Raw genomic sequence first — 144179 nt, forward strand, 5'->3', positions numbered from 1 at the left:
GTTTCCTGTAACCTACATCCCATGCGGTCATCCAATGTATTAAAAGTCGCGATTCATCACTGAACATCATGTGATGCAATTTATAAGGTGTCCGTGCTTCAAGATCACGACACCGATCGATACTCAGCCGTTTGTATTGTGATGTTAACCGAAACTTATGCATGGGACAGTAATTCCATAGTGCGGTTGCTGCTAGTCCGTGACATACGGTGCTAAGTGACACAGAATATTGCAGCGAGTCCATTATTTGTTGTTAGATGTCAGGTGCAGATCTGAATGGAATACGTGGTACTTGGTGCACTATAAGGGAACCTCACTTGTGATGTTCAGACATGGTCGCTCTGAGTATGGCTGCCTTCACTTTTGCTGTGGCCACACACTGCTTCATCGTAGCACCTACTGCATCGGCGTCCCACTTTACGTCCAACCATCACGGGATGCCTGCACCACGGAGTGTTTATTCACCAGGAAAACCTAACTCGTCAGTGTTGTCAAAACAAGCGCCCACAACACAACACAGCATCAGTTCTCCACCAACGGCCGCCAGGCACCGCTACCCGTTCGCGGAGCCTGCAGAACAGCTTCACCAGAGGTCTCAGCTAACCTAGGAACTACTTTGCTACGCCAGGCACGTGATTGCAAATAGTTCCGACAGATACATTCGCCAACGGGCCTTATAACGGGTCTTGGTGCTACAGTGATGTTTGCGTTGAAGAGATGGGTCAAGCAGAACGTTTCATGTCAGACATCAGTAACCAGTCATGAAACGTTATACTACCACTGTGTTTGTAATTGTAGAACTGTCATTTGTACAAAGTTCATTGGTGCTACAGTGATGTTTGCGTTGAAGAGATGGGTCAAGTAGAACGTTTCATGTCAGACATCAGTAACCAGTCATGAAACGTTATGCTACCACTGTAAAAAAAAAGTATGTCATCAACTGCCGACAAAAGGCAGTTCGACGCACCGCTCGGGAGGTTACAGAGCTGTTGTCCCAGCAGCCACGACCAGACGCCTCTTCTAGCTGGCCGATCTCTTGGTATAGTCGACGAACCTCTTGAAGTTGTAGAACTGTTTGTGTTCGCTCCCCATGAAGAGACGGGTCTTTTATTATTATTATTGTTATTTGTTATTTTGTGTTTCTGTCGATCCTCAGTGGGGACCGAGTTGGTTGTTCTTTTGGATATTGCATTACTGTTTCGTTTTGTTGACTCCACTAGTTTTCTCATTTGTTTTCCGCATTTCTATTCTGCTAGCGCAGATACTTCAACATTCCCACTCAGTCCAACATCGCGACCCTATCACCTTCAAATACCACATAAAGTTGGATATTACAGTTCGATCAGATGGCCAAGTGGAGACCAACAATAAAGCCCATTTAAAACCTTTTGAGGTGCTGATAACACTGTGTAACCCCAATATTCGGAGTCTCCGAACCCTTGCTTTTCACGCACTTCCTGTACCATACCAAGCCTCGTAACAACACTAAGCACGAAAATCATTATGAGGGTCGAATGGTTCAAATGGCTCTGAGCACTATGGGACTTAACTGCTGAAGTCGTCAGTCCCCTAAACTTAGAACTACTTAAACCTAACTAACCTAAGGACATCACACACATCCATGCCCGAGGCAGGATTCGAACCAGCGACCAGACTGTAGCGCCTAGAACCGCTCTGCCACCACGGCCGGCCGGCTCTGAGGGTTATTCTACCGGTCACAGAGAACAGCAGTCCCAATCATTTCCATACCCACCAAGGGTATATATGTGTTCGAAGTTCCACTGACAATTAGTATTTTCTTTTGGGTGCGTCACTTTCTTTGTTGGGCTGTAAATCTGGAAATGAATATTGAGTGGTTAAAATATTTTACACTCTAAAATAATGAGTCAGTCACAGAATGAAGTAATACATTTTTTAACGTGTTTGTAATTGTAGAACTGGCATTTGTACAAAGTTCATTGGTGCTACAGTGATGTTTGCGTTGAAGAGATGGGTCAAGCAGAACGTTTCATGTCAGACATCAGACATCAGTAATCAGTCATGAAACGTTATGCTACCACTGTAAAATAAAATATATCATCAACATGGCAGTCACAAACAGAAGAGCAATGTATAGCGAAATTTATTATTCGAGGCAAACTGTCAATTAGGCTGTACTCGTCAAAACAATTTCTTAGGCACAAAGCCAAAGTAATGGCAACATTTATATGTACAATGTCTAACAAATTTCGACATTAACAATTTAGTGAATAGTCGGATCTGAATTTTATACTTAAATTTACTAAGTTTGCCGTGGGAAAGAAACATGATGATAAGGTATTTGATTTATTACTTGACTAAAACAATGTCTCTTCTTAATATGCAAAGGCGACTCATAATGCTGCAAATACAACACATAAACAAGCACCCACACACCAAGTGGAAAGTTTGGTATCTAGAAAATTTGGTCTCTGCACCAAAATAAATTATTTATGGAATAAATAAAAATCCTTTGTACAAAAGGAATAAAGGTATTATACCGATGCCACTTCTTTTAGTCGTCTTATTTGTCCCGGCTACTTGAGATCTGTTAATGAAGAGACACGATATAATAAGTTCCGTAGTGATACAACGAAGTTACGCAACAGTTGGTGATTTAACTTTTGAAACTGCCCCGGTTTATTGGCATTTATGGAAAGCAAAACACTCTCATACTCGAGTGCGGTCACATGTAACATTTTGTGTGCGTAATGGGACTTACTACGTCACAAATCGTTTTGATAAATTAATTAAGTTGCATTAAAGTGTTGCTAGACAACGTAATCAACAGGGTGAAACGTGTCTCAATTAAAACTGAACCTAGATATTTTAAATAAACTTTCGGTTCATTTTTGTCAAAATCAGTACTTGTCTCAAAATTAACTTCCAATTCAGTGCATTAAGCCCAAGTGCATTTGTAACGATTGTGTGTGATTTACAGGACAGCTCGATTACGCACTGGCGTGTAACGTATTTTAAATCAGGCACGTAAGTTTCAGTTTCCCCTAATGGGCTAAAAGACTCTTTTGTAATAAGGTGATCTCACGTAAAGTCTAACTGGAACTGGATTTGTCTCCATCCGAGTCAAAATCATAAAAATAAAATTCACCGCACAGGTCAGCGAACTGTACACGAGCACAAAGCGATAACTAGTCTCAGAGTAAAAGCTGCACGTAACTTCACACTTTTTTATTCACACAAAAATCAAAACATATTTATAATAAACAGATAAATTATGGCATGCAATTACTAATCAAACATTTCTGATTCTGAATAAACTTCAAGAACTTGTATTTCATAATCAATAAAATTTATCACCTGAGAGAAACTATTAGTTTGCTAAAACGGATCCACATTACAGTCAACTCGTGTCTGGACAATGACGTCACGAATAGACGCTTGCTTGGAATGAACGAAATATCTGTACTGAAAAATACTGTCTGTCGAGTGATTTACTGACTTTTGCGACAAATTTGGTACCCCTTGCATCGCTACAGTACGTTACTGTGTTGTTGGTGTTGTGGTTTTCAATCCTAAGACTGGTTTGAGGCAGCTCTCCATGTTATTCTACCCTGTGCAAGTCTCTTCACCTCCAAATAAGTATTGCAACCTACATCTTCCTGAATCTGCTCACTGTATTCATCTCTTCGTCCCCTCTACGATTTTTATCTCCCACAGTTCCTCCAATACTAAACTGATGATCTCTTGATGTCTCAGAATGTGCCCTTTCAACCGAGCCCTCCTTTGAGCAAGTTGTGCCTCAGATTTCTTGTCTCCTTAACACTATTCAGTGCTTCCTCATTGGATACACGATCGGCCCTCCTAATCTTCAGCATTCGTCTGTGGCACTACATTTCAGAAGCTTCTATTCTGTTATCACCTATACAGTTTGTCGTCCGTGATCACTTCTATAGATGGCTACACTCCAGACAAATATCTGCAGTCTCATCGGCAATCAAAAAAGTTTTAATCTCTTTCCCTGAACTTTAATTCCCATTCGAAATTTTGCTTTGGTTTACTTTACTGGTTCTTCAGAGTACATTTTTAATAACAATGGGAAAAGGCTACAAATTTGTCTCACTCTCTTTTCAACCACTGCCTCCATTTCATGCCTCCTGACTCTTATATCTTCCACCTGGTTTCTGTACAACTTGGAAATAGCCTTTCACTCCCTGAATTTTACCCCTGCTATCTAAAGAATTTCAAAGTGAGTATTCCAGTCAACACTTTCAGAAGCTTTTTCTAATCCTAAAGATGCTATAAATGTAGTCTTACCCTTAATAACTAGAAGTGCCACTTAGGATTACTTTTGACCCATGAGGGTATGTCGAGCGCCCTACCCCCTCCATAATCGTCACAGGACCAAACGCTGCCATGATCTGTAATCCTTTATGAGATTGTACAACTCACCAGAATTTTATCACCCTAGGCTGCCTAAAACCATGAAAAATGTACTTGTAATACCAGTAGCACCATGTGGGGAATTTTTGACCCATACGAATTTTAATGCAGTTTGATATCAGTACCACTAGTGTTCAGATGCTGAATAGTTTCTATGCGTGCCTCGACGTTATTCACGATATCTTGTAGTACATTTTGACGCTTTGGGCCAAAAAGAAAGTAAAATACGGAGAATTCTGAGGTCGGGCGACACTTTGCACCAGTGCAGCTTTTCATTTTCTACAGACTGGCAATATGCAAACCAAATGAGTGACACTGGGAAGCCACAGATTAGCATATTATACAGAGGGGATGCCTCCCCTCTACCTACTCATCTGTGTGGGGCACTGCTAATAGTTCTCTTATACGACAGCAGACGCGTCACCCTTAAAGAAGTTTCCTGTCATAACTTTGTCTGTGGTCGAAACAAGTGAGCTGACGTACTCCTGAATCCAGCGACGTGAGCTTACAGTTTAATCCCGCGAGTTCGGGTCACCGAAGCTGCGACGGCAAGAGGACATGGCCTTACAGAGGCAGAGCTTCTAAACTACACAGAGAACGTTTCACCAATGCACTAGAGTGATGAATTCCGTAGTGAGAAGAATACGAAGGAGAGCGACAATTTTGTTCCACTGGACGCTGCTGACTCATGTGATTCAGATGGATCTAATGAACAACAGGCAGTGTTTAGTCTATCTGGCGATGACTTACTTCTTGCACAACGTATGAATGAGCTACTCTACCTATGCTCTTAAACCAATGAGCGCGCAGTCCATTCTACGATTTTCTCCTTTTATTGATGTGCCATGTGCTGCATTTACGGTTACTACCTGAAGGCATAGATTCCTCCCAACGACGAACCAAACGTGTGGGCAGTGTAGGACAGGGCCTTCGACAAAGACGAGACGCTCCGGTTATTTAACGCAATTTTGCTTGTCTGTTAGCACTGACAATCATACGCAGACGCCACTGCTTTCGGCAATTAAGTGAAGGTTTTCGACCACTGCTTTGTCCGTGGTAAGAGGTAACTTGTGAGATTTGTTATACTGTGCACACTCTTGATACTGTTACAGTACTAAATTCCCTGACTGTTTCCAAAATGGAACTTCCCATGGGTCTAATGTGTATCTGAGATGATAAGTCATGGGATAACGATATGCAAATATCTAGATATCGGTTGTATAAAAGGGCACTGCAATCACAGTGCCGTCATTTGTACTTAGATGATTCACATGAAAGAGTTTACGACGTCGTTATGGTCACTATAGCCACACGACGAGAATTAACTGACTTTCAACGTAGACTGGTCGCTGGAGCTACACGCATGGGACATACCATTCCGGAAATAAGTTAGGGGATTCAATATTGCGAGACCCATAGTGACAAGATGTCCCGAGAATACCAATTTTTAGGCATTACCTCTCATCACCGACAACGCCGTTCCCGGCGGCGTTCACTTAACGACCGAGATCAGCAGCGTTTGCATAGTGTTGGCAGTGCTGACAGACAAGCAACACTACGTGAAATAACCGGATCAATCAATGTGAGACGTACGGTGAACGTATCCATTAGGACAGTGCGGCGAAATTTGCCGTTAATGGGCTATGGCAGCAGAGCAGACGACCCGACTGCCTTTGCTAATATCACGACATCACCTGCAGCAACCCTCCTAGGCTCGTGATCCTGTTAGTCTAAGCCTACACGAATGGAAAACCGTCGTCGAAGTGAGGCTGTGCGCTACGACGTGACTCGTAATGACCGAATTGGTTCTGCTCTTCTTCAGTCGTCAGAAGTCTTCAGTTACGTTAAATTTTCTTTACGAAATTGTTCCAGTAACTTTGTTACTTAGTCGTACCGTTGCTAGAAGATGTGTCGATGTACCTTGTGTCTTTTACATAATGTTACGAAGACAGTTCGGTCTGCAGTCTTCTGACAATTTTCAGGCAAGCTCGCTCGCAGTCACGCTCAAGAATGTCGACGTTGAGGTATGCCTGACTGATTAACGATGTTGAAAATGTTTACGCTTACCAGCTGGTAGCTGTTCATGCTTGTGCGTGACTGAGTAATGCCACCTGTTCAAACTTTGTAGTGGAAAACTCCAAGTCCAAATTTATAATCTGTGATTAAGATGTAATCGTTTGACATAGAGTGAGTACACTTTTAGTAATTTTCGTTTTTGTATGTTGTTAGCTCTTTTATTCCCATGTCAGTTTGCTTCAGTCCGCATATTATCAATGATTTCAGGCAAACAGAATCGGCAATCAGTGAGGGTTCCTGAATGCTAAATTGATCCCGTGAATTCCTTTGGAAATTGTTGAAACATTCATTAAGTTTATAAGACACTCAGTAATGTTGATGTGGGGCTTGTTGATACCATAGTAATGACGTCACAAACCACCATAATAAATAAGCAGCTCAGCTGAAGGTGGACAGCTCTGGGGAGTTTCGAGTTAGTTAGGATAGTGGTCCCAATAATTTGGCACTAAGGTTGCAACTCTGATTACACCAGAGGGAACTGGAGTAAGGTGTCCTGATTTTTCTACTAAACAATAATACAGAAACATCACGTAAACGTTTGTTTGTTATTCGACAATGCCTGTACATATATATTCTTGTGGTCTTGAGATACTGGTCTAGGAGCATCGTTTCTTATGAAAAAAATAACGAAGTATTAGTAGATCTCAACCTGCAGCATTTCTCGTATGAAAGGATATCCATTCAATATGTATTTTGTTCCAGTACCGCCATTTGTGTAAAATTATCCACTATCACCTTAAAGTTGGATGTAGAGCTATTTAGCAGTTTCCAAAAGTATTTGCTGAGGACTTTTATCTCTTTATCAATATGTGAATTCTTTGGGCACGGATGTGAATTATTTTCATGGAATAACTTTACCAAGAGTTTATTTAGTCATGCTTACGTATGTCGTAAACAACACATGAGTTTCGAGATGATCAGATATAGGATTAAGACGATTATTGCTAATATGTTCTGTTTATTTTTAGAACAAGTTTCTCAATTCAGTACCAAGTTCCTTGAATACATGTAGTATAAGTGGTGATCAATAAAATTCTGTTCGAAGTCTGTACAGTCCAGAATCGGTATGCTAATCAAACAAAATCTCCGTGAGCATTGAGGCAACCATCCCACTAAAGCACCAGATTTAAGATACCCATTCGGTAAACCATCGTGTCCTACTGTTTGAATAAGTCTGTAACTTAAAAAGGAACATGAACAGTCACAACCGCAAGAAACTTCTTTTTTATGGGATTACAGGTTTCGATCTATTTTAGACCATCTTCAACACTCACTGCGTTAGCATTTCTGCAGTCGTAGCACCTGCTCTGTTTGTAACCACCGACTTCTATCATCGTGTGAGGTCTGAAGATAGTCTAAAACAGACCGAAATCGGTAACCTAAAAAGAAAAAGAACGCCCTTGCGGTTGTGACTGTTCATGTTCACTTTCATGTAATAAAGAAACCACTGTACTCCAACAGAAAAGTTCTCAAAAATTACTGAGTCTGTAACTGCCTGCTGCACTTCCTCATCTGACGAGAATCGTCAACCCTTCAAGGCCCTTTTCAAGGGACCGAAGGCGTGATAATCACTTGGGGATATTTGTGAGATGGGGACGACCGTTATCATGAAGCAGCAGTACCTATTGCTGCAGTTTTCTGGACATTTCTTAATCTCCCCATACATATTCTTCATTGTCCAATGGATGGGGGTCTACTGGTGTTTGTGTTTCGGCAGCCAAGAAAAGAACAACACAATGGTCCTGTTTGGATGCATTTGTAAAAGTGTAGCCAGATTCTACATTTAGGCATTTGCCGCACCCACCTTCGAAAGATATGAATGTCACATTAATCCCTTGCCTACAAGTCGCTGTTTATCTACTGTCATCGAAGTCCCACTGCATTGCATAAACGCTGCAGCAACACCACAGATGGAAACAGTGTAATATCCACTCATACTAATTCCGTTTTATAGATCTGGTATAATTAAATTTTTCTTGAGACAGTTGCATATCATCTTTATGTACGATAGTAATAGAAGCTCAAAAAATGAATTAAAATTCCTGCCACATCGAGGACTTCAACATGGATCTCCTTGCTTACTAGACAGATGTGTTAGCCCTTACACCATTACAGGATGGGAAAATAAGCTCAAGACGGGAATGCAAGTGTGTCTTACGGTGGGCATTCGACTAGGGTAGTCCATGCAGATATGTTAGCAATACTGCTGCGGTGGTGTAATGGCTAAGACATCTGCATAGAAAACAAGGAGACCTGGATTCAAGTCCCAGCCTTGGCACAAATGTTAATCTATTTCTTGAGCTTGTATCATTATTATAGTTCTGTTTTATTACTTCCAATGATTTTCACATCTGAATTGCCCCTCAACTTGTTGATTCTATACCAAAACACATTTGCAGACGTTTGTTCAACTTAGTATTCTTTTCTTGTTCTGTTAATACTAGTACACGACTTTTGTGTTACAGTGGAGGTAGCTAGGTTTCTACGGTAAATCTTACTGTTTATTCATCCACATTGTAGTTAACAGGGCGATGCTGCAAAATTGGATTGGCAAGTCATATAACCTAAAATCACTAGCTGTTTCCCTCCATACACTTCCCTCAATGTTCTTTCACTCACACCTCAACATCAATCCTACCATAAAGCACACGTCGCAGTGGTACCTGTGAAACCAGTACCTATACAATGTGTAAGGGTTCTCAGAGTTTGGTGACACACGTGAACAGTGATAAACCTTGGAAGAGTAATGCTCATACCATTCCCAGCGCAGAGGGTAGGCGTATGTGTTCCTTCCAGTCAGAGCTTATGATTCAGACGACTAGCACACAAATCAGTCACGATCCAGAGGTGATCCAAAGCCTCCAGGACTCTAAATGTATTTACGTCCAAACGTTTATAAACGCTGGCTCACCCTGCAGTTAGCAAGACTACTTGGTCAGCAACTCATAGAGCTTTGTTCCCAAAACTGCACTCGAATAAGGAGGCTACTTTACGGGTAGCCACTTTAGCACGGCACGAACACCTAATTGGACATTCGAATCTGCTACTACTGGCGCCCTTAATCGTCCCTTTCGTGAGGCCTCTACTGCGACTGACTATTAAAAGGTTTGAGGACGACAGAAAATAAAAGGTTTGTATTCCGAACTGAGGACGAGGAACCATTCTTAATTTTAAAGAAACGTTGAGGTATTTACTGCAGAGTTCCGTCAAATCCTGAAGGTACTCAATAAGATGAGGCTTCTCCAGAGCAAGTAGTTTCTCTTAGTACCCTACAAGCACTACAGTAAATTTTCAGCAGACAATAACATCCAGTTAATGCAAGACAAACTGACAAACTACACCCTGTTTAACACGAGGGAAACAGATATCAGTCAGGAGAATACCAGTGGCGGAATCTGGGGAAAGCAGCAAGCAGACCAAGTGAACAAAGAGGTTTGCAAAGAACATAAGGGGATACATTTTGCCAGATTCCTGCAGGCTCTGACATCACTTGAGTCAGAGAGTCATGCAGCTGTTGGAGGAATAGTATCTGGCCATGAGCGGCAATAAGCTGCAGAAAGCCAACTACCGATTCATGGTTTATCTCCTACCAGCCACTCTGATGGGATAAAGTAACCTTGATCGGCCTCTGAATAGGAAACTGTGCCATAACACATAACTCCACACACTGACGTAAGTACCCCCCCTCCAATATATAAATCATCACACTCGATTTTTTTAAAGTGATGGTGTGTATTCTATGTTGCTATGAAACGCACATATAGCTGGGTATTCTCCCTCCATTTAATTTGCTGACGAGACGTCTGTGGTCAATGTTTTGAAGTTTTGTGTAGTGTTTTAACTCCAGCCTACATGTTGAAGGTGGAGATATAAGTGGGTGGCAAAGTGACTGGCTCATCCCTTCTAATCCAACGATTAGTCAGCCACAGCCATCAACTCTACAAGTTTGGATCCACGGAATTTCTCTTTTCATTTAGAGTTTTTGAACGCCTGTGTGTGTGTGTGTGTGTGTGTGTGTGTGTGTGTGTGTGTGTGTGTAGGATATTTTTATTGCAGTACCTTTAGTGCTCTACCATTGTTCTTCACACTCACCTTACAGAATTTTAATTCGCACGCTGAAGATCTTGTTGCAGTGGATCCAGAACAACACATTATCACCTGCATCTCATACAGTTGAAGTCAGTGTTCTATAATTTCTTATTTCTTCTAGCTCTACGTGTTATTTCTTCATTTCATTGAGTTTTGTATGTGTCTGTGTCTTATTGCAACAGTAACTTCTGACACAAGTAAGATGATTTTATTCCAATGAAGACCAAAAATTAGGAAACGATACAGGTACAGAGTTAGGTGAATTCCCATATGGTGACACTTAGTGTGTGTCATGCGTAGTACGTGACTTCTCTGAAACTGTGCCCATTATTGTTGTTTTTTACGCTGACTTGTCTAAATCCGAGAAGTACTTTTCGCTAGTAAATTTCTTGCAATTGTGTCATTATGCAGCGTAGAAGTATAGTATGTTACCTCCTAGAAGACAAATTCTTCTAACTGAAGTCAGGTGTCATCGCTAGTCGCTTTTGAAGCTCCGAAGAATGGCGAAGAAGGAATAAGACATATTGACGACCTATGACAAAAATATAAACATTTCTTTAGCGAAGTTTTTCGCCAACAATCTAGAACACAAACATAATTCACACAGGTATATATTCACAAGAGTCAAAGCTGTAATCTCAACTTTTTATTTAGCAACCACTAAGCAACTATAGGACTGATAAATATCATGCGCGAATTGATGACTGCCGGTCGGTGTGGCCGAGCGGTTTTAGGCTCTACAGTCTGGAACCGCGGGATCACAACGGTCGCAGGTTAGAATCCTGCCTCGGGCATGGGTGTGTGTGATGTCCTTAGGCTTGAGTAGTTCTAAGTTCTAGGGGACTGATGATCTCAGAAGTTAAGTCCCATAGTGCTCAGAGCCATTTATTTGAATTGATGAGTTTAAATATTGAGCAAAATATTACACAGCACATTTAGAAACAGACAAAAACAAAAATTAATCTGAGAAATTTATTATTGTAAATACATTATATCCTTATGTATAAGAGAGAATGCTCTGTTCCTGTGATCCATCATACGTTATTAAAATCCGCACCTGGCGAAATAGCCATTTCAATTAGCAGTTGTGTAAGAAAACTTCGCATATGATAATTTCAAGTAGTGTATAAGGATTTCATGCTTTTGAGGTACAATGTATGGGCTTAATCTATGTGCAGATTCATATGGCAACAAAATATAAGTAGCTGGAGAGAGATTCTTGAGAAGAGTGAAGTACTGCAAAAGAAGAACAATAACAAAATGTAGAAACGTTCAAAATGAACAGAATGTACTAACATGCGCAGTAGTGTCTGACAACCTCAATTCTTTTCCGCTTGATTTGTTTGCAAATCCATAACGTAACTTCTTTCAGTTCCTCTCTTTTCGCTACAGTCGTTTTACGAGTACTATACATAATGATTACCACAAGAGGCCACTGAAGACCACTGCTGTGTGGCAATCAGTTCAGATGCAAGTTGATACCACGATAAAGCAAAAACCAGGAAACACGTTATTATAGATGGGACAGTCTTTAAAGCTTCTGAATAAAATTTGTTAAGATAAATGGTATTCCGAAACTAAGTATAATCTTTAAATTACACGACAAAATTGTAGTATTGGACAGGAACCTAGGAGTAATATCCAGCATCTATTGTCCCTGTTAACTAACCACGAAAATTTTTAATATGTTTTCGGTTACAAGTAACGAACTGCGCTCACGTTTCAACTTGAAATGACGAGGTAAAGCTTTATATTCAACTGGTATTTCAATCCAGCACCTACTGACTGTTAACGAAGCATAATGAAGCACTAGGTATTTAAATTTTTTACCGATAGGGTGATGACTGAGACTACGCAATGGGATTCGAGTCCGCGACCTGCCGCTGTTCTTTCCTAACCACGAATACACGCTACATATCGTCTTATTTCAGCTCTAGTGACATGTACGGAAGTTTTAGCTGAAAATAACGTGACGAATATTTTTGCGCAAACTGGGAGTCGAAGCTGTACGTGTCATTGTTGTTGACTACAAAAGAAGAAATTCTCTTTCACCAGAAGCTAGGAGTGGCATATTTGGACGTGAATAAATATAATGGGAGGCTCTGTGTTGAATGGGAGTCGATACCGGCACGACTCTATACTGTTCCCAACTCCTGGAGAGATTTTAAAAATCAGAATTCGTTTTCATCTGTACTTTGTTTTTTTTGTTTGTTTTTTTTTTGTTCTAGGGCGCAAAAAACAATTGCGGTCATACGCCCCCAAGTCAAAACTATAGAACACGAACACAGAGAGGAGGGAAACGACTATACGTCAGTCCCAATGGACAGAACAGAAGACAACTAAAAACAGGCATGTGGAAAAAGAGCCAAAAAGCACCATACAGAAACGGAGGTCCAAAATTAAAAATTAAAAGCCCTTCCCCATATTGCTTCGGCGGATAAAAAGTAAAACGCGGTGGACAGCTCGCACGTCGTTCGCCAAAACGGCTGATACATCAGACGGAAAACTCAAGCTGGAACGAAAATTGTTAAAAAAAGAGCATTCCAACAGGAAGTGGCAGACACTTAAAATTTGGCCGCAGTGCGTACAAAGTGGCGAGGTAGCGCCACTGAGCAAATGACGATAGCTAAAAAGGCGGTGCCCAATACGCAGCCGAGTTAAAAGGATCTCCTCCCGGCGGGAGGGCCGAGAGGTCGTTCAAGGCCCCGGGAGAGGCTTAGTAAGGCGAAGCCCAGTCCCGTGAAGGGAGAGCCATTGGCGATGTCAAAGAGACACCATCTCCTGACATACGGAGACGCAGAGATCATCGGAGGGAAAACAGGTACTCGCTGGCTGAGGTACGAGGACTGAAGCCTTGGCAGCAGCGTCAGCAATCTCGTTTCCTGGCAGACCGAAATGAGCCGGAACCCACAGAAACATGACATTGGCTCCACCAAGAGTGAACAAGTGACAGTTTTCCTGGACCCTCTGCACGAAGGGATGAGCAGTGTATAGCACACAGAGACTTTGGAGGGCACTGAGTGAGTCTGAGCAGAGGACACAATTGGGAAGGCTGTGTCACCGGCTGTACTCCGTAGCCTGAAACAGGGGGAAGAGCTCAGCTGCAAATATTGAGGAACGTGCCGGAAGCCGATATCGAAAGACACAGTGAGTCTGAGAGCCATCAGTGTATACAAAGGTACTATTGTAAAGTTACATGTGAAGGTCGTGAAACTGAAGGCGATAGACCAAGGCTGGAGTAGTGTCCTTAGGAAGCGAATGAAGGCCAATGTTAACAAGGGCTACTTCACGAAGCCAAGGTGGTGAAGGGATCACACCCATTGGGAAAGTTGCAGGTAGCGTGAAATTAAGCCGCCGTAGCAAATGGCGATAGATGAGGTAACGATCAAAGGAATCATCAAAGGAGGCGACAGAGGAGGGGTGGCAGAAAAACGGCATGCATATATGCTGAGAAGAAAGTCACGGCGGTAGGACAGTGGTAGTTCAGCAGCTTCAGCATACAGACTCTCAACTGGGCTGGTGTAAAAGGCGCCTGTGGCCAAACGGATACCATGATGATGGATAGTGCTGAGACGACATAAAAGGGATGGGCGTGAAGATGCGTAAACAAAGCACCCATAGTTGAGTTTCGAGTGGACAAGGGACCGTTACAAACGGAGGAGGGCGGTTCGATCGCCACCTCAGGAAGTACCATTGAGAACACGTAGGACATTGAGGGACCGCGTACAGCGGGCTGCCAGGTAAGATATGTGGGAGGACTAAGAGAGTTTCCTATCGAGCAGGAGCCCCAGGAATTTCGTAGTGTCAACGAACAGAGGGGACCAGGCCCAAGATGTATAGATGGTGGAAGAAACCATTTGCGCCGCCAGAAATTCATACAGACGGTTTTGTCAGTGGAAAAGCGAAAGCCATTGGCGATGCTCCAGGAGTGAAGACGATCAAGACAGCGCTGAAGACGCCGCTCAGTGAGACAGGTCCATGGAGAACTGCAACAGATGGCAAAATCATTGATAAAAAGGGAGCCGGAGACGCCCGGCGGGAGACTGGCCATTGTAGGGTTAATGGCGATAGGAAAGAGTACGACGCTCAGCACAGAACCACCCTGAGGCACGCAATTGTACTTTGGTGTGTGCATGCTACAGATTGAAATGACAAAAAAATGGTTCAAATGTCTCTGAGCACTATGGGACTCAACTTCTGTGGTCATCAGTCCCCTAGAACTTAGAACCACTTAAACCTAACTAACCTAAGGACATCACACACATCCATGCCCGAGGCAGGATTCGAACCTGCGACCGTAGCGGACTCGCGGTTCCAGACTGTAGCGCCTAGAAACGCACGGCCACTCCGGCCGGCTTGAAATGCCATGCTGAAAATTTTTGTGCTGGATAAGGATTGGAACCAGTGACATGCCTTTTGTGGAAACCTTTATAGCTCTGGAATCTTGGGCGTACACCGGAAAGTTGGAACTGTATCTTCGGCAAGGGGTCAAACTCGTCGGAAGGAGAGATCTGAAGTACAATCTCAGTCCAGAATCAATATTTTCAACCATTTCAAATACAATAAGAAATAAATGTCCTGTGACCTTACATGAATATTATGTTATTAACTAAGTAAAATTTCTGATGTAAGAAAACTTATGGTGACCGAAGCTGTGTTAAATTTGATTTCCGCGCGTTAGATGGACCAACATACACTGACCCTACTCTTGTTGGTATTGAATGGCATCACGTTAAAGGTGGGTTTAGAATCTGGATGTAGTCATACGTTTTTCAGTTGGTGTTAGCAGAGATGAAGAATGTCTTTTCGTGGTTGTTAAAAATATTAACTGAAAGGGCAGTTCGAATCCAGAGCTTAAACGCGCAAAATTAGAACCATTTCCACACAGCATCAAAGGCTTGAAGGAAATAGATTCAGGCTGCCGCAATTTTATTTTTGTGGAATGTCTGTATTTGACAGTGTCAGTAAGGTTTACAGACACTAAATTAATGTATTTCATGTCAAAGTTAACTCAACTAAGTTAGTCGCTCCCTGTGGTGGAATCTCATAATTTTGCGAGCCCTATGGATAGTAGGCACTGGAACGTTGGGAGTCAGGTTCTTCGCGTGAAGTGTGCTGAGGTAGCCAAATCGCCAATCCACTTTTAGCAGTGGCGAGGAAGGAGGTCTGCTGCGTTCTACCTGTGAGGCCGTAAGTGAGTAGCTTACGTTTACTTCCTCGGAGCTCACAGGTTAGTTTTGTTTTTAAATTCAATGTGCTATGGGACATTCCTATAGGCAGGACATGATAAAGATAACTTTTCAGCCAGACCACACCCAACCACGTGGTTAGCCCAAGGTGAGTGCGGCAGCACACAGCATGATCGTTACATCACGACGTAGGACACAAACAAAACAACCGCTTCAGAGACCCAGGAGACTGTCGTCATGACTTTATCGGCTTAGAGTGGGCTTTGAACTCTTTCTCCGGACAGACAGATGCTGTGGTGCCAATAGATGGATTGCCATTTTGCTAGCGGTTCGACATGATGAACGCATGTTTCATCGCCTGTGACGATGTTCGACAAAAATTGTCACGATCAGCCTTGTAACCCGCAAGCAGTTCCGCGTGCATTGTCCTTCGTCGCTCTTTGTCGTCTGTTTTTAGGTGACGGGGAACCAGCGGGCGCGCACCTTTGAGTACCTCATCTGGTGGACGAGTGTGTCAGTATGACCAACAGAGACGATCAGTTGAGCAGCGAGGTGTTTGTGACCCGTAGAGCACCTCGACTGAGAGTGTCCGCACGTTCGAACACTGCAGGAGTCACAGCTGTGTGCGGCCGGCCGGCACGCGGGATTGGGACAGGTTTGTTGCTATGATGACAGACGCTTCTTCCAACGACTCACAATGCTTTTTTTCACTGCCAGTTCTCCGTAGGCGTTCTGCAAGCGTCTATGAATATCGGCGACTCTCAGGCTTTCCGCTGAAAGGAACTAAATGACAGCTCTCTGCTGGAAACGTACCTCCGTCACAGACGCCATTCTGAAGGCTACGTATAGCGCCGTCGCCAATCGCAGCTTCATGAAACCGTAGGTCCTGAAGCGGGAAAATTCCATGATATCCCACAACAAAGTGCGCAAATGGCTGAGAAAAGAATGTGTTGCATTGTTTATTGAATGTTTCTCTTATATGCGTAGCACTTCTGTTGAGTTTCGAAACACTGAAAATTAAGTGTTGACACTTCTCATTAAGAGGAAGAACCAGATACATTGTTGTACGAGGCTCGTGAATTTCTATCAAAGTACGGCACTAGCCTACTAAAGAGAAATTACAGATCTCACCAAAAAATCCTTGCTGACCGTCATCTATAACTGTACGTGGAGACTTTATGTGCCTTGGTAAGAGACAATATGAAACAATACTTTGTTTATGTGAATCTATTTTCGTGTAAAAATGTGTTCTAAATATGATGTTTAAAATACGTTGAAATCTCGACAAAAAAATCAAGAACATTCGGCATTATCGAGAGTCATATCTAAGAAACCTGCGAGTACAATTAAAGCCATCTTTCGAGATGCGTTATAGTTTTTCAATAAGGTGATGGTATCTTAAAATTTATCATCAGCTACACAGATGTGTCGGTTAAAATGAATTTACAGCTCCATTGTTGCTGTGGTCTTCACTCCAAAGACTGGTTCGATGCGGGTCTCCCAGATAGTCTAGCCTGTGAAAACGTCTACTGCAACGTGCATGGAATTTCCATTGAACTTCCTTGGTCTTTTGTACAGTTTTATCACGACACTTCCCTCCATTAACAAATTTGTGATTCCTTGATGCCTCAGGACGTGTCATGCCAACCAAGCCCTTCTTTTTAGTCGACTTGTGCCATAATCTTAATTTGTCCTGTTTGATTCAGTAACTCCTCATTAGTTACCCGATCTACCCATCTAAGTTTCAATATTCTTCTGTAGTATCACATTTCAGCTCCTTCCAATCTGTTTCTGTCAGAACTCTTTACCGTCCACTTCCCAGTTCCACATAAGGCCCACTTCACACAAGTACCTTCAGAAAATGCTTTCCAGCACTTATATCCATATTGTGTGTAAACAAATTACTCATTTACAGAACAGTTTTATTGCTACTTCCAATATGCATTTTATATCCCCTCTGCTTATGCCATCAGCACTAATCTTGCTGCCGAAATAACAAGTCGTCTACTTTACTTTCTCATTTCCTAATCTCATTTTGTCAACATCGACTGATTTAATTCGATCGGACTCCATTGAGCTTGTCTTAGTTTTTTGAATCCTCTTCTTCCAATCTCTTTTGAAGACACTATCCACTACATCATAAAGCGGTTACGGCATCGATGACTTCAGCCGTAAACAGAAATATTAAAAAAGGTAGGAAGATTTTTCTGTTTAGCAAAAGTGACAAAAAGCAGATTGCAGAGTACCTGACGGCTCAACACAAAAGTTTTGTCTCAAGTACAGATAGTGTTGAGAATCAGTGGACAAAGTTCAAAACCATCGTACAATATGCGTTAGATGAGTATGTGCCAAGCAAGATCGTAAGAGATGGAAAAGAGCCACCGTGGTACATCAACCGAGTTAGAAAACTGCTACGGAAGCAAAGGGAACTTCACAGCAAAAATAAACATAGCCAAAGCCTTGCAGATAAACAAAAATTACGCGAAGCGAAATGTAGTGTGAGGAGGGCTATGCGGGAGGCGTTCAATGAATTCAAAAGTAAAGTTCTATGTACTGACATGGCAGAAAATCCTAAGAAATTTTGGTCTTATGTCAAAGCTGTAGATGGATCAAAACAAAATGTCCAGACACTCTGTGACCAAAATGGTACTGAAACAGAGGATGACAGACTAAAGGCCGAAATACTAAATGTCTTTTTCCAAAGCTGTTTCACAGAGGAAGACTGCACTGTAGTTCCTTCTCTAGATTGTCCCACAGATGACAAAATGGTAGATATCGAAATAGACGACAGAGGGATAGAGAAACAATTAAAATCGCTCAAAAGAGGAAAGGCCGGTGGACCTGATGGGATACCAGTTCGATTTTACACAGAGTACGCGAAGGAACTTGCCCCCCTTCTCAGGGAAATTAAGCATTAATCACTTGCTCTTCCCAAAAGTACTTTAAGATACTAACTAACTTAAAAATATACTACTCCTAAATGATATAATTATTAATCTGCAAATGACATAATACTGAAGTCACGTTGTTAAGAACACCGTCCTCTGTCAAACAGAAATACCTGCACTTCTGTGTACCCATATTTTGGTATTTACAAGATCATTCCTTCTTTCAAGACTCCAAAAGGATACCGTTATTTAAATCACAGTTGTAGCTGATTCCCGTTATTGATAAGTTATACCAAACAATGTGCAATCTATTTAATTATTATCATTAATGTCTATGGAAGGGAAATTGTTAGTGAGAGAACCATAGCCTAGCCAACCGACTTTATGGATCATGTTCTAGCCCTATTACACCAACCACCGACATGCGAAAGTGCTTCTGATATCAAACGAATAAACACATATACCATTTGTAGAATCAAGGGGGGGGGGGGGGGGGGGGGTCTACATTTGTCACGAGGAACTTGTGTGGTAAATGTTTCCCTTTTTCAAAAATGGTTAAATCGTTAAAATGGTTCAAACGGCTCTAAGCCCTATGGGACTTAACATCTGTGGTCATCAATCCCCTAGACTTAGAGCTACTTAAATCTAACTAACCTAAGGACATCACACACATCCATGCCCAAGGCAGGAATCGAACCTGCGACCATAGCAGCTGCGTGGTTCCGGACTGAAGCGCCTTGAACCGCTCGGTCACAGCGGCCGGCTTCCCTTCTTCATGGCATGCTAGTTTTTAGTAATAAACAACTACAGTATCATTTATAAAAGCCAGACTAGGAAATGAATCTGGAACAGTTGTCGAAAACTTGTCTCTTTCACTCAAACTAGATGCGGCAGTAAACTTAGAATACTATGTCTAAGAATTACCCACGTACTCTGTAAGCACAAACACGTGTAAAAGTTGTAGAACGCATTTTATGTTAAGGAACAGGGCCTCACCGACACAAAGGACTCCCTGGAGAGAGGAAAGAAGCCGCCGGCTGTTACACGCAATGGCCTCTGTGCTCGGACCATCATGAGCAGCAGCGACCGCTTCTGGGAGAGAGGGATTCCCTGCAGTGACGTCACTGCCGAGTAGGCTGCCAGCGCCACCTTCTCGCTCTGCAACAAGAGACTATCAGTTGTCATGGAAACACAAACTACTAGTAAGGGAGAGTTGAAATCGTTGGTGCCATGCATTCAGTGGACATAATATGTGACTGATTTCTAATGAGAACTTCAGTAGCAATACTACTCGCATTCCCTTGTATGGGAGTCTCAGCATCGAATAAATATTATAGAGCACAATTCTTATAAAAATGTGGCTAATTTCGATTGGCAATGTCATTAAGTTGTTTCAATGCTGCACATAAAAATATCTCAGTAAATTGATCGGAGATACATACATAAGTTAATGGACATATGAAGAGTGGAAATGGAAAACATCGTAATTGCCAAATCTGTTATTTGTTTGTACATAACTGATGGCTATCCAGTAGATTGTAAAGCTATAACCGCATCACAACAAAAACAGAAAATGTTGTTGTTGTTGTGGTCTTCAGTCCTGAGACTGGTTTGATGCAGCTCTCCATGCTACTCTATCCTGTGCAAGCTACTTCATCCCCCAGTACTTACTGCAACCTGCATCCTTCTGAATCTGCTTAGTGTATTTATCTCTTGGTCTCCCTCTACGATTTTTACCCTCCACGCTCCCCTCCAATGCTAAATTTGTGATTCCTTGATGCCTCATAACATGTCCTACCAACCGGTCCTTTCTTCTTGTCAAGTTGTGCCACAAACTCCTCGTCTCCCCAATTCTATTCAATACCTCCTCATTAGTTATGTGATCTACCCATCTAATCTTCAGCATTCTTCTGTAGCACCACATGTAGAAAGCTTCTATTCTCTTCTTGTCCAAACTATTTATCACTTCCATGCATGGCTACACTCGACACAAATACTTTCAGAAACGGCCTCCTGACACTTAAATCTATACTCGATGTTAGCAAATTTCTCTTCTTCAGAAACGCTATTGTTGCCATTGCCTGGATCAGGTCAAGGCATATGCAACTAACTGACTGTCAAGAACAAAAAGGCAATGAAAAGACTTTTTCTTAAAAAAAATGGCACTTGGAACTTTTTTCTATGAGCACAGTTAATATTTATTTATGTTCAAACGAGGTTAATTTCTGAGAGTTATACTGTGAAGAATGCTTAACACTAGACGTTACTAGCGAAAACGTTAAACACATTAATCGATTAATACAAAATATGACTGCGGTCCTGAAAGAGTGTTTCATAATTTCACACTTTTTTAAACTAATCAAAAATCGCAAACAGGAAAAGTTTTCGGTTCGTAGATGATCAAATATATTTGTTTTCTGTTTTCTGTCATCGCCCCGTATTTCCTAGCTATTTTTTTTTCGCTAGAACGAACGAAGTTAAAATTTGGTGCTGCTGTTGGTATGTTCATTGTATTTTCAGGTACTGCAACTTTTTAATTACTTCAATCACTTTTCGATTATAGTAATGGGTGTGTCGAACTGAGCAGCGAAATTATTGATTCGGTGTGAAATGAAGTTTCGTGTTTGTTTTTAGATACAGTTACCCTGAATTTATTTTTTCGGGGAAACAATCTCCAAGGCAATCATTTTGATTTTGGTATGACGCAATTTAGATTAATTTCAAGAACCTACTTTCAAAAATGTAATTACTTCAACAACCAATTCTACGGCGAACAAAACTTGAGTGGATGGGGGCTACTGTGTTTACCGACTAGTGTCTCAAATTGGATAAGTGATTTTTTTACTGTGAAGTCGTAAATATGTAATTATTTGTTATAACTGTCCTGATATTAGGTAGAAAGTTACGTTTCTTATTTTTTACCTCTGAACACTTCTAGCGCTTAACAACAGTGTTATCAGGGTATCACATAAAACTCGAAATTTCATTATCGAATGCAATTGTTGCAAAATATTGCTCAAAACATAAGTAAAAGAAAATTTCTCCACGAGTGTACTAGATACATTACAAATGTTGCATACTGCATGAAATGTAGTAACGCCAAGCCCGATTAAAAACTGTTTCTGCTCAGCGGCCTTCTCCAAACTACCATAGTTTTGACGCCTCCAGAACAAGCTGATATTAAGAAAGCTGAACCACCATTTAACTAAATGATTAGGAAAAATTTTCTACACTATTACGCTTCTCTACAACAGCACTGGATGAATTTGTTACAATTGATGTTGATGTGCATGTGCGATTGTGACGGTTGAAGATATTTTTGATGAGTGTTCACAGCTCGAAACATCTCATCGATGTAGACTACAACGACAAATTTGAAAATTAGATAAATACTGAATTCTCTCTCCCTACTGTATTAGAATTGCAGAACATCATGGAAAGCATCCGCAGTATGTATATGCGCTTCTATTAAGAAAATGAAGAATACAATAGACAATGTCGAAGAATTTGTCGAAAGGTAGATGCTGAAAAACTGCAAAATCCAGTAACTGATTTTTCCAAAAGACAATAAAATACTGTATATAAACATCCACTGCACAGTATAAACCCGCAAGACTGAAAGTAGGAACTCTATCTTTACTATCATGCGACTTGCGGAGATCCAAAATGCAATTTTCTGTTTCATGCGTCGTTTGACATGAAATTATTTTAACATGAAAATATGTATCAGTGTCCTAACATTTGTGTTAAATCCTTTCAATTAGTACTCAAAATCGCCGTACCAACTATGATAATGTTTTCAGCCTTATTTACAGCATTGTATATTGTCATTCGGGCGGCGTTTCAACCACTTCCATGAGAGAACTGTACATCACTAAGTTCAGTATTGTGTGCAATTCCTCATTGATCCTGAATTTCTGTTTCGCTCACACAAAATGTTAAAGGTGTTATGAGTGGGAATATTAACATTCAACCAGCGGTATTAACAATTCAGTGAAGGAGATTCAAGATAGTTCTCCTTCAATGAAATATTACCTGACGACGAAAATGTGCAAAGGTCAAACATAGATGATTTCTATTACATCCACATTTTGCAACGTCTCCGTTCACAGTAAATTTGTATGCAGTTTGCTGGAAACAGGAGTTGAGTGTTCCGAACCGAATTCTCCATCTAGGCAAATACCTGTGGCATTCTTCACAAAGAGTCAGATTGTTTCCATTTCATAATGTATATATAAATACATTCAGTATACGTACAGTTGAACGATATCCTTTCAAATATTTGTATTACCACACGCATGCACCAAGGAGTTTCTACAGTTTCAAACCTAATACAAGGTTATGAACTGTACACGTCAACGTAACATCGCCCTCTCTACTCAGCCAGTGGACACTCAATACAAGTTACTGCGAAATTTTTATCTCTAAATTGTCATACAAGAGACTGCTGCGTTTCTAGCGATAAAACTTATACTTTCGCTCCACACCCCGGCCTAAATCTAACACTAAGGCATCTTGGGCAATAAAATATAGAGCAGACAACGTACTACAAGCGACCAGAATTTAGTACTGTTCCTAATCTAAAAATTAGAGAGCAATGGTTTTTGAGTACTAGGCAAGGTTAATTCAGAGTTGTAGCATTTACATTAAATGTACTTCAAAATTTCACAAAAACGTTGCGAACGTTGATGGCTATTTCTCACAAGTTCTGATCGTGACGATAAAATTCCAGACGTGTGAAAAGGTGACATTGAAAAGCGGTGGATCTGAGTTTTATGTTGAGGGATCGATATCTTACCTGCCACGATTTCCTGCCTGTTCGCCAACGTCAGCCCTTCCATTATAATGGGGGAGTACGGTTTCTAATATAAGAGCCCTTACTGTGTCTATAAATAGAAGTTTCAAAGTATATGTCAACATTCTATGAAGTTTCGGGATTGCAGCCATATCAAGCTGGTAACTTGCGGCAATACTTCGGCTGACAACTGTTCAGCCGTCTTCAGGTGAGTGTCCGCCACTGGAGACTTACGTTTTTTTTTTTTGTTTATTGTTACTTCATTCCCCCACGCCCCTTATGGACAGGGGGTGGACTGACAGCAGCACAATTTTCCGCTCTTCAGACAGGAGTGCTCATAAAAGATAATAAAGGTGATTGAAAAATAAAAGTATGAGGACTGTTTACATTGTAATTTAAAAGAATTAATGACAGACAGATAACAGGACAATGAATATACCAGTTTAAAAATACAGTTTCTATGAGGTTAAATTCTTCGATGAAAAAAGGTAGGAGCACTGCAGTTTCACTTAACATCCGAAGGACCTGCACAGTGTGAAAAAGTATTCTGGGAAGAGGGAAATATGTTCCGTGAGGTTGGGGGGGGGGGAGGGGGGGGGAGGGGAAACGAGATAGAGGTGTGTTAGTTGGGTAAACCATGGAGATTATACATAGGAGGCGAAGCAGATAGTGGGAATACAGACATTGGGAAGGAATGAGGGTAAAGGGGAGTAATGAGGTGTGGGGAGGTAGAAGCACAAGAAGAAATGGATACAAGTGGATGTAGATGGAAAAGGAGAGAGAAGCGCTGATGTAGATTTGAATAGGTGGGGAAGGGTTAAAGCTGGTAGGAGGAACGATTATAAGTGCGAAGCTCACTGTCTGGGAGCGGGAGATGATTGAAGTTGCGTTGAGATAGGATATGGAGTATGTGGAGGTGTAGGGATGGAGAGGTGTTGGTTAAGGCATGGCAGCGTACCATGGTTGGTGATCTAAGGGGAGAAAATGGGATTATTGGAAACTAGTTTGCCGACAGTGTAGGAGAGACATAGGTGTTCTTTGGGGGTGAGGAGCGGTAGAAATTTTATGAGATGGTAGAGGATCCAGGTGCGGGAAGGTAAACAAATGTGGAAAGCCAGATGGTGCGCATGGTGTTCTAGGATTTGGAGGGATTTAAAGGATTTTGGTGGTGTGGATGTCCATACAATATTTGCATAACAAAGGATGGATCGGATCAGGATTTTGTAGGTGTGGAGAATAGTGGAGACGTGTAAACTCAAAGTTCGAACTCTTAGTGGTTTGAGTAGTTTTATTCTATTGTAGGCGTTCTGTTGGTTCTTTAGTAGTGGAGGGTTGGACATTATTTGCCGGATGAGGGTTAGTTCAAGATATTTTAGTGTGTTAGTCAACTGAAAAAAACTGTTGTAAATGGTAAGGTAAAAGTCATGGAGATGGAAGGTGCAAGTGGTTCTTCCTGTAATTTAATTCGTCGGTGGAGCAAGGAACTCAGTCACTTTGTGGAGATTTTCACTTTTTTATATGAATGTATTAAACAGATCAAGACGGACCTTACTGCCATGAAACGAACCATGTTTGGCTTCTTCCTATGGGAATAGCACTAGGTCGATTTATTACGTGGTGATGAGAAAGGAATGAAGTCAGTGATTTAGTTACTTTCTCTACCGCACGTCCTTCAAACTAGATGGCGTTGGCTCGTAGAAGCAAGAGCAGAAAGCGTAACAAAACACTAACTTGGCGCCACCTTCGCGATGTGTCGTAGTTATGGTTGATTGTTATTGTAAGTTATTGAATGTCATCTTTCGAAACGTCTCCCAAAGGATAGGGAAATGAAACTGAGAACAAGAGGAAGAGGATCAAGGTGGCTAGAGTTCATGGGTTGCCATGTAATGACTACAGTGAGAAAGCAGTTCCTGCAAAATCTATCGTGCTAATTGCAGGTAAGTACTGACATTTACCCATTCAATAAGATCAGTGTAATACAAGTTCCATAGCATGTGCTACATACTTTGCGATTACTTAATAAATTCCAGATGCCGAATGGAATGTTTCCAACATATCAGTGAAGATAATGGCATCGAAGTACTTTCAGAACATTTTAAATATGAAAAAAATAGGATATTTATCTACATGGTTTAATTGTGGCAGGTAACATTAGGAAGGCAAAGAAAAGTTGTCAGGAGTGTATATCTTTGTATTTCCTGGTGTCGTGTGAGTGTATCCCAGTCCCGAGTCTGCAGGAAAGGGGTGGTACATGTGGCGGGATTCTCGAATTAACAGCACTTGATGGGGTAGGAAGGGCCAGTGATAGGGATATAGGAAGATATAGAGTCTGACAAGGTCTGCTGTAGGAAGGACGCAGCATGAGGGGATCATCAGGCTGCTGGAAGGACAGGGATGGCTTACAATCTGCATTTCTATGAATTCTCCATAGGGATTCCAGTTGGTATGGAAGTGGTTTTGGATAACTTTAGGATGGTGATTCGAATAGCGAGCATGGGAATGAGGCTGGGCGGAAGATATGAGTAAGAGTGTAGGTAGGTGGTCATTTTCAGTTGTATTGAGGATTTCTGCAGTGAGGCGTCCAAGACAATTGAGAGATACTAGGATGACTGCAGGTGTAGTGTTGCCTCACAATGTGTATAGTGTGGGATGGGAACAATGTTACCTTGCAGGGAATCAATAAAATGACACCACAGCTAGAGATCTGTGTGGGATCTACTATGGATGTTGACTTTGTGGTAATAATATAGGTGGAAAAGTACAATCTGTGTGGGTCAGGAAGTTACTCGGAATGGGGTGGTTAGGTCAGATGTAGGTTGAGGCAAAGGTAATGGTTAGGGTGTGGAGAAAAGAGGCTATGGATAAGGTTTTCTGTACGAGTATTGTATGATAGTTGTGGCCAAAAAGGAATTTTCTTGTTGTGGCCAATTGTGACTTCATCTCTGGCCAGAGAAGGATATTATCTGTGTGGTGGAGACTATAGGGAGAGGTGCAGATTGTGTGGTAGAATTGGAGTATGTTTCGTTAAGGATAAATGTATGGACGTAATGTTGGGATAGGGTATGCATTATAAGGTGTTTATTGGATAGGGAGAGAGCAGATGTTGTGATGCATGATTTTGTGGTGTTGTCTAGCCATTATAAGAATAGTTTGTGTGGATGAGGTCGGGGTAGGTTTAGATAATGGTGTCAAGGCAGGTGAAAAGAAGTATACCAAGTTTTGTCAGTAGGTAGCTCGGGAATTGAGATGGGAGACGGAGTGAGCAGTGAGGGAGAATTGTTGGAGGGTGTGTGGACTTTGGAATGGATGGATGTTTTGGAGGACGATTGTAATGAATTTCATAATATCTTCAGGAGTGGGAGATGGGGGAGGAAATTTTTGGGATGGGAGGGATTAGGACAGTGAGCTCAGATTTGATAGGTTATGGCTTAGCTTTATATTTCACAGAGTAAGTGGGGTTGGAGTCATTGCAGGTGTTGCAGGTAGGAGGGGATGCTAGGGGGGCTTTACAGTTGGCACAACTAGGTGGATTTTTACACTCTGCAGAAAGGTGGTCATTGTAATGGAGACATTTTTGGCAGCAGTAGGACTGTGGGCGATTTTGAAGGTGCGACCTTGTGGCAGTGGTGGTAGATCAGGGCTCCCTCTTTAAGGATAATTCTATGGTGGCAGAAACAGAGAAGATGTGGACAAGGCGAGTGGACCCAGGTCATTATTGGTCAATAGGGATTGTTTACTTCTGAATCTGTGCGGTTGTTCAGCTCAGATGCCACTTCCTCGTCCATGATCCCATGTTCGACATTTATGATTACTGCAGTGAAGGTGGGAGGACGGCAGGGAGGGTGAGGTTGTTTGCGTGTGGTGGTGAGAGGTGTTAAGAAGGCTCTGCGACTAAAGCTAATGTGAGGAATTTTGGAGAGGACGCCAGTATGTAAGTTCGAGTTTAGGGGCTTTAGTAAGATGGAATCTTTTCTTGTGATGATTGGTTGGATGTGAAGGCTGGGTAAGCGATTCTTGATTTCGAAGCTGAGGGATTTGTGTTTAAGGAACGTTGGGTCAGTTTTGCAGAGGATGAAGGTGAGGATGGTAGAGAAAGAAGCTGGAGATGGCGGAGCTGTATCCACATGCTGGGTGTCTTCAGGTTCAGTTATTGTTTTTTAGGTGTGGGAGTGGGAACGGTGTCAGTGATTTGACATTTTGTAGATTTTTTTGATAGCTGTTGGAGGGAAGGCTAGTTAAGGAATGGAGGTTATCGGCATATGATGTTCTTGATGGTTACCTGGGAGTTGTGTAGGTCTTTCACCATGACGTCCGTTGGTCGTTGGAGTGAGGCTCGATGAGGTGGTGCTTGAGACGCCATCTGTCGCTTCTGTCGCTCAGAGGGCAGTGACATGTGTGGCAGCAGTGAAGGTGGATGGTGAGTTATGGCTGAAGGAGGAAAGGTGGGGGGAGCTGGGGACAGAGAGAGATGCATGGGTCACTACTGCAGTAGGACAGGATATGGTAGGTATGGGGGGATAGTTGCAGAGGGATGGGTCAGAGGACATGCTCCATGAAGTGACAGTGGGAAAAGGGGATGGAGAAGTGTAGATAGTCCATGGTGGCAAAAAGTGATGAATTGCGTTGACTACGGTGAGCAGCAACCGGAGCGGTGATGGGACGATAATGACGAGTTGTAGTGAGGTTGTGAATGATGAGAATGACTCCAATGTGACAAGGATGGTACCAGCTGCGTCAGTGATTCGGTGGGGGCGATCCACATATAGAGGTGGCGGCGACGAAAAAAAAAGCGATGAAGCTGTAGGGACGCTGATGGAAGCAAAGCCTGGCAGTGATGATGCAGGCTAGCGATGACCAGCGGTGAGCGCTAGATGTCAATGCGAAGATGATAACTCGTGGCAAAATCCGTGACGGCCAGCCAGCGCTGACAGCGAAGGTGGCCCTGAAGACGATTCAAACCTATCCCCTGTCGGAACTTCAACCCTCAGAGCAGCGCAGGCAGCTCTTAGTCCCGAGAGGAACCTCAAAGGTGGGAAGACTGTTAGTTCACGGTGTCTGATTTGTAGCAAACATTGGCCCAGGGAACCATGCACACAGGCGCCCATCACATGAGCGTCGTCCCCTATTGAAATCCGAGCCCTCTGCAAATACTGTTCCATCTGTGACCCGCAGACGCGTGCGTAAAAGTGAAACTAAGGGTCCGCCCTCTGCCGGAAGGCACGATTGTGGCGCTAAGAATAAAAGTCGCCAGTCCTATCGTTATGAATAAAATGTTTCCTCTCAGAAGAAATTAAAGAGGTCATCAGGTCACAAGCCTTGTCCAGCTGAAAGCCGCTGTCACGATTTATACGATCTTGTGTGTTTTTCACGAATGCGTTACTGATCAACGATAAGGAACAAAGGCTCAAAGGCGATGTCTTCACCAAGCACCAAAGTGAAACATCGTGAGGAGAAACAAGCAGAACAGAGACGTCAACGTCAGCTACTACTGGAGGAAAATACGGAGTATTCAATGACAAATACTTAAAGAGACCGATGCAGACTCTGACGTTACAACCTCGTCAAATGTCTCTGCGGTCACAAGTCGCCAAGGCACCAAGAAAACAACAGCTCACCTTCTGGAATTCCAAGGTGATGAGGGTTTTCAGCTTGAAAAAAATAAGACTATCCGAAGGAAGATAGCGCAAACTTTGAAGCAAACCCATGCAGCAACACTAGAAATTACCAACGGATATGATACTCTGAGAGAAGATCCACCGCAGGAGTCTGCCACCGCCGAACCACCGCCCCCAACTGACGACTCCGATACTGCCAAGAGTCCCATTCATCATAATCTATAATTGCTCAAACACGTAAAACTATGCAGAGAACTAAGGCCACTAATCTCTGGAAGCTTAAGGGCAGCTTACATAGGAGAAGGAGTGAAATTTTACGTCAATACAATGAGTACTATCAGAAGGTGTTTTCTTTCTGCAAGGAAAAAAAATACCTTTCCATACATGTCAAGATATCAAAACTGGTTCCTAAGGATCTACCACCGTCTGCACAGATAACCGATTTCAACACGACTTGCAAGAACAGCGTTTCACTATTGATGACGTGCACCGTTTTTGAAATGGTGCACGTCTCCAATAGCAAGCAGCAGGATAAACTCCGCCCACTACCGGTACACACTGTGAAACTACCTCAAGGAGAAACGTCCAACACCTTTCACGGAGTTCGCTATGTACTTTCAACTAAAGTGTGAGTGGAAGATTATCGAGCACAAAATAAAGTCTCACAGTGTAAACGCTGCCTATGATGGACCCATATCACTCATTACTGTTGCGTACCTGCAAGATGTGTTAAATGTGGAGACATGGGCGCAAGCACCGAATGCAACCAACCACCAGGCACACCCCCTAAATGTGCGCCTTACCAGAGCCAAAACAGCTTCTTAGAAGGGATGCAGCGCGTTCCAGAAAGCTCTGAGAAAGTTCCGAAAACGTGCGTCTAAAACAGCAGAATCATATAGTAAGTTTCAACCCACCGCTACCAACACCAACGTGAAACTGATGATATCCGACGAGTCTTGGTTCGGAGCTCAACTACCCCCACCACCAGGCCAGTGAGACACGACTCCAGTTACGAGCAATACAAGTGAGGAACGTGCATTGACTTCAGCAGTTCAAAGAGAACGAGGCAACAACAGACCAACAAGGATACTTAGAGATAAAGACTAAGATGCAGCAGTTAACGGAGTTACTATGTCCTTAAAATTTCAAAGCACCCAAAATTTTCTACCCAATCTGATCCTCGCTGGGAAATGAATGCTGGCAACAGAAGACAAGCTGTTAAAATAGCGATCTTAGTAGAAACCCTAGCGCAACTCGAAGGGTCAGTCTAACATTATGGACACACAAACACCGAACTTTCGAATTTGTAAGTGGAACGCTACTGTGTTCGCCCCAAAAAGAATAAATTATCGGACTTCATTGAAAGATAAGAAATTGACATTGTCCTTCTCTCTGAGACCCACCTCCAACTGACTGAAAGGTTGAAACTTTGAAATATTGTGTTATATCTTACAGATAGACAACAACGACGAGGTGGTGGCACAGCTATCTATCTCGGCATCCATCGAGAATCAGACTTAACGGAACTGCCACAACTAGAGAAATCTCCGCCCAACAGCCCAACGAATTGAACAGGACTTAAGAAACATCTTTGAGCCACACGGATTGGCGTTCGTTAGAGGTGACAGGAACGCCAAGCACCCCACTTTTCAATCAAAAGTCACCAACGTAACAGCCCTAGAACAGGAATTAGACTTAATAATTTGGGGCCCACTTGAACCAACTCATATTCCATCTCCTAGCCACCAACACCCAGGTGTATTAGATACTGTTACCACCAAAGGACTCAGAATCGACCCTCAACTGGTAACTATAAATGATTTATCATCGAACAACGACCCTGTTCTGGCAACACTTCGGGGGACGAACCACCCACAATCCCGACAAATATACCAAAAAAATAACAACATCGATCCTACACTGGAGATCCAGGCACCGGCTCATATCGACTATGTGGTGAACTATATGACACGAAAAATACGGAAGACGCATAAAGTGTCCTCTACAACGTATGTAGAGGAACATCCAACTAACGAACCACTTCCGCCACCATAGAGGAACTGCGAACCCGAAAGAATCGCTCACAGAAGATGTGGCAACGAACCAGAAACCCGGCCAAAACGCTGACAGATGTACAGGGTCGAATGGCAACTTAGGTGGAGGTTATAGGAATGGCGTGTGGAAAGGTAAGATGTCCACCTTCTTACACCAGACGAAACTAGTGAAACCAATCCGAACCCAGCAGGGACTAACTGCAACCTACCGACCAAAGCGGAAACATTTGCAACAACCTTGGAATAGCTGACACCGTTACTGAGGGAAGCATTAAACGTAGCCCAGAGAGAGAGTGGGAATATACCATCAACCAACTTGTGAGCCAGATTATGAGAACAGATGACGGATCGCAACCCAGACTGACTACACCAAGTGAGTTATGAACGGCAGTCAAGAAACTACAGGTGAGTAAGGCAGCAGTCACTGACGCAATAAGTAACCTTGACTTGAAGAACTTGCCGAAAAAGTCACTCGTGCTGTTAAGGGGAGGTACCAGTGAACCATGGACCTTGCCGTTGGTGGGGAGGCTTGCGTGCCTCAGCGATACAGATAGCCGTACCGTAGGTGCAACCACAATGGAGGGGTATCTGTTGAGAGGCCAGACAAACATGTGGTTCCTGAAGAGGGGCAGCAGCCTTTTCAGTAGTTGCAGGGGCAACAGTCTGGATGATTGACTGATCTGGCCTTGTAACAATTACCAAAACGGCCTTGCTGTGCTGGTACTGCGAACAGCTGAAAGCAAGGGGAAACTACAGCCGTAATTTTTCCCGAGGACATGCAGCTTTACTGTATGATTAAATGATGATGGCGTCCTCTTGGGTAAAATATTCCGGAGGTAAAATAGTCCCCCATTCGGATCTCCGGGCGGGGACTACTCAAGAGGACGTCGTTATCAGGAGAAAGAAAACTGGCGTTCTACGGATTGGAGCGCGGAATGTCAGAACCCTTAATCGGGTAGGTAGGTTAGAAAATTTAAAAAGGGAAATGGATAGGTTAATGTTAGATATAGTGGGAATTAATTAAGTTCGGTGGCAGGAGGAACAAGACTTTTAGTCAGATGATTACAGGGTTATAAATACAAAATAAAATAGAGGTAATGCAGAAGTAGGTTTAATAATGAATAAAAAAAATAGAAGTGCGGGTTAGCTACTACAAACAGCATAGTGAACGCATTATTGTGGCCAAGATAGACACAAAGCCCATGCCTACTACAGTAGTACCAGTTTATATGCCAACTAGCTCTGCAGATGATGAAGAAATTGATGAAATGTATGACGAGATAAAAGAAATTATTCAGATAGTGAAGGGAGACGAAAATTTAATAGTCATGGGTGACTGGAATTCGTCAGTAGGAAAAGGGAGAGAAGGAAACATAGTAGGTGAATATGGATTGGGGGGAAGAAATGAAAGAGGAAGCCGCCTTGTAGAATTTTGCACAGAGCATAACTTAATCATAGCTAACACTTGGTTCAAGAATCATAAAAGAAGGTTGTATACCTGGAAGAATCCTGGAGATACTAAAAGGTATCAGATAGATTATATAATGTAAGACAGAGATTTAGGAACCAGGTTTTAAATTGTAAGACATTTCCAGGGGCAGATATGGATTGTGACCACAATCTCTTGGTTATGAACTGCAGATTGAAACTGAAGAAACTGCAAAAAGGTGGGAATTTAAGGAGATGGGACCTGGATAAACTGAAGGAACGAGAGGTTGTAGAGAGTTTCAGGGAGAGCATAAGGGAACAATTGACAGGAATGGGGGAAAGAAATACAGTAGAAGAAGAATGGGTAGCTCTGAGGGATGAAGTAGTGAAAGCAGCAGACGATCAAGTAGGTAAAAAGACGAGGGCTGGTAGAAATCCTTGGGTAACAGAAGAAATATTTAATTTAATTGATGAAAGGAGAAAATATAAAAATGCAGTAAATGAAGCAGGCAAAAAGGAATACAAACGTCTCAAAAATGAGATCGACAGGAAGTGCAAAATGGCTAAGCAGGGATGGCTAGAGGACAAATGTAAAGATGTAGAGGCTTATTTCACTAGGGGTAAGATAGATACTGCCTACAGGAAAATTAAAGAGACCTTTGGAGAGAAGAGAACCACTTGTATGAATATCAAGAGCTCAGAAGGCAACCCAGTTCTAAGCAAAGAAGGGAAGGCAGAAAGGTGGAAGGAGTATATAGAGGGTTTATACAAGGGCGATGTGCTTGAGAACAATATTGTGGAAATGGAAGAGGATGTGGATGAAGATGAAATGGGAGATACGATACTGCGTGAAGAGTTTGACAGAGCACTGAAAGACCTGAGTCGAAACAAGGCCCCGGGAGTAGACAACATTCCATTAGAACTACTGACGGCCTTGGGAGAGCCAGTCCTGACAAAACTCTACCATTTGGTGAGCAAGATGTATGAGACAGGTGAAATGCCCTCAGACTTCAAGAAGAATAAAATAATTCCAATCCCAAAGAAAGCAGGTGTTGACAGATGTGAAAATTACCGAACTATCAGTTTAATAAGTCACAGCTGAATATACTAACGCGAATTCTTTACAGACGAATGGAAAAACTGGTAGAAGCGGACCTCGGGGAAGATCAGTTTGGATTCCGTAGAAATGTTGGAACACGTGAGGCAATACTGACCATACGACTTATCTTAGAAGATAGATTAATAAAGGGCAAACCTACGTTTCTAGCATTTGTAGACTTAGAGAAAGCTTTTGACAATGTTGACTGGAATACTCTCTTTCACATTCTAAAGGTGGCAGGGGTAAAATACAGGGAGCGAAAGGCTATTTACAATTTGTACAGAAACCAGATGGCAGTTATAAGAGTCAAGGGGCATGAAAGGGAAGCAGTGGTTGGGAAAGGAGTGAGACAGGGTTGTAGCCTCTCCCCGATGTTATTCAATCTGTATATTGAGCAAGCAGTAAAGGAAACAAAAGAAAAATTCGGAGTAGGTATTAAAATTCATGGAGAAGAAGCAAAAACTTTGAGGTTCGCCGATGACATTGTAATTCTGTCAGAGACAGCAAAGGACTTGGAAGAGCAGTTGAACGGAATGGACAGTGTCTTGAAAGGAGGATATAAGATGAACAGCAACAAAAGCAAAACGAGGATAATGGAATGTAGTCAAATTAAATCGGGTGATGCTGAGGGAATTAGATTAGGAAATGAGACACTTAAAGTAGTAAAGGAGTTTTGCTATTTAGGGAGTAAAATAACTGACGATGATCGAAGTAGAGAGGATATAAAATGTAGACTGGCAATGGCAAGGAAGTCGTTTCTGAAGAAGAGAAATTTGTTAACATCGAGTATAGATTTAAGTGTCAGGAAGTCGTTTCTGAAAGTATTTGTATGGAGTGTAGCAATGTATGGAAGTGAAACATGGACGATAACTAGTATGGGCAAGAAGAGAATAGAAGCTTTCTACATGTGGTGCTACAGAAGAATGCTGAAGATAAGGTGGGTAGATCACATAACTAATGAGGAGGTATTGAATAGGATTGGGGAGAAGAGGAGTTTGTGGCACAACTTGACTAGAAGAAGGGATCGGTTGGTAGGACATGTTTTGAGGCATCAAGGGATCACAAATTTAGCATTGGAGGGCAGCGTGGAGGGTAAAAATCGTAGAGGGAGACCAAGAGATGAATACACTAAGCAGATTCAGAAAGATGTAGGTAGCAGTAGGTACTGGGAGATGAAGAAGCTTGCACAGGATAGAGTAGCATGGAGAGCTGCATCAAACCAGTCTCAGGACTGAAGGCCACAACAACAACACCAGTGAAATATCAGCCCAGCCATAAAAAGGTTGCAGGGGGCTGAAAATTTGTTTCATAATTTGTCTTGGCAAGCTGAATTCAGTGATTAAAAATCCGATTTCCGAAACAAAATTTTTTTCATACATTTTTCATTTTTGAGTTTAGAAAAAAATCAACGTTTTTTCAAACTCATACATGAAATTGTTAGTTTTCATGGAAGATATTCACACAAATTGTTTGACCCAAATATGTTTAAAATTGACAGAGGAGTGGCATTTTTGACTGTGGCCATTTTTTTAACAGTTCCTCAATAACAAATAGAACATCTTACAAACAAAGCCATTGGAAGGGCTAAGAAACTTACCCCTTTTCCAAAAGCTCGGGACTATGCACCACAGCCAGATTCTGACAGTGTAAAGCCACAGTCTTTCCAAAAATGCTGTCCAGCAGCTCTGTTTCGGATATAGCTAGGTAAACACCTATAAATCGCCTCCAAGTAGACAAAATATGATACTTCGATGGATACTTGATGGTAGCCGTTACACCAGAATAGTTGTTTTACATAACGAAATTCGTATGGACACAACAAATGAAGCGATCAGGAAGCGGTCGACGAAATTATCTGATAAAGAAGACAACTTGTGAGGCTCAATGTATCAAATACGAAGGTTAGGTCGTACAATACCACGTCCTACTTGATACCAAAAAGTGTGGATCGTAGTTGACGATGGGATGTCATTCTGTCAGGTGACGAAAAAGAAGTAATACTCAGCTACGGCCAACTTACTGGTTGCAAAAGTCGAGTGTGGCGCTCGTATTCAACGCAACTTTTACATACTATGCGTATCGTCTGATCCATGTAAGCTTAGCCACATTGGCAAGCAATTCCGTGGATTCCGGCCTTCCGCAGACCCAGATCGTCCTTTACTGAACCGATAAGAGCACTAATCTTCGACGGTGGCCGGAAGATTACTTTAACTTGATGTTTCCTTAGGATCCTGCCTACCTTAGAAGAAAGATTAACGATGTATGGAGGTAACGTCCTGAACTTTAATAGCTCTGTAAGTCCTTGGTGTTGTGGGTGACCACGTCACTTCCTCCTTACCGCTGTACTAATCTCATGTGAAGAGTAATTATTATCTTTGAACTCCGACTGTAAATGTTCTAGTTCGTTACTAAGTCTGTCTCCATCAGAAACAACATGTGCCCTGTGCTCCAACGTTCTGAGGACCCCGGTAGTTTATGAAGGGTGACGGGAGCTTGACACTTGCAGATAGAGATCCACATATTGTGTGGAATTACGGTAGATGGGTTGCCCTAATGATTCATCTACCTTCCTACTAACCAAGACATCCAAAATAAGCAACCATCCTAAATCGTGAATTGGGCATTCTTGTGAACTGAATTAAAATGCTGCAAAAAAAGTGACAATTATTCATCACCGAGGGGGCCACACTAAAAAATTATCTACATAGAGCCAGATGACTCTCGGTTTCCATTCTGCCGAATCAAGTGCCCTTACCTGAAAGTATTCTATAAAAATGCTTTCTGTAGAGGGGAGAGAGGACTGCCCATGGCAACGCCGTCAGTTATCTGAAAATAGTCATTGTTAAGTAAAAAGTAGGAAAGGTTCCGTTACAGCCATTCATCAATAATATAAACGCCCACACATATGATTTGGCTGTAGATCTTGCCTCTCTACAGAGACATTTTGTGAGGAATTGCGCACACCATGTTTGCAATTCTACTGACTTTATCAATAGACTGAAGTCTCTCCAATTCTGTGAAATGACTTATTAGTGAGCTTCTATCCCATCTCACATTCCACTAATGTTCCTCTTACGGACTCTCTGTCACTCATTAGCTAAATTCACAGCCAATATAGCTGCATTTTTTCATCATGCCCTTTTCTCAACCTACTTTTTATTTAACAATGATTAGTTTGAGCAAACTGATGGTGTTGTCATGGGTGGTCCTCTCTTCCCTCTGGTAGCAAACATTTTTATGGACGACTTTGAGGAAAGGACACTTGATTCAGCACAACTGAAATCGAGATTCTGGCGACATTCAGATGACATTTGTGTAGTGTGGCCCCACCGTGAAGAATAACTGTCACGTTTCTTGAAAAATTTTAATTCAAGCCGCAAGAATGCCCACTTCACGATGGAAATCGTGTATGGTGGTTGCTTACCGTGTCTGGACGTCTTGGTTAGTAGGAAAGTGGATGAATCATTAGGGCATTACGTCTACTGTAAGCCCACACAATATGTGGATCTCTATCTGCAAGCGTCGAGCTACCGTCCCCCCTTCACAAACTACCACCGTCCATAAAACGCTGGAGCACTGAGCACATGTTTATGATGGAGCTAGAACATCTACAGTCGGTATTCAGAGATAATAATTACTCTTCACATGAGATTAGCACAGCATGAATGAGGAAGTAACGTGGTCACCCACAACATCAAGGACGTAAGGAGCTACACAAGTCCAGAGCGTTCATTCCATACGTCGTTAATCTTTCGTTTAAAGAAGTGCGGATCCTAAGGAAACATCATGTTAAAGTAATATTCCGCCCACCGTCGAAGGTTAGTGCTCTTCTCGGTTCAGTAAAGGACGATCTGAGACTGCGGAAGGCCGGAATCTACAGAATTCCTTTCCAATGTGGTAAAGCTTGCGTAGGTCAGACGATGAACAAAGTACATGAAAGGTGCGTTAAATATGAGAGCCACTCTCGCCTTTCGCAGACCAATAATTCGACCATAGCTGAGCATTTATTACCACAGGACACTCTATGGATTATTCTGCCACAAAATCTTGGCCGCGCCGAGATGCTTTCCTGATTCTGTAATTTCTGTGGAAATATGTGTAGCGCAAGATCTTAAAAATGGGACGGTGGCTTTCAGCTGGACAAGGCTTCTGACCCAGCGATCTCCTTAATTTCCTCTCAGAGAAAACATGTTACCATAATGAACGTCTATCGACATGTCACGTTTGTTTGTAGCGTGGCGAGCACGCGGTCCGACAGAGGGCGAAAATGTAGTTCCACCTTTACCTACACGTCTGTGCACCACAGATGGAACAGAACTTTGAAAGGGCGCGGATTTCAACAGAGGACGCTCCTGTGAGGGGGCCAATGGGCATGCGTCTCTGCAAGCATTTTTGCTGTAAAGCCAACATGAACTAGGAGTCTCGGTGATCCTGTGGGTTGGAGTCCCACACTGTCCAAACGGGAGATTCTGTAGCCTAGACTACTCTCAGGGCGAAATCGAAGTTTTGGAAGACCTGCCCCGTCGCTGTCTGCTGCCGCAGTCTGCTGCTGTTCGCCGCCCGGTGCTCGCCACCACCGCCGCTGCCTGTCTTTATTCTCTTTCCCCACTTCAGTGACACATGTCGCCAGTGGGCAGCACTCCCACTACCACCATCATATACCCATCCCCTTCCCTTGCACCTACTGTTACCTCACAGAGTGCCTCTTTTGGGCTTCCCCAATCTACTCCACCTCCTCACAGTCTCCTCCTCTTCTATCTCCTCCCCACCGCTGTATCACCACCTTTATGCTGCTCCTGTGCCTGCTCATGCTCCTGCTCCTCCTTCTCCCTCTGCTCCTGCTCCCCCTCCTGCTGCTACCACCTGTCAGGACGACATTCCCCCACTCCCCACTCCCATGCTACGACTGCCCCTGCTTCCCCTGCCAGAGTCACTGCCTGCTGCACCATATTCGCCACCACAGAGCTCTCACCATCCATTCAAAGTGCCTCTTCCTGACATGAGTGGCCTGCCTCCCCCACCTCCACATCCAATCCGTCCCTTGCCACTACTCCCAGGCCATCCCTGTCAGGTGTCCAAGTGGCTACCTCACCTCCAACCCCTCCTCCAAAAAACTACTGCCCACCTCTTTCACATCTGATCCCCTCATGGACACCACCACTCCTCACACATCCCTAGGACCCAACCTGTATACCTTCATCTTTTACAACCCCAGTGCTAAACTCCTTGATGCCTCAAACTCTGTAAGTATATCCCCAGTGCCCCCATTGCTCAAATTATCCCTCTTTCCACACCGATCTCCTCCAGAAACTTCCCTGCATCACCTTTGGCCCTCATGCATCCATCAAATCTTACCATTTAGCCTGAAGATTAGGTTTAACCCTCGAAACATGTCGCTAAATAAACAATAAATAATTAATACAATAGATGACAAAGTTTGTGACTGGTAGCGGTAATTTAAAAAAACCTTTAAATATTTCTTGGGACAGTCATGGTCGAAAAATAGTCAAAATGCCTTCAAACACCTTACCTTACCTCCTCCTCTCCCCCTTGTTGTCCACCAACCCTCACCGCCATGATCGCAAAACTCAGCCCTGTGATCATGGAGGTGGAGGTGTTGGCGGAACTTAATGCCACCCTGCCCTGGAAATCAGCATGGACTGACGTATCTACAACAACTCCGGCCCTACCTTCCTGACATTTGTGTTTACATGGTCTGCCTCCTCCATAGATCACCTCCTCGCTCAGGGACGCCTGATTTTCAGCCATTCCTACCCCAATGGCCCCTCCCAATCGTCTCCTCAATCCTAATCCTATGAACACGGTCTTCTCTACAATGACCACCTCACCGAAAACTGCAAAACAAAAAGAAAACAAAAAAACAAACCTTTCCCCACTGTAAAGCCTCCCACATCTTCAAACAGTGTCCTAACCTCCTTCCTGCAACTCCTGCAACACACCCCACTACATGTTCTCTTCCAAATGCAAAGCCAAACCCCCTCCCACCAACCCTGAGCTCACTGTTCCTGTTCGCCCCATTGACCACTCCATCCACTCCAACAATTCCTCCTGCCCCAACCTATGGCTGAAGACATTATCCTCCAGAATATCCACCCCTTCCAACCCCATCACACCCTCCAGCAATGCCAGGTTCGCCGATTACATTGTAATTCTGTCAGAGACAGCAAAGGACTTGGAAGAGCAGTTGAACGGAATGGACATTGTCTTGAAAGGAGGATATAAGATGAACATCAACAAAAGCAAAACGAGGATAATGGAATGTAGTCAAATTAAGTCGGGTGATGCTGAGGGAATTAGATTAGGAAATGAGACACTTAGAGTAGTAAAGGAGTTTTGCTATTTGGAGATCAAAGTAACTGATGATGGTCAAAGTAGAGAGGATATAAAATGTAGACTGGCAATGGCAAGGAAAGCGTTTCTGAAGAAGAGAAATTTGTTAACATCGAGTATAGATTTAAGTGTTGGAAGTCATTTCTGAAAGTATTTGTATGGAGCGTAGCCATGTATGGTAGTGAAACATGGATGATAAATAGTTTGGACAAGACGAGAATAGCAGCTTTTGAAATGTGATGCTGCAGAACAATGCTGAAGATTAGATGGGTAGATCACATAACGAATGAGGAAGTATTGAATAGGTTTGGGGAGAAGGGAAATTTGTGGCACAACGTGACTAGAAGAAGGGATCGGTTGGTAGGACATGTTCTGAGACATCAAGGGATCACCAATTTAGTATTGGAGCGTAGCGTGGAGGGTAAAAATCGTAGAGGGGGACCAAGAGATGAATACACGAAGCAGATTCAGAAGGATGTAGGTTGCGGTAGGTGCTGGGAGATGAAGAGGCTTCTACAGGATAGAGTAGCATGGAGAGCTGCATCAAACCAGTCTCAGGACTGAAGACCACAACAACAACAACAACCTATGCTCCCACAACCAGGCCCTTCACCGGCCTAGACTCCCTACTTGAAGTCTCTCTGTCCTCCTCCCATAGCTCCCACCAGCCCTCCACCTCCTGGCGTGCCAACGGTATTGTCTCCTATACCTAAACAGTTGCTCCCTCGTTGCCAACAAATACCTCTTCATGCATACCCAGTCGCAGCATCAGGTCGACTCCTTCATCCTTAAAAGAAGCTTCCTCCACCCTCATGATGTAGTCCACACCTCTCCCTATCTCCTTCACCACATTGACAACCCTCTCCCCCTCACACAGGGTGGTGTCGCTATTGCTCACCTCAAGCATATCCCTGTCCAGCCACAACCCCTTCTCAATGACTCCATCTCCTCAGTGTCTTTTTTCCCTCCCTCACCATCATCTGTGCTGCTGTCGATATCCATCCCACAGCTCATCTCCCCTATGACACCTCCCATGTTGACTGCACCTTCTCCACATATGTGATTGCTGCTGACCTCAACATCCACAGCTGTGAGCCTGCCACCCTTCGGCAGTGGCATCAGTTCCTTGTCATCCTCCATGGTGAACTTGTTCCCCTCCCACAGCACACCCATTCTGACAGTAACTCCATCCCAGATGTGGTTTCCACTTCACCCAGCGTCCTTGGTCGTATCACCACAGACGACCTCGAACCCATTGGCAGTGACCACCTCCCAGACATTCTCACCATCCTGTCCACCCATCGCCCCTCCTGCTGCTCACCCTGCTGCCCCTCTGCAGTCCCTCCATGACTACCACGATGTCGACTGGGCAGCCTATCGGGAATCCATCGCCTCACAGGTCAAAAGCCACCCCCTTACCTTTCACCATCCTTCTGACGTCACCCCTAACTCTTTCTTCCTCTAGAAGACCACTGACGACGTGGAGGCCCACATTCCTACCAAACACATCCTACCTCACCAACCTACTCTTCTTCCACAGGATGTCCTTCTCTGTGGGCATGATGGGGTACACTCCTCCACCACTGGCAACTACAATGGCACATCCGAAAAATCCTCACAGCAAAGAAACGCTGGGACTGGTGCCAAACACATATATGCTTCAACTCTGCCCTCCCTGTCAACTCCTCCAAGTACTGGTCTGCCTTCCACCATCTTACTGGTAGCCATCCTGACAAGCATTACCCTCTTCTCCATGACAACTACACCTTCCCTGACAATGTCAGTATGACTACCTATTTTGCTTCCCAACTCTCCAAGGTCTTCTCCATTCCCAACAATACCCATTTTGATCTACTCCCTCTTCCCCACAGTCCTGGAATGCACCGATATCGCTGTCCTGCCACTTGCTGCCAGTTTCTGGTACTTGGAGCAGTTACTCACCTCAGACATAAACACTCCCATTACCGTGTATGACATCAAACAACAAACCACCCTCCATCATCTCTTCTTATCGTCGCATCTGCCTCACCTCCATGTTCAGTAAGGTCTTCAAGTCCATCCTCTCCCACCATATTCATCACAGCCTTAACCATCACCATCTCCTTCCCCTTACCCTGTTTGGCTTCCAGCCCTCCTTCTCAGCTATGACCAACTCCTTAACTTTACCAATCTTTTCTTCCTCCAACTTAACTCCCATAACTCCACTGTCTTTGTTTCCACCGAGCACCAGGATGCCTACAACCACATCTGGCATCATGAGCTCCTCTTTAAAGTCAGGAACTACGCTCTTCCCATCAATTTCTTCTGTCCTTGCTTCCTTTACCTCCCCTTGTCTACCCTGTGTCACTAACCACAATACCAACTCCCATACTTACTATACCACTGCTGGTGTGCTCCAAGGCTTGGACCTTTCCCCTGTCCTCTATCTTCTGTATACTGCTGATCTGCCCAAACCTCCCCCACCTGTTCACCTCCTTCAATTTGCTGATGAGGACGCCTTCACGGCCCTTTATCCTACGATTAGAAGGTCCCAAAGTACCCTTCAAACCCACCTCAACCACTTCAGCACCTAGTGCAACCAGTGGCTCCTTCGCATCAACACTTCGAAGACCCAGGCAATCATCATAGGTCATACCAACCGCTCGTTCTGGCTCCACGATTTTTACATCATTTATGGTTGTCCTATTGACCTCAGTCCTTCCCTGAAATACCTTGGCCTCACCCTCGACCGCCACATCACGTGGACTCCCCATCTCTTTATTATCCAACACAAAGCCCAAATAGACTCCACCTCCTGCTACTCCTGTCCAGCGAGACATGGGAACTAAATCTACATCTACATCTACATGATTACTCTGCGATTCACATTTAAGTGCTTGGCAGAGGTTTCACCGAACCACAATCATACTATCTCTCTACAATTCCACTCCCGAACAGCGCGTGGGAAAAACGAACACCTAAACTTTTCTGTTCGAGGTCTGATTTCTCTTATTTTATTTTGATGATCATTCCTACCTATGTAGGTTGGGCTCAACAAAATATTTTCGCATTCGGAAGAGAAAGTTGGTGACTGAAATTTCGTAAATGATCTCGCTGCGACGAAAAAGGTCTTTGCTTTAATGACTTCCATCCCAACTCGCGTATCATATCTGCCACACTCTCTCCCCTATTACGTGATAATACAAAACGAGCTTCCCTTTTTTGCACCCTTTCGATGTCCTCCATCAATCCCACCTGGTAAGGATCCCACACCACGCAGCAATATTCCAACAGAGGACGAAATTGTGTAGTGTAAGCTGTCTCTTTAGTGGACTTGTTGCATCTTCTCAGTGTCCTGCCAATGAAACGCAACCTTTGGCTCGCCTTCCCCACAATATTATCTATGTGGACTTTCCAACTGAAGCTGTTCGTAATTTTAACACCCAGGTACTATGTATCGAGTAAGCGGTTTCCAGCGGATTTCTTTTGGAACTCATGTGGATCACCTCACACTTTTCGTTATTTAGCGTCAACTGCCACCTGCCACACCATACAGCAATCTTTTCTAAATCGCTTTGCAACTGATACTGGTCTTCGGATGACCTTACTAGACGGTAAATTACAGCAGCATCTGCGAACAACCTGTGAGAACTGCTCAGATTGTCACCCAGGTCATTTATATAGATCAGGAACAGCAGAGGTCCCAGGACGCTTCCCTGGGGAACACCTGATATCACTTCAGTTTTACTCGATGATTTGCCGTCTATTACCCCTTGGTGCGTCCCCCGATCCCCATTTTCTCTTCATCCCACTCCTTCTAGCCCCTGTTTCCCTGCTGCATCTTCCCCTCCTACCTTTTTCCTTCCTCTCAGGCCCTGTTTCCCCCTCGTCAGGTCCCTCCCAGCAGTTTTTATTCTTCATCTTGTGTGCTCCATCTGTTACAGTGGTTTCAAAGTGTCTTCATTCAGGATTGTTTTGCCGCGAGGGATTAGCCGAGCGGTCTAAGGCGCTGCAGCCATGGCCTGTGCGGCTGGTCCCGGCGGAGGTTCGAGTCCTCCCTTGGGCATGGGTGTGTGTGTGTGTGCTTAGGATAATTTAGGTTAAGTAGTGTGTAAGCTTAGGGACTGATGACCTTAGCAGTTAAGTCCCATAAGATTTCACACACATTTGAACATTTGAACAGGATTGTTTTAATTCTGTGGCCAACTTTAAACTTGGGGTGTGACTTCAGTATATTTTATCTGATCCACAAATCGCCAACTCTGTTTTTTAAGTTTATGTCAATTTTTTAATGTCCCAAAATGAACGTCTCTGTGTCAACGTATATTTTAACGTCTATTGTCTCCACTTCTTATGTTCTTATGGCCCCCTTTGTATCGTCTTTTATGTGTACCGTCTTCTCCTTTTATTAAGTATAATGTCATTCGGCTGAAGAGCGGCGGATTGTGCCACTGCCAGCCCTTCCCTTCCCACATGGGACAGAGGAATGAAATCACAATAAAGAAAAAAAAGATTAGCAGTCTCCAGTGACTGACACGCACCTGAAGATAGCTGAACGAATCTCAGAAGAATTGTTGCAAGAAGTTAACACGATCCGGTTGCAATCTCGAAACCTCATAAAATATTCAGTAAGCCGGGAAAACTTCAAGAATTACATCTGTAAACATTAACTGAGGCTTCTTAAACCTATAGACCTTACGTGTCACACCATATGCAAGTGGTTTACTAGTCAACTCTTCCGGGTTAAACAGCCAGTTATGATTTGTGGATGAGAGCAATGAGACTCCAAGTGCTAAAGTTTGGTTTGATGTATGGCATAGATAATCAAGATCCATCAGCAGAAATGAATTATGTACATTGTTAGTGCTAATCTGTAAGAGTAATGAGTAACATCATAAATCCACTATTCTGTGCCGGCCGGAGTGGCCGAGCGGTTCTAGGCGCTTCAGTCTGGAACCGCGCGACCTCTACGGTCACAGGTTCGAATCCTGCCTCGGGCATGGATGTGTGTGATGTCCTTAGGTTAGTTAGGCTTAAGTAGTTCTAAGTTCTAGGGGACTGATGACCTCAGATGTTAAGTCCCATAGTGCTCAGAGCCATTTGAACAATTTTTGAACCACTATTCTGTATTCAAAATACACACAACAAGCCTCTGGGTAGCCATTAAACACGGAGATCAACGGTTTGTCATATAGTTGTATCAATATAACACTCATTCTCAAACTGGAAACTCAATCAACCTAGCAAGGCGTGTGCAGCTCACCTCCGTTATGAATTCATCTCCGAACCAGCAGTAGACGAACAGCTGCGCCAGCATGACGCACAGGTAACAGCCGAACTTGCCGGCCTCTGCCAGGCTTTCAGCACTCTGAAAAGGAAACAAACGTGTAAACATTCATGGACAAGGACTGCAATTGAGGGTAGCAATGCAAAAGCAGAAATGCTGAACTCTGCTTTCAAGTGTTCCTTCAGAAATGAAAACCAAAGGGTATTGTTCCAATTTAATTCTTGCTTCGTGAAAAAGATGAGTGATATTGATATTAAAGTCAGTTGTACTGAAAAATAGCTGAAATCGCAAATCAGAATTAATGTTCAGGACCCGATGCGATCTCTGTCAGATTCTATGCCAGACTTTTGCGTCAGTTAGATTCGTTTTTACCAATTATCTCCCGTACATGCCTCGAACAAAGAACCGTGAGCAGTGGTTGGTAGAAAGCACAAGCCGAACGCGTCTGCAAGAAAGGTAACACATGTAAACCGTTAAGTTACCACCTAGTAGCGCTGACATCCAGTTATTGCAGAATGTTATACCATATTCTGAGCTCACCAGTAAAAAAAATATTTCGAATATAATGAGTTCCTCCTCGCCAGACAACGTAGATTTCAGAAAAAAAAGAACATGCAAAATTCAACTGACACTTGCCTTCTATGACATCCAGAAAGCCATGGATGAAGGCGGTCAGGTAGATGCAGTATTTCTTGATGTCAGATAATCATTTGACTCAGTTCCACACCTACAAGTAGAAGTTTTCAGAACTTGTAACACTAATGATTAGGTCGCTAGCAGTTTAAAAGTTTTAAAAATTTTGTATACAGTGGTTTGATTCCTCCTACGAGACTTCATGTCGCATGTGGAAAAAAGGATGTAGAAGCAACTTAAGCTGTCCTCTAAAGGAACTTTGCTGTTCATGTCATATATTAATGACCTTGCAGATAATATTAATAGTAACCGCATACTGTTTGCAAATGATGCGCTTATCTAGACTGCTCCACAGATATTCAGATACTGATAAGTTATCAAAGAGAAGGAAAGATAGGTAACTTTAAATGTCCAAAATGTAAAACTGTGAAATTAAAAAAAAATATATTAACATATACGGCGTAGGTAAAGGAAATGGTAGGCTTCGGTAGAAGACTTGAGAAATGTATTCAGGCTACAAAAGAGATTGTTCACCTATCACTAGTGCGACCTATCCTAGAGCAAAGTTCAGGTATGTGGGATCCGTACAAAGTGAGATTAACGAGAGACATTGAACGTACACACAGAAGTGCACAAATATGTTTGACCCTTGAGATAGCGTCTCAGACATGCTGAACAAAATGCAGACACTTGAAGGTAGAAGCAAGCTATGCCGAGAAAGCGTACTTACAAAATTTTGAGAGCTGGTTTCTAAGGAATTCAGAAAGGTTGGGAAGAAGACAGAAGAAGAGGTACAGTGGGAAGTACTTTCTGCTATGCACTTCACAGTGATTTGTAGAATACAAATGTAGGTGTTGCTGTAGACAGGAAATCAAATATGCAGCGTTATTATACTGAACCTGAAATATACATGGTACAGTATTGATTAAGGTGCCAATCGAACAATTATTTTAATATCAGTAGCATATATTCCTCATATTATGACGTAATGTAAACTGAGTAATCTAAAGGTTCTAAAAATTATATGGAGTTTATAAGAATTGTTATTTCACTGAGTGTATAGCAATGGAGTGCAAGAGTTCAAAACTAAATACCTCGAAAGCTGTGATCGATGGACGAGTGGAAAAAAACATATGTTTATCGCAATTGCTGTAAGAATTTTATGCAAGGCTTACTCAGAATGTCCTAGATAATTCGAAAACTTGCTAACAGATGGCGCTGCAGGCAGTGTCGTTCTTACAATATCCAAGTGCGTAACTAAACTTATCCTCTACAAGCAGTCTTTACAATCACATCACAATATTTCCAAAATGACCACCACTCCCAATATGGAGATGGCGCAAATGAACAACGAAATTTGTCGTCACACCCTGAAGTGCGCCAACAGGAATGGATTCAAATGTCACACAAACCGCCGGTTAATGCTCGTCCAGTCTGGTGGGATGGTTCTGGTAGACAGTGCCTTTCAATGTGCCTCATAAAAAGCAGACACAAGGAGTCAGATGTGGCGAATGTGGAGGCCTATCCATCCCTGCGCCAGTAAGTTTGCAATATTCCAACGCACTGACTCTTTTCCTGACTTAATGATCAAGACAGAGAAAAAACTATTCGGCGCGATGAGGTCTGGTCCAACCTTGCATGAACCACTAGGTGCCTGGTCGATCCCCTAATACAAATTGTTCGAAAATTTCAAAATAATTCCACTACTTATCGTTTCTCGCTTGCAAAAAGAGCCAATAATGCCTCTGCTACGTACTGGAGCCCAAACAGTAGCCATTTGGCTTCACAAATCGGGGATTTTGGGAACCCCAAAAAGCCAGTTTTGTTTCTTAACGGCTCCACCCAAGTGAAAGTGTGCATCATCTGTGAACCAGCTGTAGCCAACATCCAGTCCTTCATTATTAATCTTTGTGAGTATCTGATTCGCAAACCCCGCCGTCAATATCAGAATAAATCTGTAGATTTGTATGAATTACATACAAACAAATCTACACTCTTCTTTATGTACGTAGATGTCTGTGTCATTATCAGATTAATCCGATTTAAGATTGCATAGTTTTACTTACAAATATAATGTTTCGCTACAAAAAGAGGTTTTTTATGAACGACAGAAACTCTGCGCACAGTGTTGACGAAAAAGTGATACGCAGAGGCAGGTTCGTTTCGCAGCATGTGCACCGAAATGCACTTTGGCAAGTGGGGTATCGCCTTCAGCTAAACGAGAGAGAGATAGAGGAGCAGAATTGGATAGAAGTTTGAGAAAATCATTGTGCCATTTAGCATCTCCGATCGATTTTTCAGTAGCTTCTGCTAACAGATTGTGGAGAAACGCGAACTGGAAACTAGCAAAGGAATGGTTTCGCACGGCCTAAACAATTAAAATACTATTAGTCGACATCAGTGCAATAATAGGCCGCTGCATTTTGTGCATGATGGAGACCCTGATCATGAAACACAATTTTTTTTCCTGATGAAGCATGGTTGCTTTTAATGTAAGTCTCAGAACAATGCATGTTATAGATCTGAAAGACATCAAAGAGTCTCTGCGTGATGCGAAAAAACGTGTTTGGTGTGCAGTCTGTGGAACATAAATTACTGGACAGAGCTTTTTCCACCAGACCATAAATTCTGATCAGCGATATACGAGGTAGTCCGTGAATCGTTTCAGAAAATCGGTACATAAAACTACGTATTAAATTATACAGTACCTTAAAGAGCTCCCAGTTTTTCATATGTTTATAAATGTTCTATGTGCTCAACATTTGTCACATGGAACACATCCAACCCGTAGTCCACTACTGCACATAGGCGACTCAGCATATCGGAGTGACAGAGAGTACAGCTGCTGCAGTGTGGCGTCGCAAATATCCGAGGTTCTGTGGTAGAGACGGAACATGAACACTTTACTTGTAACCCCAGAAGAAAGCCTCACAAAGCGTCAAGTCCGGCGACGACGGTGGCCATTAGAGTAGCGCCAGATCATGAGCCGTAACACGGCGTGTCCATCACCGCAGAAACGTCTCATTCAGGTAATCTCGTACACAACTGTGTAAATGTGAAGAAGTGTGATCTTGTTGAAATCCAAGTTGTGGCATGAACCACAATTGTAACATGTCGAGATAAGCGATACCATCGACCCTTCGGCGAAGAAAGGTTCATGGACTGCCTTGTTGGACACGGCACAAAACACGTATGTGTTCAGTAGTGTTATGTGAATGCTTGTGCTCCATTTGCTTGTGTTACGTCGGCTGACGTTCCCCAAAAGATAAAAAGTGGCTCTGTCATGGAAGATCAATTTGCTTACGAAGCTGTCTTTTTCAAAATGATTCTAAATATCAATGCAGAACCGCAGCCGCAATTTGTACCCCTTACTCTTAATCTTGTTGGACTTCGCAACGTCTCGTCCCTCATACGTTGCACCGTCTCTTCCGACATTCAAGGTTGAGCCTAACGTTTTGCATCGCACTAACAGCCATCCTTCACGAACGTCTTGTACTACTTCACTATACTGTTGTAAACTGGTGATACCTTGTAAAACATAATACTGAAAGCTGTTTGCAAGTTGAGCATCGTATGTCTGTTCCGTGTTAGACCTGTTGGAGGAAGCGGTTGTTTAGTGCGTTGGTTCTGAACTGGAAACAGGACAATGACCGAGCAAAGGATCAATTTTAAATTTAGCTTTAAGTTTGGCAAGACACTGAAAGGAACGCATGCACTGCTGGTGTGTATTTATGTGGATCAAGCACCGTCCATGAACTGCGTGTACGAGTGGTTCGTCCGTTTTAGAAGAGGCCGGGAAAGTGTTTCTGACAATCCCCGCAGCGTACGACCGGTGACCGCCGTCAACGACGAAAACATTGAGAAAGTGATGACATTAATCATGAATGACCGTCGATTCACTGTGCGCAGATGAACCGTGAATCCGTGCGACAAATCCTTACCCAGGAGTTAGGGGAAGAGGAAAACGTGTTTTCACCTCGTGCCACATCACTTGATTGACGATCAGAAGCAGGCACGTTTAGAAGCTTCACAGGATTTTGTCAGAACGGTTGATGTGACACCCAATTTCTTGAACCGTATTGTCACTGAGGATGAAACACTGTGTCCCCGGTGCGACCCTGTAACGAAACGGAAAAGCATGGAATGGCGTTCTCCGACATCACCTCGTCGGAAAACGCTCAGAGCCGAAAAATCACGCATCAAAACGACGCTCGTCAACGTTTTCGATAGTCAAGGCATTATCAACAAGGAATTTCTACCTGAGTGAACGACGTTGAACGCTGCACGTACGTTAAAATATTGACCCGTTTCATGCAACGTCTATGCAAGATACGACCCCAGAACGCAAAACAAGGTTCCTGGTGTTTTGTTTACGACAACGCCCGCCCACACACAGCCAATATCGTTAAACAGTTCCTGGCAAAAAAGCGGGTGATGCAGCTTGAACATCCACCATAGTCGCCGAATCTCAATCCTCCAGACTTCTTCCATTCCCTCGACTAAAACTCGATTTGAAAGGAAAGAGATTTGACGATATTCCTGACATCCAATGAAACATGACGCTGCTTTTGAACACCTTCCCAAAGGAAGGCTTCGTGCAAAGTTTCCAGGACATGTGTCGGAGACCTCATTGCTGCATAGTTGTGGGGTGTGACTATTTCGAAGGGTAGTAAGGTAACTGCAGTTCATCTACGTTAATTCCATAGGACCATTCTTCTTCTTCTTCTCCTCCTCAGCGATCACAGGCCCTGTAGACCACGCGCTGCATTAACTATCTCCTTCCACCGCCTTCTATCTCTCGCAGTCTCTCTCCACCCTGCGGAAATTCCTAATACTGCGATGTCCTTCTATATGTCATCTTTCCACCTTGTAGGAGTTCGGCGTCGAGAGTTCCTTGGACTATTCACCGAACTTCATTGTCAGAGGTTGTATATTACATACTCCACCTTTTCAAACTGTATTACCTTCTTACAACGACGATCCAAAACGAGTTCGGCTCTGTACACCTACCAACGTGTTGGCTCTGAGCACTATGGGACTTAACAGCTGTGGTCATCAGCCCCCTAGAACGTAGAACTACATAAACCTAAATAAACCTGACTAACCTAAGGACATCACACGCATCCATGCCCGAGGCAGGATTCGAGCCTGCGACCGTAGCGGTCGCTCGGTTCCAGACTGAAGCGCCTAGAACCTCTCGGAAACTGCGGCCGCCTCCACTCTACAAGACAGGCACAGTTATCCTGCTACAATTTGCCACACACTTCGTGACAATCAAGCACTAAGGTATACACACGTTCCGCAATAAGGTTCACGTACACCACAGCTTCCGTTGTGACTTCGTTTACTACTACAGGTTACATGGAAGTCCACTTAATACTGCTGCCACTCGCTTGTGCCTATGGCTCCTTGCGTGTTTTCAGCAGCTGTTCGTCTGGATTACGATTTATCGGAATACGACCAGCGACCTGGTGTAAAAAAGAAACATTATTCACTAGACTAAACGATAGTTTTTCATTGATCCACGGCCCTACTTCAATGATCCCGTGCCAACTGCAGCGATAGACTGCTGCATCAATCGACTACATGTGCCTAGGAGGTGTGCTTGGAAACACTTGTGCTTGGACCAGCGTTGTACTGCGTCGTGAGATCTGCCACAAATCGCCACCTGTCCTACTTTACAGAGAGACTCCGTCCTCCTTGTTCAGTGATGAGCTTACGATTTCTAACACCTTGTCGCCTGTTCGTAGTTTCACCGCGTCTTCAACCAGTCTCCATAGCCGCTCACGACAGTAGTACGAAAACAGCCGATCAGCTTCGCCGTTCCCGAGTTCCTGGTTCCCAGGCGCCGCCCCAACACACCCTCACCTGTGTCGAAGTCACTCATGTCAGTGGATTTCCCCAATTCTCGCGGCATTCATTCTCGCTGTGCGCAGCTGACATCGCGCTTCGGCCCCTCAATGTTCACTACGGCCGCGTTTTACACTGTGTTGCGGTCGCAAACGAAGAACAGCTTTTCCAAAGCATTTCATTACTCCAAATGATTTGTCAAAGGGTAAGCTGTTGTTAGCGTTGCGCATTATCTTGAAAGGGAACTTTCATGGAAAGGAGATAAATTCCACAGAGAAATAGCTAAATTATTTTTATGACCAATTAGTTCTTCAGCTATGTCAGGGAAAGCCGAAAGTAAAAGTTACGTTTTGGAGTAGTTTCGACAATTAGTTCTGGGCACCAACACGTAACAGATTTGCTACAGAGAAATCGGTCCGCTGGTCAAAGGCGCGAAATAAATTGCCTGTTTATGGAGATATCAACTTATCTAACATCAAAATTATGTGTCACAAATACTGTGATGACTGTGTTGATGGCGAACTAAACAAAAGGGCGATGGAGTCGTCACAGGGGAAACAGTTGCTGTCTACTAAGGAGTTTCAACTGATTTGTCAGATAAAAGCTTCTCAGTATTCGATCGCTGCTATTCCTATGAAAAATGTTAATTTTCGCCTTTATCAGAAGTAAGATATTAAAAAATACCGTATTTACCATTTTTAACACTACCTGACAATGGTAATCAAAAATTTTACAAGAAAGGCTGTGAGACTCACTAAGGCGACTTGGAACAGTTGGAAGCAGACTGCAGCCCCGATGGACAAGCTCTGCCCCAGTAGCATGGCGCCTAAGCACTTCTCCATCAACTCGGTATTCCTGTGGGCAAATTGATGGAGAAGGAAAAACATTAGCACTTCGCTTCAAAGAAAGCTCTCATTACTACAGAAAAGGATCGAAAACTGTTCGTCAATTAATTGTCTCAGGAAGAGGAAATTGTCCTCTTGTGTCCAACGTAAGAGAGCTGCTGATTTACTGTCCAGGAACATTCTCTACTTAAATTAGACTACAAATGTTGTGTATTTTTATTGTGTGATGGAAATTATAAAACATTTACATGCTTAATCTGTTGAAACTGTTAGGTTCAGCTACTTATGCTATTAGAGTTGTTGCAAATTTTGGTGATAATCACGTCGGTAAATTACCCGACTATGCCTATTTTGATTCACTGATTTTATATGGCATCATATTTTGGAGCAATTCGTCATTAAGAGATCATTCCACAAAAGCATGGAATAAGAATAACAGCTGGAGGCCACCCAAGATCACCTTGAACTCGGGATATTCACAGTAAATAGGCTATACATAAACTCACTTATGAAATTCGTTATTAATAATCCATCCCAGTTCAAAAATAGCAGTGAAATACATAGCTACAACACTAGAAAGAAGTATGATCTTCACTATTCTGGATTAAATCTCAGTTTGACGCAGAAATGGGTGACTTATGCTGCCACAAAAATGTTTGGTCATTTGCCAAATAGCATTAAAAGCCTGACAGATAGCCAACCAACATTTAAAAGCAAATTAAAAGAATTTCTGAATGACAACTCCTTCTACTCAATAGATGAGTTTTTAGATATGTGGTAGCAACTGTAAAAAAAAAAATTATTTATTATTTTGTGGTAATAAAAGTTACGTTAAAGTGAAACGTTCCACATTATTACGAAATGTATTCGTGATCTATGGAACAAGGATTAATGTATGTATGTATGTATGTATGTATGTAATCATGACGCTTGGTCGTTCAAGCTGAACTACCCACTCGAAGTAGTAAATCTTTATCCCTACCAAGTAGCGACGCAGGAAAGTAGGCGTTTTACTCCGTACTTGTCTTGATCGTATTTAGTGGACTAATGATCGTTTACCAGTTTCAACTCTAGTCTCATATTAGGAACTAGTTTCTTGCTTTTTGCAAAAGTAAAGAGCCCTATAGTCACCTAATGCCCATCACTATCAAGAGGCCACAAATGTCAGCTTTTCGATTGACGCGTTATCTTCGTAAAAACTAAGACGCTAGTTTGATGATGACTCATACGAACTGAAATCGGTAAACTATCGTAAGTCCACTACATGCGATCAAGACGTGAAAGAAAAATATTTTTCGAATTAGATCGTGTACTTCTTTCTGAAAAATTTCAAATTTCATAGAGAGGGATACCTCTGAACTCCCACTGCGTGGTAACATCGATATGAACAAAGTTAACTGGTCGAGGCAGACCGCTGTTACGTCACCTGGTGGTAGGGACTTTCGTAAGGTAAACTCTTTCATCTGTTTACGTGAAACGTGTGGTAATGTGAAATCAACATCTATTGATAACTATCCTGCCTTTGCTTCTGTACTGGCTTTGGATGCTATAGGATTGGTTTTCCCTCGTTAAGTGGCCTTTGGCTTTTCGTCCCCATTGTGAAAAGGTTTGCAACCTCTTCTATTATTCCGCTTGTTCACGACAACGCATCCTAGGTGATCTGAGTGTATTGGTACTCATCGTCTGTTATGGACTCAGTTGTGCTGGCCGCAAACCTATGCCGCTGTCCTCAACAGATTTATATTCAATAACTGCTACTATTGGTTTGATCCGACCTTAGTGAGTGTGGCTGCAGATAGACAAATCTTTAAGATTTTACATCTCATTTTGCGAAAACGTAAACCACTGCTCCTTACACATTATCTGCAGCAATCGCAGGAAATATTCTTTCTGTTTAAAAATTATCCGTAGGGTAATTTTGTAACTGGTGTCGATCTTAGTTTATTCTTTGGCATTTTATTTATGTTTTTGTTGTTCTAATCCAACCTTTTACCAATTCATGAATGCCATTTCAGATGTCTGTGTTTATCTATTGTATTCCTTGCTCTGAGTCTAAAATTTTACTTGGGCCTATACTCTTGCTTTGATTTTCAGCTTTCTTATCGTACAACACCATAGACAAAGCAATGTATTGTTTGGATTTTCTACTTATGTACAGCTGAGCAGAGCACTAAGGTTAAATCATTTCGTTTCCTTCTCATTTGTACACTCGTGTTCCATTATGTGCGGTTTATGATTGTAAGAATCCTTATACCCACTTGCCCTCATAGGTCATTGTTTCAGTGGAAATGCTGTAGATCTGAAGTTGAAACATATTGTAGCATTGTATACACGAGTTTTGTTGGCTTTAAGCTGATCTGCAACGCATGAAGACGAATTTAATCCACTTTATTTTTCAGAAATGGACCACCATATTTCTCTTAGTTCTGACCAACGAGACTCACTGTGTGTAATAAACGACAAGCGCACCAATTCTTTCCGTAATTTTTCACTCAGTCAGATACAGAGAGCACACGTTTTTTCGTCCATAGTGTTCCAAAACATGAGTCTAGTATCCTAACTTTTCTTGAGAAGCACACTCCCTTGACTTCATGGTTGTGTTGTGTGGTAAAAAGTGTACTTCCAGTTAATCTGGTGCCTAAATGCATTCTGTAGTTGCATGGTCTATCTGAAACAGGCACTCTAGACTACCGATGTTCCCACCAATAGGTAGGTCTCCGTCAGTTTCCCCAAAGCGATTACAGATGAGCTGAGCAGATCATGAATAGCTCGTGGCAAGTTGCTGATAAATGTATACGTTGCTCGCAGTCGTGAGCCTTTCGGCGCAAACCACCAGCTACAGCACACCTTCGTGTTTCTGCGGCGAAAAGACTGATACATTAAGTTTCTGGCGTGCAGTCGCATAAATTAAACTCCTTCACTTCTTCTAATATTTCGGCCGTATAACGTTCAGCCATCTTCAGAGTGAGCCGAAGGACTCAACATAACGCTTCAAGACGATGACGCGAGCTTTAGTGCTGGAAACTCTTCCAGTTTAGGATGAACTATGTCTTACCTTCAGTCTTCTATTGTGGTCTGCCATTACTTGAAGCATATTTTAGTGGAGCCTAGTACTGCTCCCGAAGTAGCAGTTTTGTTACGTATTATTTTATTTATTTATTCTATTATCACAGTAAATTGATGTGGCCATCGTAGACAGAGACAGTACTAGCCTTTGTTGCCCAAGTTTCTGGTATGCATATATGCAGAGCTAACGGTATGAGAGTAGAGCGTCCTTTCAGTATCTACATTCGTTAATTCGTTCATTCAGTCGCTGTACACAAGCCAATAGCTACGTTCTCGCGATGTGTAGTCGCGTAGAAGGTGGAGAGCCAGTCGCGGAGCCCTCTTGCAGTTGGCTGGGTTGCTGGTGTAGAGATTGGAACCCATTTGGTACTGCAGCTATGAGAAGCTGCGCAAGGATGGTATCCAAGATTTCGTGCTCCATACTAAGCATTTTAGCCAGGTCGACAAGGCCAAAGGTGGTAGTTCGGCCGCCAGCATGTAGGATTTCCTCAGTGGTTTCTTGCGTCACAGCTGTTGCGATCCAGGGGAGCTGTGAGGCACTAGTGGTTATAGGATGCGTGAAAACTTGCGTGATTGGTACAGGTCAGGACTCTGCGGGGTGTTGTACTAGTAATCTGTAACTCGCTGCGATGTGACTTGATGGGTCCGATTCAAAGTTATGGCTTGAACGTACGGGAAACCCTGACTTGTAGCTGTGCGAGACGATTTCTCAAGCCTATTAGTTAGTCATTTGAATGCCTTCCGTCCCTTCTAGCTGGTGAAGGGGTTTTATTGCAGTCGACGCCGAAGGGGTTGTTATTATCCTTGCGTAGCGTGAAGTTAATGGCTGCCTTTTACGAAGCGCACTAGCATGGTACAGTAGATGGCCGATGTTTAGCTCGCAAGTCTTCAGCAGTTACGTCAAATGGTGCGATTGAAGTTATTTTCCAAAGTTCTCGACTGTTCTCGTTGTCGGTGGCATTAGCGAGAACCACTGCAGCGGCACTGCAGCGTTTAGGAGTGGTGATTTCATTCTGCTGAGAGAGCCCACTTCATAACTTTCCTGTTGTAGTTCTTGCCTTATGACATCTTCAGAGGGCTGCCATCAATACGGAAATCCGTGGGCATTCACCAAATCGGCCACCTGAAACGCTTCATTGCTTGGTACACGGTTAGATAGTAGGAATTTATTGTATGGAGAAGAATTATGTGAAGCGGTTAATTTTGTGATGTTTTCGTTCCAACCTCTATTACAAATCTTGTGTTAGTAAAATATTGATATACGTTTTCAATCTCTGTAAAGAGAACTTGCGTGGTTATGACTAATAAAATGTGAGGGGCCCAAGTAATGTGTCTGCCCGTTAGCGTGCGCCAGGAACGAACGCAAGTCTTGGCTATAAAGAATGATGGAAGAGAGAAGACACGTTGTCTGACGTCTTAGTTATCTTTACTTGGTATTACAGCGATTGTAAAACATTTGAGATGGCTGTGATGGAGTGGTGAACTAACTGATTCTTTAGACAACAGTCATGAAGCTTCTGTGTCTACAGCGAATAGGAACTTCCGTAAACAGCAGGTTTTTATTTTGTTGTCATTTGTTGTTGATATCAGCGCCTGTAGCGCGGTCTCTGGACGTCCAATTCTGATTAGGGACGAAACCATACCACCGGTGCATGGACGCATTTTTAGAGAGTATGGATTTAGGTTTTGTGTTGTAGTGTGACGCCAGGGAGCATCATCACTTGTCAAGAATAAATAATGAAGTCTGTCCCTCATGTGGGTGAACAGACTCTGCAGCATTGTAGGTAAGAAGATGTGACCTTCGACAAGAAACAAGACACTAACTTTCTCGGCCGGCGGGAGTGGCCGAGCGGTTCTAGGCACTACAGTCTGGACCCGCGCGACAGCTACGGTCGCAGGTTCGAATCCTGCATCGGGCATGGATGTGTGTGTTTGTCCTTAGGTTAGTTAGGTTTAAGTAGTTCTAAGTTCTAGGGGACTGATGACCTCAGAAGTTAACTCCCATAGTGCTCAGAGTCATTTTTTTTAACTTTTTCGTCTTCTCTCATTCCAGTAATAGGCAACTCTCGGGCGCAACAGATTAGCTTAAGAACTTTCTAATATTGTTTCCAAAGTATGTTCCAAATCGTTTTCTGCTCAATAACTTCTGAACAAGGACAAGGCACCATATAACTTTCATTTTCATGGCCAAATCAGAATTTTTATTTCACTGGTACATAGGTAGTGGCATAGTTTCCTTAAGTATCTTAATGATTTTAATGTGTTGAGTGTGTGGGCATTTAGAGGTCTTAGGTAGCCATCGCTTAGTTACGGACCTACCTGTTGAATTAATAATAGTGATTTAGTTTATGTTAGTTGTTGCGTCATTTTGTTGCCCAGCCGTGCGGAATCTGAACGCACAGCCATGTGCAGGCTCGGCCACACAACACCAAGTCAAGGACAACAGTCTGAAAGGTTTGACCCGACAATGGCCAGGATGCACACTGACGCCACGCCGACGGAAACGCTAGTGGTTTATCGGACAACGCCTTCAGCGGCCGACTAATCGAGGCTACCTGACATTTTGCTAGCTGTAAAGCGCATTCCTAGCGTCTGTTACAGGCGTTGAGGTATGACGCTGGGATTGCGCCGTTGTCTTTCTTCCTCTGGGGAGCATTATAGTAGCTACGTTGTTATTTTCCCGAGAATCCACATATTTGTCTGTACGAGATATCCCTTGCAATAGTTACCTCCAATGACAGTTCCTTAGATAGGATACACATATGTGGACCCTACTGTACTTCATTTCATATGTTACTGCTCATGAGCTCTCAGCAGTTCTCCTAGTACAAACGAGTTAACCCCGTAGGTATTGCTGGATGGGGCGCGCCGAGAAGACAGCCACCAGAGGATAATCCTGATGTCCAGGCCAGCTGCCACGACTGATGGACGCAGTTGCGCAATTGCTACTGCTGCTCGTGATAACGCTGGCCTTGGATGTGCCGACGGCTGTCCAGTCCTTTTCGCCTAATGCAACAGCGATGGAGATATGGACCTTCCTGCAACGCCACATACAGCAGTTCACAGCCTTCTGACTCACCACACTCTGTGAAAAGACGCACCGACCGAAGTGTAGTGGCCACGCCTTTCGTGTGATCGTGTGACAGCGACTCGCGTCTCTAATCTCCTTCATGTACTCGACAAAAGTCTCAGTGTACGTTAGTACTTTCGCTGTTTTCTTTACAGCAGGTTCAGTACAACTGTACAATGTCCCCTCCATCAAGAGTACTAAAATCGTTTTCGGTATATTGTTCATAAATGTAGTACGTTAGCACATAAAAATGCCCATGTGCGTAGCAAGAATCTTGCCAATATCAACTCTAGCCAACGGCCATGATCGATACAATGTGACCATTTCATACCCATATTATAAATCAAAATATTTGCTTTAGTATGGGGCTGTTATCTGTATGTTTTGACGTAACCTAGGATGTCTTGCAACGCGGGATTAGCCGAGCGGCCTATAGCGCTGCAGTCATAGGTTAAGTAGTGTGTAAGCTTAGGGACTGATGACCTTGGCAGTTAAGTCCCATAAGAATTCACACACATTTGAAAATCTCTTTTTTTTAATTTCTTTCCAATGTTGTTGTTGTTGTGGTCATCATTCCGGAGACTGATTTGATGCAGCAGTCCATGCCACTCTATCCTGTCCAGGCTTCTTCATCTTCCAGTACGTACTGCAACCTACATCCTTCTGAATATGCTTCGTGTATTCATCTCTCGGACTCCCTCTACGATTTTTACGCTCCACTCTGCCCTCCATTACTAAATTGGTGACCCCTTGATGCCTCAAAACGTGTCCTACCAACCGATCACTTCTTCTAGTCAAGTTGTGCCACAAATTCCTCTTCTCCCCAATTCTATTCAGTACCTCCTCATTAGTTACGTGATCTACCCATCCAATATTCAGCAGTCTTCTGTAGCACCACATTTCGAAAGCTTCTATTCTCTTCTTGTCTAAACTATTTATCGTAAATGTTTCACTTCCATACATGGCTACACTCCATACAAATACTTTGAGAAACGACTTCCTGACACTTAAATCTATACCAGATGTTAACAAACTTCTCTTCTTCAAAAACGCTTTTCTTGCTATTGCCAGTCTACATTTTATATCCTCTCTACTTCGAGCACCATCAGTTATTTTGTTCCCCAAATAGCAAAACTCATTTACTACTTTAATTGTCTCATTTCTTAATCTAATTCCCTCAGCATTACCTAATTTAACTCGACTACATTTCATTATCCTCGTTTTACTTTTTTTGATGTTCATCTTATATCTTCCTTTCAAGACACGGTCCATTCCGTTCAGCTGCTCTTCTCTGACAGAATATTTACAATATTAGTTTGATAATGTTTTATTTACTGAAATCATATCATGTACGCAACGTTAGTCAAATCACACTCACACTTGCAACATTTACCTGTTACATGCTAGATAATTTGCCTAACGGCATTTGTATGCCCACAACTTAACTCTCCATGACGTAAACTATATCACAAATTTCTCAGTAATGAACTTAAACAAAAATTCATTTTGTTCACCTCTAATTTTATTTTCCAAGACTTACTGTTCATCATGCCTGTAGTAAACAGTTTAACTGCCATCTCATTCTCTATGCTTGTCATTCCAGTGGCATGATATTATGTGCATCATGTCTTTTAGTAACCGACGGGTCTTACAGCTTATCCAAAAAGTTTTTGGTCGCTCTTTTGCTTGAAAGAGGTAGACACTGTAACTTAATCAAACGTGAATAGCTTGTACTGTAAAGTCATACGAATAGAATTGATGATTTACACATGCTGGAGTGACATTCATGGTAAAAACAGATAAAGCAGTAATTTTCTCAGCATCTTGCAGAATTTATAAAAGACGCATTTCTACAATGACGTGGTACTTTTAAAGTCTCTGTAGAAATACCAACTTGGTTTCCATTCATGAAATGTTCTCACTCATCCCACAGTTTTGAAGCTTTTTGATAAAATTCTAACAATAAAAACAGACATCGTAGGTTTTTACTAGGGAGTTCATTTGGGGGATTCACTTTAATACTCCACGATGGCAATCATTCTTCATATTCAAAAATGTCTTCCTACAAATTTGCATTTATAATTGTGTATTTATAACTGAGGATTTGCCTGTTCTCTCCAAGAGTCAGTTAGGAGAAGAAATTTGGTCTCCTGCGCGTAGGGCCTAACTGCATCAGTGAAAATATTCCTTTTCATGGCTTTGATGAAAACATTAATAAACGCAATACGTTGACTATTGTTTCGGTTTATCTGCAGTGAAGTGACGTAAAGACTGAAAATAAAATATAATTCCCACATAGGGTGTCAAGGACACGATCCACGGATTAACGTCCTGCGCTGTTTCCGCTGCACCGACAGTGGCCTGGAAATAACAGTAGATCAAATAGCCAATGCTTCGCCAAAGCCGTGGTAAAAACGTTATTTTTTTCTGGAGCCTCCACTTCTGTCAGTTTCTGTCAATTCCTTTCAATTTGGACTAAATCGGTGATGAGTAGTAGGCGCGGTCTGCTTGTGAGACAAAAAACTCAACCTTGAGAATAAGACTGACATCAAGAACCTGAGTTATCATGTTATCACACAGTCATCAACGCACTAACTTTTGCCAATCATACACTGGAGAAAAATTATTTCCTTATCTTTCAATATTTAGTCTTTCTTAGCACAATGCCACATACGAAACAATTAGTCAAAACATGTTATTTCATTTGTACCGACTAGTTTCGCAATTAGTGTTCTATGTTGTTGTTTTACATATGAGACATGTCACAGTGGTGCCTGCCAGCCCAAAAACTGGTTTCCGCTTAACACTTGAACCCTCGTGTTTAAAAATTTTGCTACTGTAGTGCATTTGAGCTCGAAATAATATGTACATCATAAGCCAGTATATCATCACTTACCCAATAATAGCTTGATGGTGAAGAATCATTTTTCGTAGTTGATGTCTGATTTGAAAGCCACTCATGGCGTCAGATGAGAGTGAAGTTTCACAAGGCATATGTTTGATTGAAGACGTAAGGTCTTGGTCTTCATTAGCAAGGTCGACAATGTTTCTGGAGAGTAGGATGAGCTGCACCCGCAGCTGTGCTATGAGGGACACGTTGAAGGAGTCCACAACTATAGTAAGCACGGCCGCGTGTATAGTGATGAAGCTGCAGAAGACCCAAGTGGGGATGAATGTGAGAGGACTCGTCACATCGTATGGGAGCTCCAAGATAAACGGCAATCCTGCAGCACAGAAACCAAAGCGAAGCAGCGGAAATATGATCCACCACAGGCAGCCTGCGGTGCCAAACCAAATGTAGGCCAGCACGAATCTGCGCAGATCTTGGTCACGTGTCTCCATCAGGTGAACATCATGTGGGCGCAGGAAGTCTCCAAAGTCACGGTCCAGCTGCACATAGATAGAAAAGACAGTTACTGAGAGTTGTCAAGTGAATTTACACACAAACTGCCTCTACTGCAAGAGTTCTTCTCTTCACAACAGGTAAAATGGATTTCTCAGATATTACCAGTCACAAAACCCCCAAGAAATTACTTTATTTCAAGTAGACTTATACTTTTACACAAAATATAAAGATACTCAACAATAACCAAGTGTAGGTAACCCCACGGAATGAAAGCTGCATAAACGTCAATCAAGATCCAGCGTTGGGGCAGTTGAACGACAGTAGTAATATGCCATGGCCGTGCTCAATAAATTGTCGCCCACTTACAGTACATCTTTGGAACTACAGAAACCCAAACCAGAACATCCAAATGTAGATTCGACCCCCCCTTCTCACAAATATCTGTCCAGTAAGTTTATGGTGATAAGACTGCACATCGCAGAACATTTGGACTGGCTGCGCTAAATGCAGTAGGAGAAGGGGAACGCTTAGCTTCACAAAGCGCCCAAGGTCAATCTGCTGCAAGCAGTGTTGCGTCAGTACCACTGATTTCGTGAAACTCATCTCAAGTGTCTTGTCATGACGCGCAATGGAGCAAACGGCCTAACAATGGTATGTCGTCGTCCTCCGTTCCGAAAGTTATATTGATGCCTATTACCTTTTGAGCAAGCATACAAGAATTGTTCTCTACTGTATCCAAAATTTTCAAGTTGACTGAATATGCTGAAGTAGGGCCGCTAATAACTGCCCGACGGTCCCGCTCTAAACGGCCATCAGTCAGCCACACCGAAGAAAATGTGACTCACGAGCGTGTTTTGTTGTACTCTGACTTTCGAGAGAACCTTAGAACAACTGCATAGGCACTGAACCTTCATACAGCCGCTGTGCACACCATCGGGACAAATTACCTCAACATTTAAAAGGTATGCTCCAAAGTATTGACGTACGTGCTTAACGCAGGTAGAATGGCAATGGTAAGTGAATTTTCAGAACTGGTTCCAACTGAAGCTGATTTTTTAGTATTTGTTACATTCTAGGTGCGTGACTATTTGAGTAGGACACGGAGACAAAGCGCCAGTGTACCTAATGGAGCACCCAGAGTCTCCCAATGAAAGATGGCAAAAATGAGCAAGTTATAAGTGATATCAACGCTGACTGTGTGATTCACAAGAATCATAGTGTTTGATGCACAAGAATTTGCAAAGTGTGTGATTCACAAGAATTTTCGCCAAAATATTTCTAAATGCTTGTAGCTGAACTTTTCAAGAGCTTTCGACGATGTAGACTAATATACACTGTTTCAAATTCTGAAAGGTGCAGGGGTGAAATACAGAGCAGAAAAGGTTATTTACAGAGTTTACAGAAACCAGACTGCAATTATGTCTCGAAGGTCACGAAAGCCGGCCGTTGTGCCGGAGTGGTTCTAGGCGCATCAGTCTGGAAACGTGCGACCGCTATGGTCGCAGGTTCGAATCCTGCCTCAGGTATTGATGTGTGTGTTGTCCTTAGGTTAGTTAGGTTTAAGTAGTTCTAAGTTCTAGGGGATTGATGACCTCAGATTTTAAGTCCCACAGCACTCAGAGCCATTTGAACCATTTGAAGGTCATGAAAGGGAAATAGTGTTTGCGAAGGAAGGAAACAGGTTATAATCCGTCCCAAATGTTATTCAATCTGTTCACTGAGCAAGCGGGGGAAATCAAGGAAAAATATGGAGAAAAAATTAAATATGAGGTTTCCTCAATGACACCGTAATCCTGTCAGGTACAGCATAGGACTTGGAAGAGCAGATTAACAGAATGAACACAGCGTTGAAAGGAGGATATAATGTTAACACCAACAAAACAAACACAGCAGTAATGGTGAGGAGCTGAACTAAATCAGGCTATGCTGAGGGAACTAGATTATTAATGGGACACTAAGAGGAATATATCCGCTAAAAGGATTATATCTACTAACCATTAACTAATCTAATATCTATTAACTATCCTAATTCCTATTCTGCTATTTCTGCAATAAAATTACGGGTGACAGCCGAAGTACATTGGCAATCGCAAGAAACGCGTTTGTGAAGAAGAGAAATTTGTTAACATCAGACGTGAAATTATAATAATGGGAAGTATTTTCTGAAGGTATTTGTCGGGGTGGGGGGTGCAGTATTGTACATGTACATCGGCATGTACATCTACAACTACATATATATTCCACAAGCCACGGTAAGATGCGTGAGGGAGACTACCGTTTGCCACTACTAGTCATTTCCTTTCCTGTTCCAGTCGCATATAGAGTGAGTGAAAAATGAGAGTCTGTATGCCTCCATACTAGGCCTAGTCTGCATAATCTTATCTTATTGGTCCTTATGCGAAATTTGTGTTGGCTAAAGTAGAATGGCCATGCAGTCAGCCTCAAATTCTGGTTCTCCAAATTTTCTCAGTGATGCTTTCCCTCCAGTGAATCCCATCTGAGTTCCCAAAGCTTCTCCCTAATACTTGCGTGTTGTTCAAACCTACCACTAACAAATCTAGCACTGACCTCTGCAGAGCTTCGAGGTCTGCCTTTAATCGGACCTGGTGTGGATCCCTCGATCAGTACTCAACGATGGGTCGCACTAGTGTCGCATATGCTGTCTACTTTACAAATGAAAAATACTTTCCCGAAACTCCCCCAATAAACCGGTGTTGACCATGCGCCTTCCCTGCAACATTCATTATATGCTCTTTCCATTTCATACTGCTTTGCAACGATATGGCCAGACGTTTATCTGTGTGACTGTGTCAAGCAGCTGTACTCGAACATCATGTATTTGTTTTTCCTACCCACTTGCATTAACTTAAAATTCTCTACAGTTAGAGTTCGCTGTTATTCATCTGACTTGCTCTAAACTGAAACGAACACGATACATCTACATTTACATACATACTCTGCAATCCAACATACGGTGCGTGGTGGAGGGTACCTCGTACCACAACTAGCATCTTCTCTCCCTGTTCCACTCCCAAACAGAACGAGGGAAAAATGACTGCCTATATGTCTCTGTACGAGCCCTAATCTCTCTTGTCTTTGTGGTGTTTCCGAGAAATATAAGTTGGCGGCAGTAAATTGTAGTGCAATCAGCCTCAAATGCTGGTTCCCTAAATTTCCTCAGTAGCGATTCACGAAAAGAACGCCTACTTTCCTCCAGAGACTCCCACCCGAGTTCTTGAAACATTTCCGTAACACTCCCGTGATGATCAAACCTACCAGTAACAAATCTAGCAGCCCGCCTCTGAATTGCTTCTATGTCCTCCCTCAATACGACTTTGATAGGGATCCCAAACGCTCGAGCAGTACTCAAGGTCGTATTAGTGTTTTATAAGCGGTCTCCTTTACAGATAAACCACATCTTCCCAAAAGTCTACCAATGAACCGGAGACGACTATCCGCCTTCCACGCAACTGCCATTACATGCTTGTTCCACTTCATATCGCTCTTCAATGTCACGCCCAAATATTTAATCGATGTGACTGTGTCAAGGGCTACACTACTAATGGAGTATTCAAACATTACAGGATTCTTTTTCCTATTCATCTGCATTAATTTACATTTATCTATATTTAGAGTTAGCTGCCATTCTTTACACCAATCACAAATTCTGTCCAAGTCATCTTGTATCCTCCTACAGTCACTCAACGACGACACCTTCCCGCACACCACAGCATCATCAGCAAACAGCCGCACATTGCTGTCCACCCTATACAAAAGATCATTTATGTAGACAGAAAACAATAGCGGACCTACCGATAAGCGGTTGAGATAAGAAGAGAATAGACGCTTTTGAAATGTGCTCTTATAGAAAAATGCTGTAGATGGGCACATCACGTAACTAATGATGAGGTACTGAACAGACTTGGGGAGAAAAGAAATTTTTTGGTACAACTGGACTAAAGGAAGAGCTCGATTGTAGGGCACATTCTGTGACTGAAGGAATCACCAGGGAAGTGTGGGGATAAAAATTGTAATGGGAGACCTGGAGATAAGCGTAGTTATCGGGTCCAAAAGGATGTAGGCTACAATAGTTTTTCGAGTATATAGAAGGTTGCACAATATAGCGTAGAACGGAGAGACCATGAACTGAAGACCATATCAGTAATAACAATACTGATTTTTGTTTAGCACGACACTCACATTACCTTACGGAGACACTTCATCTTGTAGAGTACAAACCTGGGCGGCGAGATAGTGAAATTGGCGCTCGTGAACGGCGATATGTCCGAGGCGGAAGAGCCAGGCGGCGACGGTGTTGAAGGTGGAAAGCAAGAGTGTGAAGCGGTCTATGTCGGCGGTACCGCCCCTCCACAGGGCCAGCGCCTGCGAGCAGAGGAAGGCCGCCACTGCGGCGTTCGCGACCGCGCTCCGCAGGTAGTAGGCGCGCGCCTCCCAGGACTCTGCTCGCGGGTGCCGCATCACACCCGTCCAGTGCAACAGCCGCAGCAGGTACTCCAGCTCTTGTGGCGGCCGGGCGACCGGCGGCGTCCACGGCGGCAGCTCCATCCCGCCCGCACTACCTGCATGTGCCGAGTGTCATCTCATGTAACGTGAGTACAGTACGTATACGTCACAACCATCATCATCATTATCATCTCCTTCCAACCATTATGTGACACTGTCACCTGTTCTGGTCCCAATCATCCAGCCGCTTCCTGCGACGTCAGCCTAGTTCTCCCTTTCCAGCCGACAACTAATTCATTACCTTTGCAGTATATTTTCTAAACTACTGGCCATTAAAATTGCTACACCACGAAGATGACGTGCTACAGACGCGAAATTTAACAGACAGGAAGAAGATACTGTGATATGCAAATGATTAGCTTTTCAGAGTGTGGTGTCACCGCCAGACACCACACTTGCTAGGTGGTGGCCTTTAAATCGGCCGCGGTCCATTAGTATACGTCGGACCCGCGTGTCGCCTCTGTCAGTGATAGCAGACCGAGCGCCACCACACGGCAGGTCTAGAGAGACGTACTAGCACTCGCCCCAGTTGTACAGCCGACTTTGCAAGGAACGGTTCACTGACAAATACGCTCTCATTTGCCGAGACGATAGTTGGCATAGCCTTCAGCTACATTTGCTACGACCTAGCAAGGCGCCGTATTCAATTGATATTGAGATTCTATTAGTGTATCATCAAGAGCGATGTTCTACAAATGTGGATTAAAGTTAAGTATTCCACAAGCTCCGTACTTTTCTTTATACCATTGATTACGTATCCTGTTTCAGACCTCACGCCAGCCTGCGCGAGTTTAAGCGCGTGCCTTTCGGCTTCCTCTCATTGTGTCTAGGCTGTCTTGTCTAGACACAACAGGTTGGCAGCAGGTACTCCAGCTCTTGTGGCGGCCGGGCGGTCGGCGGCGTCGACGGCGGCAGCTCCATCCCACCCGCACTTGGTTGGCGCCGGTGGCGACACCTACAACGTGCTGACATGCGCAAAGTTTCCAACCGATTTCTCATACACAAACAGCAGTTGGCCGGCGTTGCCTGGTGAAACGTTGTTGTGATGCCTCGTGTAAGGAGGAGAAATGCGTACTATCACGTTTCCGACTTTGATAAAGGTCGGACTGTAGCCTATCGCGATTCCGGTTTATCTTATCGCGACATTGCTGCTAGCGTTGGTCGAGATCCGATGTCTGTTAGCAGAATATGGAATCGGTGGGTTAACGAACGTAATACGGAACGCCGTTCTGGATCCCAACGGTCTCGTATCACTAGCAATCGAGATGACAGGCATCTTATCGGCGTGGCTGTAACGGATCGTGCAGCCACGTCTCGATCCCTGAGTCAACAGATGGGGCCGTTTGCAAGACAACAACCATCTGCACCAACAGACGACGTTTGCAACAGCTTGGACTATCAGCTCGGAGACCATGGCTGCGGTTACCCTTGACGCTGCATCACAGACAGGAGCGCCTGCGATGGTGTACTCGACGACGAACTTGGGTGCACGAATGGGAAAACGTCATTTTTTCGGATGAATCCAGGTTCTGTTTACAGCATCATGATTGTCGCATCCGTGTTTGGCGACATCGCGGTTAACGCACATTGGAAGCGTGTATTCGTCATCGCCATACTGGCGCATCACCCGGCGTGATGGTATGGGGTGACATTGGTTACACGTCTCGGTCACCTCTTGTTCGCATTGACGGCACTTTGAACAATGGACGTTACATTTCAGTTGTGTTACGACCCGCGGCTCTACCCTTCATTCGATCCCTACGAAACCTAACATTTCAGCAGAATAATGCACGACCGTATGTTGCAGGTCCTGTACGGGCCTTATGGATACAGAAAATGTTCGACTGCTGCCCTGGCCAGCACATTCTCCAGATTTGTTACCAATTGAAAATGTCTGGTCAATGGTGGCCGGGCAACTGGCTCGTCACAATACGCCAGTCACTACTCTTGATGAACTGTGGTATCGTGTTGAAGCTGCGTGGGCAGCTGTACCTATACACGCCATCCAAGCTCTGTTTGACTTAATGCCCAGGCGTATCAAGGCCGTTATTACGGCCAGAGGTGGTTGTTCTGGGTACTGATTTCTCGGGATCTGTGCACCCAAATTGCGTGAAAATGTAATCACATGTCAGTTCTAGTATAACGTATTTGTCCAATGAATACCCGTTTATCATTTGCATTTCTTCTTGGTGTAGCAATTTTAATGGCCAGTAGTGTACTATCCTAACAACAACACCCATTTCGTTCAGTTTTCATCTGTCTTCTCCTTAGCTGAAATGATTTTGTAATCTTATTATTTCATTCCTTAGATTCGTTACAGCACAGAATAGTTTCCTGTAGGAACGTACAAATTTTTATTAAAGCTCGTTTGTATTGCCATAGTTAAGACAGAGATATAGGCTGAAGTAAGAGGTGTGACAGTATGTCGCAAGTGGATCAGACCAGAGACACATTACGTCACCATCCGCCGAGTGAGAATACACATTTAGCTGAAAGACAACTGTGACAGAAACCCAAGGGAAGTGAGACAAGAGTAAGACATGTTGTGAGAAAATCGATCTTTTACACAAGAACATGTAGTGCGGCCCTGATACAGCAGTTAACAACCTTTTAAGTGAATTTGTCAGAAAAGGACACACGCAATCATTAATGCCTGAGCCTCCCATCATGCCTCATGTAAGCTCCGCTTAAATACTTCTGTTTTCCAGCTCTTGCCGCTTGATCATTGAGATTGATGTCAATGACAGTAACAGCATTCGATTCCATGATTACAGTACTGAAGTGAAACTATGTCTTAATAGCTGCAGCAACGTGTATGAAGTAGCTGCAGATATATTACCGATGCTTGTCTCTACTTGATGAATTTCACACTGCCTACAACTGTCATCTACTGATGGAAAAACTGTCTCCCAACAACAACACCACATGCAGAGTGCTGCCAGCTTGAACTGTAGTGTGGAATCCAACAGTAGGACCTCTCCGGTGTCTACATTCCTACTCAAGTGCAGATACCTACCAGGCCAATATGGAGATAATATTCCAAGCATATGACTACCGGTTCCAGGTACACCGCTACTGGGTCATCAAAGGCCCACATAGAATTCAGAGTGTAACCGAGGACGATCCAGCAGCCAGCAAGAGACAACTTCATGCTGGGTAATGGCTGTCCCAGCTCGCCAGCAACCCATGCAGTCGTTAGGGCCGCTAACACATTCTCCTGGGCGTGCAGATGGTGACCTGCCTGGACAACAGTTCGCTACAATCCAACACGCAGCTGAATCAAGCAACAGCAGAAGCTGGTGAGGAGAGCAAGGAATTTTAAATAAAGTGAATAAGCAGTTGCACTCTAATATCGGTTTACTAGCGTCAAAGAAGCTTCCCAGTTTTCCAACAGGTACACTGACTTCACACAGTGGTGTCCCTAGTTGGTCTCTCTGTAACTTATAAGTTTTATTACAGCCACTTACAGATTTCGTGAATTTCGTCTCCGCCTCCTGTTATGTCATGTTTTCTTTTTTGTTATCAATGTTTCTGAACCATATACAAGAATGGGTTCAGCCATAACAGCACACAATTTCATTTGTGTTCCCTTTTTATTCCCAAAGTTTTTCCCGTTATCCTGCAGGTAGCTTGTAGCTTACACACACCAAAAAAGTGTTGCATCACCTCGGTTCAGAGAGTTCCGGAACCTGCACAGGAAACTGGAATATTGCTCTTGAAAACCACACATTGCATGTTGTACCACCATACAGTGAGACCTTCACAGGTGGTGGTCCAGACTGCTGTACACAACGGTACCTCTAATACCCAGTAGCACATCCTCTTGCATTGATGCATGCCTGTATTCGTCGTGGAGTACTATCCACAAGTTCATCAAGGTACCGTTGATCCAGATTGTCCCACTCCACAGTAGCGATACGGCGTATATCCCTCAGAGTGGCTGGTGCGTCAAGTCGTCCATAAACAGCCCTTTTCTATTTATCCCATACATGTACGATAGGGTTAATGTCTGGACAACATGCTGGCCGCCCTAGTAGAGCACTTGTCGTCATCCTGAAAGAAGTGATTCACAAAATGTGCACGATGTAGGCACGAATGGACGTCCATGAAGACGAAGCCACGTCAATGTTCTGCCGATATGATTGCACTATCGGCCGGAGGATGGCGTTCATCTTTCCTACAGCCGATACGACACCTTTAATGACCACCAGCGGCGTATGTCGGCCCCACACAATGAAACCCCAAAACAGCAGGGAGCCTCCAACTTGCTGCACTCGCTGGACAGTGTGTGTAAGGCGTTCAGCCTGATCGGGTTGCCTCCAACACGTCTCCGACGATTGTCTGGTTGAAGGCATATGCGACACTCGTCGGTGAAGAGAACGTGATGCCAGTCCTGAGCGGTCCATTCAGCATGTTGTTGGACCCATCTGTAACGCGCTGCATCGTCTCGTCGTTGCAAAGAGGGACCTCGCCATCTACTTCGGGAGTAAAGTTGCGCATCATGCAGCCTGTTGCACACAGTTTGAGTCGTAACACGACCTCCTGTGGCTGCACGAAAACCCTTGTTCAACCATAACCCGTAGGTAGCGGTCATCCATTGCAGTATTAGCCATTGGGTGGCCTGAGCGAGGCGTGTCATTGACGCTTCCTGTCTCTCTGTATCTCCTTCATGTCCGAAAAACATCGCTTTGGTTCACTCCGAGGCGCCTGGACACTTCCCCTGTTGAGAACCCTTCCTCGCACAAGGTAACAATGCGGACACGATCTAACCGCGGTACTGACCGTCTAGGCATGATTGAACTACAGACAACACGAGTCGTGTACCTTCTTCCTGGTGGAATGACTGGTACTGATCGGCTGTCTGACCCCCTCCGTCTAATAGGCGCTGCTCATGTATGGTTGTTTACGTCTTTGGGCGGGTTTAGTGACGTATCTGAACAGTCAAAGGGACTGTGCCTGTGATACAATATCCACTGCCAACGTCTATCTTCAAGAGTTCTGGGAACCGGGGTTATGCAAAACTTTTGAATGGGTGTATTAATCTTCTTCACAATGTCTTTGTCATAGTTAAAACTAGACAACTGAAGTCGTATACTTGATATAAATTTTTCTCTTTTATTATTTTCGATCTGAGAGGAAGCCATTGTCTTTGTCTAACTCGCAGATGTACTTAAATTTTTATATATTTCATTTCAGTTCAATCTATATTCAGTTGGGTGTAAATTATGTTCCGTTTCCCATATACTTACCAGGTCATCAGCATATAATAGAGTACTCAATGGTATGCTAGATCCTATTTTAATTCCTAACTGTATATCTCGACTGGAGGAATGCGCTGTAGCTGGACTTCCGGGGCTCCCCATAGCCACGCCGGTGGTCTGTTCATAGAACTTACGTTTCCATTTGGAATACGTGGTCGTATGGCAATACTTAAACAGTTCGGTAGCATCGGGTGGAAAAATCCGATTCAGCTGTTGCAACACCTCATTGAGCGGAACCGTAGTAAAAAGCAATGCCACACAAAAACGAGCAGGTATTTCAATTGGAACGATTACGGGAAGCGCGGCTTTGAGGAGCCCCTTAATCCCAGTTACAGCGAATTAATTTATGAAAAAAAATCGAGAAACTGACAACAATAAACCGAAAATATGGTTTCCCTACGTGAATGATATCTTTGTTTTGTGGAGGCATGGTGGAGAGGAAATAGGTTGTTTTCACAAGCATCTCAACTGGATTAAGCGAAGTTTCAATTTATCATGGAGAAGGAAGATGGCGGATGATTAAATTCTTTTAACGTGCTAATTTTCAGGAATTAACATGGTATCTTAGGCCACACAGTTCAACGAAAACCCATGCACCCAGACCGTTACCACAAAGGCTTTCGAAAAGCGAGGCATTATAAAAATGTTGGCGGATAGAGCAAGGAACATCTGCGGATCAGAGCTGCTTGAAGCGGAATTAAAACACCTCCCCAATGGATTGCTGAGGAGTGTCTGTTCATCCGCTGAGGTAAAAAAAAGCGTTAACACACCCATACAAAAATCAAAGGAATGCACAAATTGCTGTAAACCCAGTCTGTCTGCCTTTCATTAAGGATGTTACTGACAGCATAGAAAAAAATCTATAAGAAACGGGCCATCGAGGTAATCTACAAACTCACCCGAAAAATACAGGATAACCTCAATTTGGCTAAGGATGTTCGCAAACCGCTGGAGAAAGCAGAAATTTGTAGGCTTGCGTGTAGTTGTGGGGAAGTGTACATGCACACTTAAGAAAAACAATGAAAAACAGTTAGAAGAGAACAAGGGCAACTTTAATAGCACAGGAGATTGACAGATTAGCTATTGCGGAACATGCTTTGCAGAGGCGAAACCACCACATTAATTTGGATAGGACTGAAATACTGGCAGCCATAAGCAGATACTATGACAGACTACACAGAGAGAGCATAGACATTGTTAAATATCCCAGGAATTTCTAAGAAGGAGGCCGTTAAATTGAATGACATCTGAATACCGATGTAGGAGAAGATATGTACCAGTCTTCCGCCATGGTGTGATAGCAACAGCGGATGACGGCAACCGACAACGATCAATTGCTCTCAGGTTTCGAAACTTGAGACGACACGCCACTGCCCGGGAGCGTGTGTAGACGAAATTCTGCTGCCGTCAGTAGCGAGCTAGCGCGTGAATCGGACACTCAAAGAAGCTACGATCCCCTTGAAAACGTTCTCTGCAGATGCGGACGAAACTGCGGGATTCAACTTGAAATCCAATCGACCGCGACATAACAATCGGGAAAATTCTATTAATCGTAACTGAAACAGCGTTCCTCGTTTGTGGAGCGGTCACGGGCCTGCAACGCTAAGCAGAGGCTTACCGAGGCAGCTAGAGGAGAACTCACAATTTAAAACGGAATACAAACGAAGGAGAAACAGGGCATTTGCAAGTAGTGGCTCGACCACAGCGGCCGGTTGGTACGTCTAACCATCTGATTTGAGTTTGTTTGATCAGTCATCATGAGTGCGATTTTTACACAGTTCTCCACGCTTGTCTAAGCAAATGACACGCTGTTTTAACACCCACAACTAAGAAGCAAAACACAGGAACAGTTAAAATATCGATGTTGTTAGTAACTATTCATTAGTTGATATCAATGTTCGTATTATTCGCAGGAAGTTTAGAAGCATTATATTCTCCCACTACGGTATCAACCCACAGAATGAGAGCTAAAGAAAAGAATTTTTCAAGTAGTGGGAAGCCGTTTTGCTTTCTCACTAACTGTGGAACAAAACCTCTAGCACTTTATATTTTCTTTAACTCTGAATTAAATACCGTAATGTTTCTCAAAAACGGGAAAAGGCCGATTGCTTCACAATCGGTCTTCGACTTAGCTTCTTCCTTGTTTCTAATGAGCTGAACGTCGACGAGCGGAAAATAGTTTTGTCTGAGTAATTGCTAGAACTGCTACCGAGGGCGCCATCTGTTTATCAGAAACACAACCAGGCTTGGAGATGTCAAAGGAAAATTTTACACTCGAGAAACTTTTATAATGTCATTACTGTCCTTTCTATATGACACTCTAGAAACATCGTTGTCGCCATTTCTGCACGTACCGTTCACTTCGCAGCATGATTTTACAGACTGAAAGGAAAAAAACTGACTTATTTATGTAACAACAGATTTTGCTTCTTTTTCGTGCAACGAGACCTGACGGACGTTTTCCCAGTGGACAGATTCGGTCCTGAAGAGCGACTCGAAAGCCCTTCCAAAACAGAATCGAGTAAACAGCGTTGATGTTTCAAAATAAAATCCAGCACTTGTGTCGTTGACGAAGCAGAAACTTAATTTCTCCTGAGGAACTGCTTCGCTTTCTCAACCAGGGGCATCCAGAGGTCGAAAAGAGTTTCATGTCACTTGGTAATTGCTGTTTAACCCCTTGTAAAGAAATTAAAAGATAAGAATCTCTTTATCATTTCTGGAAAAACTGGCCATTTTTTCAATGTAAAATTTATTTAATTTTTTTGGTGCAGTGCCACCCATTGTTCCAGTTTCATTAAGTTCTCACGTGAAGTGCACAACAATATCAGCTGAGATCTTTGAAAATGCGCCGCCGTGAACTCGGTAAAGCACTTCATGAGAGGCAACGAGTCCCGGCGTGGCACGTAGTTCTGATGTGCTAGAAAATTTTAAGTAAGCACAATTTTCTCCAGAGACAATTTCAGCTATTTACGGATATGAATTTATTAGTTTGCATAGAAAGTTATTTTTGTATTGGTTTCCCGTGTTTACAGATTGTTCACATGAGTAAATGTTAATTACTACAGCTATTGTCAATATAGCCTCCTTTATGGAAACAGTACTACGTTTCCGAATGCCGGTTTTTATGTCCCAGATGTGTATTTTATTTTGGTACTGTTGTTTTCAAGTTCAGTAATCGGCGATTGGAAAAGGAAAACCAGCAGTTGTGTATTTTACTACAGTCTCATTAGCATAGGTTGTCGCACCTCAACATGTTAGCCATAGACGTTTAATGACACGTTAAAAAATTATGACCTGTGCAGAAACCACTGTCGGAATGTGTACCTTGTACAGAGAAATGTTAAAGCAGGTATTAAGGCAGCGATCTAGTGTACTAAAGGTTGCTGCAAATTTCAAACAGTACCAGGTTACCAATCATACGTATTTCTACGTTTGTCGTCATTTCGACCGGCGTTGTAAGAAACTGAAGGACACTTTCGACATCACAAACACGGGTGAAACTACCTAAATGGGATAATATCGCAAAGCTGCTCGTGAACTCGACGCTGTTGCCCTTCGTACCATTTTAAACTAGTTAAGCGGTATAAATTTAAGTGGAACCGCTTTTGTTGCATTTTTGATGAATTGCGCTTAACGATACATAACAGTTCTGATTGAGCAGTTTCTTTCAGTGTCTTCTTTTACAACTGTACGATGTACGAGGATTGTTCGGAAAGTAAGGAACTATCGGTAGCGAAATGGAAACCACAGTGAAAATCAAAACTGTTCCTTTGCACGTGTAGCTGCACCTTCCAGGTAGTTCTCTACATAGTCGCCGCTCCGTCCTAGACATTTTTTGGAGCGTTATACCAAATTTCCAACACCATCGTCATAGAAGGCAGCCGCCTGTGCTTTCCGATACGCTGGTCTACAGCGTGTAGCCTGCTCCCAAGTGTTGTAGTCGTATCCAGCGTTTCATGTGAACAGAAATGATACTCAGGACGAGTCAATTAGCGCTGTGTTGTGGGTGACCGAACACTTCTCATCGAGAAGGCTGCAGGAGCGTCTTCACTGCCTCTGCAGAGTGCGGCTGAGAATTGCCATGAAGAAGGAAGTGCGTGGCAGTTGTGTAAGGTGGGTTGCATCCATTAAGGCGAAGCCTCTCAGCGAGCCCTTCTACTTGGCGAGTGACATTGTTGTTCTAGGCACTTTTACTCGCTCATAGAGCATTCACAACTGAACAGAGCAGCTTGATGCGATCGACGGGCCTACTAGAGACACTGCACAAAACGTCTGTGAAAAGCCTCGCCGGATTTTCACAGTGGTTTCCATTTCGCTATTGATCGTTCCTCACTTTCCGAATAGCCCTCGCGTATCTCAAAGAGGTGACAGCTTGCAAAGAACTCGCTTCTCATGGAAGAGCTATCTTATGAGATACTGCGATAACTGAAGATCTGTATAGCTACTAACCTTCTACATTTTTTTCTTTTTAATTAGCAGTCTATTTGAATATAGCTAATAAGTCAACAGGAAAAACTTAAGGGACTCAAAGGAACACAGGGTGTGTGTGTCAATCCGAAGCAACTTAGCACGTAAAAGATTTGCTTGATTTTGTTTAAACAGAAAATACATTGAGAAACAAAATATAAGTTTTAATAACCTACGAAGGTTGTATGGAGAATCTGTTGCATAAATATTATTGACCAAACTTAAAGCCATTTGTGAATGTACGAACTCTTAATGTTGAAACAGCACCCAAGAACAATAGATGCCTCCGTAGCAGATGTATTGTACAACAATCGAACTGTCTGCATGTATTACTTCCTGTGACAATTTTTCGAACACATAAAAGGTACCTGATGCCGAAAGTTTTGGTTATGAAACTTAATTATAGATATATTGACACCACATTAGTATTCCGAAAAGCACAGTTATCTTTGTCTTTTCCCTTGCATCACTAAGCGATACAATTTTTAAAAAGGCATCTGTACTTGCCATGAAGTTTGATATTTAATGAAAAATCTAAAAAGCTCTTACCGTCCGGTTTTGCAGGAAAACTTAGTATCTCGAGGAATTCGCTTGTCCTGAAGATGTTCTATGACGTACCTCCTCGCTTGGAGAAACTATTTGAAATCTCTTGTGCTAGCCGATTTTAAGGTCCCCTTGTCATTTATTTATGCTTTAATCAGCATTACTCGCCCCATACATGCACACTGACAATTATTTTCGTATTACGGGGACACTTGTATGACAATCTCCCAGCATCGGCTACCACGCCTCTATTCTCTAGATAAGTAATGGTGCGCTTCACCACTCCTGGGCCACAGTTAACGTTTATATGAAAAATTTAACCTCTTCATTTCGGAGTTAATGAGTGAAGGGACTACTTATTATTTATGGAGGCCAATTACCGAGAATCGGATTAGTGTCATAACGACTGTGTCACTTAGTATTTTTCACTGCCAGAGAATCGAAAACTTTTGATGTAACTGGTTGAATAGCTGTTATCTTTTTCTTCTCTTTCCTCTTCTTCTTCGTACTCTACTTCTTTCGTTACAATTCTCTGGCAGCAGCAGATAAGGTACTCAGTAGTATTTACGTCACTGAATCGCTGCTTTTATAGAGAGAGAGAGAGAGAGAGAGAGAGAGAGAGTGAGAGAGAAAGAGAGACATTTGTACGCACGACTCAATGTAAGTAGACGCATTTTTCAACTAGATTTTTTTGTCTAAGGAAGAGTTGTTTGCTGATAGGACATTTCCACCCCAGCTTTTGTGAAATATCTGTCTATCTTAGAGGCCAGCTGCAAAAAAAGAGAACTTGAAGCATAGGAAGCTAACGCTAACTATTGGCTAAACGTATCCCTACAATATAGCTTTATGATAGATTATTCGAATCGTCTACATCAATGGGGCAACAGATTTCACAGTCTGATTTCTTAGAGTTTCGAGGGCAGATGACCTCTGCAGGCTTGACTGACGACCCTTCGGTACAGCTTCAATCAGCAGTATCCCTCACGTGCATTAGGAACTCCAAATAAGCTATCCTGTATTGCCTTCAAAGTTCATGATCGTTTTTCTTCTTGTTTGGTCTTCTGAGTGGTTTGATCGAGTCCATCACAAATCCTTAAGCTGTACCAATCTCTTCATCTTAGAGAAGCACTTACATACAACTTCCTAGATTGTTTTATATGTATCGCCGTCTGTGCCTACACTTATAGTTTTATCCTCTACAGTGTCCTGTGTTACCATCGAAACGAAATAATTTCCCGATGTCATAACACATGCCCCTTCATATTGTCCTTCCGTCTAGCTAGCGTTTACATCTCAGATTCATTTACTCACTTCTTACCAGCCCATTTTATTGTCGCCGTACTATTGTAGTACCACATCTGAAACATTTCCATTTTCTTCTGCTTTTCCTACAGTCTCTCATTCAGTTCAATGCAACTCTGCGTTCTGGAAGTACATCCTGAGGTACTTTTTTCTGCAGTAAGACGTATATGTGATGGTAGCAGATATATATATATATGCCAAATAGTAAAATTCCTTCAATACATCTACCCGTGGTTACCAATTTCTTTTTAAGTCTGTGGTAATCTCATTTATACTATTCCTCAGTACTATCGTATGTCATTGCTTTCCCAGTCAATCGTTCTTCTGTGTTCAGTACACGATTAAAACTATTGAACATATCCTGTAATTCTTCCTCACCTCCAAAGAGATTCGTTCTTATTTGATATAAAACACTGTCTGTAAACTGTAAGTAAAAGCGTATACTATACTACTCATAATTTATAAGATCGGTGTGTGGCGGAGGGCACTATTCGCACCAAAGTCGTATTCCCCCCCCCCCCCTCCACCCCTCTGCTCCACTCGCAGATCTTTGAATTTTGAATGTTGATCATTGCGCGATTTGAAAGTTGGTGGTAATAATATATGCTCTCTATCCTCTGTGAAGATCGGATTTTGGAATTTAGAGAGCAGCCCCTTCCGTTTAGCGCGTCGTCTATCTGTGAGTGTGTCCCACTTCAAACTTTCTACGAAATTTGTAACGCTCTCGCGATGGCTAAATGTACCAGTCACGAATCTTGCCGCTCTTCTATGGACCTTCTCAATCTGTTGAATTAGATCCAACTGGTGGGGGTCCCATACGGACGAACAATAAGACTGGACGAACTAAAGTATTGTAAGCAATTTCCTTTCTTGAAGAACTGCATCGCTTCAGGATTCTACCAATAAACCGCAATCTAGAGTTCGTCTTAGCCATTGCTTGTGTAATCTGATCGTTCCATTTGAGATCTTTTCCTAAAGTCACACCCAGATAGGTGACGGATGTTACCGCTTCCAAAAACTGGGCACTTATTTTGTACTCGTACATGAGAGGGCATTTTCGCTTTGTTATACGCGATAGGTTACACTAATACTGAGAGATAACTGCCAGTCATCACACCACGCAACTGGAACGAGAGCCTTTGGATGGCTGTGTACGGACATTTTCACTGTCGTTGAAAAACCTTAGGAACTCGAATAGTGCAATATTCGAAAAGCCTCTTTCGTTTCGGTCTAATACCATCCGCACATTGCTTTTCGTGTTATAAAATCAACAACGTGAGTCGCGTCCTGGAAGTTACCACATTTAGGCGAGTATCGAAACCATTAGTTTCCGAATAGTTACTTATGTACACTGGGATGTTGAGGACATTTAAGCTCTGAAATGGATCTAGTGCTGAGTAGCTTATCACATATTCATACAATTTATAAAAATATATGTGCCTGTAAAATTGTAGATTTTTTGAATGCGCAACAAGGAACTTTGTAATTTATCGCCATTTTGTTCTCTTTCTTAGCAACATAGAGAGTTAAGATCCACCTTTTAAGTAAATCTTCAAAAGTGTCTCAGTTTAATTACTGAGCCGTTGGAGGATATAAAAAGAGTTGGTGTACATGGGATTTCATGTTAGTGAATTTCCAGGCTTGCTTTATTGTTAGTATTTTGAGATTTGTCTCTAAGATGTCCCATGTATGATACTCCTTTACAAGATAATTTAGGTGCATTCTTAGCTTTGCTTATTTTTCTCCGGACTGTTAGTTCAGAAAGCGTCTGAATTACGCAGATTTATTTTCGAATTTTTTTTTTTTTTTTACTTTTTCGATTTATCGTGCTTAAAATTGTTTAGTCTTATACGATGTTCATTAAAGTATAACTTGACATATATACGTGGAACTCAGCATTACATGGAAGAGCACAAAGTAAATCTACATATGCTCAGTTCGAAAGGTTAAACGTGCTCCAGGTATGTGTTTATGCATTTCACAGAATTCAGTAATGAGTAAACCAAACAACGCTAATAAGATTTCCAAAATACATTTTATTGGGAATAAACAAAATTAAAGTCTTCCTTACACCAATTAACACAGTAAAATATAAAACTGGAAGTAAACAATCATTTTGGCGAACTTTCACCTCTTGGAATGACATGGCCCAAAATTAGGATGAGACTGGAGTCATGTGGTAATTCCTGTAATATTCTACCATCTAACCAAATCTCCAATAGCCGCCTTTTGCGGCACAGGCCTCTGCGAGACGTGCAGAAAGAGTCTCAATGAGGCTCTGGGAGGTACTGATGGCGATGTGGAACCTTTTAGCCTTTGTTGCCATAGCCAGATGTGCCAGGTTTCTTGCTTGAGAACCCATGGCACGAACAGCCAGTTGAGATTCTCGATCGGGTTTTAATTCGGGTAGTTTGGTGGCCCGGGGAGAACAGTAAATTCATCGTTGGAATCTTCGAACCTGGCACACACACCGCGAACTGTGTCACACGTTGCACGGTCTTGTTTGTAGGTGCCAGCGAGTCCATGAGAAACAAACTGGATGTAGGGCGGACATGGTTCTCAAGGATAGACACAGACTTGTGTGTGTCCATTGTGCCTTCCGGAATGACTAGATCATTCACGGAATGCCATGAAGCCACAATCCAGACCATAATGACCCTCTTTGTTTGTTTTCACACATTTCACACCGTATCTGCCAACAACTGTCTTTCTGATGGAAAAAAAACCTGTCGTCACTCAGTGAACTTGCAGTTGCAGTACTGGCGTGCAAATTCCAGCCTTCGTCGCCGATGAACAACAGTCAGACTGGGTCCATGAACAACGCGCCTGATTGATGAGACTCTGTTGGTAGCCCCTTGGTTCTGCTGGGCGGTCAGTTGCTGAAAAGTAGCATGTCTGTTCGCCCGTATACATCTGCACAGCCATCGTCCACACCTGTTATCTATGGCCCACGGTACCCCACAGTGGTCTCACTACCCGTTTTGGATTGCACTATTTTGCCATGTACGGTATACATTAACCATAGCGGCACGCACACAGTTTACAGATGTAGTCCTAGTCTAAATGCTTGCACTCTTGACCCAAAATCCCTTTTGGACATCAGATAAATCGCTCCATTTCTGCTTTGCACTATTTTCTGCGTCATCCTAAGACAATGTACAGAGCCTCCACTGTCAGTGCTACCAACTTCCATCTGTGAGCTCTTATTATACGTTCACATCGAACGCAGATGGTGAGCACATTAAAGTGACTGGACTGTACAGAAGTTAAATGTAAATTAAACGTTAATTCAACATCATTTTCCGAGTTACAATTTATGCACACAATAATTAAAGTGTTTCCTGTGGCGCAATGGCTATGAGCCCATCATTTACATTTAAGGCAGTGGATCCACTCTGTTGATTTGTTTTTCATTGGTTGTATCGCTTCAAATTTCATCCTCTTCATTATTCTGCTTCAGGTTGTAAGAGAAATGAAGAAGACCGACTACTACTTCCAAAACTATAGACGAGATTTTCTTATTACCTTGCCCATAATGCACAAACTGTTAGTTCTACAGAAGAAATAAACAGGACATTTTTGTAGAAAATTTAATGAAGTATATAAATATATATTGTACTGAGAACGTCTCCGAAGGAAGCCACAGTTTTCGAGCTACTCAAGAAAACGTGTTTGAATGTCACTATTGTATGCTTTTTTGGAGTTGTTCAAAAACTATGAGCTCTAGAAACACGTATCTCAGGACAAAATTTAACTTTGTTAAATTAACTACAAAAAGTTCCTGTTCATTTTTCCTGCAGGACATCGAGTACTTATATGATTAACGAATGAATTAATTAAGATAACAATAAAGAAAACACTCTTACATATAAAAGTTGTTAATCATAAAATTAAAAATCAGCTTCTGTTGTAAAATTGAAATAAAACTATCGTTATGTCAGGGAATTGATTATTTCATGAAAAGGTATTTCTTCTTTCCAGATAGCACCAGTATTGAAATTCTGAAAATAGAACACTGGGGCAAGTTCATGCACAGATCATATTTACTCAGAGTACGTTTCTTGGTAAAAGATTCAGAGCGTTACCGAAAATGGAATATTAGCTCTGTCATCTGCTATGGGGTTTCACAAACTTCATGGCACCAGTCGAGGGAACATTTTAGTGCGAGAAACAATTATGTCTTTGTACAAGATGTGTAAGTTTGGTAGCTCAGATGTCAAAGTTCCTAGGCAGCATACCTTTTAGAAGTGAGAATACGTAAATATACAAAGACATTCAGCTGCTCCTACCGACGGGTCTCATGCCACAGAACACAGTACTAATAAATCTAAGGTCAAGGTCACAAATATAAGCTAGTAATAACAACAAAGTTCCTGCTTGGATAACTTGACTTTATAGTTTTCATTTTTGCGTCACAGTATCGTATCAATACTTTTTTACTTCTCAGTTTAATGTAATATCTGTTAAGAGAAAGAAAGCCCATAAGTTTCAAATTCTAGTTCAGAATACGTATTTCTTTTTCCAGTTAATAACTGCTTTTGGTTTGTGTAGCTAGTTGATACCAACAACAAAACGTTCACTCAGGTCAGGCATCATCAGGAATCCATTTCTGAATACGAAACTACCAAATGTAAGTTTTATCAAGAGTTGTTCTCTGTCTAGTCTACTATGATTTCCTGTAGCTCCCCTGACCTTTACGCCAACTATATAATTAAATAAATTCATTCCCCAGCTCCAACTTTTAAATTAACGAAAGGACTTCACACTAGTATGTGTAGTGTACCTTCAGTATTCTTTTATATTTTTACTGTCATCATTAGGTCTACTTCAAGTTATCTTTCCTAGCAACTTCATCTTCATTTCTGAACTGAGGTTCTTTGTTTCATTACTACAATTTCAGAGTTTCCAGTTTCGCATTGACCTTTTTTTGTAGCTGCTTGAAAATATCTACCACTTCTTTTTATTGTGTAACCAGGAAGGTCGATGCATGAGACAAGACCCTCTTTTTGTCAGAGCTGATGTTTCACTCCTCCATTAGGCTGTGTTCCCAAGATTAATGATCTAATGTGTCCAGTGAAAGAGTTGTGAGTACTTGGTGTCTATAGAGTGACCTCCCAATGTGGCGAAAATTACGCAGGCAGACAATCTGCATGATAGCTGAGGGCTGCACTGTTTGTAGATGCCACATGAAGTATAGAAATCTTGAGAAATTAATGGTAGCAGAACACAACCTTATAGAAAGACAGACCATCAGTTTTGACGAAATGTAGGTCCTCGAGCTCCCTCTGGCATTCTGAAATAAAAGAAACGGTATAAATTCTTTTACAGTCACAATTTGCACAGAGACAGAGGTTACAATCTGAGTGGAGCCTGGAGAGGAGAACTTGAGTGTCTTCAAAGAATTTATAATTCAAAATCATACTCCTAAGGATATAAGTGGTGCTAAAGGTGGTCATCTTTCACCTCCTGCCCCTCAGCCATTATATGGTGGAGGACGGGTTGGGGGCATACCGCTGCATTACCTATTTCCTGCATTTACACACGCAAATGTCACCTTCCAGGTGACGTATCCGTCAGTAGGAGAATTTCAAGTAATTTATTTCATCAGTCAGAATCTTGAACGCCACTATGAAGGAAGTCATCTCCTGATCAAAAAGATGATGTTAATCTTCTTAAGTTTAAATTTGAACTCCGATCTGATGTGGCCTGAAACCAAGAGAATTTTATTACTTTCACTAACTCTTTATCAGGCCACTTATAGAATATACTCTCATAACTTTTCCACCACTCTACATATAGTTGTTTACTTATCTCTGCCAACATTACCCAGAGAGTATTACATGAATGACCACATGACTCCAGTCTCATCCTAATTTTATAGAGAAACCTTTCCTCTGTCCCCATTGTTACACTTGTTCTTCTCATTTTGTTCAGTAGCTAAAGCATCTTTAAAGCTACTACCATCCGATCTGCCAGCAGACTTTGACACTTTCAACACAACAGACTATACATAACTTATAATTTTGCAATAAACACCTATTTTGTCTGAGAACTTGACTGCATTTGAAGCTTCACTCTCCTCACCTCATTTTAAAACAAAAATTCTTTATTGAAATGAAAATAATAACTTACATGTTCATAATCTTCTTCATTTCTCACCACCTCCAAATAACCAGTTAAACCATTATCTCTTAAATGAACATCATTCACCCCATTCCCTACCATGGACTTCTATTTCATGTTTTAAATCCCCAACTCCTCAGTCTTTTTCCCTGCCTACGCCCCCCTCCCCGAAATTCCCGATCTACGGGTATTTGTAAATACTCTTCCTCCGAACGAAACTCATTAACTTTTATTTCTTCACACTTTTTTATTTTCTAAGTAATCCTCCTGAAATCCTTTCCAAAATACGTGATTAACGGCAGTTTTGTTTCTCTGAAACTTTCACTTCTCTGTTATCATTACAGTCACCATTTTGTTTTATAAATTGATGTCTACAAGTGGCCTCTGTGGTGAAACAATGATCGTAATAAAATAAGAGAGATCAGTATTCCCATGAAAGACTTTTTTCACACGTGGTGTTCTAGAGTGGAACGGTAGGTAAATAGTGTGAATGCTGTGTCTGCTAAGCACTTGAGTGTGAATTGTTGAGTAATCTTGTTGACTGTATAGTATTTTATCAATCTTCAGCAACTGTAGTCGTGTATAATGAAATAATGAGCAACCTGATGCATAAAAGAAATTTTATTTATTTTACGCAAATGGCTGCTTACTATTTCATTGCAAGTTTATGTGGTTGTAGAGCAAATGCTCTCACATTTTGGACCGTCAATAGAGCAATCTTTAGTAGAATAAGATATTTCATCACTGATCTACATCCACGTGACTACTCTGCAATACATACTCAATAGCCTGAGACTATTTGTCAACCTTTCTACTCTCGAGCCACACTTGGGGAAAAGGAACACTTAGATCTTCTCTTCGGTGTCTGATTTATGTTAGTGCGATTATCATTTGTCCTTATCTATGTGGGCGTCATCAAATATGGTGAAAAGATGTAGCCATATCGAAAAATTCTTTTTTTTAATGACTGCCACCCCACATCGCGTATCATACCCCTGACATTCTCTCACCTTTTCCGCGACAGTACAACAAAAACTGCCCTTCTTTGGAGTTTTTCGATGTCCTTCATCAATGTTGTCTGTTAAGGATCCCATAGCGTGGGGCAATACTCCAGAAGAGGAAGGACAAACGAGCATCTTTAGTAGAGCTGTTGCATCGTGTAAGTGGTCTGCCAATAAAAACGCTCCTCATATTATTTCCTAAATAATCCTAACAATAATAATTCTACTTAAATTGTTTATAACCATATTCCCAAAGTATTTATTTGAAATGGCTGCATTTGGATTTGTGTTATTTGTGGTATAACCGTAATTTAATGATTTCCTTGTAGCACTCATGTGGATGACGTCACACTTTTCATTATTTAGAGTGAATGGACACTTTTCACATCATACAGATGTCTTGTAAGAAACATTTTGCTATTTGTTTTTGATCTCCTGGCGACTGTACTTGATAGTAAACGACAGCATCGACTGCAAACAGTCTTAGAGGGTAGCACAGTTTACCTCCCGTATCGTTTTTATAGATCAGAAAAAGCACAGGGCCTTTGACAACTACTTGGGGAACGTCAGATATGACTTTTGTTTCTCTCGATGAGTTCCGGTCAGTTATTACGCATCCTTTCTGAATGGAAATCACGAATCGAGTTGCCGAACTAAGACGACACTTCATAGGTACGCAGTTTGATTAGAAGTCATTTGTGAGGAACCGTATCAATAGCTTTCTGCAAATCTACAGATATGAAATCAATCTGAGATCCTCTGTCGATAACACTTATTACTTCATGTGAATAAATAACTACTTGTATTTCAGAAGAATGATATGTTCTGGATCTGTGCTATGTGTCAATAAATCGTATTTCCTTCGAAGTAATTCGTAATGTTCGAACACAATATACCAGGGGGATTATAATTAAAGTTAAACTTTCAAACCACTGTAGAAATAACATCACTGGTCAGAATGACGTCAAATTGCAATGGAATATTATCGGACAAGGGGGAAAACGTATGGCAGAAGAAAACTAAATGGTTACAAAATGTAGCAATAGATGGCGCAGTAAGCTTCATAATTTAATAGTGGTTGACTAAAAACGACAAATGAATCATACAACAATGCCTAAGGTGTACGTTTGACGCTAAACTAACTGTACTATTCAGTGTGCAAGTGTGTACAAGTGTCATGCAATTAGTTTCGTAAGCCCACCCACCCAAGCAAGGTCATATTACATCGGAAGGGAAGAATGGGTTTCTAATTGTCCTGAGGCAAAAACGGCATAAAAAACTTCACTCACATCGGTTTTTAATTGCCCTGTGGCCAAAAACCGCATGAAAAGCATCAATCAAAATTAAATCGGATTATTAATTTCCGTTTGACTGGCGCAAAACATGTTCAATATGCTGTCCATCGTTTTTTGCAACAATTTGAAATCGAGAAACAGTATGTTCCACAACCGAATGAAGGTGTTTCCGGGGTCACGTACAGAATATGTTGCACAATTCGTGCCTGCAGTGCAGCTAAGTTTGCAATCAGAACACTGAACACAACGTCTGTCAGATAGCCCCACTCTCGGAAGTCATACGGATTAAGATCAGGTGATCGGGACGGCCAGGCTGTAAGGAAAAGGCGGCTGATAATTCTAGCATTTCCGAAATGCCCCTTCAGTAGCTGCTTCACTGGATTTGCAATGTGCGGAGCTGAGCCATCTTGCATAAAAATGATCCCTTCCACACATCCACGCTGTTGGTGAGCTGGAATTGCGTCATTGCACAAAATACACTCATAGCGCTTACCAGTGACAGTACAGGTAACAGGACCGGAAGCACCTGTCTCTTCGAAAAAATATGGCCCTATGATAAGTGACCTTTTGAAGGGTGAAGTGGTACTGGTTGATTTGCCTGTGGATTTTCCGTCGCCCATATTCGACAATTAGATATATTGACATATCCTGTCAGATGGAAGTGGGCTTTATCTGTCCACAGAATATTCCACGGCCAATCATTGTCCATTTCCGTGCAAAAAATTCTAAACCAAAGGTCTCTCTTGCTGGCAGGTCAACAGGAAGCAACTCGTGCACATGGGTAATTTTGAATGGATAGAAAAGAAGGATGTTTCATAGGATTTTACGCACCGTGCTCATGGGTGTATCCAATGTCCGGGCAGTTCCCCGTGCACTACACGTTTGCACATCACCACTCGTCTCCTCCTCCATTGCTGTGGTCACTGCTTCCACTGACGTCGAATCAGTTCGTTTCCTCCCTCTACCAGGTTGCACATCTAAAGAACTCGTCATTTCGAATTCCCGGATCATTTTCTCCAGACCCACCGCAGTCATCGGACCAATGTTTTTATTCAAACCCTTCAGTGTCCGGAACTTCTGCAGAGCGACGTGTCTGCAGTCATCTTTCATGTAATACAGCTTTACAACAGTCATCATTCATGTAATACAGCCTTAAAAGCAGAGCGCGATCCTGCATTGAGGCAGTCATTGCGAACGACGCAGACGCGAAAGGAGGAAAAGCCGTGTACCCGGCGTGTTTATACCAATTGCAATGAGTCGTGCGATTGACAGGTGTTTTCATTTACGTATTCTGACACATAAAGCGCCATCTATTTTTTTCTGCCATACGTTTTCCCCCTTCTCCTATAGTATTCCGTTGCAATTTGACGTCATTCTGACCTATAGTGTTATTTCTACAACGTTTATTAATTATAATCACCTTGCATATTCTAAATCCCCGCAGCAACTCGAAGTCAGTTATGTGGCTCCGTAATTAAGCGGAGTGCTCCTGTTTTCTTTCTGGAGTATTGGTGGACCTGTATAAGTTTCCAGTCTTGAGGTACGAACCTTTCGTCGAGCGAGTGGTTGTATATATTTGTTCAGTACATTAACATACTCTGAAAGGAATCTGGTTTGCATAAAATCTGGACCTAAATACTCGCCTGTAGTAAGTGATTCAAGATGCTTCGCTACACCGAGGACATGTACTAAAATACTGACGCTGGCAGCTGTTCCTGATTCGAATTCTAGAATATTTATCTCATCTTCTTTGGATGAGATTTCGTAAATTGTGGTTAGTAACTCAGTTTTAGTGACACTTTCGACAGTAACATCGCCATGGTAATTGCATAGTGAAGTTACTGAATGTGTCTTGCCACTGGTGTATTTTACTTGCTACCAGTATCTCTCTGGATTTTATGACATATTTAAGTATTGCCTCGCGAAAACTATTAAAGGCATCTCCCACTGAATATTTCGTTATATTTCGAACTTCCATTAAATATAGCAAGTATAACTGCTGGGGTCGACTGCGCTCTGGACAATGTTTCTGCTTTGACAATTTTTTCGTCATTTCTGTCTTTGGTGAAATCCTCATTCCTTCGCTAGGTCCAGTTTTTGGATAATAATCAGTGTAGTTATAGTCTTCCCTTGTCCCTTGACTGTTACTGTTAAATTTACCACTCCTCCAATTTTGTCTTCAAAAAATGGTTCAAATGACTCTGAGCACTATGCGACTTAACTTCTGAGGTCGTCAGTCGCCTAGAACATAGAACTAATTAAACCTAACTAACCTAAGGACATCACACACATCCATGCCCGAGGCAGGATTCGAACCTGCAACAGTAGCGGTCGCTCGGCTCCAGACTGTCGCGCCCAGAACCGCACGACCACTTTTGTATTCAACAAAGTTGTCTACTTTCCCCAGATTGTCCATATATTTAACAAATTGTTCCATTGTGTAATCTGGTCCATAAACCAATCTGCAAGGTATCTGTTATGATTCTCGTAGTCAGTTGTTATAATGATAGAAACAAATATTGCAGATTTGGCAGTGAAGTAGGTAAGGAGCCGGCTGCATAGTCTATATCTGCAACGACTGAAATAATTAGTAGTGATTGGTAAAAAATAATATATATTGTACTTAAATTGTGTTACAGGCTTCTTCATAGGCTGCATACACATAATTGCAAACATACCTAGAGAGGCATTACTTATGCCATACTTGACTAAGCACCTTGTTAGAGGTAGCTTCCTAACAGCTGAAGGCTATGCTACATTCCTAGTTGACGTCCCGAGCAAGAGTGGATGAGAGTTCGCTAGAAACTTGCCAGAAGCCTTGGAGCGGCGCTAGTCGCGACTCGCGGGTCCAGTGATATCTATTACGGACCGCGGTCGATATCTGCAACCCCTAACAAGTGTGGTATCGAACGTTGATACCACATTATCCTTTCACGTAACCTTCTTTTTTACTTTTTAATCTGTGTTAATTAATCAAGAGGTTGATTCAAGTTGAAAGAGTATTATAGTCCCATTTCATTATCATTTTATTTGCTTTCCAGCGCACTTTGCATCCTACAGAACAATTCGGGTGTTTTTGTTGCTAAATTTCGTACCAGAGAAGACTCAGCTATGGTTCAATCTAGACGTAGCCTGTTTCTTTCTACGGTTTGCATGCATCATATGGCTGTTATGTTGGTTCTTTTCAGACTTGCAAGTCTTCCAGGTATTTATGTGTAACCCAACTCACGGCTATGATTCCATAAAATGTTTATCCCTTGTTCTCCTATTCCGAAACTTTCTGGCATGCGTGAGTGAATGAATGTGGGTATGTTTCATTTTGCGGTACGGTGGTTTCTTGTGCTGCAGAGAATCAGCGGTAGCCTTACAGAATGGCCAACCCTTGTAGTTTTCAGGTAGGCAAAGAGGTTCGTTTCGTTTGTGGGAAAGTTACCGTTGTTAGACTGGTGGTGGAAGCCTCATCTCTGGATTTTCCTGGCCACGGGGTTGTGTGGGAGAAGTTTTAGTGTGAGATGGGCAGTCTGCTACAGGCTCTCCGAGGGTCTACAGCCGAGGTTTCTTCGAAGAATTGTGAGTTTATTTAACCGCGTGGCGCGTTGTCTCATAGCGAGAGGGGAGCTTTTAGTTTTTGGCCTTGCTTTTTGCCTTATAAAGATTGTTTTGCTGGGTCGCTGCAAAGAATGCAGGGCTTTTGTAGACTTTCAGTTTGATTCCTAATGCAGACTTTGGTGCGTAATAAGAACGTAGCAAAAAGGTGTTGCATATGTCGAAGCGATCTCACATAGGAAGTGCGCCCTCGGTTCAGTGTGAATGTTTATGTGCCTACGACTGCGTGTATATGCATTTTAATCTTTTCCGAATCTTGATAATTTTTGCCTCTTTGTGAATTTTATTTTTTTCATTACTGTACGTCCGCTGGAAACCGCCCACGTGGGTTAATGGAAGAGTTTGTTGGCCCTCTGCCATTGCCCTTTGCCTCTTCAAATGTGTTTTCTGTAAAATGTTAATTGTTCGCAGATGCGCGGCTTAATATCGCTAAAATTTGGCCACCGTATGTAGAAATTGTATCTCCACGAACCACGTGACTTAACTGTGAGCCTAACTCCCCTGTGACCCCCTGCCTCTGTCCTCGAGTTCACTTGTCGCCCTAATTTCGGAACATTACATATATCTTGTCCGGATTATACAACTGCGCTTGGGGTTCGTGATTTCATGTTAAGCGCTTAAGCGTGTATGTATGGCACTCGTTGAGGCTGTTTCTCCAACCCAAGGGTCAACTTTAAATGCAACCGTGATGTTCAGATCTACTCTTTTATTTAATAATTTCTCAACACAGCGGAACAAACCTCGTAGCTTCGTTGCATGATGGTGTTGATGCCTTTCTTGTTGTTCTCTGAGTGAATGTCGGACTGAATGCGAGTATTATAACTTTCCCGTCCCCCCGAATTGCGACCGCGAGTCTAAATTATGAGATTCTCTTGTGAACCGTATAGCGTCTCACAAGCAATCGTGCGTAGTTACCAGGCAACAGTAGTTATATAGATCTCTTATATCGATGTCTTAAGAGATAAGCAATTTTGTTTTGAGCCTTATCCAGTGTACCGATCTTAGTCTCCTTTATCTATGCCATTTACCTTCTACTTTCCTTCTTAGCCCACCCATAGCATTTCCATGTGCACAGGTCCAATAATATGTGTTCCCTTTCTATTTAAAACAAATTCTTTACGATAGATCTTGTTTTCAGGAATGTTGCAGCAAACTGCTCTTATAGGCAGTGTTCACATACTTTTTACTTTATTTTAATATCTGGTTCTTGTGAACAATCCCTGGATCATATTAATAATTACATTCCATTTTCATGGGTGAAATTACAATGAATGGTCTTTTATGAGTTTTTTCTTATTACTAAATTAATTAATTTTCCACCTCAGTCGAACCTTGTGTTTGTCGTGTGGCTAGAGTTGCTGGCGACCCAATTTTTTACTTTGATTTTAATGTCAAATAGCATGTCCATTTGCGTGTGGCTCTTTTATCATCTGGATATAGCTCAGGGCTGCACTCATTTCATAAACACCACTTAAGTGCACGTCACTTACAAAGTGAACTAAGGTCTTGAACTAAGTTTTCCAACATTCTTTCATATCTCCCTTCTGATTTCTACACGAACTCATTCTATGTTCCAGCCATCTCTGAATCTGGCCAAAAGGTACCAGAAAAAGAAAAATTACTGCGAAACGTCTTGTCAACAGTGCGGTAATAGAGACGGAGCACAGGCTCGGATTAAAAAATGGTACACAAGGAAATCAGCCCAATCCTTTCAAAGGAATCATCCCGGCATTTGCCTTAAGCGATTCAGGGAATGAATGGAACACCTAAATCTGGATAGCCAGACGGGGAATTGAACCGTCGTACTCCCACATGCGAGTCCAGTATGCTAAATACTGCTCCACATCGGTCGGTCACACTTGCTGACAGTGTATGAGATACCCGAGTTGAGATAGCAGAGTTGCAGGAAGCAGTACTCCAGACGGTAAATGAAAAATTAACTCCGATCGTGTTGTCACAGAGAGTTTCTAGCCGGTCTACATAAGGCACAAAAAGAGTAGTGTTACATTTTATTGCTTCTCCTGAAGAGAAAACGCTTTTTCTCGCCCCTTCGTTACAGTGTACGTCAGAACCGACTGCGCACGCCTTCATGTGCTAATCCAACTCCTAACAGTAAGCATCAATGCCCAGTACACACACCACACAATTCACTCACACCCTCAGAGATGGGATCTTTGGGAAAATTCGTGCAGATCGGAGAAAAAGAATTACAATTGTTTGCTGCAGGAGGGAAAAACCACTCACTAATATCAGCAGAATAACTTTGTCGCTGTCACTGAGAGAAAGACACAGTATGCCTATTCCAGTGATCCAGACTTCCGCAGTAAAATGTGAGGTAGAATTAATCTTAGGATGAAGAGAAGCAGGACTCCTGTGGGATATCTTAGCACCAAAACCCTTTCTCCGTAAAACGGGTCCACACTGGGTATATTCAGTGGTAGTTAAGGTGAGTTGTTATGAGCAGGGGCGACCTAAGTCTACAGAATGGTTGGAGTTGTAAGGTAGTGGCAAACTGATAAACCGTATTAGTTGCTACATTTTGGGGACAACTTCTCGCACCAGCAACCATTACTGGTGACTAGTGATGTCAGCCTTTTAGTGTCCAGACCAACCTTTAGAGATAATACCTGCCCAAAACCTGATCTATCTGAAGAGTACTTTGCAACACCACCTCTTTAAATCTCTGGACAAACTGATACTAGGGCAGAGCAACGGAGTACCAGTGTAGAGGAAAAGCTTCAGGATGTCCACCTATATTGCACAATGTCGTGGCAATAGAAGTTTTAACCTCACGTATCATCATGATTTTGTTCATCGTCTGTGCAGTTTATATATACTCGTAATTATGGCAGGAAACCACTCAATCTCCTCAGCTTCCTCTAAACCTTGTAACCAACCAAATGGGCCATCCTCAGCAAATAAGTGTTCCTTGAGTATATCAGTCACCGAACTTTGTAAACTGGAGTGAGCATAAAAGCAACTAGAGCGACAAGTGTGCACAAATTTCAAAAAATTGAAGACGTTCTGTTAAGTGATTTTTCAGAATTAATACTAGTCAGTCATTCGGTGGGCCGATTCCTCGACTTGCGCCATAGGGTGGTTGGGTTTCGGGTTCCGCTAAACAGGTCAGGTGTCCACTATACACAGGAGGCGGCTACACGGGCAGCAGGGGCCGTGTGGCGTTTACTGGGCAGTTTTTTAGGTTAGACAGTCTCGGGAAAGGTCAAAAAGAGCTCCAGTCTCAGTGGGTACAGAGCAAAGAAACGACAAGAGTCGGCCAAGCAACAGTCGGGACTGTAGTTGTAAATCGTCCTAATTATGTTGGAAAAGTACCAAAGTTTCAAGCGCTGACAGAAAGCACTGAAGCTGAAATCATTATTCAAACAGAAAGCTAGCTAAAGCCGGAGAAAAATTCTGCCGAAATTTTTACAGAGGCGCAAACCGGGTTCAGAACGGATAGACTAAATAAAATAGGTGGTGGTGTTTGGTGTGTTTGTGTCTGTTGGTAGTAGTTTATCTTGTAGTGAAGTTGAAATAGATAGTTCCTGCGAATTACTATGGGTAGAGGTTATACACAACAGCCGTATCAAAATAATAATTGGTTCCTTCTACCGCCCCCCGACACAGATGATGTAATAGTTGAACGGTTCAAAGAAAATTTGAACCTCATTACAAATAAGTACCCCACTCATACAGTTATAAATTGGTGGAGACTTCCACCTACCATCGATTTGTCGGCGAAAATGCATACTCAAAGTCGGTGGTAGACAGAAAACATCTTCCGAAATTGTACTAAATGCTTTCTCTGAGAATTACTTTGAACAATTTGTTCATGAGCCCACACGAATTGTAAATGGTTGCGAAAAGACACTTGACCTCATAACCACATATAATCCTGATCTAATAGATAGCGTCATGACGGATACAGGGATTAGTAAACACAAGGTCATTGTAGGTGCGAGGCTCAAAACCATATAAACGAAAACCACTAAATAAATGCAAAATATATCTGTTTAAAAGAGCAGATAAAAATTCGCTTGTTGCCTTCCTAAGAGAGAGTCTCCATTCCTTCCACGCTAATTATGTAAGTATAAACCAGATATAGCTCAAATTCAAAGATAAAGGAACGATAGCAATAGATAGACTCAGACCGCATAAGTTAATAAGAGACTGGACTGATCCACCATGGTACACAAAACACGTCAGAACACTGTTGCAGAAGCAACAAAAAAAGCATGCCAAATTCAGAAGAACGCAAAATCCCCAAGACTGGCTAAGTTTCACGGAAGCTCGAAATTTAGTGCGGACGTCTATGCGAGACGCTTTTAATAGTTTCCACAATGAAACATTGTCTCAAAATATGACAGAAAACCCAAAGAGATTCTTGTCGTATGTAAAGTACACCAGTGGCAAAAAACCGTCAATTCCGTCACTGCGCGATAGCGATGGAAATGTTACCGATGATGGTGCCACTAAAGCGGGGTTATTAAATACAGTTTTCCGTAATTCCTTCACGAAAGAAGAAACGAGAACAGCTGTTAGCATGAGTGAAATAAAAGTAGATATCTTAGGTGTTGCGAAACAGATCACTTAAGAAAGGCAAGTCTTGCGGTCCAGATGGTATACCAGTCAGGTTCCTTTCAGAGTATGCAGACACAATAGCGCCTTTCTTAGCAATCATTTACAACCGCTCACCTGACGAAAGGTCTGTTCCTAAAGAATGGAAAGTAGCACAGGTCACACGAATATTCGAGAAAGGAAATAGGAGTAACCCATTGAATTACAGACCCATATAACTGATCTCAATTTGCAGTAGGATTTTGGAGCATATACTGTACTCGAACATTATGAATCACCTTGAAGAAAATGACTTATTGATACATAACCAACACGGGTTCAGAAAATATCGTTCTTGTGCAACACAGCTAGCTCTTTATTCCCATGGAGTAATGAGTGCTGTCGACAAGGGATCTCAGAACTCTTCCATATTCCTAGATTTCCAGAAGACTTTTGATACCGTTCCTCACAAGCGAATATTAATCAAATTCGCGTACATATGCAGTATCGTCTCAGTTGTGTGAACGGATTCGTGATTTCCTCTCAGAGAGGTCACAGCTCGTAATGATAGATGGTAAATCATCAAGAAGAACAGAAGTTCCGCAAGGTAGTGTCATAGGCCCTCTGCGGTTCCTGATTTACGTAAATGATCTAGGTGATAATCTGAGCAGCCCCCTTAGATTGTTTGGAGATTTACCGTCTAGTAAAATCATCAAACGATCAATTTCAGTTACAAAATGATACAGAGAGAATTTCTGCATGGTGCGAAAAGTGGAAATTGGCACTAAATAACGAAAAGTACGAGGTTATCCACATGGGTACTAAAGGAAATCCGACAAATTTTGGGTATACGATAAATCGCACAAATCTAAGGGCTGTCAATTCGACTAAATACCGAGGAATTACAATTACGAGCAACTTAAATTGGAAAGACCACATAGATAATATTGTGGGGAAGGCGACACAAAGACTGCGCTTTGTTGGCAGAACAGAAGATGCGACAAACCCACTAAAGAGACAGCCTACATTACACTTGTCCGCCCTCTGCTGTAATATTACTGTGTGGGATCCTCACCAGGTAGGACTGACGGAGGACAACGAAAAAGTGAAAAAGAGGACAGCCCGTTTCGTGTTATCGCGCAATAGGAGTGAGAGTGTCACTGATATGATACACGAGTTGGAGTGGCAGTCACTGAAACAAAGGCGGTTTTCTTTGCGGCGAGATCTATTTACGAAATTTCAATCACCAGCTTTCTCTTCTGAATGCGAAAATATTTTTTTGACACCCACCTACGTAGGGAGATATGATTATCATAATAAAATAAGAGAAATCAGAGCTCGAACGGAAAGATTTAAGTGTTCCTTTTTCCCACGCGCCATTCGAGAGTGGAATGGTAGAGAAGTAGTATGAAAATGGTTCGATGAACCCTCTGCCAGGCACCTAAGTGTGAATTGCAGAGTAACAATGTAGATGTAGATGTAGATGTAGTTGTAGATCTTCTAAAGAGGGGAGCAACGTTGGGCCACTATCTTTCCATACCAGTGTGTCTAACTGACTGTCAGGCGAACCTTCCAATGCCAAAAGCTGGAAAGGTGCTGCGCTGATGTGCACTTAGGCACTAAGTGAGTTGGCTACCATACGTCAAGGCCTGCCACTGGTGCCGCTGCTGGAACATTCTTGATGCAGCATGATATAACGGCCAGGCCGCAATGGTCGTTTCGGTTACGCTATGCCTGGAGGCAGGCGCTGTGTCGCATCTGTGGTGCACATAATCAAAAGCGACGTCCGGTCACAGCAGGAGATAGTCTACTTCCAGTACTGGCCATACAGTACAACCTGCACTGATAAGTACCCCACGCCACTCTTCGACACCATGTAAGTTATCCAGCTTCCACTACTACTACACGCTGCCTCTGTTAGCCACGAGTCTATGGGTTAGCCTAGTCTTGATTATGTCTGGTGCTAAACTTATGTCTTCTAGCTGGGGACCTACTGTTAGCTGACATACCTGACTTCACTTGCGGATCCTCAGTTTGCAGACACTACCTGAGGGTCCTTCATTCCCGACCTACTGCCACCGACTGCTGGAGGTAGGCGCTTGCGCGTCTTTACTGTTGGCGAAGCGTTGGTGCTGATACAAGCGCCTCTGACGGTCGACGTCCGTATACAGCCAGCACGCCATCAGTCTTGTGCTTACAAGTGTTTGACTGTCTGAAGGCATCGCACGCCATTGAGACGACGCTTTCGGCTACTGTACACCTTCTTTTAAAAAAAAACATGTTATTATTCTCACTGCCTTTATGATTCCATGGTGGTTGAGCAGCTGGTTCTCTGTTTAGCTGTCCTGTATTCCATTCCGGAAAGTCATTGTGACGCGCGACGCGATGTATAACACTTGGACTGCTGCAGAAAGTAGAGCATTACCTAGCAACTTACGGGAGAACGAAGGAGAAACATGAACGAAGTAATGTCATATACCAAAGTTACGTGAAGTAATATACGGAAATTTAGATTCGATCAAGATTCGAACCTCATGCTTTTGGATTTATAATCTGCTATTTAGGTGCAGCTAGATTTACAATGATTACTTCAATTTTGTGAAAAATAACAGAGCTAAAAAATAAATTATTTGAATTTTAGAAGTGAGGAGCAGATAACTTCAAGTCATGCTCCTCAGCCTCAGTTGTATTGGAAGGTAGTATCCCATCTACGACGATGGCGTCATAGAAAGAGCAACGATTCGAAATGGAAAAGTGAATTTAACATATTCATTTTCGAGGAATATCACCAGCACCCGCATTAAGCGATTTACGATAACCACAAAGAACCTAAATATTGACACACAGATGGGGATTTGCTCTGCCTTTGATATCAACTTGTCTGATCAGTCACAAGGAGTGTAGCTTTTCATATACATCTACACCATATTCCACAATCCACTATTTGGTGTGTGACGGAGGGTACATTCTATACCACTATCTGATCTCTCCAACCCTGTTCCACTCCCGCGTAGTGATGATTGTTGGTAAGCCTCTGTGTTGGCTCTAATTTCTTGAATTTTCTCCTCGTGGTCAATACGCAAGATGTATGTGGGGGGAAGTAATATCTTGTGCGACTCCTCCTGAAAAGCGCTGTCCCGCAATTTCAGTAGTAAATCTAGTAAATCTCTCCGTGGTTCACACCGCCTGTCTATTAACGTCTGACAGTGGAGTTTGTTTAGTATCTCCGTAACGCTCTTTCGCCAGCTAAACGATCCCGTGACTAAACGCGCCGCTCTTCGTGGGATTTTCTCTACCTCCTCCATCTGACTTCTCTGATACCAATCGCAGATAAATAAACAATACTCAAGAATCGGGCGAACAAGCGCCTTATAAGCCACTTCTTTCGTGGATAAGTTACATTTCCTTAAGATTCTTCCGATGAATCTCAGTCTGGTGTCTGATTTTTCCCACTATCTGTTTTATGTGGTCATTCCACTTAAAGTCGCTCTGGATACTTACGTCTACATATTTTACGGCAGACGCTGTCTGCAGCTGTTTGTCATCAATAGTGGAACTGTACAGTATTGAATTTCTTTTCCTATGTACACGCGGTATATTACATTTATTAACGTTCAGGGTCAATTGCCAGAGCTTGCACCATTCATCAGTTCTCTGCAGGTCGTCCTGCAAATTCTTACTACCTTCTGCCGTCGCTACTTTGGTATAGACAACTGCATTATTGCGAATAGCTTTCTACTAGATCATTCATATATGTTGTAAACAGTAACGGTCCTATCACACTTACCTGTGGTACTCCGGGTGTTACCTTTACATCTGTCGATTTAGTTCCATTAAGAGCGACGTGTTGTATTCTGTTTGCTAGAATGTCTTCAATCCAATGGCAAGTCTGCTCCGATACTCCGTAAACTCGTTTTTGTTTCATTGGACGGCAATGCGTGACGGTGTCAAATGCCTTCCTGAAATCAAGGAACACGGCATCAAACTGAGCGCCGTTGTCGACCGCCCTGTGGATCTCAAGGAGAAACAGAGCGAGCTGAGTTTCGCAGGATCTTGCACGCATCTGGTGTTAGTGCGTTCAATTTCAACCTGTCGTAGAACAGAAGGGGAACAGTCTGAAAGCTTTTGAAACAGTACTTCTTGGTATGTCGATGCCATTGTTTTTCTTCGCGACCGTAATTTATCATCAATCGACGTAAAGCAGGCTTGCCGCAGACCAGCCACCACCAGAGAGTCTAAGGAAGTCTTCTCTCACAGATGTTCCAAGTAGTCTCTGTGCTATTCTTACACTGCAGATCCGGGAGATAAAGCTTCCAAGTGCCTCCGCTGCAATACACTCTCTGCTGCTGAAGTGAAGCTGCAAATTTAGGCAATATCATCAGAGAAGTCTGTAGGCCATAACTCAGGCAGCTGCAAGTCCCTAGAAACCATATAATTTGGTCGAAACGACTCGCTAGATGGCTGGTGACATAAGCATAGTCAGGTCGATCACCGTGCACGTGGTCCCAAGTATCAGTAACGTTCAGGTCGTGCACTACCATCTTGAGTTTGTGGCATGTGCTTGTTGATGCTTATGGGACTTCAGACAGCTGAAGTCTCCACCAAAAATAATATGGTCACAGCGGCCCAAAAAAAATGTGTTGTAACGGCGACCGTAATAGTCGCGGGGTTGAAGTGACGGAAAACGCGGCGGGACCTGCGGAGCGACCCGCGAACAACAACACAACGGGAGAGGACGGACACGACCAACGAAGGACCTTACGACAACAACAAGCCGAAACAACAGAGTCAAGAGAACCTAACTAGACAACCATGTCCACTCGTAAACAAAGGACGGAAGTAAATTCGCTGTCTAAGGCGAAGCGATATGTCCTGAGACGTACGCAAGGCTAGACTGCAGGCTGAGCTAGAGGCAGGCCGCTATTGGCCGCTGCAACCACGTGTTCCATTGTGGCGCCCCCACTCTAAATGTGGGCCAGGAGGTGCGCGCCGCCACAGCTTATGGCGCGGTGGTGGAGAGATCTCTAGGGGTCTTCGACATCCATGATGTCTGGCGGGGATTCAAATTCCGCGGCGCGCAATACCAGATGCCTCCCACCTGAATCTTGCGCGTAGGGGCGGAAACGCCGCGGATGGTGCCGAGGTGGGTGGCAGTGGGAAGAGGAACCAGGCTCATCAGCTGCTATGGGCGGGGAGGAAGGGACGCCCGAGGTATCCACGACAGCTGATCCAGAGTCCAGGTTGGGGGCGGGAGCCGCCGATCCTCCCGGAGGCAGGCTTTCGCGGAGACGGCAACTGGGGGCCAGGATGGTGACTCGAGGACCACGTCCGTACCTGAAGGAGTTAGGGAAAGAAGCGGCGGCGCGAGTCCCGTGGCGGCACACGGGCGGAGCTGATTATGATGGCTGCACTCCAAACCTTTCGACGCCTGCACCGACGTCACACGCCTCCCATGGGCCGCAACGACCGTTGCGGGTATCCAACCCGCCTTGCGCCTGTATTCCCGGACCCACACAGCCGTGCCAGGTGCATACCTCTGTGAGGGCCGGGAATGGGGGCGGGAGGAGGATGGCATCAGCAAACGTAGCAGGGTCCGCGGCTGTCGCCCATGGAGGAGCTCTGCCGGACTGCACCCGTCAATTGGCGTAGTGTGATAGGTGCTCAAAAACAGGGTGAGGGCCGACGTGATGGGAGATGTGTTGACCGCCTTAGTCAACTGTTTTTTAAAAGTGCAGACAAGCCTCTCTGCCGCGCCATTGGACGAAGGGTGGAAAGGGGGACTACAGATATGTTTGATATCGTTGGCCTGACAGAAGCCATGGAAGGAGGATGCCGTGAATTGGAGACCATTATCGGAGACCAATGTGTGTGGCAGACCCTCGATGGCGAGAACCTTGGCTAGGGCCGTGAGTGCAGCCTCCGTGGTGGTGGATGCCATTCGGACAACAAATGGGTATTTGGAGTAGGCATCAACGAAGAGTAACCACATGGACCCCAAAAACGGGCCTGCAAAATCGATATGGATGCGATCCCAGGGCCGGCACAGGCCAGGGTGAAAATGACTGGGGGGGACTCGCATGGTGACGCTTACAGTCAGTGCATCCACACACCAGGTGCTCAATATCGTCATCAATGCTGGGCCAATACATATGCCGGCGAGCTTAAACTTTCATATGGGACATACCTCAGTGCCTGCGGTGTAACAAACTGAGGACTCAAAGCCGCAATTCCGGAGGGATGACCACCCAATGGGCATTCGACTCCGTGGCCAACAGAAGGACATCATCGACCACAGAGATCCTGTGGGACAGGTGGCGCCAGGGGCTGAAATTGGACTGCATTCGACGAGTTACGTAGGATGGCCACCAGTGGAGCACGTAGTTGAGATCCTACCGCAAGACAGGGTCACGGTGGGTAGCCACAGCAATGTGAGCAGCCATAAGAGGCAGACCGTCCAGCGCATCCCGGCGGGCAGAATCAATGTGAAAGCATAGGACCTCCTGTTGGTCAAAGACAGGGTCAGGGCCTGCTGGGAGACGTGACAAAGCGTTCGCATTAGTATGGTGGGCGGTGTACTTATACCAGATGGTGTAAGCATAATTATGTAAAAACAATGCCCAGCGCTGGAGATGTTGAGCCGTCCGCTCTGGAAGGTGAGAGTGGGGTCCAAAAAGTGTAACCAAGTGTTTATGGTCCGTCAGGAGGCTGAACTTTACCCCAAAGAGATAGGTGTGAAAATTTTGGACAGCGAACACGATCGCCAGAGCCTCCTTTTCAATCTGGGAGTAGTTCCGTTTTGCTGGGGTCAACGTCTTAGAGGCATAAGCGATGGGTTGTTCGGCGCCATCGGCATACCGGTGCGCGAGGGCGGCCCCAATGCCGTATGCCGACGCATCGGCCACCACAACGAAGGGCCGGACCGGAGAAAAGGGAGTAAGGTAAGGGCGGACTTCAGCATCGCCTTTAAACGAAGAAAAGCCTGGTCACAGGCAGAAGTCCAATCAAAAGGTACCCCTTTCCGGCCCAAGTTTATCAAAAACACCTGGAGTTCAGATAAGTCCTTGGGACGGGGAAGGGTCTCAATGGCCACGATATTACGACCCGAAGGGCGAATGCCATCTTTGCTGAGCCAGTGGCCTAAGTATTCCACTTCCAGTTGAAAAAAAAACACTTGTCCAGCCAACAACGTAAACCAGCAGACTGCAGAGCTTGAAATAAGGCGCTGAGGTTTTGCAAATGTTCCTGGCGAGAACACCCGGTGACCAAGATGTCATCCAGATAATTAACACAGGCAGGGATAGGATGTGTAAGCTGCTCCAGGAATCCCTGGAAAATGGCCGGCGTCAAAGAGACACCAAAGGGAAGGCGCTTGTACTTATACAATCCGAAAGGCGTGTTGATAATCATGATGTTACAAGATTTGGCAACTAGCAACTGGTGGTATGCCTCAGTCAGGTCGATCTTGGAAAACTACTCTTCCCCGGCAAGCTTGGCAAGAAGGTCTTCCTGTCGGGGAATGGGGCAAGTGTCAATGAGGGACTGAGCATTGACTGTAGCGCCGAAGTCCCCACACAGCCGAAGGGACCCATTGGGTTTCCATATGACCACCACTGGTGTCGCCCATGCACTGTAAGTTTACAGGCTCCAACACGCCAGCGGCATGGAGTTGATCAAGTTCCTGCTTCATCGCTGGCCGTAAGACCATCGGCAGGGGCCGAGCCTGGAAAAAGTGAGGCTGTGCATCCGGCTGTAGGGTGATGTGCACCTGAAGGCCGGAAGCACATCCATGATCCGGTGCAAACAACGACACCAAAGCGGAGCACAGATCGTCCAAGCCCTGAAAGGGAACAGCCATGGAAACGACCTTAACTTCGTCGGAAATTGGAAAGCCAATCAATTGAGACGCATCCAGGCAAATAATATTCGAAGCCGACGGATGGCCGATGACAAAGAGGGTAAGGAGCCGGGGAACACACTTGTACGTCGCCTGGACGACGAACTGCCCACGAAGGAGAATGGAACCGTCTCGGTAAGCGACCAAACGCCGAGAGGGAGGCGACAACGCAGGCGAACCCAGCCGGGTATATATCGCCATATTAAACAGGGAGACGGTGGCCCCAGTGTCGACCTGAAAACTGACATCCTCAGTGAAAATGCGGAGCGTGAGGAAAAGCTTCTGCGCTGATGGGTCGTGCTGTGGAACGACCGATTGCAGAGCATGGACTGTATCTTGAGGCCCAGGAGGGGTAGGACTGGAGCGAGTCGATCGATTACGACAAACCGATCGGATGTGGTCCTCCTTGATACACAGCGTGCACGTTTTCCAGCGGTGGGTTCAATCAGCCCTCAAATGTGCAGTAAAGCACTGTGGGCAAGATGGAAATGGGCCGCGCGACCAGCGACGAGGGGCGACAGAAGGAGCCGATGCCATAGAGACGTCGGTCAATGAGGAGTCTAAACGGCTATGGCCTCTGTTGGCCAGGCCACGTTGACGTCGCGAGGGCGAAAGCCGCCGTGACGCCGCGACCGCCGCCACCTGCGGTCGCGCCATAAGACGCTCGTTAGCTGCTTGAGTAATTTCAAAGGAGTGGGCAATGCGGAGAATCTCTTCCAAGGAGAGGTCGTCGAGTTTCAACGCCACAGTACAGACCTCAGGATGGGGAGCCAGCTGAACCATCACATCCCGGATCAGGGAGTCCACATACGAAGCCTTACACTGCTGATTAGTGCACGTAAAATCGCATCGACGGCTGAGATGATGCAAGTCGGTGACCTAGGAATGATACGATTGATCAGGCTGTTTATGGTACTGGTGGAACTCCAGCCGAGAGGCGACCACATGGTAGCGTTGGGAATAATAGTTTGTCAGCAAAAGGCAGATCTCCTGGAAAGAGAGAGCCACAGGATCGGACAATAGTGCCAACTTGCGGAGAAGAAAGAACGCGTCCGGGGAGGCCCAAGACAAAAACAACGAAGGCTGCTAGGAGTTGTCTGTTATTTGAAAAGCCGTGAAATGTTGTTTCAGCCCATGTAAGTAGGTTTCCCAGTCCTCGTTAGCGTCATTAAAGGATGGAAACGACGTGGTATGTGGCAAAGCATCAGACACCCGAGGACTCTGAAGCTGTCCCAGGCATCGACTTTGTCTGTTACCAACTCCAGCGACTTTAGTAAGATGTCTAACTGGAGCTGCTGTTGCTGCATGAGCTGCTGCTGTTGCTCCAGCAGACAGACCAATTTCGCCTCCATACCAACTACGACTACCTTTTACCTCATCGCCAAAATGTTGTCGCAGGGCTGACGGAAAGGAAAGCACTGTGGAACCCGCGGAGAGGCCTGCGAACAACAAGACAACGGGAGAGGACGGACGCGACCAATAAAGGACAGAACGAACAACAAGGACGAAACAACAGAGTCAATAAAATCTAACTAGACAACCACGTCCACTCGTAAACAAAACACGAAAGTAAATACGCTGTTTAAGTTGAGGCGATATGTCCTGAGACACACGCGAGGTTAGACTGCAGGCTGAGAGAGAGAGAGAGAGGGGCAGGCGCTTATGTACGCTATCGGGGACGCCGCTATTGGCCGCTGCAACCACGTGTTCCACTGTCGCGCCCTCATACTAAATGCGGGCCAGGAGGCGCGCGCTGCCACAACTTACGGGTCTTCCACGTCCATGAAGTCTGGCGGGGATTCAAATTCCGCAGCGCGCGGTACCAGAATGTGGGTGACCTCTTTCGAGTAGAATCATGAGCATTCCCGCCTCTTGGCCATGCCAGAGGAAGTATAAACAATGAGCATTCAAAGCAACAACCATAGCATTTCCTTATAATTATTAACTGAAACAATGGAAAACCTAAATCAATGGTCGATCTGAAACCCGTTCCACTCGAATGCGAGTCTAATACCTTCACCATTGCACCATCTAGTTCGGTAGTGGGGACGGTATCAGGAGATATGTCTTATATTTCATAACAGTGTCTTCCATCGGTTTAAAATAATTGTGTGTAATTGTATGTGTAATTGTATAAGGCAACCAATAATAACTGATAACGGCCTCGTTCACAATCGTAACCGGATCGTGCCTTCCCATGACTACCATCAGGTTTCAACCTCAATTTATTGCCTCCCAGATACAAATGTGAATACACCATACACTTCAGTTTCCCTTGTTGTTATATTATCTTTACCCTTTACTTCGTAATTCCTTTTCATAGTGAATTACAAATTCATTACATAACGTTTCGTTGTAAATAGTCACCATGCACTATATATTGCCAGTATTAACAGCGTTTACTCATAGGATATAACGCATCTGTCTTCAGCTCGATTAGTCAAAGGAAAGAAAAATAACAGAGTGGGAATTAAATATTACCATGTTATACTTTTATAATACTTTGAAACAGGCGAGTCGAACCAGAAAACAAGACAGGTTTTAATACCAGTTGATCTAGAGCCTACAGAATGTTACGTTATCGCTGGCAAATATAAAATATATAGTGAGTTACTGAAATACCATACGGCATATTACAACACCCCTAATATTGAAAGATTTTATTTACCAAGTAAATAAGACTTACGCCATTCTGATTTGACGTGCTCCGTCATTAATTGGCTTTTTATCTTTCTTCCTTTTTTTAAAAAAAGGTCAAATTTTATTTTCACGTTATATAAGAAGTAATAGTCAGTCAACCGATTGTACACATTTTTTTACAACACATATTAACCAGGTTTCGATAGATCTGAAACTATCCTCATCAAAATGGTAAAAGTTACATGAAATCACATAACAACTTCAAAATTCCATGAATCAAGAATAAATGTCATAATAAAAATGCCTCCTGCGCTGTGTATGTGCCGGTCTTAGCCGGCTACAGCAGTGCCGCCACTTGCAACCACGTTTTACCGTTCTGTGATGACTGTCTGTCTTATCTTACTATGATTTTTATTCGTGACTCATGGAACACAAACACGCCATTTGACGAGACCACTGTTGCTGAAATTTTATAATTGTTCTGCGATTTCATGTAACTTTTACCATTCTGATGAAGACAGTCTTAGACCTATCGGAACCTGGTAGATGTGTGTTTTCAAATGGTTCAAATGGCTCTGAGCACTATGGGACTCAACTGCTGAGGTCATTAGTCCCCTAGAACCTAGAACTACTTAAACCTAACTGACCTAAGGACACCACACACATCCATGCCCGAGGCAGGATTCGAACCTGCGACCGTAGTGGCCTCGCGGTTCCAGACTGCAGCGCCTAGAACCGCACGGCCACTTTGGCCGGCAATGTGTGTTTTAAAAAATTGTGTGCATCTGGCTGACTATTACTTTTTATATAATTGCATACACGGTTGCTGAGCTCACAGACACAAAATGTTTAAAATGTCATTTTTTTCTGATTCAAAGATAACTCTGAATGTCGTTGATTAATACAAGAATGTGGGTTTAGGATCATTATTCGACCTTTTTTCATTTTACATTTTTCTTCTTATATAACACAATATTGGGCATCATGTAAATTTCAAAATGATTGCATGACACAGTAAAATGTATTTTACAGAGCTATGTTCACAGATTTCTTATGGGGCGATTACAATCTTTTTGCTTCTTTTACATGGTGTAGCATCGATCTTCATCGGTGCAAGTTTTATTACACATGAAGTTGGTTTACACACTGTACCCTCGGATAATTTTCTTCACTCTGCCCAACAATTCGATCGTGGTTCATGGAGAACGGCGGATAACTGCAGATACCACCTTCAGTCTCACAGTACGTTTATTCAATCGGCATATTTTTTTCTTATTGTCTTGCTTCCAGGCAGTTAAACTCACATACCCATACATGAAAGTTATGTTCGTTTACAAAACTTTCTCACTCTTTCACGTTAGTGTTTCATTGCATATCGAATTACTGTGGCTTTCCATTGAAATAGTAGTTGCAATAAAGGTTTTTGTCTAGATGATTTACATCTCACAGGTCATTTTTACTGTTTTTCGAGTGGAGGGATACGAAGTTACATACATCATTTTCTCTCTTTTCAAGTACCACATTAGTAAATATTCATCCTGCTGTAGTTGATTTTCGTCATGTTTTTATTATTAAAAATGGGTTTTTATGAGTAGATGAATGCTTTATCACAATATTATGGCTTCTAGAGGATTCGTTTGTCTGACATCTGTAAGAAATCATCAGTACGAAAATCCTTGTAAATATAATATCATAAAATACAAGATATTTCCTTACTTTGATTAATTTATATAATATAATTTATTTAATTAATTCGTAAAAAAGGTTTTGCATTAAATACAAGCCTAGTGTGCTCAGCATACCCACTTACTACTATACATACAAATCCAAGCCAATTTTGACCACACTGACATTGATCAAATAAAACTGTAGTTGAAAATAGGGGGCAATTTCAGTACACAAGAATTACTTTAAAAAAATTATCTAAGATTACACATCATTAGGGGTTCCATATTTGGGGTGTTACACATGGCCCCCAGACGATGAAGTGGGTGCGTGACTTCCCTCTTCAACGTCCCTAACCAGGCAAAGTCTCCTTTTTTATTGTTATACATATACAGCCAGCAACATTTTTCTGATGTTACTTTCTTTATTTCACTTCATCCCACCAGGATTTTTTTGCTGAACAACGCTGTTGTACTGCGAGTTGTATGCTAACTGTCGACCACCCATCTGCTTCTACTTTCAGTGTCTTGGCAACAACTTGTGGGGGTGGTAGAACTGCTGACGGTGGATATGCTCGCCTTCTTCTGGATGGGCTGCAGCAGTGGACGGCAATAGTAAATAATAGTAGTAATGGCCAGCGCAACCAATCCTATAGCTATTCAGCTGTGCCCCACCGAGCAAGGAAGCCGCGTTCACAAATCTTACATATTCTTGGTTTCTGAAGAATGAAGTTTTCGAGAAGAAAAATGAAACATCTGGTAGTGGTTTCCTGACCCATCTCCGGCAGCCATCGAGTGAATTGTGGTTCAATAGCACGATGCGACATTATAACCACGCCGGATGGCGAGAAATACTTGTCACTCGCCGCCACAGAGTTTATTCAGACGCGGGGCTTGCTAGAGATAAGAGTTAAACAAAATCTCCAGCCAGCTAACCTGCTGAATGCATCGATTTCCGTTAATTTCTCAGCCAAATATTAACTTTTTTAAAAATTCTAAATGCTGACTTGATCTACATGAAAAGGGCTATCCAGAAATTAAGAATTATCAATAAGTATTCTGTGCTGAGAATCCCATGTCAAATTTTTCTTACCGTACATGACTATAGAGAGAGGTGTACCCACTAATTTCATCTTTGTCTTCTGACTCGTAACAATATTTTTTCCTGTGTGTCACGTTAATCACATATATAGGATAATTTGTTATGAGATAATGAGGATTTATATCAATATCTCCTTTCAGTTGAGTAGCTCTGTTAATCCTTTGAGCGCTGCAGACGTAAATCCCGCTGCGCTCCATATTTCCGCAGACGCTGCGGTCATCAGCTGCTGTAGTGGTTTTCCCATGGGCGCTGCAGACGTCATTATCGTCACGGCCCAGCCGGTACCTGCGTCCTAATGACGGCTTTTACCGTCCGCCGGTTCTGCTACCTGCGGTCCTGCAAATGTCTACAGCCACTCAACGGTATTTCTGTCGGAGTTCACGCCTGCTGTTCGACTTTCATGCTAGCTGGTTCATGTAACTGAATTCTGCTGCTGTGGTGTCGTTTAGCTTTCTGCCAATTCATCAGTAATTTTAGAGTGCTATCACTTCCTCCAAATGACACATCGACGTGGCTGCATTGATGAAGAGATACCAGAGATAGTCGTAAGGAGTGAGAGTGACTGTGAGAGTAGTATCGTCAATGACTGATAATGATTATTCAGAAGAATCTCGTAGTGGTACACGTCTACGTATGTCAGCAAGTAGAGCTCACCAGAATAGTTCTTCTTGAGATTGTGAGAGTGAAGACGAATCGGTCGGTAAAAGGCCACGCCTTAATGACAAATCTGATTCGAAAAAGTGTGATATCAGTCCAACACTGCATGCATTTGATGACTCGTCTTTAGAACATAACTGACAATTAGTACCCGATACAAGCGTTCTATCCTTTTTCACGCTGTTTCAATCAGAAAATCTGATGAATTTTTTTTGCACTTGAAACGAACCGATTTTACTCTTTCATCATGGCAAATACATTAGGATCACTTCATTCTCGGCTCTCCACCTGGAAACATACTAGTTTTTAACTGAATTGGTTCACTGGTATTTGGATCCTCATTTACCCGTGTTAAAAAATTGAGAGTAAAATATTGGTCCAGAGATGTACTTCTGAGCACCCCAGTTGCCGGGGAATTTATGTCTCAGGACCGTTTTATGTCACTTCTGAGAATTTTGCATTTTAGTGAAAACTCAGCCAATCTTGGAGATGACAGTTCGTTTAAAATTAGGAAAATAATTGATACAGTCCGTATGGAGTTCCGCAGTGCGTTTAATGTACACAAAAAGCTATCTGTCAAAAAAGCCTATTATTGTTTAAAGGTTGCTTATCTTTTAGACAATTCATTCCATCGAAAAGAAGTAGAATTGGAACTAAGACATTTGTGTTGTGCGACTGTAAAACTAGATACGTATTGGATTTCATTGTACACACAAGCACAACTACACAAATTCAAGTCCATAATTTTGGAAAATACGGTGATATTGTGGCAACACTAATGGTGTCATATTGTTAATGCACTACTGTACGCACCAACAGGCGTAATGTGCCGAAGCTAAAGAAGAAATTGAAACGAGGAGAAGTTGAATCTATGTCAACTGACAAAATGCTTGCCATCAAGTGGCGCGACAGGACAGAGGTGTTGATGTTGACTATCTGTCACCGCAAAGACGAACAGGGAGACTGGCGAGAAAGCAATGAAGCCGAAATGTGTAGTCGACTACCGTGCAAGTATGGGCGCAGTAGACCGCTCTGGTATATTACTAAACTCAGTTGTATCAGTGTGTAACTCTGCTAAATAGTAAAGAAAAGTTTTTTTCGTGTTGTGGATCTTTGCGTTTGAGTGCTCACACTCTTCACAGATCGGTGACAGGGAGAAAAATACCATTAACAGATTTTCATTTATGTGTGGTACGAGAACTTTTGGAAAAATTTGCTACAGAAAGAAGAAGAGATAGGACAGGAAGACTCTCAAATAACGAGAATCCTCTGGGCTTTGCTGAAAGACACTTTCCAAATGCCATTCCAAGTGAGCAGACCAAAAAATGCAGACTATGGCGTAGATGTGCACTCTGCTCGAAAGAGAATGTGCACCGAAAATAGAAATATGAGTGGAAAACATGTAATATATCATTGTGTGTTTTGAAATATATCACACGAAGAATAACGTTTAGCCAAGTTGCCGATCTGGAAGATGAAATTAAGCACTTACTTCTCAAAAAAATTATTTTGAAATAACAAAGCAAAAAATGAAAACTAAGTACAAAATTAAAAAAAGGTTTTAAGTTCGCCATTGCCAGTGCAGAGCCTGGATGAGAAAGAAGGAGGGATGTATAACAGTGCAAAAAAAGGAAAAAAATTTCAATAGAAATAAAAATAAAGAAATAAGTAAAAACACAGAATTATCTGAGCTTGAGGAGCCTCTCCAGATAAAGTACTGTGCTGAATAACACGTTATGTACGGACATGTGAAACATCCCATCTGTGCTGACAAACATAGACTGGATGCTTCAAGCCCAAGACCATAATGAAGAAAACAAAAAAAGAATTATGGATATTGATCGTTTCAGTCGTGAATAACGAAAATTGCGAAAATCCCATAGTAAAATTCTCTCTCAGTATTTGCAGAACATGCCAAGCTTCTATAAAACTTTTCCAAACTTTTCTTCTCGACTCACACGCCCGTTTCTGAAGCACAAAACGTCATTAGGAATTAAAGGTGACGTTTAATTAGATAGTTCAGAAAGTTTAGTACTTCCTTATCGAATTTTCAAACAAAAATTCTACATCACCGTTTTTTTCGAATGTCAAATAACAATGGCGTCCAGTATGAAAAAATTCACAAACGTTCAATTCTTGGTTTTGTAGTTTCCCTATGAGTATTTATTGGGTTAAGGAGCTCAAAACGCATGATGTAGACAAAGTTCGGGAATACTTTCAGTTATTTACTACACAAGAACCAAACATTGTACAGATATCATATATACGTCATGTTGAAGAGAAACCCTGAATTTTTTTTTCCGTGTATACCGCCGCAACGTGGTCTGCCAGTAGTCAGCGCTAGTCGGAAACAAGGCAGTTCAGGTGCGGGACGAGCTTTCTGTGTGTTGGAGTCCGACAAAAACAAGAGTGCTACAGCTGTTCAACGGATGTTTAGGATCAAGTACGGTAAGAAGCCACCAATAATAAATTCCATTTACCACTGACACAACAAATTCCTTGCGACAGATTGCTTGTGCCCGGCAAAGAGAAGCGGACGTCCCAGTGTGAGTGAAGTGAATGTGGAACGCGTACGAGGGACATTCATAAGGAGTCCAAAGAAATCTGTGCGTCGTGCGTCACGTGTTTGTAAAGAAAAAAAAAACTTTCTGAGCTTCTCTTCAAAATGCAATATGTATGATATCTGAACAACGTTGAGTTCTGGTGCCTTAAATAATTGGAAGTGTTCCCAGACTTTCTGTACACCCTGTATAGTGATTAGCTTCGGAAGCGTGTCTAAACATCAAGACGCTTCCCTCGAAAGTAGTTTGCGGGTTGAATATTGCGCTAGTACAGACGAACAACAACATTTGATCGGTAAGGATTCTCCAGCGTTTACATCGTAAGTTACGTACAAAAAGCTGATAATCAAGTATCAGTATGTCAAATAAAAAATCAGATGTATACACAGACCAACATAAGCAGTTTCAGTGTACATTATGTCTATCGAGCAATTCCTCTCCAGATTCAAAGCTATGGAATAAGTATCCAGGTACACTGTGTTTATTTGCAATGTCGCACCGGCGATCACTCTCAGAGTCCCAGGCAGTCGCGACAGCCCTGGTCCAGAAATACTTATCACGGGGCGAGGTCGGCCGAGCGAAGAGCTCAGGCTCAGACACTAGTCTGCGGGGATGGCTGTTAGCGCAGGCACACGGGTTGGGCGACCTCAAGGGTGCGCTCGACACGATAGGCCGGACACGCAGTTGCGACAGCCAAAAGGTTAAAATCGAGAAAAGCGTCAGAAGCTTTCAAATAATTATCTGGAGATTCTAATTCCATGCTTCTTGAGGAAATACTTCGTTTCTTCCGTATTTCGAGTATAGATTATTCAGTTTTACGTGGTCATATAGTGATGAATCAGCTAGCTGGTTATTTTTTCGATTAGTTTGAAATACAGCGAAGACAAAATATTGCATATCAACTTCTGTTGACTCGTAATACAAGAGATCTAGATCGAAATATTACTTGTTACGTAAACCAGCAACTTCCCCATTATGTAGTTCACAGACAGATATCGGCACTTTAGGATTTTTCAGTATGTTTTCTAGTATAATTCGGTTCATGTTTAACAATAGGTAGACCAGTTCTCATAGATTTACCCATAATTTTAGCTTCTTTTGGAAGTGTATCTTTTTATTTCAACTCCACCTTTGTTGTAGTCAGATCATCTAAGAAGAGTATCTCCAGAACTGGATATCCAAATAAAAAGAACAGTAAGATCCCATTAACATAAAATTTATCTATAGTCCCTAAAGAAACCACCAGGCATATTAAATGGCTAAAACACTTCCTGCTTTTCTTATTCTTTATTTTATATTGTCAACTATATGTCCTTCAATACATATTTTATCATTAAGAGATGAAGTCAAGTACAACAAAACTCATGATGAAATAAAAGTATGCTCTATTCTAGACATAACATTATTTCCTTTCTTTATGGTTATGAGATGAAATAACTTTGTCACATAATTGTTGATTACTTTTCTATTAGATTTTCTATCTTAAGTTCGATAACATGTACTATCAATTCCAATAATACTGAAGCTCATGTACAATTGAGCATGATTAGTATGCAGCCATCCTGCACCTATATCATATTAATTTCTGAGGAAAATTTAGATTATTTTTTGATTTCTTATTCACAGGAAATGAGTAAAATGGAAAGCTCTCTATTTCGTCCATTAATTGTAAAGATAAAAATTAAATAAACCATTTCTAAAATTACTGCTACAGTAGCACTATTGAAGTAAATCAAACTATCATTGTCATCAGTTAAAGGTATTTCTGATTTGTGTGTAGCATCAAAAATTGGAATATACACAGGATAATTTGCTTCATAAATTATTGGTTTACGAAATTCAGCATTACGCTTGAATGAAGCAATAATATTAGCTTCTCAATGGAAGTGATCAGTATGCTTCACAAACATTCCAGCAGCTAGATCACAATTTATGTTGCTAATACACTCCTTGGGTTTGCCGCCGGATCATACTGTGTAGTTTGCACAATATTTCATCGATTTAACTGCTTGTAACCTCCCCCTCACTTATCGACCTTAATGACAGTGAAAAATTAAACCACGTGTACCTAATGGAAATTTGGGAAAAGCAATCGTCACCGAAGTTAATTTGTCGGTAAAGAGGGAGGAAAGGGTTACATCTAAATGAAAGGAAAAATGCTAATGAAACTGGTGGAAATTAATTTTGAAAAGGGGTAAAGTTAATAAAGAAAGTAAATGTGCTGCCGTTACGTTAACAATTAACTAGCGGTAATTAGATATTGGAGATTTGGGGGAAATTACGGTCGCCAGTCCTAAGGACAATTACTATAGTAACTGAAAAAGAAAGGTTATTACACATATAATTAGCACTAGAAGCGTGGCAACTGAAGGTTGACACGTGTAGTGTGAAAACTGAAAGTTTGTCAGAAGTAATAAATTTCGCTACACTCTGACTTAATTTAGCAAAATAATTAATAAAACCGGAAAATCGAAGGTTAATTTAGTGACTGAAGTTAATAGTGAGCTTTCTTTCTGAAGCACATCGAAATTCAGTAAAATACAGTTAGTCTTGGACTGCCTCAACAATCATTTCAAAAGCTACTTGAATCTACGCAATTTAGAAATAAGAGATTTAACTTTGAACTTGAATTACATGGTTCTGAACAATTAACAATAGTAAAATTTAGTACATACCAAGCTGAGCTGCAGTCACAGGTAAGCTAATATACGGTAACAAAACTCGCACTCTTAATTTGTGCTTGTGTAATCTAAATATTGTAGCCAGCTATGAATACCTTAACTGAACGTTGAAATTAAAGCAGTGAAATCGAATGATGCTGGCGTTTGAATTTCAACGACACTCGGGTTCATTCCGGAAAAGGAAGGGACCCTGCTTGGTAATGCAATTGGGACAATGAGCAACAAACGTTCGTCCTAAGTTGCTGTAATTTTGTGACGCAACAATTTTAAAAGTTTGAGAAGCTGAGGTCTGCCATACAGTTCTAAAACTTTACGTGCTTCCAGTCTTCCTTGTTGGTAGATTGAAGGTTTGAAGCCGTCGATCGAGGAGGTGGCGACAGTCACTCATTGTCGGCCGTCGCTGTTGCAGAAGCTGGATGTTGGCGCGCCTTCTTCTCGACACGGTCACCAGACGAAACAGGCTCATGATGTGCGCCAGCTAATGCTTCCCGTCCGCGACACCATGTCAGAAACTATCATAGCAAGTCGAGCGCAATTACATGCTGCCCAACCACAAAAGCGCGGCAACTCGCGGGAGCGTCACATGACGCACCTGCTGCACTGCACCACCCCATCCAGACTCTCCCTCTGCCCGCGCTCCACGCGACAGAGTTAACACTACCAAAGATCCTAAACACTTTGGTTCTCCACACGACCTATCGATGTATTTGTTCGATAGCATAGTTTTCCCGAGGCCAGACCCAGCGTATAAATACAAATAATATTCACAAAACAAACCAACATAAATCCATATATATATATATATATATATATATATATATATATATATATATATATATATATATAAACAGTAAAACAATTACAATATATAAAGAGACAGAAATGTCATATCTTCAGGTGACAAAATAAGGAAAAAATTTGCAGTGCAATAGATGGAAATAGGAGGATATGCATTTCCGGCATTACATGCTCCACATCTTCAGATGGTGGTAGTTGATGCTGTGACTGCTGCAAGACTCGCCTAATGATAATTGCGCAGCGACTTCAAAATTTATCAGTCCAGGGGCAGGCAACATGCGTCCACGGGAAGACGCTCGCAGTTGAAGGAAGGCTTTCCGTGTATGGGCTCTTCCAGACGCTTTTAGGGTTTGAAAGCTGAATTAAATCACACCAGTTTGTTGCGTCAAGTCATCAACTGTAAGTTATTGTTTTCCCTCTTTTGATTTAGTGGCAGCCATTTCTGGATTCCAGGTGGCGCTTAGTTGAATACATGCATTCCTCTCGATAAGACTGTCCGCTGTACATATATGTACGTCTCCCGTAACAACATAGCCCCAGAAAGATGACACTGGGGATAAAATTTCCGTATTTTCGTGAAACGTGCTACAGCTCATGTCCAAGCAATGTTCCGCCACTGCTTATTTACCTGGTTTCCCTGGCCGTGTATAATGATGGTGTTCGACGCAACGTTCTTGCACGTTTCGGTATGTCTGCCCGACATAAGATTTTCCACATTGACATAGGGTCTTATACCCGCCATGTTCCCTCAGTCCAAAGTCGTCTTTGACCGAGCCCAATAAATTTCTCAGTTGTCCTTGGTCAAAGTCAACCTTATCCTTAAGAAATGTGGCGTATAAAATATCCCATGCCAATGTAGAAAATTTTATATTTGGCAGACATGCCGAATTGTACAATAACGTTGCGTCGAACACCATCATCATACACGCCTGGGGCTATCTGATAAATTGGCAGCAGCGGAGCATTGCCTGGACACAAGCCGTCGCTTGTTTTACGAAAAGACGGAAATTTTATGCCCCGTCGTCATCTTTCTGGGACTGTGTTGTTAAAGAGCCCATATATATCTGTAAGACGGGCAGCCTTATCAAAATGGATGCACGTTTTCAGTGAAGTACTGAGTGGAATGCAGTTCCATCAGAACAGGGAAAACTAGAACTGTTGATTCATGACTCGATGCAAAGCACTGCTGAGATTTAATTCAGCTTTTGACCACAGGAGAGTCCGGAAGCACAGTCATTGCACACAGCACACGCGCAGAAGCCTTTCTGCGATTACCAGCAGAGGGTGCTAGGAGCGCTGCACGTTCCTAGATCTCCTTTTACAAGGATATAGGACATGTCAAAGTATTTACAAGCTTAGACAAAATTAAAATAAGCTAATTCGTGTATACTATTGGTAGAAAATAGTTTTTTTTACAAATAACTTATTAAATAATGTAATGCCACATTGTTCACTCATATCTCACTATCAGTCGCTGCACACACTATGCACACATTGGTTCATAACATTCCACTCACTAAACACACAAACACACACACACTGGTGATCTCTGGGCCATTTTCTGTACTGCAACTTCCTATTTGCTATCCTGAGAAACTGAATCAGCATCCCTCTATACTGAGTGCACATGCATATTGGCTGCTCATGGCCTGTTTAAATTTGTTTAAATAAATGTGAACAGACTGTGCACCAAAAATAAGAATTCCAGAGAAGAGATATAAACATAAACACAGTAAGCTTTTAACAACATTTATTTGATGTCCAATAAGAGGACCAAGTGGATGTGGAAAGACAATAGAATGATTGACAGTTATATGCTAGCTTCAGGATGGTTAAATTGGAATAAGGTAAATCACTTGTATGTTTACTCAAAAAGTTTAGATCATCCAAACTATCAAGAATTTATAAAAATGTATAAGAAGCTGAAGATAAAAATAATGGGAAGATCACTGCATTTATTGAAAACAATGATGTGATTATACCACTAAATCATTGCCAAGATAATTCACTTGTAGTATTCGATGATTTGATTCTTGAAAATCAAAATGTGGTTAGGTAACATTTTACTAGGGGAAGACATATACTAAAAGAGTTTCATTTAGCTCAGACATATTCAAAATTACCAAAATAATTAGAGAGGGATACTACAATTTTTGAAAATATTTTTAGAAAAAGCAATACAAATACAAATTTCATTTATCATGTGTTAAAATTTGATGATTTTAAAGAAATGTGTAGTAGATGATGGAATGATCAATCTTGATTTTTAAAATAGATATGACTAAGAAATCTATTGAAGGCAGATACAGGTGCTATATAAAAGATTTTCTAATTGAATGAGTTTTTCAAAAGATGATGTTGTATACCTATTAGATCATGATGATGGTGTTTTACTTGAATGTATAAATGAATTTAAATAAGCTCTTGCCTATATAACAGAATATGAAAAATTAGAAAAAATTGGTCAATTATCGTAATTGTTCATGGACTAGTGAGAAAGCTAAATGTGAACCAGATACATAAAGTATAAAAGCAGACTGTATTAACTCATTAATTTCTAGAAATCCATACTTAATATTTTCTTCTATAGTGAATGTTTTCGAAATGTGACCCATAGGGAATTCAAAAAACTAAAAAAAACTAGAAAAAAATGAAGAATTAAAAGAAAGATTCTAGATTTGGAGAGAACAACCAAGAAAAGACAATAACAAATGTAAAAAAGAAGATCAAGCTCTTGCCTAAGCTATCGAAAAAGTTGAAGGAATGAAAGGTTTAGGTGCTAATGTACTGACAGCTAATGAAGAAAATACACAGGTTGAAAAACAGTTGGTTCAATGTCATCATGAAGAACTACCAGAGTACTTAAGTCCAAAGTAAGATTGTGATGATTCAGCTTTGTATAACTGTACATTAAGAGAATAAAAACTACAAGTTACATTGAACAAGTACAAAAAGACATTACAGTAATAAAAATGCTGTGTGTAAAAGTAGAACAATAAATATAAGCAAAAGCGTATTAACATATATTAACCATAGTGAAGATAAAGTTTTTGGATTCAAGCCTTTTGGTATGTTTAAATATGTTGATAATTTACCTGTAAAATTTCAGGCAGACAAATTAACTATTGGTGGAAAATGTTCTGAAGGTACTCTGAATCAGTTAACCAAAAAACACTTACTATGGCTGACATGGGTGAAAACTTTTATGATGTTGATTTATCAAATTGTGAGATATGTTATTGAATTCAGAATTATTATATTCTGAGAATAATCCAAATAAAATAAGCTTAATGGTACAAATATAAAAGTTGGATAAAAAATTGTAGAAGGTTATTTTCCAAAATGAAGACAACCAGTTTGAAGTTCATAATTTTGAGATATAAAAAAAGGTGAAGGTTTGATCAAAAAATATACAAAACAAACCATTGAATAAATCTGGTTGAGTGACTTTAGTTATTTAACTGACAGATTAGCAATTATTCCTGGAGACGAAATAGGTGGAAATAAAAATTATTATAATAAAAAGTGGGAATAACACAAATGTTAACAAATAAATTTAGGGATTTTATTATCAATAATCCATAAGGAATTTCATATTGTGATTAGATTTCTGAATAACTTGTCACAAACGAATTGGAAAAGTGAAACCACAAAAAAAGTTTAATAAACGTAGCTTTAATTAATTTACCAATGCCATAGATGCATCTACTAGGTTATTCCTACCACAGACCTTTTACTAAACTTGAAATAAGATTAGCACATGGTGATAAAGTAATATGTCTGCTAGATGAATCTTGCAAAGTACAAGTACATGATATTGCATGCTGAGATAACAAAGATTTAGAGAAAAGACATGAAGTACATAAACAACTTCATTTAGCTGCAGAAGAGACAATGCATGCTTCTGATTTATCAATTGGAGAAAAATTAGCTGCTTCAGCAGACAGAGAAATACTTTATGGAAAGAGAAAATTAGGAATGGGTACTGAACTTGATGATAATGCTTGGGCATGTAAAAATTATAATCCTTATAAAAATTTTATCTGTGTAATTAATAACGTCCGAATTGGTTATACTTTGCAAATTAGTGGCAAAACTAAACTAAAATGAGTTATAATTAAATTCAATTATGGTCAATTAAATAATATTGATAATTTTTAACTGATACACTAAAAGGACAAAGAGATAAAAAGCTGGTGGTAGTTTACTCATAATATTAGGTATACCTACTGTGAAAAAATATTATCAAATAGCTAAAAAAAAAAAGAAAGACCTGTCAACGTCAATGAAATTCACCAGCAGCTGTGTATCTTAAGATTGTATTTTATTTTATTTTGAAGGATACTAAGTTCTGGGTCTCACTATGCTATTTGCAGGCCTCATTTGCATCCCTCCTAATTAATGAAAATGACAGTTTCTTTTATTTGGAGAGTTTATTAGGATAGTTTCATTTACTGGGAGAGATGCATATGGCGCCTGAAGATGCCGCAGTGAAATACTGAAACTGGTAACCTTCAAAATAAAATAAAATAACATCTTAAGATACTTGGCTGTTGGTGAATTACATTCACACTGACTGTTACTTAATCAGCAGACGTCTGTGTCCATGATGGACCAACACAGCCAAAAGAAAAAAGGATCAGGACTAACAAAACTTGAAAAAGGATTTCTTCCTTTATTATTGAGGGGATTACCATATCTAGCAACTACTGGTTCACTAGCTGGTGGGGCAGCTGGTACTGCAAAAACAATAACAGACAAGAAAAAAGATGATAAAAAATTAGAAGAAAAAAAGACATAATTTAACAATAGAGAAGAATGCTGGCACTGGAATAAAAAAAATTCAAAAATAATTCATATAATTATATAATAATGAATTAAGTAGTTTTGACATACAACAACTTGCAAAGCAATTAAAAATCAAATAGTTTCTTGGTGTTTTGGGATTGATGAATTATATAATCATCCTAGAGAATATGGATTTGGAATAGTTTATTTAGACACATCTATTCATGCTGGCTGACATTGGATCTGTTATTATAAGAATAATGACAAAAATTTTGTGTTTGATTCATTTGGAGGAAATATTTTTGAATGTTCAATGTGTGCTAATACAGCTATAGAAGAACACTTAAATTGTTGTAAGAAAGTATTTGCAAAGAGAGTTTCTTGTACCAACAATGAAAAATACATGTGGTATGATTATGAAGCTCAGCAAGAAACAGGAATACATATTCAAATATAATAATTCACGTTTTTAATCATGATAATGTTTATAAATTTAAAACAAATGTTAATTTCTGAAGGTTGATGATATCTAATAAACATAATAGTTATATATTATAGCTAATAATGCTAAACAATAAGTTTTACAAGATATTTTTAAGTATTGTGTTGAAAACACAACAAACCCATATATTATCTACAAAGTAATGTTATTGGAGATAATATGTATCTTTAAAAGCTATTGATAGCAGTATAGCAGTAACTTTGTACAAGGATCACTTAGTAATTTCCAAAAAATAATTCATTTGAAGGAGCAGAAAGGATGTTTCCCACATTTATTCAATATACAGGAAAATAAGAATTACATAGGAACGATTCCTAATATTGTATATTATTGTACTGATACTATGAAACCGAAAATAGGGAAAAACGGTATAGTCAAGATATTAAAGAAAACTGTTTTTTCAATATGAAGCAAGCAATTAATAAATACTGTAATTCTCATGTATATGCATTAAGAATAGGTTATTTAGAACAAAGAATATAATTCCTAGAAATAGCTCTTATAGTTCTGTTCTATTATTACATAGCTGCTGGAGTTTGTAAAGATACATACAGATCTAAATAGTTAACTAATAGAAGAATTGCTGTATTGGACGAAGAACAAAATGAAAATTATAACAGAATAAACGAGACAGACGCAGCAACAGGGAAGTAATCGCTTTTGTGACATTTACGAGTTCGTAATCAGGAGCGAATTTTATTATATAATCTGCATTCTTCAACAGTTTAGTTTCTTGAGTTTGTGCATGTAAATTTATTATATAATAGTCACTGTTGTTGAGTTTTCGTTTGCATTGGTAAGTAAACCGATTTTGTGACATATTACAAGTTACTAATCAGGGGCGAATTATTTAGTTTCACTTGAGTGCTTCGGTAGTTAAGTTTTTGCATATATGATTCTTATTAGACACATTACCTGCATTTTCGTCAGGGTCTACAGTAGAGTTGCTCAGCAAGTCCCGATAGTCCGTTTATCTGCATAGTTTGGTTTTCCACAGTCTGTAGTATGGACAGGCACTGCAATTGTTGTGTGCTGATGAGAGCCGAGTTGATGACACTTCGCTCTCACCTTCAGGCTGTGATGGCTTCAGTTACACAGCGGATGGGCACTGCTGTTGTGCACCAGTCGTGGGGATCCAACAGACGTCCAGCACGCCCGAGTCCTCCGACCAGTGGCCAATCCAGTCATTGCTCGCACTGAGCACCTGTGGTCGAGTGGGAGGTCTCCCCAGGGCGAAGCAGGCGGCGAAAGACTTCCCAGGGGGCCGCACGTGAGGCCTCTCTGGATTGTCTGACAAACAAGTTCCAGGTGCTGTCTTTGGCTGACACTGTCACTGAGCCACATGCTGTCGCTGTCCTGTTTCAGAGGAAACCACTCAGCCTGTAAGATCCGCTCAATTGCAGAGGATGGGATTATTGATAGTTGAGAGTTCCAACGTTAAGCGTGTTATGGGGCCCCCTAGAGACTTAGCTAACAGGAATGGTAAGAAAACTAATGTGCAATCCATGTTCATATCGAGTGGAATCATTCCAGATGTGGAAAGAGACCTCCTGGATTCGATGAAGAGCACAGGGTGCAGCCATCTGCAGGTGTTTTCTGACGTCGGTGCCAATGATAAGTGTCACTTTGGATCAGAAGAGATTCTCTCTGGTTTCATGCTGCTAACAGAAATGGTAAAGGCTGCCAGTCTTGCTTGCAAGATGAAAGCAGAGATAACCATTTGCAGCACAGTCGACAGGACCAATTGTGGACCTTTGGTACAGAGCCGAGTGAAGGGTCTGAATCAGAGGCTCAGACGGTTTTGCGACCGTGTAGGCTGCAGATTCCTCGACTTGCGCCAAAGGCTGGTTGGGATTCGAGTTCCGCTAAATAGGTCAGGTGTCCACTATAAGCAGGGGCGGCTACACGGGTAGCAGGGACTGTGTGGTGTGGACTGTGTGGTTTTTTAGGTTAGAGGGTCTCGGGTAAACACAAGAAGGGCTTCAGTCACAAAGGCTGCAGGCTGAACACAGGAAGAACGTAAATACAAGAACCATTGGTGTAACAGTTGTAAGTTGTCGTAGCTGTGTTTTGAAAGTACCACAGCTCCAAGCGCTAATAGAAAGCACTGATGCTCAAATCGTTATAGGCATTGAAAGCTGGCTAATGCTGGATACAAGCTCAGCCGAAATTTTCGCGTTGAACCTAACGGTGCTCCGGAAGGAGAGGCTAAACACGGTTGGCGGTGGCGTGTTTGTTGCTGTCAGAAGTAGTTTAACTTGTCGGGAAATTGAAGTAGACACTTCGTGTAAGTTATTATGGGCAGAGGTCATAGTTGGCAACCGGAATAAAATAATCATTGGATCCTTTTACCGACTTCCCAATTCAGATGATACAGTTGCTGAAAGGTTCAAAGAAAACTTGAGTTTGATTTCAAACACGTACCCGACACCTACAATAATAGTTGGTGGTGAATTTAGTTTACCCTCGATACGTTGAGGAAAATACATGTTCAGTTCCGGAGGTACCCAGAAAATATCACCCGAAATTGTGCTAAACACTTTCTCTGCAATTAATTGTAACAGTTGGTCCATGAACCCACGCGAATAGCACACGATTGTGAAAACACACTTGATCTCTTAGCAACAAATAATCCTGAGTTAATAACGAGTATCAAAACAGATTCAGGAATTAGTGAACACAGGATTGTCGTAGCGAGATTGAATATTGTAATCCCCAAATCCTCGATGTGGCTTAAATTCAGAGAAATAGTATCGGCAGCAACTGAGTGATTTATACCAAATAAACTAACAAACGTCGGAGCTGATCCTCCTTGGTACACAAAACGGGTTAGAACACCATTGCAGAAACAACGAAACGAACATGCCAACTTTAAACAGACGCAAAATCCCCAAAATTGGCAATCTTTTACGGAAACTCGAAACTTAATGCGGATGCTTATAACAGTTTCCACAACGAAACTTTGTCTCGAAACCTGGAAGCAAATCCAAATAGATTCTGGTCGTATGTGAAGTATGTTAGCGTCAAGAAACAGTCAATGCCTTCTCTGCACGTTAGCCATGGAGATACTAACGAAAACAGTGCTACCAAAGCAGAGTCACTAAACACAGCCTTCCGAAATGACTTCACAAAAGAAGACTAAGTAAATATTCAGAATTCGAAACGAGAACAGCTGCCAACATGAGTAAGGTAGAAATAAATAGCCTTGGAGTAGTGAAGCAACTTAAATCACTTAATAAAAGCAAGTCTTCTGGTCCAGACTGCGTACTAATTAGGTTCTTTTCGAAGTATGCTGATTCATTAGCTCCATACTCAACAATCATATACAGCCGTTCACTCGACGAAAGATCGATACCCAAAGATTAGAAAGCTGCACGGGTCACACGAATATTCAAGAAAGGTAGTAGGAGTAATCCACTAAATTACATGACCATATCGTTAACGTCGATATGCTGCAGGGTTTTGGAACATATATTGTGTGCGAACATTATGAATTACCCTGAAGAAAACGATCTATTGACACACAGTCAACATGGGTTTAGAACACATCGTTCCTGTGAAATACAACTAGCTCTTTATTCACATGAAGTGTTGAGTGCTATTGACAAAGGATTTAAGATCGATTCCGTATTTCTGGATTTCCAGAATGCTTTTGACATGGTATCACACAAGCGGCTCGTAGTGAAATTGTGTGCTTATGGAATATCATGGATTTGTGATTTCCTGTCAGAGAGATCACAGTTCGTAGTAATTGATGGAAAGTGATCGAGTAAAACAGAAGTGGTTTCTGCCGTTCCCCAATGTAGTTTTGTAGGCTCTCTGCTGTTCCTTATCTATATATACATTTTGGAGACAATCTGAGCAGCCGTTTCCGGTTGTTTGCAGATGCTGTCGTTTATCGACTAATAAAGTCATCAGAAGATCATAACAAACTGCAAAGCGATTTAGAAAAGATATCTGAATGGTGCGAAAAGTGGCAGTTCACTTCAAATAACGAAAAGTGTGAGGTCATCCACATGAATGCCAAAAAGTAACTCGTTAAACTTTGGTTACATGATATATCATTCTAATCTAAATGCAGTAAATTCAACTAAATACCTAAGTATTACAATTATGAACAACTTAAATTGGAAAGAACACATAGAAAATATTATGGGGAAGATTATTATACTGTAGGTCATCCAGCAACATTGTATAAGCAAACATGTTATTCTAAAAAATGGTATGGGCTTATAAATTGTAAAGTATTGGCACTTAGAGGACTATACCATACAGTTTTGCGAGTATGAATAAGGATTGATAAAAATAAGACACTGTTGTTTCCCTTATATGTAAAATGTGGACAAGAGGAAATAAGTAAATTTAATCATAATAATAATAAAAGAAGTTTTATTGCAACTTGGACAACTGATGAAGGAAATAAAGCTGTACAAAAAGTATGTAAAATTTAAGATACTTACAAAGTGTAACATACTGGTTAAAAATTACATGAAGGACATAGTGAAAATCCAATTAGAAACCAGGTCATCAAATTTTGAAAGGAATTTTAAATATATCAATGAAGGGAAAGAAAAGTAAGATATCAACTTAGATCTTGACAAAAACCAAAAAAAATCCAAGAAAAAATATGTTGCTAAGATATGTCTACATTCATTATGGGGAAAATTTCTACAACGAAAAAAATATCAGTAAAACTGGATGTAAGAGAGATTTACAGAAATTTTATGAGATACTATTGAATGAGTGATTAGATGATATAGATGTAAATGTTATTATAGACCGTTTGGTACAGAAAAAGTGCAATTTCGACGATTTTTATGTGGGAAATAACACAGCTACAAATATCCTTATAACAGCATTCACTACATCAATTGAAAAGCTTGGGTTGAATGATGTGTTAGATAAACTAGGGGAAATTGTTACATATTTTAATAAGTTCAGTGTAGTATACATTGATGATGTTAAAACATGGTAGAAAAATGATGTTTGTTAAGTGAAAGGACAAATGACTTGGAAGATAATAAATGGATTACAAACTGGGCTTCAACAAGACCTGAAAGTTATTATTTCGAGAAAAATAATAAAAAACATGGTAATGAAGGTAGAAGGTTTCACTTTAAATTTTAAGAATACGCAAAAGTTGAATGGTGACTCTCTGATAACATTAATTGAGGGTGAATTGGAAGAAAAGATACAATTAGAGTACAACAAAATAACTAGAGATGTAAATACTAAAAATTTAATCAACAAGCAAGTTAAGAAAGACTTCTCATTTCATATGATAAAAGAATAGTTGTAGAAAATTTTGATACAGTACCATATGATTTTATAATTTCAGTAATAGATTTTTATTCTATATAAATGGAATACTTACAAAGAAGATCAACAATGCTAGCATTATTAATTTGTTTAAAAAGATTATGAAACTACAAATAAACCTTTTTAATAACATTACCACCAGTGAATACTTCAGTACTAAACATGGAGATGAAATATGTTTGGACTAAATAATGAATTTAAAATTTTTTGCCAAACAAGTACTAGAAAATAAATACTGGTCGGAATTTTCAATTTTTTTGATTATGGTATTATTAACATGAAATATAAAGGAATGCAGACACATAAAAATAATGACAATGAATTTCTAGATGTGGAACGTTTACTTTGATTTGTTCCCAGTAATCTTGTACAAGATGGCCATCCCCACTGAATTTGGTGTAATATATGAGCGTTAACTAAAACCCAAATATAGATCATTAAATGTAATTTATTTTTTAGAGTTAATATTTAATTATTTTTATATTCGATTCATTGTTACATGGCTATGTAACACAGCATTTGATACACCAAAATTGTCTTTTAAATAATTCTAGTGCTCTCGATATGCACATTGTTTTCAACTAAAATTTTATTTCATTTACTGTTTAGTGCACTCAAAATTCGCTTAAATTTTCATGTATAGAAGTAAGTGCTTATGTTGAGTGCACTAGACATGTTCATAATGGACAACTGTTTTCATGAATTAATTAAATTAATGAAACTGTATCATATTGTACAAATATATATTAATATAATTAATTTAATTAATGCGTAATAAAGGTAGTGCATTAGAAACATGCTTAGTGCACTCAGTGTACCCACTTACTATTCTCAATAGAATTTTGGGTTTACTTTTAAATGATGTTTCAAATATTGATTGTCTCCTGATACTGAATATATGAGTATGCATACACAACCAGGAAAACTGTCCCACTGCACAGCTAGAAGCTTTAAGCAAAAGGCTAACACATGATCACGCAACTCATTGCTTTATGAATCTGTTCTTTCATGCATTACCTTTGAAATAAGTAGGCCTGATTTCTCTTTCCATTGTGCAGGATTTATTATAGTGTATACCATGTCATACCTTAAAGGCGTTTTTCGACTCAGATAATGTTAAAAACGTTTTCTTTTGGCTTTACACCTACTATTCTGTTTATCACTGAAATATGAGGGCTTGCTTCTCAGTACCTATGACAGTCATCTCAGCTTTTTCTAACACATGCGACAACTTCAAATGTTTATGAACTCATTGCATACAACGTTTTCAACAACTTTTACAATTACTGGCAACAATAAGATAAGCTGACAGTGTGCCCATTAGGTTCAATATCTATTTTTATTAAAAAAAAAACTGTACCTGTGAAGATAGTCAATGACTGAACACTAGAAAGTTCTGTCCAAGACGTTTCATTGTTTTTCTTCTCATTAATCGTAATTTCAAGTCCATCCTAAATGAACTTCTGTCTTTTTACCTGGCAGCTAATCTGTCATTATGTGAAGCTGGATCCGACTTTCGAAAAGCATCGTTTTTTCAGAGGTCTTCATAGATACATTATAGTTATAAAGTTCTCTGTACAATGAACGAATCTTCAGAAATTCGCGAGAAAAACAATAATACCACGACTTCCAAGAAAACATAAGAGGTGTTGATGGGTACGCTGTAGTAATGGAGGAAACTGTGGAAAGTTGTAACCTTGTAAATAAATATTTCCTTATTTGCGAGAAAAACTACAATTACAGCTGTGAATAGCTCTCCAAGAGTTCTGCAGAAACCCCTAACGACATTTTTTGTGTGGATAATATTTACATTTAATAGAAATATGTTTCGTAGGTACAGCAAGGCTGTGATCTTGTTCGCAGGGATTCTGGTTCATCAGGTACATGAGAATAATCTTTCTTCACATAATGAATACAATCAGCAGAGCATTCGCTGATCTATATTTAATTTTGTCTGCTAGCCCAAAGCGACATGGATACTTCACGGTGTGGTAGCATTCTCCTGTGTTTTCTGTAACCATTCTGTACTCCTTACCTTGTACCTACCTCCAATGTCCATCTTACAGGTTAATCTGAAGAAATTTGCAGCAGAGATGCATACTTGTTAAATGTAGCGAAATACTGGGTCTTGTTTCATCTTTTATTGTGTCCCTCAGTTACAATGTAGTGATGAGCAAAGGAATATCATTCAGGCATGCGCAGTACATAGTAGTTAAACTAACACATAATTATCCTTAGCATAAAATGTCCATACAGAATCAGAGTATAGTTTATGAAGTCCAGTGGCGCCTTGATTCAAGAACAGTGCTACTTGTTGCTCCTAGTCATCTTTAAGGTTTCGAAGAATGGCGAAATAAGAGTAAGACATATTCACAATCTGTAAAGAGAGAAATGCATTTTATTAGATATTTATTCCACAAATTTTCTAGCATTCATGTATTTCACTAAATAAAAAATAGCCACAACTAGTTGCTACATAACTGTATCCCATGCTTGATCAACAGTCTATTATTAATGCATTGACCTCAACTAAGTGTATTGCACAGTACATATGCAACTTTAAAATGGTCTGATATGGTTTAGTGTTTGTTTAGTGGAACAATGTGTTTGGAAATAGTCTTAAGGGGGGTAGGACGTCAAACGGGCCGACTTGGAGCTGGCGAGGCATCACACGACATTTTAATTTCCAGTGTCTATACTTTCATAAATAAATTCATAAGACTTCGTTAGCATCACCAGGAAGGATTCAGGATTCACACTCATTTCAGTGGAAGTTCGAAAACATAACAAAATAATTTTTTTTACATGTGAAATTTCTTGATTTTTCACTTACTTATGGCTGCCTTTGTTTCTATGGGTACACTTTTATTCATAAGTTAGAGCGATTCTTCAATGAATTTTGCACAGTATACATACCATACTTACAGGTGTATGAAACTCTATAATTTATTTAGTTTACGAAAAAACGAATGAGCTGTTATATTTTAAACTTCATGTTTAGAAAAAACACAATTTTTACCACAGTTTTTAATAGATGTGGAAAATTCTAGAGTTTCATACACCTTTAAGTATGGTTTGTATGCTGTGCAAAAATTCATAGAAGAATCTCTCTTACTTATGAAGAAAAGTGTGCCTTTAGCAACAAATGCTGCCATTAGTACGTGAAAAAATGATGAAATTTCACTTGTAAAGAAAATTAATTCGTCATGTTTTCGAACTTCCACTGCTATGAGTGTAAATTCTGAATCCTTCCTGGTCATGCTGACAAAGTTTTATGAATTTATTTGTAAAAGTATAGACAGTGGAAATTAAAATGTCCTGTAGTGCCTCTCCTGCTCGAAGTCGGCCTGTTTGACGTCCTAACCCGCTTAATATGTGGGTCGTCTTTTGAAGATTTGATCCAATCTTTCACATTCAAAACTGGAAACAGAGTTAACATTTTGTTCTATAAAAGTGATAACAGCAGCTTGAATATCGACCACTTACTTCATTTGAACTTCTCTCTCATTGTAGCTCCAAAACTGTTAGGTGATCTCACAACTTTTGTTCATATTGATATCTAATGAACATATTTCCTTTACTTAAGGAAAACTACTTGCTTTTTTGTAATTTGTATCAGCATTATAACCAGTAATGACATAGGAGCATTAAATGAAAATGATAGAGAAGGTTGACAACACCTGCGGTTTTTTTTTTTTTTTACTAGAATAAATGATAAGGGACCCAAAAGAAAATTTATGATCTTTTAGATGAGGATCAAGTTGGCATTATGAAATATGAGAGCATATTAAGCCTGATAATGGGGGCAAAAGTTAAGAAAAGTGAAGACAGTTTCATGAGATTAAGTGTAAGAAGAAAGAAATAGAACTAAAGTTATACAACACACTTGCCATGTTGAAGACTGCTGGACCAGAGAAATTAGGAACCAGAGGCAAGGCATATGCCAACAGCACTATCAATACAAGACGGCTCATCATTATCTAATTTAAATGAGTAATTCCTATTGTTATACTACAACCGATTTTATTAGAAACTGATTTTCTCCAAATCTGAGGAACTCTCATTCTAGTTTCCTCAAACAGATAACCAGTTCCTGCTTTACAGGCAGCAGCAGCGACATAGAGGACGTGTAGTCGAAATCGACATGTGCAAGTGATGTGTATCGCTGCATTTTCAAGGTCTGATTTTGGTTGCAAAGTCGAAACCGATTACCTGTTGAACTGAATTAAATGGCAGGCAAGACATAATTTTATAGTTAATTCAGTTACCAAAGCCACTGGTTCCTACCAAAAGTCGAAGAGACTTTACTTCACGAATTTCGGCTTACTAATTAGGTAACAACTGTCAAGCACATTCAAAGTGACTGTGTGAACCTTCGAGAGCCCGATATACAGGGTGAAGAAAATTGGCGCACTCAGACTTCACGGCGCGATTCCTCACATACTAGCAATACGCAAATATCTCCCACAAAACTTCGTCTTCCGAATATTTAGGGCAGTAAATGGACGTTAAGGGAAACGGCCCTTCCGCAATGGTAACACCGGTTCCCGTCAGATCACCGAAGTTAAGCGCTGTCGGGCTGGGCTAGCACTTGGATGGGTGACCATCTGGTCTGCCGAGCGCTGTTGGCAAGCTGGGTGCATTCAGCTCTTCTGAGGAAAACTGAGGAGCTACTTGATTGAGAAGTTGCGGCTCCGGTCTCGTAAACTGATATACGGTCGGTAGAGCAGTGAGTTGACCACATGTCCCTCCATATCCGCATCGAGTGACTGGTGTCGGGTGAGGATGACATGGAAGCCGGTCAGTACCGTTGGGTCTTCCTGGGCTGTTCGGATGTAGCTTAGTTTTTAGATGGACGTTATGGATTGGCAGCCTAACAGGACTGTAATCACATGTACGTAAAGTAGCTCTGTCAGAGGATGGCAGTAGTGCTGTGAAGTTAATGCAGTGGACAGTGTTTTAAATTAGCATGCACGAGTCGAGGGTTCTATACAAGGTCAGGCTTATATCTTTTTATTTGCTAAAAGTATCTGGGGGGTGCGGTATCTGGCGTCTTAATCATATGCGCAGGATGAAATTTTATGAGAAACATTTTTGTTTTCCAGTATGTGAGGAACGACACTGCGAAGTCCAAGTGCATGAATTTTTCTTCACACTGTATTCCAATTTCACAGAGAATCTGAGCCTATTACTAGGCGTAACAAGTTATACAAACTTATGTATCGGGCAAAAGTAAACTTTATAATTAAGTAATAAATAATAGTGCACAAGTAATTAATAATAGTGCACTTATTTTGATACGTCACTGTCATAGAGGAAGCCTGGAGTTAATGGACACAACAAATCATGTCATCACCAAATCAATGGTTGCACAGCAGTACAGCAAGTAGTAGAGACCACTGGCGGCTTTCAAACGCTGTAGGTGGTGTACTATTCTGTCTTGAGGCCTTCCTCTGCTTACATAAGTCATGGCAGGGAAGTGGTGTGTGTGTTTCGAGTCAGTTGTATGGAATCAGCGAAGTAAGATGAGTCCACGTGGAGGCGTGACACAATGAAAATATTGTTTTTGGACGGGTGCGTGACCACATCAGAACTGAAGTTGCCCAGTTTGTTGGTTTCAAGCGGTACAACATATGAGCAATGAATGATGTAACGTTCGCAGCCTTGTCCACAAGGCGTAAGCAGTGGTGGTGAAAAAAATCCTAACCGATAGGATCCAGAGACGATCGTCACGTCTTGTGAGAGACAATCGGTTTCAAACCAAACAGGAAGTGCTGTTGTCAGTGAATGTCTGCCCATCTCAACCAACTTTCAAACAAATATTGCGTGGGAAAGTGCATGCAGTGGACTTTTGGACTAGATTACCTCGTCGAACGCCACTGATCTTAGCAGCGTATAAGCCTGGTTCATTGAAAAACAGGGAATAAGTCTTTTATCATTGAGATTCAACGAGAAGCCTGCATCCCCATATGTGGACAGTTTTGTCAACTGTCAGTTCGGGGCATAGACCGGCCACAATCTTCTTTAACGCAAACCCGTATCTATAACGAATTTGGATACTACATTTAACAGATGAAGTTTCGCCACGAGCCACATATGTTGTCGCAAAATTAGAGACATTTTCTTTATATTCTTCCAGTAGGTTTGAGGCAGTTTCTGCTGATTACTGACGAACTGTCTTCTTTCAACGTCTGTTAGTATCGATATTACTGCTCGTTAACACCACCTTAACTTTAGCGGATGAACTGAAAACTACAGGTGGCCAAGCAATCAAGTGTGTAACAGGTAATCAGAAATTAAACTCCAGGCTAGAGGTCGACAATGGTCAACTGTTGGATGAACCTGAGGCAAGCTGAATCAGAAAATTTGTCTCTTAGTCCTTTCATTCCATGATCATAGATATACATATTGATAATACCAAATCTGAGAGTTCTCTCTATAAAGCTATACAGTATCATTGGAGTTACAGAGGAAAAACAGAGAGGTTTAAAAAATTGCAGTGCAATTTGATGTGTGTATGCCCTATACTGTGTACGACAATTCCATTTTTGGTTGTCGCAGTCACCCCTACAGGTGATGTCCGTCTTCACACCCCTTCGTGTTTGACGTGTTATAGCATAGGATTACTGCCTTTGGTACAAGACTCGAACGATGCTACAACGATTGGAGGGTGTACATAGATCAGAGTAACGATAGTATAAACGAATACATGCAATCGCAGAACTCCCGATCGCTTTTGTTACCCACTATATCACGCCAGTGATGTGAAGAGCGTTAGTTACGTATAGATGAAAAATGGCGCATAAATTAAAGTGGAAAGCTGTGTCAAACCAGACAAAGAGAAAAATCATAAACAGGTTTTCGCGACCGGTATTTTTTTCATTGCTGACATTCGACTTATGGGCATAAGGCCGTCGTTCAAGGCATTATTCTCTGCCTAACGTTTCATCTTCCAATGCGGGAGATATTATCAGACGTCATAACAACTCAGAAAGCTACCACAGACTCGAACAAGCTCAACAAGCCGACCTCATTGCATGTACTTACGCGATGGGCTCTTTGTGACGTCATCAGGCCGCTGCCGATGATCGTGGGGAGCTTCCCGTGGAGAACAGTTGCCGCTGTTTGTTTTATGTAGCGCTAATGACAATAGCTTGACTAATTTCAATTCTTCTTGTTTTCTTTTGAAATTGTTTTCCTGCTTTTCAATTTCTATGGCCTCTCTGTTCATCATACCATGGTAATTGTTAGCTCTTGCTAAAATAAGAATGTCAGAGAAACACATTTGGAAGTTTCCTGGTCCTAGTGTATGCTTTGTTACTGTTGATTTATCTGTCTTGCCCAGGTGACAACCGCTCTAGTGTTCCTTAAGGAGAGTGCTAATGCTTCTACTTGTAGTTCCTGTAACAATTGATCGCTACCAAGTGCAGGCGTAGAATCTTTACAAGGGTATATAAAACCCTTACACATATGAAACCCAGATAAACATAGAAACAGAAAAAAGATTCATTAGCACACACCATAAGGAATAGAAGAGCAGTTGTTGTCTGGGCAAGTCGAATAAATCAACAGTAGCAGATCATACGCTAGGAGCAGAAAACCACCAAATTCGTTTCTCTCACACTGTGGTCTCAGTAAGATCTGTTAATTGCAACGGTAGGATATACGTAAAGTTCATACAAATTCAAAAGCACCAGGGCAATTTCAAAAGAAAAGAAGACGGGCTGAAGTTAGACAAGTTGTGGATCACACTGATGAATACGAAAAACAGAGCCAACTCTTGCTCGATTACAACGTCAACAGCATGTTTCGGCGCGACTGTGCGATGTTAGGCTGTGGTCACAGTGGCGCCGATGTCGGGCGATTCCGCGGACGACCGATATCGGCTGAAGACGGCCGATCTTTCCGCATCAGTAGCCACTAGGTGAGGGATCATACCTTAGCCGATCTCATCGCCCGATCCTACAGCCTTCGGACCGCAAACGGTGAACTTCAACTTTTTTTGCTATGGTCAAATGGATCGATGTTTTCACACACGAAATATAGGGCGTGAGAAACTGATACGTTTACTCAAAGAAAGACTGAGTTTCTTGCACTCTAACGAAAAAAAATTCATAATCGATAATAGATAAGAATCTATGCAGTGAAATCGCAAGTTTACTGGAAACCATAACCTGGTAAAAATCTTTGTTGGAAATTTTAGGTGTAAATTACAAACTCAAAAAGTATTTTGTTCAAGTGAGAAGGCTGGCTTATTTACGCTTATAGTTACTGTAGTGAATTATTTTTAGGGCTGCGGTAGGTTGGCATTAGTGTCTACAAATTATTATTACAGCTTAGAAGGGTGGTGATTCCGTTACGTGAAGTGGTTTATAAAGGCGGTGCGCGATAGCTATGTACTCGTATTTCCACTTTTCAGTGCTCTAGGTGTTCGGGATACCTTATGCTGAATTTATGCTTATCTTTGATACCTATGCTGAATGACTGTTGTTAAACGTTAATTGACGTACGTCTGCACAACTTTAAGCAAATACAGAGTGTTTGTAACTTAATTTTCAAGGTCACCCCGAATTTCGAGTACATAACAGAACGCTTATCTCGTCATGTCACGTACTCGTAAAACTTGTTTGGTTATGCCGATAACTTGAAGTACAGTATTCGCCTGGTATTTTCGAGACAGATATAGCTCATTCACATGCATCCGGGGTCTTTTAATAGAAAAAGCCGCAATGAAGTACTAGTCTGCAAAAACACAGGCGTCATGGCATCCATCCCACCCTAACAGGTTAAAATCTAACCTACTTGATACACAGAATTGGTACCAACCCTTCGTATCCTAAGCTATCGAACCAGCCATAAACTGACGAAGGGAATCTGACGTACTCTGACCTGCTAACCTTTGGCAACCGGGCCTGACGATCGTTGTCTTTCTGTGTCGTTAAAGACTCTGAATATGTCTTCAGCATTGACAGACGAAACGTTAGGCAGGGAATTATTCCTTGGATCACACCCTTACGTTTGTAAATGAGATATCAGCAAAGAGCAAAATAAGAGTGCTGCGTAAACATTAAGATGAAAGAACACCAATAGCATATGATTTGCTGAGAAAGTACAGAAAGTAGGACAATGAGCTACAGGTCAAGTTGAATTCCCTACTTATGTTAGAGCCTGTGAAACGAAGGAACTAAAGTGGAATGTGAACTAAGACGTTTATCTTTCGCATCTAGTTCACTTGCAAGCAGCTTGGTCAGGAACCAAGTTGTTCATTAGAATTTTTGTGAGGGATCGCTTAAAAATCGCTCAAGAATGCAATTCTGGCCCCAATACTAGATTGCTTTCTGCTTATTAGAAGCGTGTTTCGAATTTAATATCCCATCGATATCAGCATCATTACAGATCGCACTGACATGGGTACAAAGCACCAGTCAACTAGGTGAAGGAACCATACCAGCATTCGTCCGAAATTATGCAGTTCCGTGTAAGGTTTTGAGGGATGGGAAGGATCCACCATGGTTTAATAGCCATGTTAGAAAAGTGCTACGTTAACAAAGAGCACTTCATCTCAGATTCAAGAGAAGTAAAAGCCTAGCTGACAAACAGAAACTGCACGAAGCGAAAGAAAGGAGAGCAATGAGAGAAGCGTTCAATGATTTGGGAAGTTAGACGTTCTAAACAGACCTGAGTAAAAACCCTAAGAGATTTTGATCGTACGTAAAATCAGTAAGTGGGTCAAAATCATCTATTCACCGGCACCGAAACGGATGATAACACAGAGAAGGCCGAAATACTGAAATCGGTGTTCCGAATTTGTTTCACCGCTGAAGATCGTAACACTGTCCCTCCTCTCAATCGTCGTGCGAACGTCGAAATGGCAGATATTGAGATAATCGATCGCGGAATTGAAAAGCAGCTACAATCTCTTAGTAGTGGAGAGGTGCAGAAACCAGATGAGATGCCTATAAGAGTCTATAAAGATTCGGCGAAAAAACTTGCTCCCCTTTTAGCATTAATTTATCTTAGATCGGTTGAGGAAGGAAAGGTACCCAACGACTGAAAAAAAGCGCAGGTCATTCCTGTTTTTAAGAGAGGCCATAAGACAGATCCACACTATTATAGGCCTATATCGTTGACGTCAATCTGTTGTAGGATTACGGAACATGTTTTTATGCTCAAGGATTATGACGTATATTGCAAATGAACATCTCCTCTATAAGAAACAACATGGATTCCGCAAACAGAGATCCTGCGAAACTCAGCTCACTCTGTTCCTCCGTGAGATCCACAGCGCAGTGGACAACGTCACTCAGGTTGATGGCATGTTCCTTGATTTCAGTAAGGTATTTGACACCGTTCCGCATTGCTGTTTAATGAAAAAAGTACGAGCGTACGGAGTATCGGAGCCGATTTGTGATTTTATTCAAGACTTTCTTGCACATAGAACTCAACACGTCGCTCTTAACGAAACTGAATCGATAAATGTAAAGATAATACCCGGAAGGGTGATAGGACCGTTGATGTTTACAATACATATAAACGACCTAGTAGAAAGCGTCGGATTCTCTTTAACGATATTCGCAGGTGATGCAGTTATCTACACCAAAGCAGCAGGAAGTAGGTTGTAAGCATTTGCAGAACGACCTACGGAGGACTGATGAATGGTGCAAGCTCTGGCAGTCGGCCCTGAACGTAAATAAATGTAACGTATTGCGCATACATTGGAAAAGAAATACACTACTGTACAGCTACACAACTGATGACAAACAGCTGGAGACAGTGTCTGCCGTAAAATATCTAGGCGTAACTATCCACAGCGACCTTAAGTGGAATGACCATATAAAACAGATAATGGGAAAAGCAGACACCAGACTCAGATTCATCGGAAGAATCTTAAGGAAATGTAACTCATCCACGAAAGAAGTGGCTTTCAAAGCGAGTGTTCGCCCGATTCTTGAGTATTGTTCATCTATCTGGGATCCCTATCAGGTCGGACTGAAAGAGGCGATACAGAAGATTCAACGAAGAGCGAGGCGTTTCGTCACGGGATCGTTTAGCTGGCGAGAGAGCGTAACGGAGATGCTAAACAAACTCCACTGGCAGACGTTACAAGAGAGGCGTTGTGCATCACGGAGAGTGTTACTATTGAAATTTCAGGACAGCACTTTTCAGGTGGGGTCAGACAACATGTTACTTCCGATCATTCTTCCCATGCAGTATTCGCGCGTGGAACAGGGTTGGAGGCATCAGACAGTGGTACCTAAAGTACCCTCCGCCACACACCATTAGGTGGATTGCGGAGTATGATCTAGATGTAGGTGAAACTGATAGGAAGCCTTGTGGAAAAGTCCGACGGTCATGCGGCGCTTGTACGTGCGTCTCTGGCAGAGCACTGCTGCACTACCAGCCTGATCTTATTTTAAGATATGCGTCTAAAGAAATCAGAACCGCGTTAAACAATCATGACGTCCATGTTCTGTCCTCTGCCATGTTTTCAGTGCTGCTACTGAACGAACCCCTCAGCTCCAATTCCTCATGTACACCACGCACCTTTGCACTTTACTGTGTATGTCAATTTCGTCATATGTAGTTTTGGATATTTATCTTTCTCCTCCATCGTCATGTTTGAATTTCAGAGTTGTATTTGATGCATTCCTTTATATATGATGTCCTCCTGCAGCATAACTGTCAGCAGTACAAGGCCAGAAACTTACTACATTGGTACGAGGAGCGCTTACTTTGATGTCTTCGTCACCAAATTCGTCTGATTAGAACCCGATGGCACGTCAGGTTCAGCAATTTACAGCGATTTCATAAACATTTAGTACCACATATGTAAGGGTTTGCGCAATCCATGCCATGCAGAATCGGCCCTGTATCGGGTGTAAAAGGTGGGCCAACGCGCTACTAAGCAGCTGGTTATGACGTTTCAGCTCATCAGTGCCGATACTTGTGAAATATAAACGTTGATCTTCACTGCCTGTTACTCAGGCACGCCTTGAGGTTGCTCAACTGCTTTCAAAGTAACTTGTCCATGGTACAAAGTAAGGTTTGTGCGGAAGCGTCCTGCAGTTTTTGAAATTCATTATCTCTCTAGTCCACACAGATCTAGTCCAAAAGGATCAGCGATTCCTCACCCGCTTTCCATAGGAAATAATCCACTTAGAGTGGTAGAAACTGTACTACATTTTTTGACCAAGCCTGTTGAGAGCGTGAAGTTTCCATTGCACTGCATTTACATGGAAGTAGATGTAGGAAGTGGTTACGGGACTATCATATCGTCCCTTTTTGCGCCCTTTTCCCGAGAGCTTACATCTGAAACACGTTAACAAACCACTATATCACTGGAAGTGTTCTAGAATGCATTTTGAAATATATACAGGGTGATCAAAGTGTCAGTATAAATTTGAAAACTGAATAAATCACGGAATAATGTAGAGAGAGAGGTACAAATTGACACACATGCTTGGGATGACGTGGGGTTTAATTAGAACCAAAAGAATACAAAAGTTCAAAAAATGTCCGACAGATGGCGTTGCATCTGATCAGAATAGCAATAATTAGCATAACAAAGTAAGACAAAGCAAAGATGATGTTCTTTACAGGAAAGGCTCAATGTGTCCACCATTACTCAACAATAGTTGCAGTCGAGGAATAATGTTGTGGACAGCACTGTAAAGCACGTCCGGAGTTATGGTGAGGCATTGGCGTCGGGTGTTGTCTTTTAGCATCCCTAGAGATGTCGGTCGACACGATACACTTGCGACTTCAGGTAACCCCAAAGCCAATAATAGCACGGACTGAGGTCTGGGAACCTGGAAGGCCAACCACGACGAAAGTGGCGGCTGAGCACACGATCATCACCAAACGACGCGCGCAAGAGATCTTACACGTGTCTAGCGATATGGGGTGGAGCGCCATCCTGCATAAACACCGTACGTTCCAGCGGGTGTTTATCAGCCAGGCTGGGGATGATGCGATTCTGTAACATATCGGCGTACCTCTCACCCGTCACTGTAGCAGTTTTGCTGTCCAGCGCCATCTGTCGGATATTTTGTGAACTTTGCTTTTTTCTGTTGTTCTAGTAAAACCCCATGTCATTCCAAGCATGTGTATCAATTTTTACCTCTTTGTCTACATTATCCCGTGGTTTATTAAGTTTTCAATTTTATGCTGACTTTTTGATCACCCAGTACATTGACGCTGTAGCATTTTACTAACGACCATTGTCCTACTCTTCGGGGTTACCGAGTGTTCCGTCAGAAAGAGTAACTTTTGCGTATTACGCATGCACGAAAGCCTACCTACACAAATAAGTAGCGTTAGGTAAATAATGATACTGTCATCTGTGCCAGAAAATATATTTTTCTGCTGTAAATTGGTTGGTCTTTTTATAAACTGGCGCAGTTGTGGCCCTAAATTCTGTTACCTCGGAATGCTAACCATGGGAAATACCAAACTGCAGAGTCGGATTCTACGGTTTTACCTGTGAAAATTGTTCACCAGTCATCAACAAAGATTGCAGATTTAGTTAGAATAAGCCTCATAGAGCTATCTAAAGGGTAAATCCTCCAAAATCCACGAAAGATCGCAAATTCCTCATAAAGGATGGTTACGTTGCCCGAACTTTGAATTATTTGGAATGATTTATCTAACTGGCGCAGCTATAGTAACCATACAACATTATAAGCATGTCATTCACTTTATGATGGGAAATAGCAATCTTCCAGCACAACAGCCTGCATCCTGCCTGGGCATATTGCTGCCCGGTCCTAAAATTGGAGCAGGGTTAATTCTAAAATCGTGTAGGTTTAGAAAGCGGTGTCTTGTATCTGAACTTTGAAGCAATAGTGTGCTACTGAGAGTTAGTCAGACGGCGGATACGGTGCGAATTTGGACCAGTCGGTGACACTGACGGTATCTTCTGACGTCAGTGGGTCGCGCGACGGGCCCGCCTAAATTTCACATTGAGCCTAATGCCAGCGGTGGACCGCGGTCGATGGGATGCAGCACAGCACAGCACAGCGCTGCACGGTGCGGTCGGCCTCCTCGGGCGGCTGACGCAACACTGCCCGCCCACGCGTGGGTCAGCGGCGAACCCTGCCACGGTCTCACTTTGTGATTATTTAAACAAATATAAGGCTGATGTTATATTTGAAACGAGTAAACGTTCCTATTCCATCCTGCAACATACGGAGTAGTACAACAGGGCAGCGTCCGTCTTTAATAGTGTCCGTATAGTTCGATGCAGTATTGCTTCCGGACCGACGAATTAAATTACGGAATGTATTCGCAGTTTGCGAATGCGATTATACGACGGCTACACGATTTACTACAGCGGCCGTCACGAAAATAGCCTCCTCAAGGGCATCTCACGGTCTAAGAGCATTGCAGTTAATGATGATTCAAGAGTGTTTCTAAAGATTCCGAAAAAGTATAAGACCTCTACTTTTAGTCTAGAATGTGATGGAGTACTTCTGAAAGAAAATTCTTGCCAGCTGTTACAAAAAAATTAAAAACTACTGTCACAAAAAATTTTGAAAAAAATATTTTTTTACTTCAACCTGTGGAATAAAAAAGAACCACTGACTTATTTGGACTGAAAATAATACAACAACATTCTCAAAGTTTACACATGCATGTGATACATATTTTATAGTGAAAACATAAAAGTAACCCGAGACTAAAAATGTAATTTCCTAAGTGGCATGAAAATATTGCGACGGTATAGTGAAAATCGTCGTTGCTGATGAATATACGTTCTGTTGGACCTTGTAGATAGCTCCAGCGAGAAAGTCGTTAAGAAAGCTATGAAATTAATTTTGGTAACGCCTGAGATATCATTATTGTATTGCGTTATGTACGAACGCACTTTCCTTACAAGAGATTCCGTGCGCAGCAGTGCGTGACTAGCTTTCTGCCGTCGCCAGTATTTTAGTTCCATCAGCTCACCTTACAACGACCGAGGATATCCCCTACCTCCCAAAAATGTTTTGGTTGCAGCTCTTACTGAGCCTTCGTCACTGCACCCACCATGCACACAAATGTAGCTGTAAATATTTTCTGCCCAATATTTCCGTGGAACTCGAGTGAAATATATTGTTCCGTGTGGTTTTGTGAAGTGCAACTTTTATCGACGTATTCTACAAAACTGTTGCCCTCGGGACCTAGTAAGCGCAATTTGCAGAAAAGGTCGTTATTGCTGCAAAAGTGTCTCCGCATTCTCTAAAACCTTTTGTCCATCATTATACTTTATGAATCAAAAACCACGTAAAATGGTAAGACAAAGAACAGAAATGTCTGATCCGGCCGTGGTGGCTGAGAGGTTCTAGGCGCTACGGCCTGGAACCGCGAGACCGCTACGGTCGTGGGTTCGAACCTGCCTCGGGCATTGATGTGTGTGATGTCCTTAGGTTACTTAGGTTTAAGTAGTTCTAAGTTCTAGGGGACTGATGACCTCAGATGTTAAGTCCCATAGTGCACAGAGCCATTTGAACCAATTAAAAATGTCTGAATCAGTATAATTAATCTTTTCATGGTGATCACTTTGGATTATTCCAGCCATCGGATACTCTCTTCTGTCGCAGTATCGAAGTACAGTCTACACACTACCTTTTTGTGACAATCGTCAGAATCCCTAATTTTCGCTTTTATTTGTATCCCTTTGTTGGAGAATCAAAACACGTGCTCGCATATGAATGGCTTATTTCAATTGTGCTTCAAGTCCATTACCTCCACTTTTCTGGCTATAATGCTTCTGAAATTAATGATACAAACAAACAGAAAGAAAAGTTCATCTCTAGCAAGAAGCTATATGCTTGAATATTTCTAGTATCTCAACTGCAGATTTTTCAGCGCTCACTTAACTTTAGCACTGTGTATCTCAAAATGAACAAAAATGGACTTGTACCACTATTGAAATAAGCCCTTCATATAGGGATTTTACAGACGTTACTGGACTTTTAATATGGAGTACAGTAAAATTCGAAAATACCACAAGTTTTTGTTGTCATTTTATGAACTTGCGCAAAATTTATATTATTCCTGGCTTCACTGTTGGCAGGTCAGTAAAATGTATTCAGTACGTGCCATACGACAACTTTAGATTGTTTTCGCATGGCTTCTCGGCCATCACGCACGCCAATCGGAGGCCCTTGCTCCTGCATTTTGCTCGCTACCAAACATACGTCAGTGCACTGTACCACAGAAAACACAAACAACACGATATCGCATTGGAACATAGAACATTTAGCTGTTGCTGACCTACTGCTGTGTTGAGTGTACATGCGGCATCAAAGCTATGTGGTGGGGAATCACAGCGACTGCAAGGGTAGGGTGTGATCGTGTGGCGTCTAATTTCGTGATTGCAACTCTGGTAACGTAAGAAAATTTATGTCCAACCGGGACATAGAGATGTGGCTGACTTTGAGGTAGGGAAATTGTTTATGGCTTTGCTTAGCTCAAAGAAGGCATGGTTTGTAGGACTCGTCCTGAGATACCAAGGAAATTGTTGAACCGTCATAATGGGCATCTGTTACCCCTGTCGCCAAATTGTGGAGCTATCCACCCTCAGCAAGGCCTCGACACTCATTAAATTAATAAATGTCCCTATTCTATCCTACTGCACACAGTGGTAACTGTCTGAACATTGAACATAATAGGTCACTACCACAACTGACTTTTTGAATTTAAAAATCGGCTGTTTCTAATTTCCCATCGTTTTAAACTTAGGGCAAGTGTCCATTTTGGATTTTTTTAATTTGCCGCAATTTTAAAGTAGGCTCTTGAATTACAAACTTATCACAAGTGCCAAAGAAAGCACACAGACTGTTGCAGCCTTTGCAGTTTACACCGTTTTAAAAGTAATTAAAGCGGACTAGGTCTACTACTTTGGATTCTATTCTTAGCAAAAGTGACCTACTCCCTTTTTGACGTGAGAGGAGTTGGGGGGAGAAGTGGGAGATATCTGACACTTTTACATGACATTATCAGAAAAAAAGTCATCAGAAATCTGGCGAACAATAGAGACTGCACTTTTATGCATAAAACCCCGTTAATTTTCTTTTCACAATACCTTTTCATGAATCCTTGTTCACTATAATGGAAGGACCGTTTTTCTTTAAAGGCGGTCGTAAATCGTAAACTTCATATCGCGTAGCAACGAAACGAACAACGGTGAGCATAGAATTAAATACACTAGATGAGAGAAAAAGGTGTCCAGCGATTCCACGTTCTTGATGAGGCATTCCCGATAGTGTTTCAGTCATTTCATTGTTGCATTTTTGTGTGATGTAAGCAGTGGAACATGTATTATTTGAGAGCAAGTCTTCACCACGAGCAACGTTTACAAATTAAAGAATTTCATCACAGAACTAGTACACGCCATCGCTTATGTAACTTCGTCTATTATTCTTGCAAAAGGACGTAGGTGTGTTTTCAGTAAACTGCCAGACAGATTTCTAAGACGTATTAAATGACTCATCACACATTTGTCTGTTCAACGAAAGGACTACATCTCATTATATGTTGTTGCTGTGGTCGTGAAAAAAATTATAAATAATATGAATAACAAGGAAATTCTATTGCAAACTGCGTCCGTTCTCAATGAAGCTATAGAAGGTACTCAATACTCGGCCAGTTTAAATGAATCGATGAGCACTGTGTATTGACGACTCTCACCAAATCGAAGTGTAGTAGACTGTTAAATTAGGAGTATCATACGTTGCTCTTTGACAGCAACAAGCTACTTTTGCGTCTATGTGGTCATTCCACTTTAGCTCACTGTGGACTGTTCCCTGAAGATATTCTACAGCTGTTACTGTTTCTAATGCCTTATGACCAACAGCGTAGTCGAACGATATTGGAGATGTTCCCCTATGTATAGAGTGATTCACCTGTACGTACGGCTGTCGTTTTATCCCAGCCGCAATGTTATAGCTGTTGATAATCTCGCTCTCACCGCTTGCAAACTCCCAGGCCCAAAGAAAAATTACCATGACCTTCTCGTAGGAAATTTAATGTAGTTAATTTCTGAATTGGGATACGTTATCGCTGTAGGCCACAGTACTTCAGTTACTCGAGAAAAACATACAGAAGTAACGTTGTGGCGTCACATATCCGAGCGATTTTTTCGGTTTGCTACACGCAATCGGAGCTGAAATTGTAAGTAGCATTCATCACTGATTTTTCGTTCTTGTAGCAAAAACTCTTACTCTTGATGTACAACGCCGATGAAACTGAACAGCACAGTGAGCATATCCATGACTTTTCACAGTATTCGCCTAACACATTTTGATCTTAGATGCCGAGAGTATTTCCACTATACATGGTACTTCGTCACTTGTCATGACGCGTTCCAGCAGTTCTGCTTCGACGTTTACTCTACCTTCCGACTCCTGAGCATTTTATATTCGAGCTGGTTATCTTTGGAAAACTCACAAAAGTGACCTTGAAACGCACTTCCACCCCATACTACTCCCTTACCGGTCACGATTTATAGACTGTTGATTTGGCATTTCCTCCAACCACTGTTCAAAGATTTCCGACTATTACCAACTATTCCCGATATTAGACCTTTCTTGGTTTCTTTTGATTGGGCTGTTAGGCCGCCAACATAATCAGCTATCCCGTTAACATAACTTATTTAAAATTGTTCGTGATGGTAATGAACGAAAGACGACATCTGCTGCCGGCCGCGGTGGCCGAGCGGTTCTAGGCGCTACAGTCGGGAACCGCGCGACCGCTACGGTCGCAGGACCGAATCTTGACTCGGGCATGGATGTGTGTGACGTCCTTAGGTTACTTAGGTTTAAGTAGTTCCA

At 41.9% G+C, this 144179-nt stretch overlaps 1 protein-coding gene and 1 pseudogene across 1 annotated transcript; one reads left to right on the forward strand and one right to left on the reverse strand.

Moving 5' to 3' along the window:
- Positions 1–11141: 11141 nt before the first annotated feature.
- Positions 11142–66645, reverse strand: LOC124620133 (odorant receptor 65a-like). Its single transcript, XM_047146803.1, has 6 exons — positions 66319–66645; positions 61630–62123; positions 52508–52607; positions 45246–45350; positions 19658–19819; positions 11142–11165 (listed from the first exon to the last, which is right to left on the reverse strand). Exons 1-6 carry the CDS (start codon positions 66643–66645, stop codon positions 11142–11144), a joined length of 1212 nt encoding a protein of 403 aa, XP_047002759.1.
- A 63232-nt stretch (positions 66646–129877) lies between these two features.
- On the forward strand, positions 129878–129995 carry LOC124620591 (annotated as a pseudogene).
- The last annotated feature ends 14184 nt before the right edge of the window (positions 129996–144179 follow it).

This window comes from Schistocerca americana, chromosome 6 (assembly GCF_021461395.2).
Source record: "Schistocerca americana isolate TAMUIC-IGC-003095 chromosome 6, iqSchAmer2.1, whole genome shotgun sequence".
NCBI lineage: Eukaryota > Metazoa > Arthropoda > Insecta > Orthoptera > Acrididae > Schistocerca > Schistocerca americana.

Bases quoted from the DNA above. Each gene is read 5' to 3' on its own strand.
- LOC124620133 (XM_047146803.1), bottom strand. From the start codon at position 66,645: ATGGAGCTGCCGCCGTGGACGCCGCCGGTCGCCCGGCCGCCACAAGAG. The intron at 62,124-66,318 runs GTTTGTACTCTA...ATCTATGTGCAG, and splicing joins TTCACTATCTCGCCGCCCAG to CTGGACCGTGACTTTGGAGA. The intron at 11,166-19,657 runs GTGAGGCCCTGT...TTTGTGTTCTAG, and splicing joins CCAGGGAGTCCTTTGTGTCG to ATTGTTGGCGAAAAACTTCG.